At 61.9% G+C, this 109,350-nt stretch overlaps 1 protein-coding gene across 1 annotated transcript; it reads right to left on the bottom strand.

Moving 5' to 3' along the window:
• Nucleotides 1-14,265: 14,265 nt before the first annotated feature.
• On the bottom strand, nt 14,266-73,709 carry LRRFIP1 (LRR binding FLII interacting protein 1; the record flags this gene model as incomplete). The annotated part of the gene is made up of 12 exons (XM_084238468.1): nt 73,535-73,709; nt 64,862-64,948; nt 35,442-35,477; nt 34,949-35,074; nt 32,364-32,534; nt 30,343-30,435; nt 27,432-27,573; nt 18,776-18,825; nt 17,444-17,561; nt 16,862-16,941; nt 15,766-15,870; nt 14,266-14,376 (listed from the first exon to the last, which is right to left on the bottom strand). Exons 1-12 carry the CDS (start codon nt 73,598-73,600, stop codon nt 14,266-14,268), a joined length of 1,185 nt encoding a protein of 394 aa, XP_084094594.1. The 5' UTR covers nt 73,601-73,709.
• Between the last annotated feature and the right edge of the window lie 35,641 nt (nt 73,710-109,350).

Below are 109,350 nucleotides of genomic sequence, written 5' to 3'. Positions count from 1 at the left end.
TTTACAGGAAGAGATAACTATTATAATCTCCAATCTCAGTTGGCCTTTCCCTAGGCTTCCAACCTTTAATGTATGAATAGAAATGCAAACACCAATATTTGGTCCTATAAGATTGAAAAGTGATGTTATAACTTTATCTTTTATTTGACTCTCTTTAACGTCTCACAAATGCTTTATACACCAATCCCACTCTATTAATACTATCATCTCCAACCTTCAAGTTCATCTGAATCTTAACTTGGACATCCTTTTACTTTTAATCGTCCTCTTCTATTTTAAACGTGTCTCATACAGGATGGGATTTTTGTTTTAATCTGGAATGTCGCTAGTTAAAAACCACCTATGTTCACAAGCATATAAAGTTTAGTCATCTTGGTTTTTATGTTCTTGTTATTTTTATTTTCTCTTCTACTATTACCACGGAAAATGAAAATTTCAGTTGTATGTGAAGACAAAGCACCTACACCTGCCGGGGAACAGGGAGCAGCAACCTGTCTACTTCCCACTTGGCACCCTGAAGGCAAATGGGCCTCTCAGCAGTTCCTCAAAGCCCAGCTAGATGCAAACCCTGCCTTCCTGCTCACCTTCTCTCCCACTCCCTGGGCCTAGGGTGCTCACAGCCACCAAAATCCACCTGGCGAGGACGCCAAGCTAACTGGCACACGTGTCTCGGGACAGAAGGCTCACAGAGTAGCAACAATGCAGGAGGGGCTGGCTGCTCCAGTTAAATTCAGTCCTTCTCTCCGCCCAGAACAAAAACAACAGGGCTGGGCCCTCACCTTTCTGGCAGTTCCTTCCATTACTGTGGTAGCCTTTACCAGACACGGTCCCCACCACTGCAGTAGCCTGCATTGCTCAAGGATGTATATTCTAGAAGAAATAAAAATATTGAACTATTATTATACTTGGCATTATATTTAAATGCTGTTAGAAAAACGAGAATTTGACTATGTGACAGCTGTGTCAGAAATTCTAATACCACACAGCTAATAAACAGCAGAGCTTGTGGAACATTTGAATAACTTAAAAAAAAAATGAAATGACAGCTATATAAAAGACTGTATTTTAAACAAACAGACATTCTTTTAAAATTTCAAGGGAACATAGAAAAAAAATCAACGTGTTAGATCACCAAAAAGTCTTAATACAAAACAGAGACGATTAAAAGGCTATAATGTGACCCTATTTCATAATAAACCTGGATCAAAAATGTTTTCAAAACCAGTAAGTAAACTTACTAAAAAGCACTGACATGTTACAGACATAAATGGAATGTCTTTCTGCGATAAAAACGAACTACGGCTACATTGCCTCACCAAGAAGCCAGACAAAAGAAATCACATATTGAATGATTCCTTTTAAAATAAACACACAGCCGGGCGTGGTGGCGCGCGCCTGTAGTCCCAGCTACTCGGGAGGCTGAGGCAGGAGGATCGCTTGAGCCCAGGAGTTCTGGGCTGCAGTGCGCTATGCCGATCGGGTGTCCGCACTAAGTTCGGCATCAATATGGTGAACTCCCGGGAGCGGGGGACCACCAGGTTGCCTAAGGAGGGGTGAACCGGCCCAGGTCGGAAACGGAGCAGGTCAAAACTCCCGTGCTGATCAGTAGTGGGATCGCGCCTGTGAATAGCCACTGCACTCCAGCCTGGGCAACATAGCGAGACCCCGTCTCTAAAAAAAAAAAAAAAAAAAAAAAAAAAAATAAAATAAAATAAAATAAAATAAACACACAGAAAAAGCAAATGTACAGATTTGTGGCTGCCTGCTGAGGAGATGGGAAGGGGTTACTGTGAACAGGCACAGGGATCTTACTGGAGGGATTAAAATGCTCTAAAATTTGATTTACCGTGTGATGGCTGTAGCGCTAGACAGGCTTACGAAAATAATCTAAGGGTACACTTGAAAGGAGTAAAATACCTCAACAAAATTACTTTTAAAATAAAAGATATTGACATTGGTTCTTGGAGCAGCTGCCACACGAGGAAGCTGGTCCCTTGCAGGAAACCAAGGCACCCCATGGGCTCAGGGACCCCAGCCGAGAACAACGTCCAGTCAACCCACAAAATCATTTTGATCCTCTGGCTCCCGGTTACCTTCACTGTCTCTACCTTAAAAAACTGAGGTGTCTTCACCGGAACTCTGGGGCCCAGGTCGTATAAAAGTTCTTGATTAACTTGAGGAAGAGAGAAATTAATTTTGTTTTAATTCTTGAACTATTTTAATCAACGCTCTTGAACAAACCATCCACGTTTGCTCTTCCTGCTCCGCGTGAGAAGAGCGCTAGCGTCAGCAGAGCTCCCAGGCGAGGCGGCCCGACAGCCTGTCTAGCTCTGAGCTGTGATGCAGCCACTTACTAAACAGCGTGAACTTCAACAACTGAAAAACAAAATTAAAGGCGAGAAGATGAGCTTTTGAAATATACAGGACCAACCAAAAGTCACGGTTTCAGAAAAAGAATTTTTTCATTGACTTCTTTTCCTTCACAACATTGTCGTCCCCACAGATACTTCTCATTTAATAAAGCTGAAAGAGAACCAGCAAGCAGTCAACTCAAGAATCTAGGAAAGAACTAAAATCTTTAGAAAATGCTGAGGCTAGAATGTTAAGACAAAAGCAGAAACGGCCAAATTAAAAGTGACAGAAATAATAAGCCGAGAACCAGTCTTCGAAACGGTATTTACAATGAATAAATAGACACATTTCACTGAGGGAGAGAGAGATGGAAACAGAAGACAACGGGGAGAAAAGGAATATTTTAACAAGAGTAAAAAGACACTTTTAAACACTGAGCTCGCCTCACATGCCGTGAATGGATAATTTGAAAATTTAGCCAAAACAGGAAATTTTCCAGGAAAGTAATTTTTTAAAATGACAGAAACAGTTCGACAGAGAACTACCAATAAAAAAAATTGAAAAGCCCATCAAAGATCTACTCTGTTCCTATCAAGCCTTCTTGGAGCAAAGAGAAACGACAGGCTCCCTTATTCAGCTTAACACTTGCTCCCCAAATTGAACAGAACTAGAACAGCAACAGCAGCAGCAGCAGCAGCAGCAGCAGCAGCAGCAGCAGCAGCAGCAGCAGCAGCAGCAGCAGCAGCATCCTACGGTGTCATCTACTCATAAACGCTTCCTGAGCGGCGCCAGTGCCAGGCCTGGGCAGCGCAGAGGGGAGAGAAACGCTTGCCCCTGTGATGGTCACTGGCCTGCGGTGAGACCCGAGGAACAAGGGCAAGTAAGTAAATCCTGTCACACGGCAGATGCTGCCGCCATGGAGGTAAACGAAGCTCGCAAGACCCAGGAGACAGCTCTGCGGGCGTGTATTTATGTGGTGGAAAATCAAGCAGTCAAGAGGCCCTTTTCCTGTAGGATGAAACTTGGAAACGCAGCTGCAGGAGCGGGACAGGGCCCTGCGGGCGTCTAGCCAGGCACTGCCGAGACCGCCACTGTCGTCCGGGGGCAGGGCTGCTTGATTTTTAATTCTAGGGCACAGCCCTCTGGGGTGGTCAGGACACTGAAAGGGACCATTTAGTGGTCGATGGACAAGGACTCGGACTCCTGTGCCTCCTACTGGGCTGGTAAAAACACAGCGTGGCCTCTCGGTCACTTCTTCTAAATTAGCGAACATTTGCAGGGGAAGCTGTTCTGACGCTGTCCTTATTCTTGGGGTTCCCTCCCTTTCCCGAGTTGTGGTCTGGGAATTGTTCCTTATCTAGTTAGTTCTTAGGTGCTTTTAAGATTAAAATATGTTTTTCTAGATTTTAAAATTGCCTTCTATGGGCAGGAAAGTCAAACTACCTAGTCTGCCATTCTTCTTAACTTCTGAATTTTAATTTTAATTTTTTTAAAGATTTGTTTATTTTTATACAAGAGCTGGGGTACAGGCCAGAGGCGCAGGAGGGTGAGAGGATTCACCAGAGACAGAGCGGGGAGCAGAACAGGCAGACGGACCGAAGACACTGCTGAGGGGAGCAGCGGGGAGACAGGAGAGGTCTGCTGCGCCCTGTGGGAATCTCCCTGGCCAGGCGGGAATCGAACCTGTGCTGCAGAGAATGCGGACAGCTCCACAGCGCTGTGCTCAACCCGCTGCACCACCAGGTTTTACTTACAAGGGCAACGAGAAAAGGGAGGACAGGGAAAGAGAAAGACTGGTGGACACACAAGCCACCAGTAATACCATCTCCGCTGAGACACCGGTGAAGTCAAAAGCCAGAGCCATTTTTTGAAATTTAACTGCACTTCATGTGACATCGGTAAAATCTTTTGACTTATGGACAAACTTTGAAATGATCCGTTTTGTAACATTAACTTACCTGTAAGTGAGAAGCAGTTTTAGGGAAATTAAAAGGTACATCTTCCAACAATCTCACCAGCTGACAAACGTGTCAGTGTTGTGGAAGAAGAGCGGCGCTCATAAAACTCTCTCTACCGTATTTTTCAAAACTCCTTGCAATGTGACTATTTCCACGTAGAATGTTCCGAGAAGACCGCATGTGTATTGGTTTCAAGTTCAAGCATGGACTAACCTCCTGAAACACCACCCGGATCTGACCAGTCTTGAGGGCACGGCGCTGTAGGCTTCTGGAATGTTGCTTCTGCATATTTTCCCGTTCTCGGAATGCTGCCCTCTAATTCCCAACTGCCTTAGCTTTTCTGAACGCCACTCCCTGTCAACCCAGCACAATCCTCTGCTTTGCTCAAAACCCCAAGCTCCTTGCTCAGTGATCTGTCACGCGCTTCCTGGGCGGGAAGCCGAAAGCTCCTACTGGACATTCCCTTCCTTTTATAAATCACAGCCCCGCCGCACCACCCACTGTCCCATGTTTACACACAGTTGTTTCACACACAGGGCCCAGCTTTCCCGTTGTTTTATGGCAATGCATCAGGTTCAGGCTCTGTGATTCGGTCACAGCCAGACATCGCGGCATACCTGGGAGGAGTTCCGACCCCGGCACCATGAAGAGTAAGGAAGACAACGGGCGACTTCCTCAAGATCTGGATGTTAAACAACAGGTGTGTAAATAATCCACAGATCAATTTTCATTCACACAGAAATTAGAAAAAATTTACTAAATGATTACAAAAATACAACCTATCAAATCTTGCGGGGGACGGGTAAGACGGTATTCAGAGAAATGACAGCTTTAAGGGCTTCTAACAGAAAAGAAGGTTTAAAATAAATGATCTTAAAAACCAAAACAATTAGAAAAAATTAAAGGAAAAGAGTGTAAATAATAGAGGACAATGAACATAACAAAGTAATTTTAAAAAGATGAATAAGAATTTATAAACCCTTCACAAAACTTACCTAACAGAAAGAAAAAACAGAAATTATTATATCATTTTTGACACAGGGGATGTCACTACAGAACCTACAGACATTAAAAGGAAAGAGGGACTGTACTACACAACAGCTGTTGAATTCTACAACTCAGATACGCTTCCTAGAAAACAACCTTCTAAAATGAATATAAGAAGAAATTATTTGGATAATCTTATCTCCTAAGAAAATTCACCTGTAATTAAAAGCTTTCCCTCAAAGAAAACTCCAGATGCAGACGGTGTCACAGACGAATTCTACAAATCAATTAAGGTAGAAGTAAAGCCAGAATCAGTCTCCACCGAGGCGCCGTGAAGGACGCGCAACGCTCTCACAGAAAACCCGCGGCGGGAGCCGAGCCGAGCAGCGAGAGTCAGACCCCCGGGCCGAGGAAGAGGGCGAGTATCAAGCCCTTTTCTTTACAAACTGAGCCACAGATTCAACACTATTGTAATGAAAATGGTAGGATTTTTTTTCCTTCGCAGACGGTGACCAGCGTGCCGAGCGAGGCGATGAAGGAACTGGAGAAGGGAGTCCAGGGCCTCCCCGGAGGCGCGGCGGGTGCCCGCGGCCTCTGCAGCGCCGGGTTGTTCCCGGGGTCCGGCCCCCCCACCCCCAACACACAGAAAAAGAAAAAAAAAAAAAGAAGAGCGGCCGGAAGGACAGCCGGGGAAACGAGGAGGAGGAGGACGTATCCCTGTCACCGGAGGAGGCAGACGTGTCTTAAACACAAAAGGTGTTAAGGAGAAAATTAATTTGCACTTCAACAACATTCACAAACTGTTCATCAAAGGACATTACCAAGAAAATTGAAAACTCAAGTCAAAGACGGGGCAAACACGCACTCACTGTGTGCCAGGACGTGCTCACGCTATACAAAGACTCGTGGGTACAGAACTTTAAAAAAGACCATCTGACACAAAGGGACAAAAACCGCGACACCTGCTTCCCACACACAGCGCGAGGCACGCACGCCGCCCGGGAGGACACAGCCCCGGAGGACACGGCCCCCGAGGACACGGCCCCGGAGGACACGGCCCGGAGGACACGGCCCCGGAGGACACGGCCCCGGAGGACACGGCCCCGGAGGACACGGCCCCGAGGACACGACCCCGGAGGACACGGCCCCGAGGAAGGACACGGCCCCGGAGGACACGGCCCCGGAGGACACGGCCCCGAGGACACGGCCCCGGAGGACACGGCCCGGAGGACACGGCCCCGAGGACACGGCCCCGGCCCCGAGGACACGGCCCGGAGGACACGGCCCCGGAGGACACGGCCCCGAGGACACGGCCCCGGAGGACACGGCCCCGGAGGACACGGCCCGGAGGACACGGCCCCGAGGACACGGCCCCGGAGGACACGGCCCCGAGGACACGGCCCCGGAGGACACGGCCCCGGAGGACACGGCCCCGGCCCCGAGGACACGGCCCCGGCCCCGAGGACACGGCCCCGGCCCCGAGGACACGGCCCCGGCCCCGAGGACACGGCCCCGGAGGACACGGCCCCGAGGACACGGCCCCGGAGGACACGGCCCGGAGGACACGGCCCCGAGGACACGGCCCCGGAGGACACGGCCCCGAGGACACGGCCCCGGAGGACACGGCCCCGGAGGACACGGCCCCGGAGGACACGGCCCCGAGGACACGGCCCCGGAGGACACGGCCCCGAGGACACGGCCCCCGAGGACACGGCCCCCGAGGACACGGCCCCGAGGACACGGCCCCCGAGGACACGGCCCCCGAGGACACGGCCCCGAGGACACGGCCCGGAGGACACGGCCCCCGAGGACACGGCCCCGGAGGACACGGCCCCGAGGACACGGCCCCGGAGGACACGGCCCCCGAGGACACGGCCCCCGAGGACACGGCCCCGGAGGACACAGCCGGGGCGCTCCCGGCGGGCGGGGCCCTCCCCGCGCCATTGCGCTGCAGCCGAGCTCGAGCCGGCCGGGAGCCGCCCCCCACCCCGCCCCCGCGTCCCCCGCCGCGGGTGTCGGTGGATCCGCCTGCTCTGCCCCCCGCGCTGTCTCTGGGGAGTCCTCTCGCCCCCCACTCTGGCCTGCGCCCCAGCGCTTATTTGCACAATCTTAAAAAAACCAAATGAAATAAAATGAAGAGCGAAACGAAAAGGGCTGGTTCCTCACGCAGGCCACGGGACGGGAGCAAGCGTCAGGCTAAGACAACACTGCGGCCCGGGATCCCGCCAGACGAGAAAGGAAACATCAGCATCAGTCACCACAGCGGCCGGAGGCCCCGCGGGAACCGCGGGGAGGGCGGGAAGGGCCGGGCCGCGACGGGCGCCCACCGGCTTCTGGGCTCCGGGGGACCCGCCCCCCGCCCCCCGCCCCGGAGGACGAAGACCCTCCCGGCGAGGCGGAGGCCCTGCGGGACCCCCGGCGGCCAAGCCAGGACGCGAGCCCGCCGGGCCTGCAGCGGGGCCCCCCCCCCCGCCCCCCTCTGTCGGCCGCTCCCCGCCGGCCCGCTCCCCCCACGGCCGCCGCGAAGCCCCGCCCCGGCGCCGCCCCCGAAGGCCCGCCCGCCCGCCCGCCGCCTGCCCGCGCGCCTCGCAAGGGGCCGTCGTCGCCCTCGGGTGAAAGGGCATCTCGCCGGGGCTCCCCCACGCCGGGCCGGGCCCCCGAAACGCCACACACGCCCGCGGGCTCGCGGCCGCCCCCCGCTCCCCCCGCCTCGCCCGGCTCCGGCCCGCGGGGGCACCTTCGCCACCGGGTCGGCCCGCGGCCCCCGCGCCCGCCGCCCGCGGCCCCCACGACGGCGCGGCCCGCCGGGAGCGAGGCCCAGGGCACCAAGGGGGCTTCCGGGGCGTCGGTGCTCCCGCCCGGCAGCCCGACCCGCCGCCCGCCCGTCGCACCTCAGAGCCGCCGCCTCACGTGAGCCGCCCCCAGCCAGGCGTTGGGCCGGGCCGCGGAGCGCGTCGGGTAACGCCCGCCCAAGGCCCGCCCACCGGCCGGCGGGGCGCTCCCATTGGGCGGCGCGGCCCGGGCGGCGTCGTGATTGGCCAGGCGGGCGGCGCGCCGAGCCTCCGGGCGGTGGCGGAGCCGGCGCCCTCTGGGGGCGCCCCGGCCTGGCCACCCGAGGTCCGCGTCTGGGGGAGCCCCTGCTTGTGTCCCCCCCGCCCCGGTCGCGTGGCCGCCCCGGCCTGGGGCCGAGAGTGACCGTGCCTGCTGCGGTGGTTTAGGAAAAAAGAAGCAGAGGGGCCCCCTTGGTGGCGCAAGCGGTTGAGACGCGGCCTGTGGAGCATCCGCGGCCTCCGCGAGTTCGATCCCCGGCCAGGGAGCTGCCCACAGGGCGCGGCAGACTCTCCTGTGTCCCCGCTGCTCCCCCAGCAGCGTGTTTCAGTCAGTCCGCCTGTTGTGCTCCCCGCTCTGTCTCTGGGGAATCCTCTCACCCCCACACCTCTGGCCCGCACCCCAGTTCTTGTAGCATAAATCTTTTAAAAAATTACTAAAAACAGGGCCTCCCCGGTGGCGCAGCGGTTGAGCGCTGGGTTGCGACGCTGCCCGCGGCCTCTGCGGCGCAGGTTTGATCCCCGGCTGCTCCCCGGCCACCAGAGGAGGGTCCCCCATGGCGCGCAGACCTCTCCTGCCGCCCGCTGCTCCCCTCAGCAGTGTCCTTCGGTCCTTCTGCCTGCTCTGCTCCCCGCTCTGGCTCTGGTGAATTCTCTCACCCTCCCGCGCTTCTGACTGTACCCAGTGCTTGTATAAACAAAACAAACAAACAAATAAATAAAACATGCCTCTATTTAAAAAAAAATAGTTAAAAAAAAATTACTAAAAACAGGAAGCGCCCCCGAGGCTGGGCACGCCCTACCCCCAAGCTCCCCACCCCCCCCAGGACCCTAGGGTGCCCAGGTTTGCCTTCCCTGTGCTGAGCACCACGGGGCGCGCGCTGTGCCTGCACCGGCCGGGTTTGAAGATCTACGGTGAAGAAAGAACGAAATAGCTCAGTAACTGCGGAAGATTTGTGACGTGGTGAAATGATAACATTTCCAGTACACCGGGCTCAGCATAGTTATTCTAATACATTTCGCCTGCTTGGTTTTTGGAGCGTAGCTCCTAGAACTAAATTTAAATTACACACGTGGCTCATATTTCGGTTGCACGGCACTGCTCGGGGCGTCCCCATGGCCAAGACCTTTTCCTGGTTCAGTTTTGGCTTAAATGCCACTTCCTCCATGAAGCCTTCCCTGACTGCCTGGCTGACTTAAGCAGTTACCTCCCCAGGTGCTCACTCCCGATAACTTTCACACCAGTGCACCCTATCTCGTTACCTGGTTTTCCCTTGCTTTCACAGCCTCTTTCATTCCCTGAAATGTTGCTTGCCGTCCGCACACTTGTTGTCTGCATTACCGCTGGAACAGAACTGTTAGACCCCCGCACGTGAATACGTACTTGATAATGTTTAGTGAATTATGACGAACTCCAGAGAGGTCATCTCCCAGAAAATGTGCAGGCCTTTGTGATAAAATCATGGTCTCTCTCTCCCTTTCTCTCTCTCCTGCTGATCTTGTGACACCGTCTGCCGATTTCTTCTCGGTACCGTGTTGGGCTCTCCAGGGAGACCAGATGGAGGCCAGGCTACCGACTGAGGCCCAGAGGCAGGGACGCCGAGCCTAACAGAGTCACCGGCCCACACGGGGTGGGGCAGGCAGCGCCAACTGTTAGCCAGTGCAGTCGGCAGCCTGTCTCAGGTTTCCACGCTGGGGCACGGGCGCCTGCACGAGTCTGTGACAATGTTTAGTGAATTATGACAAACTCCAGAGATTCTAGTTGTTCGGAAGCTGTCCAGCAGCTCCATCTTGTCTTGCCCCAGCTCTCAGCCCTCTGAGACGAGAGGGGCGCGGCGGACCAGCTTCCCATGGTCTCTGTGTACACACTGGCCTTCGCTGCGGCGATACTAGGGCTTGCCCCTGTATTCTTCTGCGCTGCTCTCTGCTGAATCTTAACTGCTAGATCCAGGCAACTTTTTCTGGATCTGTCTTCTCCGTTACATGTCCTTTGGTGTGCAGGGACCAGCCCCCTCTTCACATTACCTCAACATTGCCCAAATGGGCCGTGGGGGTGGGGCCACCGTTGTTTTGTTCTATGACAGCCCCCGAACCCAATTAGAAATAGATTTTTTTAAGGTAGCAGAATAAAAATTTTTGATATGGGGTATCAAGCCACTTTTCTTTAAACCACATTTAGCAAATTAGGGGGTGTGAAGAGCCATCCTTCCTAGGAGCTACAGCATTCCAGCTCGTTCAGCAGGCTGAGGAAATCCATCCTGAAAGCCCAAGCCGGCCTCCAAGAGCTGGGGGGGAGGTGCTGGGAGGGAGGTGGAGTAGACAGGCGAGGAGCTTGGGAGGGGACTCAGCACCCTTAAATGGTTGGGGTTGTGTGTGGAGCCACAGAGCAGCAGGCGTGGTGCTGTTTTCTTCTGAAGGCAGAGCTTAGCCCCCCCCAATGTGGTGGTGGTGGGCCCAGTGGGCTGGTGGCAAGGGGTACATGCAAACCTTCCCCCCCACTGTCCCCGCCACCCGCATCCATACACAGGGCAGGAGCCCTTGGGACGCAGAGAGTGTTAATAAAGAACTTGAAATCTTTCCAGTTTGGGTCTCTTTCCCGCAGACCCTGGTGTTCTTGTTACTGAGTTGTCAGGGAGGCAACCCCAGCACCTGGCCCTTGGCACCAGGGAGGAGCCATTGGCAAGGACTGGGCTATTGTGACAGAGGCGAGAAAGGGGCAGGTCAAGGGTGCTGGGGCCAGCCATACACCCCACCCAGCAGGCGGCAGTGGCATCAGGGCATGCTGCAGCAAGCGTGGGCAGGGCCTGGGCACAGCTGTTAGGGCCTGAGAGGTTGGGAGCTGGCCCAGAACCTAGTTCTGCACTGAGGTCCTCAAGGCCCCCGGGGTCCTCTGTGCCTCTGAGAGGGGACCGGGTGCTCCTTACTGTGGCTGCAGTGCCAGGCAGCGCAGTAGACAGCAACTCTGGCACCCTCAGACACACCTGCAGACTCGTGCAGGTGCCTGTGCCCCAGTGTGGAAACCTGAGACAGGCTGCTGACTGCACTGGCTAACAGCTGGTGCTGCCTGCCCCACCCCGCATGGGCCAGTGGCTCTGTGTAGGCCTGGAGTCCCTGCCTCTGGGCCTCAGCCCGTAGCCTGGCCTCTGTCTGGTCTCCCCTGAGAGCCCAACACAGTATAGAGAAGAAATCCGCGGACGTTGTCACAAATCAGCAGGTGCTTGGTTCTTGGCCTGCAGGCTGGCTGTTCCAACAGGACAGGTAAACCCAGGGAAAGGTTTTACGGCAATTCCGAGCTGCGCCCCATCAGTGCTGTCCAGCTACGCCGTCCTCTGAGCAGCTGGCTCTGTGTCCTAAACGCCACTTCATCTCTAAAGAAGGAGCGATTTGCAGGAAACACAGCAGGGGTCCTGGCCCCCGGTTCCCACCACCTCTCCTCCCAGGCTCCTGATGCGGCTGGGCAGGGCCCGCTGCATCCCACTGCAGGGACCCTTAGTTTGTCCGTCACCCCTGGGGGCAGAGACCAGGGAAGCCGCTCAGTCGCCCCCGGCGCCCAGGCCAGTGTGAGGTGGTGGCTCCAGGCTGAGGGGTGTGGGAGCACGATAGGCCCTGAGCAGCCCCAGAGGAAGCTGCGAATCCCCCTCTCCTCTGGCTTAAGGGACAGGTGCACGGCATGGCCTCGCTGCTCCAGCCGGGGTGGGGGGGGGAGAGGGAACGGGGATGAGACCTCCTGAAAGCCCTGCGGCGGGGACAGCCACCTTCCCAGGGCTGCTGAGGGGTTAGACTGCTCCTTCAGGGCCCTCCGCTCTTCAGCCACTAGACTCCAGCCCACGGACCCCGGGGCCCCGGCTTCCTCATCTGTGATATGAATTTAACAACATCGACCTCACAGTGGTCGTGGAACCCGTGACCGCGGGCACAGCTGAGTGTTTGCTGTTAGCAGGACTTGAAGCTATTGGCTGTTGGGATGGTCGAATAGGTTTGCAGCCAGATGAAGGGAAGAGAGTTTAGGGACGACAGTGAAGCTGACATCTCTCCGGGCCCCGTGTGGTCAGGAGGCGGCTTCCTTCTTCCTTTTCACAGGGCATCTGTGGGTGCGGTACACGTCACCCAGTCGTGCCCACTTCCAGCAATACTGCTGGCTGGCTCTGCCCACAGTTTCCTGCCTGCTGGCGTCAGCCCCGGCCCCCCTCTAGCCCTGCAGGGGGTGGTGGCCCCAATCTCTCCAGTGAGGCCTTCATCCCACATTGTCCCTTTCCTAGGACTCTTCAGCACTAGAATGTTCTTTAGAGTTCTCTTTCATCTGCGCTAGGGAAAGCCCTAGCACAGATGAATTTTTTTTTTTTTTTAATGGTGCATTTTCTCTGTTCAAAGCCCTGCGTGGTTTCCGTTCTCAGACTGGACCCTGATCCATTTCTCGCAGTTTTGAAAGAAACTGGAACCCTCAGGGCTCATTAAGTAGATTTCAACTTTAAAAATCTTTTGAAACTAATTATCCTAAGATTTGTTCTGACAAAGAAATACAAAAGCTACATTTCTGCAACGAGTCAGTTTCTATGGGATCAACGGAGTGGGTTTCTGTGCAGAAATGCTTGTTCTGCATAGACAGCAGTCAGAGCCGCCCGTGGGCAGACATGCTGGATTGGCCACCGGTGACTCATCTGTGCAGTCCTCAAGCAAAGAGCTTAAGCGTGAGACAGCCTTGGTACAGACACACAAGCCTCTCTCACACCTAATGCAATGCACCTCGCCTGGCCTGGCTATTGGGGGATGGGCCCTCAGGCCCTCTAACACTGTTGAAGCCTCTTCTTAATTACCTACACCCAACTCATGTCCCCCAAACCAGCGCTCTCCGAGTGCCCACACCAGAGTTTGGGATGATACTGTCTTGATTTGTATTTGCTCATATCTTGAGAAGCAGTCCTGGTCAACCAACCTTATTTGAAACACAACATATACAAAGAGTAACTAAAAATCAACAACTAGCTAAACTTTCTTTACTTGGTCCTTGAAGCTCCCGTACCTAACTTCAGTTTACTTTTGATTCTAAGAGCGATAACCCTTGTAAGTGCACAGTTCTTACCCTTCATCAATATACCTCTTTTTTTTCTTTAAATAGGGAGAGCAAAATGAATTGACCTGGTGTGCTTGTGAAACAAAAAGAAGACGCAAAATATGCAGAACAGTCACTGTGAAAGTACTTAAAGATCTTTGTAGGAAAACATAAAGCACCACCATTAATGTCTCTTAACATTTCATTTTTTTTTAATTTTTCTAATAGTACATTCTTTAAAAGAAGTTAACAACTTCGATTTCAAATATAAGGATTAAATAACGCAAATGAAAAGCTGTCATCATCGGTGAAGCTATTGCCTAATTACCCTGGAAAAAAGGATTCGTATGACTGAACAGATGCAAAAATCCCTTAGAAAAGCTTCGTTTGTTGCCTGTAGAGTCTTCTTAAGGTCACTTTTGCTTGTAGACCACCCCCTGTTGCCGTAAGGAGTCCTGCTTGGAAATGGCTTGTGATTCCACAGTGTTTTGTGTGTGAAAAGCGCAGACTAAGAGACACTACCGCAGCCGCTCGAGTGGCCGATGCCGCCACTAACGGAAGTCCCGACACTGACACATTCCCCGTAACTTCAGCAAGACACGTGAAAAGAAACTCAAGTCCCCTTATCCTTAGCTTTGACCGCTCCGGCCCCCGGGCTCTGTGCTGCGGGGCCGCAGGCCCATGTGCTTATGGAAACACGGCCGTTTTGGCGTGGCGTCCGGCCCGGGTGCTGGCCTCTGGAGCGGCTGGGGCTCCGGGAGAGCCACTGGGCAGCAGGTGCGCCTGGGCGTCCCAGCGGCAGGCACCAGGCAGAGCGCAGGGGACAGCGCTGTAGGTGCCGCGCCCACCCCGTCCCGTCCCGTCCCGGGCATCACTGCTGGGACAGGAGGGCGCTCCGGTTGGCTTTCATCTTCTCCAGACGCTTCACCAAGTGGCCGTTGCTCACCTCCAGCTCTTCTGTCTTGTCCAGCGCAGAGCGGAGCTGGAACAGAGGGCAGTGCGTGAGCTGGGGGCTGGGATCCCAGATAGGGCAGCAGGGCTGAGCTTCTGACCCCACTGCAAAATACGGGGTGACTGGACCCACTGAGGCCTGACATGCACATGTGCATCTGCATGGATGTGGGCAGGCCCAGCTCGATGTCACAGCTGCGCAGGGTGCCAGGCGCCAGCCTCGCGGGGACAGGGAAAATTCCCAGGCATGGCACAGCTGTGGATCTTGATGGCCTCACAGAACACCAATGAGGCACAAACAAGCCAGTGGGAGCTGCTGGCACCTACTGGAGGGGGTGGCCGTGCCTGGACAGCAAGAGGCACGTTTCTGTGGCCAGAAGCCAAGCAGGAGGGTCTGAGGCCAAGAGGGACACACGGGGGCCAGGGCCATGAGCCCGGGAGTCAGAGGGAGCCACATGGGCTAGGGCTGGCTGGACCCAAAGGTGGGGTCATCAGAACTGTCCTCAGCGCTGCTTCCGGCCCAGAGCCCTCAAGAGGGTGGTGGGGCTCCTGGGCCAGCTTCAACCCCAGCCCTGTGCCTCACCAGCAGAGGCTGGAGCAGACGTAAAGCAGCCCCTCTTTGCAGGCAAGGCCCAAGTCAGGCCTGGGTGGGCGGGGCACGGAAATCAAACCAAACCCCAGGACCCCACAAGCCCCTGGAGGACGGGGCCTCTGAGGCAGCGGGAGCCATAAATGACAGAATTAGACTCCCAAGGTCTGGGCACGTTCCGGCTGTTGGAGGCGGAAGAGCTGTGTGTGAAGTTGTGAAAGAAGCAAGGAAGGCCACAGCTAAGAGAGGGCAGGCCCGGCCTGCCTGCGTGGGAGGGGGCTGGGCACTTGTTAAGGGAAGCAAAGGGAGGCGAACAGAAGATCCGCTGGAAACGCAGACTTCATGCGGCACACACACGCACACACCCACACACGCGCACACACGCGCATGCACAGGCGAGGAGATGGGAAATAGAAAAGTCAGCGTCAGACATGAGGGGGGTGCACCGAGGCACCCCTGATCAGAGTCCCAGCGGGGAAGCGGAAAGACAGGGGAGGAGTCGTGGAGCGCAGCTGGGATGCTCCCAACAGGGGCTTAGAGAAAGGCCTCCAGACCCCAGAAACCGCACCCCGGCAGGGGGCGCCGCGGCCGCTGCAGCACATGGCGCCAGACGCGAGGACCAGCCTCAGAGGGCCAGGCTGAGCCGCAGGCTCCCGGGGAGGCAGGGCGGCGCCTGCACGAAGGCGCCAACTGGCGATTCTCCTTTCTGAGGGGGCCGGGTCCTCCCCGGTGGTCTGGGGTGGCTGGAGGGGTGCCTGGGGGCAGACTCCCCGCAAGCCCTCCCCCCCCCCCCCGGAGCGCCCGGGGCCACTCTTTGTGGAGACAAGTCACCTCTCTTTGGAGTTTCCGTTTTTCAGCCTTGAGCTCATCCTCTATCTTCTCCGCGCTTTCAGCAGCCGATTTATACCGCGACACCTGGCTCTCTAACCTCATCACCTGGAGGGAAGGGTGAACCAGCCGCGTCAGCCCCCGGCCTGCTTTCTTTCTCCAGATGTTGGCTCTGCCCGAGGCCTGGGCAGAGAGGAGACCCCACCAGACCTGGCGCTTTGCCTGTCACAGAGCCCCGGACCAGCCAGCTGCGTCCCACTGCCCCCGCCCGAGCCCGCCAGGGACCGGCTTCCTCTCCACCCCGGCTGGGAGGCTGGCCCCAGGGGCACTACGAGGCCGCACTCCTGCTCGTGGGGCCCTTCTGTGGGGTAACGGACGGGCGGGAGCAGAATGGTGGCTTCAGGCCTCAGTGGGGTCCCTTCTCTCTGGGGGTGGTGGGACGGGGAGGTGGGGAGGGGGAAGGACAAGCGAGGGACACCAGAGAGGAGTAAGAGGTGGCAGCTTTGGGGTGACATGCCTCGGCCAGGCCTGAGCGAAGCAGGAAGGAGCAACTGAGGCCTGGCAGACCTGCGAGGGCTGAGGTTGGTGCCTGCTGCAAAGAACATGTCACTTTGGAGGTGTGCTGCTCTTGGCCTGGTTTCTGCAAATGTTCCAGAAAGTTCCAGCCATGGGAGCCAACAACCGAGGGGAAAAGGGCCTGCTTTCACGTCACCTTTAGTGAGGACAGTCTGCTGGAGGGTGGGTGCCCTGCTCCAGACACCGGGAGAGGAGGCCCGGCTGGGGAGGCTGCCGGGAAGGGAGTCAGAGGGCCCTCGGCAGGACGGGCTTCGGCTTTTAGAGAACACAGAAGCTTAAAACTCCCGAGCCACGTAGCTGCTTTCTGCGACCAGACCCCGTTCATAAAAGGTGCAGCGCCAGCCTCAGCCCCTCTGTAGACATCGGCCTCTCTTGCAGCAGGAAACCTGCGGAGACGCGCTGCCCCCCCACCTCGGACCTTCTTCGGTTCTAAACCCCCTGCTTCTTTTCGTCCTCAGCTAGTGCTGGCAGCGCGCACCCCCAGGCGCGAGGCCGGCCGCCGCGGGGCTGGGGGCGCACGTACATTTTGTTCTAATGCAGCTATCTCTTGCTCGGATTTTGCAAGTTTAAATTTGAGGTCGCTGATCTGTCTGTTGGCATCCCCTAAAGGTTGAAAGAGAAGGAAAGTTTGTTAAGCTCGTAGGCTTTTAAAGTGTTCAAGCAGCAGCTCCTGGGGGCGGGGAAGCGCTGTCTCCGGGAGGTGCTGGAGCCCTGCAGGAGGGCAGGAGCCAGGGAAGGAGCGCCAAGAGTGAAGAAGACAGAAACGGTTGGAGGGGGCTGGGAAAGGTGGGGAGAGACCGGGCATCATTTTATCTCCCTCCTGCCTCCTTCCAGCTTCCCGGCATCAGGAAACCCTCCCAGCTCTCCTGCGGGACCAGCAGTGGGAAGGCCACTGTCCAGAACTGGTGTTTCTCGTTCGCCCCCCACCCCTGCTCTGCTTCCCTGCCCGTCCTTTTCACCCCACAAAGAAACGTGCTTGTGCTTCTGTACACGGGCGTTTGGGGGAGGGACGCGGGGAACCCTGGGTGTCCCTCGCTGGGGCAGATCCCCCTGGGACCACAACGCAGTGAGGCCCGGCCCGGCCCAGCCCTGGCGGGGGATTTACTTTGCAGGTCCATGACGTGCATGTCTGTCCCGTTCTCCAGGACGGCCTCGCCCGGGAGCGCGCGGTGTGGCTGGCTGTTCTTCTGTCCCTCTTCCAGCTGCCCCTTTAGCTTCCTGACCTGGAAACAGCCACCGACAAAGCAAGCTAGTAGCTCAGCTGCAGGAGGCCGAGAAGCGGCTGAGAGTGAAGGCGCACGGGAGCCCGCGGCGTCCAGGCTCCAGCCAGAGGCGGGGGCGGCGCAGCTGACTGAGGGCCGGGCTAGAGCGGCTGCACGACGCGTGGCGGGGGGCGTGCACGATCCCCGGTGAAGACGGGGCCTCCCCTCCAACAAAGAAACCCACCCAGACAGTAAGCGGCAGCCGAGCGGCTCGCACAGCAGGTGAAGCAGGGTCGCTTCCACCACCCGGCACCAGCTGTTTGTGGCTCCGGGCAGGGGCCAGCCCAGCGGCCGCCGCTGCAGAGATTGCACGAGAAGTGTGAGCGCTCATGCGGGCGGCCGCTCACCTGGGCCTCATTCACTAGGAAGCTGGGGCGGGGCCACTGGGTGCCCCGTGGGCACCGCAGCGCTGGGAGTTGGTGCACATGTCTCCCCGCTCCAGGAGAGAGAAACACCGGGGCTGCAGCCCCAGCCGGCACGGCAGGGTTTTCCTGGGGGATCTCCTGGCCCGTCCTGTTGACCTCCAGGGCCTGGGGACTTGGTGAGTCCCAGCCAGAGCTCAGGAGGGGCAGCCCCCCACCCCCCAGCACACACAGAGGTCGGTGCCGGCCGCTTTGAGGAGGTAAGCACAGGAATCCGAGGCAAATGTGTGTTTAAAGGACCGCAAGGACTTCGAGACTCTCCCAGCACAGCGATGGGGCACGAGAGTTGTGTGCGCCTCTGGTGGACTTGAGGAAGGGGAATGCCTTAGCTTAGGCGGAGGAGGGCCTGGGGTTGAGTTCCTGCCGGAGGTGAGTACAGGCGCTTGGTCCTATCCTGTGGGCAGAGGCCGGGCAGGCCCAGCGCCTGGGGCTGGTCAGGTGGAAGAGGACAGACTATACAGGAGAGAGCGGTCAGCTTCTCACCAGAAACCCCTGCTGGGAGGGCCTGGTCTCTGAGGGGGCAGAGGCCAGAGAGACGGCATCCGGAGGGTCGCCCCCACGCACCAGGCCTGCCGCAGCTCGGCTGTCACTGCGCCCTCTCACCCCCACAGCGTGGGATGCTCTGTTTGGACAAAACGGCTAAGAACGCCGGGCGCAGAATGCGGGAGGCCCCAGAGGAAGCAAAGCGTAAGGATGGAGGGCGCCGCCTCAGGCGCCTGCTCGAAAACCCGTGAGTGATCAGTAGGTGGTTACCTGTTCCAGTAAGTGCTCCCGTTCCTCGACCAGCTTTTTCAACCTAATATCTGAAGAGAAGAGAAAGACACGGGTTAGGGGCCCATGAGCTGCTCCCACACACACGGCCAAAATGAACACGGGCACGGGGTTAGTGAACGGATGATGAGGGATTATACACGTACCACAGCGAATGAGGCCACACACGGGGCTGGGGAGGAGCTCAGCCAGGGTGGGTCAGCGCCCAGAACATGCTTGTCTCGTCCGGGCAGCTCCGACCGCATGCAAACTGGCTACGCCGCTACGTGGGGTTAGCATGCAAGGCGCTATGGCCAACCACTGCAACACAAGAGCTCACAGGCCTCACGGTTAAGGTCAGCGCAAGGTCGAGCACGCCCGGGGTGCCACAGGGCGTTCCCGACATTGCCATTAGCTCGTTTGCCCAGGCTGCACCTGGCTCGTGAGCACCGCACCGCGGGCCTGGAGTTCTGACCACCTGCTCGTGAGTCTCCAGTCAGCTGAGAGCCTGCTCGCCCGATTGTGGGGGGTGGGGGTGAGGGCGGAAACAGCTCCTGCCTGGACCCCGCCTGGGCCAGGCAGCACGGAGGTGCGACACACGCACCGGGGAGCCCGGAGGAGCTTCCTGAAGGGATGTCGTGGAACAACGGTCTTTGGTGTCCAGAGGGGGGCCGAGGCCTGGGGAGGGCACAGGGGTTGGGGCAAAATCCTACAGCAGGAACGGGATGGCGACGGGGCATGGGCGACGGTGAACTGGCCCAAGCTGCCGGGAAGCTCCGCGGGGGCTGTTGTCACATCCCTCCTCACGGAAGGCCCAGCCTCGGTGCACCCGGACCACTGCTCTCCTCACTGTCCTCCAGGTGAAAACCTGGGCCCCGGGGCAGGACCCAGACTCCTCTCTCCCGGGGGGTCCCCCACGCCTAGCTTGTGACGGGCCTGTGAGGCGGGTAATTCAGTGCACCTTTGTTTTCGTGTGGAACATCAGAGGCGTGTTTGTCTGTTTTTTTCCCGGCACCCTCAGGTGCTACTTCGACAGGCAGAACCACAAAACCACAGGACCAGGGAAGGCCAGTGTGACACGCGCTGTGGTGCCCACGCCCCGGCCGCCTCTGCAGACAGTCAAACCGCTTCTCATGGTGTATTATTTATCCCCTCCGTGCATTCACCCAACACGCACCATCTTTCTTCATGGTTATAAACCCAGCTCTCTTTTTCAATGTTGCTTTTTGTCTCACGTGCTTTCTCTCTCTCTCAGCCCCAGGGCATCGTAAGAAACGCCGACTGTGACACGGGGGCCTCGACGCCCTCCCAGCCGGCGCACAATGTCACTGGTTTCTTCTACGGACAAGAGAGTGAGCACGGAAGAGGCTCAGCTGCGACAACAGTGCCACCAACCCCCTTGGAGTTAGGGCGATCTGAACTTTCGTGTTGTGGCGAGAACTTGAAAAACAGAAGTGGAATTTCTAAGGAAGAGAAATTTTAAAGCAGAATCGGCGAAGATTAAAAGCAGTTTTAAGGAAGTAGAAAAAAGAAAGCAGCACAAACCTGTGCTATAAAGAAGGCGAGCACTGCATTGTCATAACTTTAAAAATCAACCATTTATTGAGTGAACACGGGCGCAGCATCGCAGACCCGCTGCCACACTCCGGAGTGTCCCAGCCCCATCTACTGAACAGCATGAAACACCCGAGGCGCGCGCGATCAGGGCGGTGAGCGCAGCTTTCAGAAACCAGGCATCAGAGAAGATCAAGCCACACCGTCTCGGCTCACGAGCGTTCTTGTGCACCATGAAGCTACAAGGAACTGCCTATAGTGTTAGCCATACTGTGAAGGGCTGATGTTTAAAATGAGACGATAAGGCCGCGGCCAGGCCTGAGAGACTGCCATGTCAGGACAGGCCCTGGGGCCCGGAGCGGCTCTACTGGCCGTCCAGGTCCCCTGGCCTGTCCGTGCTGCTCCTGGACTGCTCCTCGCCGCAACTCTTACAAGGCAGGTTCCTCCCTGCCTCAGATAGGCGTCGTGCCCCGGCAGGTGCTCCGGGGCAGTGTCCTCCTTCTGGGTGTCATCTTGGTCTTCTGGACCTCAGGGCCCCTGGCCCCTCTTGCCATCACAGACAATTTGCAAAGATGAGGGGGGACTGAGGTCTCAAGAAGGTCTCCCCCTACCCCACTCTGACTTAGCCTGTAGTGAAGGCAGGTCCGGGGCCTTCCTGCAGAAGACAGAGCTGGGGTGGGGGGTGGGGTTGTAAAGATGGCTCTTCCGCCTGTGTCTAGCACCCGAGTCTGTCCCCCTGGGAACTGGGTCCCTCCACCCGCCACCCCGGCTTCAGGTCAGCTGACCAGCCGGAGTCATCCACTGAGAACATGTAACGCTTTTCCCTAAGGCCGGCCTCGGGCCAGTGAAAGGATTTTTCTCCTGAAGACAGGCTTCCCACCTATGGCCACCGAGGGACACCTTCCCTCCGGGGGCCTGGATGCTGCCGTATCCCTGTCTCGCTGGCCGTGGCAGCAGGCTGTGCCACAGGCCTCTCAGGAGAGGCTCTATCAGTGGGAGATAGGAGCCCCTGGCCGAGGGAACCCCAGGAGGGGCACTCCAGGGTCTGAGGCGCTGTGGACGTCCAGGATTTCTGCTAACTAGCCACACTAAGCGTTTCAGAAAGTCATCAACGCATGCATCTTGTTCTTAAAAACTCTTTAAAAACTTCACTGCTTCCCAACTTCTGCCTTCGATAAAATACCAACCTGTCATTCAAAGTCCTCAGCTAGTGTTCCCTGTGTCCACCTGCACCCCTAATCACACTCAAAGCGTGTCCAGCGGTCATGGTCAGGTCTGAGGTCTTTGATATAAGGCCTCTGTGATCGCTGGTTTCTTTGGCCTGATCCTGATGAGGCCTCAGTGGCCCCCCTCTGCGCATGGACAGATGGCCTCTCCATGCAGCTCATCGAGAACTGTCCACACGGCCTTGTGTGTTTCCACACCCTAAACGGAACAGACCTAGGAGCAGCGTTTCCTGATAGAGAAGGGCCCCTGACCCCCGCCTCGGCCCCTGCGCTAGGCTGTGGCATCAGGCCCCGCCAGGTGCGTCCGGCGTCCCCACCACGGCCTGGCCTTCAGAGGCCTTTCTTCTTTGCTCACTTCCTGATGCCCAGCTGTCCCCTCCTCCCAGAGCTGACTGCTGCCCGCCCTCACTGGCACGGAGCCTCCATGGCCACAGTGACCGACCATGTTTATGAGCTAAGCTAATGAGTGACGAGCTGAGCTGGCGGCCGGCCGAGGGGTGGGGAGCCGTACCCCAATATCCTTACACATGCTGTTGCATAACAGCAACGCAGGCGAGAGCTGAAAAAACAGGTCGATAATCTCACCTTTTAGTGGGGTTGGCTTTTGCATCATTCCTCAGAGGCCTTTCACAATAGGAACGAGAACGATTTGCTCTTGTGCGTTCCAGCCGGAAGGCAGCTCTGCTGAAGTTAAAGACCTCAGTAGAGGCCCAGCGAGCCTGGATGTGGCTCTCCAGAAGCTTGTCCTGTCCAGGCACAAGTGGGGGGACCGCCACCCCCAGCCCTCCACCTCATTGCCCTCGGCACAAACAGGAACACTGACTTGCCATTTTCATCATCTGCCTCAGAACATTCTAGGTGTCGGCACACGTCAGCCCAGCGACAGGGCGGAGACCCTTCTTGACTATGGACCCCACTCATGGGAGATCTACCAGGGGAGAGCGTCTCGAGCCTCCCCTGCTCAGACCACCACCAGCCCCGGCCCTGACTCCAGAAGAGAGGTTCAGCTGCTGCCCACAAGGGCCGCAGGCGAGGCCTCTGGACCCCACCTGGGGCTCAGCACCCGGAGCAGGGGCCGCTGTGAAGCAGCACCGCACGCAGGACAGACGCCGTGTGCAACAGCCACGCTCAGAAGGGGAGTCACAGACGCGTGAGCTTAGGAAATGTTTATTTCAATGACATAATAACACTCGTGCCTCAGAGCCAGGCTCCGGCGCTTTTGCGCTCAACCGGATCTTGTAACAGTAACAGGACACCCCGCGGCCTCGGGAAGTGTCAACAGCACGTGTGAGGCACATTCTCTCGTGATTTTAATGTTTTATGATCTTGTATTTAACTTTACAATTATTTTTAAGTGCTTCTTTATATAGAAAAAATATATTTTCTGCTGGAAAGCTGAGACAAAACATTCCCAATACGAATATACAGACACACACAAACGGGTGACATTTACACCAAAATACCAGAGGTGGGTTGAACATTCCTGCCAGAGCTTGTTAGAGTCTAAATGGCAATTTGCACAACAACAGTTTCCTTTCGTCCTGCCCTTATGAAAAAGTGATTAGACAAACAGAGAGAAGTAATTTCAAGGCTAAAAAAATAAATTTTTAGAAACAATTCTCCTTCCAAAGTACTTCAGTAGGAAATGCAATTTCAGTGTATCTCTTCGGGGAAAAAACTTTATTAAAAAATCTTTGCATCAAATGCATTTGGTACATAATTAGCATGAAGTAAAGTTGAAATCTTCTCTATAATCATCTCTATAATAAATTCAGATATCCAAAAAGCAAGTGAGCCCTGGAGCTTGGCCATGAGCCCCAGCCCGAAACATGCTGTCCTGAGGCGCGGGCTGATCACTCAGCGGCCTAGAAGTTGCTTGGTCGTTTAGCTTTTTAAATAAAATGCCGCATGGGTTACAACACACCTCTGAAAGTCAAATATGAAAGAACATACATTTGAGGGGATGGTCTAAGAGTCCAGCTTATTCGGGGCGGGGGCGCGGGCCCCGCTTGGTCCTTCCGATCGTTTGCTCAGGGGTCTCCGCTTTCAGCCCGGCAGCCCCGGTGAGGTCACTTCGCTTTGACTGTAGGCGCAACGTGAAGTGTGCAGTGTGGTCTGACGGTACTGGAATGCTCTCGGTTGGCACTTGGACAATAAATGCGTCCCTCTAGCCTGGGTGACAAGCTTACTGATGAAACACACCTTCGAGTAACAGTCTGTGACTCAGAGCGGTAAATGACGTGGTGAGGATGGGCCTATGCAGCGAAGGATCTAGAACATCAGGGGAATCTCCTTGGTGGAGACGAGACCAGAGCCTCCTGCACGGGCCTCCTGGGCCCCGCCCCGCCTCCGCCCCGGCCTCCCTAGGACAAGGCACAGTCCTCCTTGCCTCTGCCCGTGCCGCCCCCTGCACTGGTGCCCCCTGCGCTCTCGGAATCCAAGTCCCCCAGCTCTCCGTCCAGGGTCAGCGCGTCGCTCTCCAAGCCCTTCTCGGCCCCCTGACTCGGACACCCAGGCGCCACAGGCCCCTCCGTGCTCTCTGCCGGGGTGGCCTCCGGGCGGCCCCTCACGGGCCTTCCGTGGTCCTGCTGGCCACTGCCGGCCTCTTCCCCCGCCCCTGGGGCTGCTGCACGGCTCTGGGGGCTGCCATCCTGGTCGCCGAGATCTTCCCTCACACCTCCCTGGACAGCCTCATCTGCGGCACAGGGGCCTGCCGGCGGGACCGAGCTGTCTGCAGTCGCCGAGGCGTCTCCGCCAGCCCGCGCGTCCGCGCCATCCTCCTGGCGCAGCGCCCCGGCCGGCTCAGTGGGGTTTTCTGGACAGCCAGCGTGGTGGCTGCTCCCCGTGGCGATTCCCTGTTCGGGGCTCTCGGCCGCCTCGTCCTGCGCTTCCTCTGCTGACTCGCCGCCCGTGGGCGGGGCCTGCTCCTCCTTTTCCTCACTGAAATCCGCGCTCTGCGAGGTCAGCTCCTCCTCGGCATCTTTAGGGGGCTCTAGGGGCGCCGGGGGCTTTTTCTTCTTGTTTTTCTTTTTCCTGTTCTTCGCCTTCTTTGGGGACGCCTCCAGGGCCTTCTCTTCACCCCTCCTCTCCTGCGGGTCGGGGTCGGCACCTGCTGCCTCAGGACGGCTTGCCGCGGAGGGAGAGCCCGGAGCGGCCTGGCCTTCCCCAGGGACCGGCCGCTCGGCCCTCGGCTCTCCGTCTTCATCCTCCCCTTTGCCCCCCTCCCTGCCTCCTTCTGAGCTCTGAACGGGGCCAGCCTCGGGCTCAGCTGCCTCCTGGTCAGCGCGTTCTTCAACCACGCCAAGCCCTGTACTGGGGGCCAGCTCTTCACCACAAGGCACAGGGCCAGCCCTGTCCTCCGGAGCCCCCGAGGCCTCTGCGCCCACTCGCTGGCCGAATCCAGTCCCCTGTGCCTCTGCTCGGCCCGCGCTGGGCTTCTCACATCCAGCTCCGGGCCCCTGCTGAGAAGCAGCTTCGAGGCCCGCCTGCACGCTAGCCGCCCCCCGGCTGCCATTCAAGTCTTGCTCTCCGTGGTCCTGCTCCCCTGAGGATTCATCTCTTTGGAGTTTGATGTTTGGGGCCTGGTGACTGCCCTGTGGGGTCACGGGGCCTGGGGCCTCGCTGTCTGATTCACTCAAGCCTCTGGGTCGCTGTGCGGCAGCCCCAGGGTCGGCGCCCAGTGTGCCTGTGGCCTCGCCCGACCCGGCCTGCCCCACGCACTCCGGGAGGCAAACGCTTTCTGGGACTGGCCCCCCACGCGGGGCGTCCACCGCGGCTCCAGGGGTGGGGGCGCTGTCTCCAGAGGCTCGCGGGTGCTCGGCCTGGCTCCCAGCATGCAGCCCCCGATCGAGCATGCTGGCCTGCCTTGGGTCCTCCTTGTGCTGCTCTTGCTCAGTGTTCTGCAAGATCTCGCCTTTCCCCACATTCTCCACTTCACTGGCTTTTCCTAAAAGACCATGGAGAAAATTGAAGGGACCCTATGATGCAGCAGCACTTAATATACATTACAACAGAGACACAGGGTCTCACACCCGCCCCTCCCCTCTCCTGAAGCGCCGCCAGAGTCGCAGGAAAGAGAAGCCTGGTGGCTCTGGGCACAGGAGCCGTGGCATTAGCGAGTCCCGGGCCAGCAAAGGTGGCCGCCATCACCTCCCGGGTGAGAGCGGCTGCCGGTGCCACCGCGTGACAGATGCTTTTTCTGGTGAATTCAAGCTCTGACCGACAGAGAGAGCTCTGGACCCAGCAACCAATGGCTCAAACAGGGGGTGCAAGATGGACTCAAGGCCCTTTAGTCCTGCTCTTGTTTCCAAGCGCACAGCTGGACTGCCCGCGCGCAGCAAAGGGCACTTTGGAGTAACAGGCGAAAGAAGCCGTAAGAGACTCAGCCTCAAGGAAAGGGCTTTTGGAAATAGCTCAGTCAGCGTAAGAAGAGACCCCCTCCAGCTGCCGGCCACCTCACGCTGCCTGTAGCCCCGTGGACACCTCTGCTCCCTCCCTCAGGAAGGGGCAGTAGGAGGCAGAGGTATAAGCGGGGGATGACCCCTCAGTTGAATAATAAATGACTTGTCAATCCCAGAACAAGCTGCTAAGGGAACAGAGCCCCAGCGCATCTGACACCACATGACAGCACCCAGGTCAGAGGTGACAGTGTCAGGTGTGGCGCTTGCGGGCAAGCTCCCCAGGACTGGCCAGGAGCAGGCGCCTCGTTTCAGCCCTGAGACGTTTCTATGACTGGTTGTTTCAGGCCTTGCACGTCACACTGAAGAGACAGCCCTTGCACATGGGGGCCGGGGCTACCGGGGTCCCGCCATGGCCTGCTGCTGGGCCATGGCCCAGAGTGTGTGGTACCTGCTGGCGTCCCGGCGCTGCAGGTCTGTGCACAGCAGTCATGCGAGGTGCACGCAGCGGCATGAGAGCACGTGAGCAAGTTCTGAGCTGCTCAGGCTGCAGCAGAAAGTGGAAGAGAAATCAACCCACAGGTTTCCTCAGCAGCCTTCACATGACAAAGAAAGTGGCGTTTCTTCGTGAAGATGGCGAGGTGCCGCCTGGGAAGCGCGTTCTGAGCCCCAAGCCCACCACCTGTGCATCCCCATGAATAGTCACCGGAAGCTGCTGGGGATAACTGGACTTTGGGACTAACACGTGCAGCCATCGGCATCAAGGTCACGGTGCCGACCTTGCTCCAGCCTCACTGTCCAGAGCCAGAAGGCAACTGTGGCCCGTGAGTAGGGAGCCCTTCCTGGGGGCTGCCACCCAAGCCGCGCCAGCCCCGAAAGCTTACCCCGTAGCCAGGTGCTAAGGAGACAGACACAGCCCAGACCCTGCCAGCTGCATGGCCCAGGCTACGTCCAGTGGTTGCCCGGCTGACGCGCTCCCGGAGCAAGTGCGTGATGCAGGCAGGCTCTTACGGACGAGGGCCGGCTCTCCACTCCTCCTGAGCAGCCCCTGCATCTCCCTGTCCACCAAGGGCCCTGGCCACCTCTGCCCGGGCCCAGCGTCGGGGCAGCCTGCTCCTCCAGCCCTGGAGCCGATGGCAGGCACCCTCGGGATGTGCCCCGGCTGCAGAGCGGCCCCGCCCGCCTGGCAGTAACCCCCGCCCCAGCTCTGATCCCCCTCCCCACTTCTGCGACAGGACAGGCTGGACCCCCCTGGCCCTCGTCTGAGGAAAACCTCACAGCCCTGCCAATGCCGCCCCTTAGACGCTCCTCCGCGCTTCCCAGCCTCACGCGGCACCTTGGAAAAGCAAACGAGACGTGGTCAAAGCCGTGGGGGAGCGTGGTGTGGACAGTGGCCAGACAGCGGCATGCGTGACAGTGACCTGGGGTGGACAGCTCACTCCGATAACGCGTGGGGTCGCCCTGCGGGAGGGCAGCACTCACCGAGGGCACCGGGCCCGGTCGCCGTGAGGGCGTTCAGCTCCTCCTTGGTCATCTTGGAGGGAGCTGCGAGCCCCGTGCTGTTCAGGGCGTGGGGAGTCTCCCCATTGGCAGCGACTTCTGGATTGAAGATGATTCCGTGTTTCTGGGAACAAACACAGGCTTGCTGTGACACTCAGCGACACCAGGGTCCGCTCCCTTTTGTAAATAATAATTAAAAAGGCCGTTTCCCCGCATTTGAGGGAAACACTACGGAGGCAGAGAAGCCTCCCGGGGCCTGGCACCGCACATGGCTGGGCCTTCTCCTCCGGCGCCGCCTCAGCCTCGGCCTCCTCTGGACAAAGCTGTCAGGAGCTCCCCTTTTTTGTTTTTTGTGTTTTTTAAATAGGCCAAGGGTTCTCCTCACCTAAGAACCATCTGGGGGAAACCATTAAAAAGCAGAAAAACGGGCTTGCCCCTAAAATTCTCACTCAGCGGGCGTGGGGTGTGGGCCACGAACCTCCATTTTAATAAGCACCCCGGGGTCCGGAATCAGTGATGCAGATTGAGAAGCACCTCAATGCGTCAGGAACATGTAATTGTAACAGGGAAGAGAGGAACATGCTTGGGTCCTTTTTTGGAAACAAGGGGTTCAAACCCCCTGAGGGAGGAGGCCCCCAGGGCCACAGGGCTGTGCTGGGGCCGGGAGAGCTCACCCGAGCCGCATGCCCCACGGGGCTGACGTTTGCTGGGAGCCAGCGGGTGCCCATTAACCGAAACTTGAACTTATTGACAGAACTACAGCCAGCGACACCAAATCCGGGGCCACCACTGGGCGACCTCACAGACTCACGGGCCTGTGGTGCCCCCTTCTCCTGGGCTGTCTTTAGCTTCGTACCTTCAACGCCTCTTTCAGCGTGACTACTTCTTCTCTAAGGTCATCTCGTTCACTCCTCACGGAATCAAAGAACTCTTTCTGCCTCTCTAGAGCCTGCGCGTGCGGCGGGGTGGAGAGAGAGGCCAGTGAGCAGAGCCGGGCTGCGAGAGGCGGGCACCGGGCAGAAGGTGCTGGAGGCTGCCACCGGGTGCCTCCTGGCCGTGCGGGGCCAGGGGCCGCTCCCACGGCGAGGCAGGTGGGCGGCGTCTCATCCCCAGCGTTCCCAAGCTTGGCCCTGGGCTCACGCACGGCAGGGGCCAGCGCGAGCCGCCCATTGAGCGAGGGAGAAACAGAGCGAGAGGAGGGTGACAGCGCTGAGCGAGCTAGACTGTTCCCTACGCTCATTCTTGTCTGCCGCCACAGAGCAACTTGCATGCACGTGCACCCCAAATCCTAAAGCTCAGCAAGGGGGAAACAGCAGCTCCTCCACGCTGCAGCTACAGGGGACACCCAGAGGCAGCCCTCTGCGCCGTGCACGGCGGTCACCGTCTGGACAATACGTGACGGCAGGTAGGTGACGGCAGGTGCTTCGGCTCCCTGCTCTGAGCCATCGCCCCCGCCACAAGCAGGGGCCTCTCTCGTGGACGGACAGGGGCTGAGTGGGGATGCTGCTGGGGCGGGGGGCTGTGTGGGGCTCCACACAGGGCTCCCCAGAAGTCTGCACGCCCAGCCCTGACCTGGGGGCGTCCCTCACACCACGTGCACAGCAGGGCTGTCCGGTGAGGGGCCCGGCTCAGGGCTGTCTCCACGAGGGAGCCGGCCTCGAGCTCACGGTTGACATCGACGCGGGCAGGTCAGTGTGCGCACGCGGGTTAACTTCAATTTTGCATCACAAGGTCTCGACTGTATTGTTAACGTGGGGGCCGCATGCAAGACCACACAGGGGCTTCTGCAGACTCCAGGCTGGGTGGGCACCCGCCAGGCACTGCCCGCCCGTCGCGGAGAGGCCTACCCCTATCTTTTTGTCTTTCCACTCTACTGTTTCCTGAAGATCGGAAATCTCCCTGATAAAGCTCGCCTGTTTCTGCTGTAGCTGTCGGATTTCCTGAAGGACAGGAGCAGGCGGAAAGAAAGCAGAGAGAGGGTTAGCGGGAGGAGCGCCCAGTGCTGGAACGAGGGCGCCCAAGGCTGTGCTGTGAGCTCACAGCGCAAGCCGGTGTCTGTCCTGTCCTAGCCCCGGCCCCGGCCCCCACGCCCGCCAGTGCAGGAACAAGCCCCACTTGGGGCGACGCCTCACAGGATCCGACCCAGCTGCCGCCGTGATGGAGAGCACGAGGGCTGGGCCTCAGGGGGTCTCCGCCTCGTGTTTCAGCTCCCAGCAGCGCCCACAGCCCTCGCCTCATGGCCCCGTCCTCACAGCACCCCGGCCCCTGCGTCCCCTCCCAAGGACCCAGCGGGCCCAGGGCCACCCCGGTCGACTCCCGTCACAAGACCTGAGCTCCGTCACGCCCACTATGTCCCTTTGGCCGAGAAAGGTGACCCGTTCGGGGTGGTCAAGGTGGGACACCTTCCCGGCTGCTGCTCCGTCTGCCCCAGACAGATCCCAGCCAGCACAGCGGGGGCCGGGCAGGGGCCTCAACTCCCAGTTTTCAAGGAACCTGGTTATTTTTTAATTTGTTTTTACTTTGTGAAATGGATTATTATTATGACTCGCTTGCACTGACGTAATGCTAGGACGCCCCCATCGAGGATCACCAGCAGAGTGCTCCCAGCACCACAATCAGTCCTCCACCAGTCACGGTGCTCCCTCCCCCGCGCGCCCTCCTGTGTCCCCCCCCGAGGCGTCAGGTCACGGTCAGCTTTCAAGGGTGGGCTCCTGAGCACGTCTTCCTCCGCTTCTCTGCGCTCCACAGGTAGGTGACACCCCCTGGGACGGATCTTTCTCCTCTGACTCATTTCACTTTGCATCGTCCCTTCCCGAACCGGTTCTTTTGGTAATGAGCCAAGAAACTGCTCCCAAGTCACAGAGAAAAAGGAGGACAGGACCAGGTCACGTACCTCGAGCATCTCTTCTCTCTGCCTCAGGGCCTCCTTCACCTCGGCGAACTGGAACTGCAGCACGCTGTGGGCATGCCGCTCCCTCTCGAACTCCTGGGGAGGAGGCGGGGGTCACGGCTTTCGGCCATTCCCGCTCCCGTCCCCATGACCTATGTCCATCTCGAAACAGATGACCTGTTTCTACATCGCCACCTTCAAGGCCTTTTTAGTAACACAAACCCGTTTCCCCAGACTTTCTGGAAAATGCCCCTTTGATTTGCTGCAGAATTAACCCGAGAACAAGGGTCTCCTGGCCTCGGAACAAAAGCGAGGTCCCAGGGACGGTCCCTGCAGGGGCCCTGCTGTGTCCCCAGGGCTCTGTGCTGAGGGCTGGATGAAATGATCCCTGATTCTGAAACATGACAAGACGTACTCTGGGGAAAAAGGGGACTAAACCCAGTCTACTCTGACAAGTTTATGCAACAGTAGACGGTGGGCCCCTGCTCCGGGCCCTCATCCCTGGAGTAAACAGGAGCAGGAGGGGCAGCAGAAGGACTCGCAGGCAGAGCCCCAAGCCGACCTTCTGCTGCGGGATGCCCCCAGGGCCGAGTGTGCGGCTCCTCTGGCCTCCAGCTCAGCCAGGCCAAGGGTCATGGTCTGATGATGTTTGTGCCCTGGTTAAGTGCTGAGGGCTTAGGGGGCAGCAGGGGACACCTTGCTTGGATCTGTTTGAAGGGGTCTGACCTCAGCTCTTGTTCCCCTACTCACCCCCTGGAATTCCCTGCTCATCCCCTTCCTGAAGTCTGGGGGTGACTCGTGTCCTCTCCGCTGTGACAAGGATCTGCCTTGGGCTGTGCTTGGCCCATGGCCCCCACCTTGGGACAATATTTCAGATCCCCCAACTTCTCTGCAACTAGTCTTGGGTATTCTACTTATCTCATGCCTAAACGAGAACATTCTAGAATTATTTAGAAGGCGCTACAGTGCCCTTCCACCGGGGGTGCCGGGGGAGTGCTCCCTGTGCCTGTGCTCCAACATGACACTGGGGCATCTGGGACGATCCTCCTTTTCAGATTTCAGGCTTCACAGATAAGGAGAAAAGTCTCTCGCTTCTAACTCAATCTCTGCGGGTCAAAGAAGGTGGCCTCTGAGCTGCTGATAGGACCGCGGGGTGGCCTCGTGTCACGGCATACAGCCAGCCAGGGTAAAAAGAAGATAATGACTCAAGTTAAAATTCCTGTTTGTCTCAGCAGTCCGGGCGCTGGACGGCACCCTGGGCATCTCATCGGCTCCGTAACCCGCAACGACTGGGCGTCCCTCATCATCTCTGCAGAGTCCCGAGCCCAGGGCCCGTGCCCCACTGCTCGGCCCGTCTGCAGCGTCGGTCCAGACACTGCGCTCTGCGCTGGATCACAGGCTAACCTGGATCTGGGTTCTTAACAAAGCTCAGGTCAGACCCCACCCTCCGCTGAGCTCTGCCGAGGGCGTCTGCTTCTTACACGGGCCGTGTCTTTTCCCAACCGGCAGGAAATAGGTGAACAGAATTTTCTTAAAATCTGTGATACATGGAACTGTCTCTCTCTATGCAGCCAGGAGACAACCAAATAACCACCAGGAGCTGCAGGCCAGCGGGACGACTCCGAAGCACACAGTCGCGCCGCGGGAGGGCAGGTGCGTCTGAGAGTTTCCCGCACGTGCAAGCACAGGCGTCCTCCAGGAGCATCGCGTGGGGAAGTGAGTGTGCAGTGGTTCTCACACCCTGGCAGTGAGTGTGCGCTCTCACTTGCTGCTGCAGGGCGCCCAAGGCAGGTGGAGGACACTGTCTCCTCACATGTGTGCACATCTGTGCACAGACACACGCACCCGCATACCTGCTGCACGCGCACCTACCAGTACGTGTGCACGTGTGGCAACACACACTATGTGCCTGAGTGCATGCCCCTCTGCCCCTGCACCCCTCTGCCCCTGTGCCCCTCCGCGCCTGTGCTCCTGCATCCCTGCACCCCACCGTCCCTGCGCCCCACCACCCTGCGCCCCCGCACCTTGCCCTTCTCCTCGCACTGCCGCCGGCTCTCCGCCAGCTGCTCCTCCAGCTCCAGCAGCGTGTCCTTGAGCGTGTCCACCTGGTACATGAAGAGTGTCTTCTCGTTGTCCAGCTGCGCGTTGGAGACCATGGCCTTCCTGTACTTCTCCTCGGCCTCCGCGAGCGAGTCCTGGCGTGACAGTTTTGAAGCCGCGGTGAGAACGAGAGTGGACGCGCCCAGCGCCCTCGCACGACCACACTCAGCTCCACGCATGGACTTTCTTCCCGCAGCCAGGGAGTGGCCGGAGGCGCGCGGCCGCCTCACGGGAGCCCAGACGCCCTTGCCCGCGAGGTCGGTGCGGCCCCCGGGGCCTGGGGTGGCGGTGGGGGTGGCGGCACTGGCGGTTACTGGGGCGCGGCGGGGCAGACGCATCAGGGCCGCGAGGAGGGGCGGCGCCGACAGAGGAGCGCGGCCTGTGCACCGGGCCCCTCAGGACGAGTGACCAGGGCAGGTGGCCACCCTCCCCGCCCTGGCCTGGGACGCGGGAAAGGCGAGCGAGCTGCAGCCTCCCACCTGGGGGCACGCTCTGGAAGGGGGCCCGGGGAGGGCTGGCCTCCAGGGCCCCTGCTTCAGGGCCAGCGACGGGCGAGGGGCACGTTAAGAGCAAACAGACGCCGGGACAGGCCCCGCGAGCAGACCAGCCGTGCTGAAGCAAGCGGGCATGTCTGGTCGGTGCGCCGGGGCTCCCAGGAGGCGCCCAGGAGGCCCCCAGGAGGTGGCCTTCACCCCACCCGCAGGCAGGGCGCTGTTTGGGGGGACCAAGCGTCCTGAGTTGGTTCAGAGGCTCCTTTTTCAACTCCAGAAACGAGTTCAAAGCCACCATCTTAATTCCCTCCCTTTAAAAAGAGGTGACGGTCACTGACTTGTCACTGCCTCTCGATCTGGCGTCCCTGAAGTCAGACCATTTGGGGAACCTTCTGGGGAGGTCTGTGGTCTGCGATGAGCTGCCTGGTGAGGACAGCGCCCCCAGCCCCGCCCCCTGCAGGGAGAGGGAGTCCTGCGTCCCGGGTGGAGGGTGGCCCACAGGACACGCAGAGCGTCCACACGCGAGGGGCCCAGACTCGCCCAACCAGGAACGCTCACAGGATGCAAACCATCTGCATGTTCCAAAGCACCACAACCCGGGCCCTCGCAGTGACGCCAGGCCTCGGGGAAGTGAGCCGGCGGAGCACGCGTGCGTGTCCCTGCGGTGGGGCGCCGGGGCCCAGCCCGTGTCGGGGCGGATGCTCCCTGGGAGGAGAGTCTGCTCCCAAGCCGGGGGGCGGGGCGGATGCGTGTCAGAGGTTAGTGACGGGCCCGGAGGGAGCAGGTGGGCGTCCAGCGCGGTGGGCAGGCGCAGGCCCGCGCGCCATGGCCGGGTCTGGGCACGTTTACTGCATGCAGGCCGCGTCTGCAGGGGCTGGGTTAAGCTGGTTACGGCGTGAGCCACACCCGCGTCAGCTGGTACCTTCATCTCTTTCAGGCCCTGCATGTATTTGCCTTCTACGTCCTGAATCTGGTCCTTCAGCTCAGAGAGCTCCTGGGGAGGCAGCCGCGCGAGTCGAGTCGAGGAGAAAAGGGGTGAGGCCAGAGGAAGGACGCCCCGCCCCCTCCCGCTGCTGGGAAGCGCCTCTTATTTGGGCCATTTGAGCAGCAGCTGATTTTACTTTCTTAAAGTGTTAAAGAAAATAAAATGAACTTTAATGTGACAAAAGTGAAAATTCAAGTGTCTCGAGTTTTACACATCAGGCGGAGGCCCTGGGACAAGGTGCTTTACCACAGGTGTTCACTCCTGCCTGCGTCCCTGCGCTGGGCCCCGGGTTCGGCCACGCACCCCAGCTCGCGTGCAGGCTCCAGGCCCCGCCTGCCTGTCAGGTGCGTCACCACACTTGGGGTGGGGGTGGCCCCCGAAGTCACCCTGACCTCGATGGTGTCTACTGAGCAAACGCCTCTCCCAGCCCTGAGCGCAGCAGCCTCACACATGCCGCGGCGCCTGGGACAGCGCCCCTGTTCTTAGACGGCACGGAGGTGGGGGCCCCTTCAGGGGAGCCAGGTCCCTATGGCTGCCCTGCTGAGGGTCAGACGTGCCTGCAGCCAGTTCCCGGCTACCAGCTCTCGCGCCAGAAAGCTCTTGCAGAGAGGTCAGGCCTGGCCTTGACTCTAGCTCCCAGGCCGCACTGGCCCCTGGAAACTGTGGTGCTCGCCCCACACTGGGTGTGAGGCCCTCTTCCCCCAGGGACTCAAGACCACTCGGGGCAGTGACGAGGTGCACCGCCAGCAGGACGGGGCACGCTGCGCGGAGGGCTGGGATGCGGCTGGGGACTGCAAGTGACAGGCTGCTCCACCCCTTCCCAAATTCTCGACCGTCTCTGCGAGCTGGGTGCGGGGCCGCGGGGGTGCTGGGGGCAGAGGGCACAGGCCTGCCCAGCCCCACGGAGACCTTACTTGAGCCGGGTCCGCATGTGGGGGAGGTGGGGGGGTGGCACAGGGGAGAAGTGTCGGGGCCGTCACCAGCCGCCTGGTCTAAACGAGGCTGATGTGCAGAGCGGTGGGCCGGGCCTTACCTTCATCTCTCGGAGGGACGCCTCGGTGTCCACGGAGAGGGAGGTGTCGCCGCTGCCCCTCCGGGAGGACGTGCCACCCAGTGAGGCCAGGGCGGCGGCGGACAAGCCTGGCAGGCTCCGAGGCCCCTAGAGTGGTCGCGAGGCCAAAGGTGACGTTAGACACTGAAGTCGCCCCTGGGCCCAGCACTGGGCGCCTCTACCCCGACTCCATCTCCAGCGGGGTGCTCCTCCCTGGCGGGGGGCTAGGAGGGAGCACTCTGAGGGGCCTCAGGGACGCTTTAGAGTTTGCCCGGGTCGGCTGTCAGCTCCCGGGTCAGCCCGTCTCCAGCCCCTCCCCTGGGCTGCAGGGGGGACCCCCAGGAGCCCTCTGAAGGGGCGACGCCGGCTGCAGCGCCCCCGATAAAGGCTGGGGCGTGTTTTCTCGTTAGTGCCGGCCATAGCTCCGGGACCCACTAGGCTTAGAACCGCGTTGGGCCCGACAGAGAACCCTTACCTTCTCGGTGAAATCCTTCTCCGGTCTCTCTTCCACCTGTGCAGTAAGATGGCCGAGTGTGAGACACTTAGAAACACTAAACGGGCACCTGGACACGGGGACGAGACCAACATGGACACTAGCCACGCTGGGGGCGCAGACATGTGCGTGGCCTGGCTCGGAGGTGCCCCGGGGCCGCGACATCTAGCCGAGGGGACGCGGCCCACGGCTCCCTGACCGGGCGGCCTATGCCCTGAATTCAATAGCTTATGGATCTCCAGAGCTCTGCAGGTGGGTACCCCCAAACCTGCATGGTAAGGGGGGGTCAGGCCTGGCTCGGAGTCGCGAGACGCCACCAGAGTTTTCATCTCCACGTCAGTAAACCTGGCTGCAGAGTGAGAGGAGTGGAGCCGGGGCGCCCGTCCCCACCCCGAGCGGCTGAGCCCCCATGAAATCCTGGGGCGGGTCCCAGCAGGGGCTGGTGGGGTGACGCACAGGAGACCCGGCCAAGTGACAAGTGGGACCCCAAGAATTCAGCTTTTGGATGTGCCTGTGGCCCTCGCTTCTCCCTCTCTCTCAAGGGGGCCTCCCAGGCGGGCACCGGCCTCGGCCCAGGGAGATGCCGACCGTGTTGTGGGGGCGCCGAGGGGCGGGGCCGAGGCCGGCGCTGCTCAGATTCCACGCAAGGCGGACTCGCTCTCCACGGATGGCTCCTTCCCGTGGCCCTCGGGAAGGTCACGGAGGTCAGAAAACCCTGTGCTCGGCTGTTTCCAGACCCCTGGGAAAACCCGCCGTGCGTCATGCAGTCCTCGATGAGATGCCGGGGGACCCCAGGAGGTGGGCAGGCCCAGCGCCGGTCAGCTTGGTCCAGGACGCGGGGCTGGGCCCTGGGACTCGCGGCTGGCGCCCCGCGACGAGGGAAAGCTGTCTGGCCCTGGAGCGTCCCCTCACCCGCCCTCCCGCACCCCGGCCTCCGCCCCGGAACAGCGCGTCTGCAGGACAGACACCCCGGGGCGGGCCAGAGGGCGGCTGTGGGGGAGGCGACGCCCGGACCCAGGGCCCAGCGCTGCGCTGGCCGCTCCTCGGGCAACGGCACCTCCCAGCCGGTCGCTGTCGCGTAGAGAGAGCAAGTCCAGAGACCGGGGGCGCCCCCCAGGGAGAAGCCACGTCGTTTGTCTTTTTTTTTCAAGAAAGACGAGAAAAAACACAAACGGACCAAAAAACCTGGGGCTTGGGGCTGCGCTAACACAGCTCGCTCTGCGCCGCCTCGCCTGACGCTGGAGCCGCGGGGCCTTTCAAAATGGTCATAAAAAGCACCTTTGCCCCGAAACACGCAGGGGATGGGAAGGCGAAGACTGAGGATAATTTTTAATTAAAGACCACGCCCGACGCAAGGGAAAGTCGGCTCCTGGCCAAGGCTGCAGCCAGCGAGACCCGCGCTGTCTCGGCGTGAGGGGGCGTCGGGGTAAGCGCCCCGGTTCTCTCCTCACCTCCAACAGCAAGTCCGGGGTGCAGAGGGGCCCAGGCTGCCGCAGGGCCGCGACCTCCTGCTAGAGGGCGGCGGCACCTGCTGGGGGAGCGCCCCCACCCTGCCCCAGGGGACGGCTCGCAGGCGCGCTGGGCCTCAGGGTGACGCACCACAGCTCCCGATCTCCAGAAACACAGGACGCAGCAGGGCAGGAGAAAGGGTTGTCAACTGGGGGGACGCCCGGGGGGTGAAGCCACCGTGGGGGCGGGGGATGCGGGTGGGGGGCCCAGGGTGCTTGTGCTCCGGGACTCCCCCGCTCACCACGGCACCTGGAAGCAACGCCGTGCTCCCGTCCCTCCTCCCAGGAGGGGGCAGCGCCCACGGTCTGGTTCTTCCCGCTGTCTGAGCAACACCGGACATGCTGGGGCAACAGGGAAACCTGGGGCCGGCCAGCAGGGCCCTTGACGCGCCTCCTCATCTCAGGATCACACCGAGAAAACACACAGACATCTTGACAACTTTCGAGCAACAGGCACTGCCAAAACGTCTCTGCAATTTCAGATTCTGCAAAGCTTTCTTTCAGAAACAAACGCCTACGACGACACAGCCCACTTGCTCCGAGCTCCCGGCCGTCCCGGCTCGGCCTGGCCAGGCGCCCGCGAGGCCCGCGCTGCTGCTCCGTGCCGGCAGCCGGGCGCCTCCCAGGGGCAGCGGGACCTGGGCACGCGGGGACCCCGGCCGGGGGCAGGGGCTTGTCCTCTCAGAAACAGCGGAGGGCCGCGCAGCCTGGGGGACTTTCCTTCAAACACAAACAGGGCGGAGCCGACCGTGGCAGAGACTTCGGCCTGACATGCTGGAACCTCTACAGTTTCCCGGATGACAGTCCCCGTCTTGTGTTCGTAATCCCAGACCCGCCTGGCCCGGGCCCGGCCTCCTCACACGGTGGGCATCGGGAGCGGGCGTCAGCCTGGCTCAGGCAGGCCCCGGCTCGCTCGAGCCCTCTGAACACACGGCCCCAGCCCGATGCCCTGCGGGGCTAGAGGCCAGGAGCCTCGCCGGTTCCCAGCCGGTTCCCGGCGGGATCCCGAGGCCAGGACGGTCCCGGCGGGGTGCTGCTGGGTGAACTGCCTGTCGAACACCATTCCAACCTCTCGGAGCTGCCGGGAGCCCTCGGCTGAGTTCCGGGGACACCTGCGCCCTCCCTGGGCGCCGTCTCCCGTGCCCATGCCTGTGCGGGCAGGTGCAGCACGTGGTCTGCCACTCCAGCCCGGGACGCACCCCAAACACCGCTGAACGAGGGGTGACCCTGCCTTCCCCAAGAGGACAACCCTGGACTCCTGGCAGAGAGCTGAGGGGGTAACAGTGCAGGTTCCTCGTAGATGGGGCGGGGCCCCCCGTGTTCCGATCTGCAGGCCTGGGTGAGGGTCCCGCCGTCCACGCAACAGGCTTTTGTTTCAGTCACGCTGGTCCCTTTTGCTCTGGAGCACCTCTCCTCCTCCCGCCCGGGCACTGGCCGTCCTTCCGCACCCAGGGGGGGTGTCTGCAGGGCCTGCGGGGAGCCCTAGGCCCCCGGCACTCCCGCTACCCGGCACCACATTCCCGATGATTCACCAGGACAGGTGACACCGGCTCCGGCACCCGACGGCTCCACCCGAGAGAAGCAAGCGCCGACGCCCGACTTGTTACTGGTTCTCAAGGTGGGTTAGCCCGGCTTTCCAGGTGACGCTGGAGAAGCTGATGTGACGGGTCAGGTGTCCCCAGGCAGGAAGGAGACAGTCCACTCAGGTTTCACAGCTGCCCCCTCCCACTCCTTTGCATGCTGAGAGGGGCCGGGCGGGGCAGGACTGGGCCTGGACACAGCTTCCCGCTCCAACTCTCCCCCAGGCCCTCCTGCTGGCCTACAAGGCCCCGGTGCAAACGCCCAATCCCTCCCAACGGTGGGAGTTCCCAAGACTCGGAAATCTGATGGGCAGATGCCATGGGAGGGGAGAGGACTGGAGTTTGGGGGAGCACAAAGTGGTCAGCTCAGCTCAGCCTTCAGGCTCTGTGGCCTCTGCTTGCTCAGACACTGCAGCCTGTCCCCAAGGACTCGCCCACAGGCAACGTAGACGTCCCTGCGGTTCCGGGCACCACCCACAGAGGCGCCCTCAGCTCTGAGGCCCCCCACCTGAGAGAGACACCTGGGGGGCGGAGGCCAGCAGGCCCACCCGCCTGGGATGCTGCCCTTCGCTCAGGGCGCCAACCACGTGGGGATCCACGGCCTCTGGGTGAGTGCTGACTCAGGAGAGGACGGGCCATCGCCGGGAAGTAGCCGTCCCGCTGGCCTGCCACCCTCAGAGCCGCACGCCCGGCCTGCGCAGAACTCGGCAGCGGCGCTGGCCAGCTGGGGCGGGTCTCCCGCCAGCGCCTCGGAGCAGAAGGGAGGGAGCCTCGGCCTCGGAGGGGCCCGGAGCTGCTGCCAGGGCTGTCCCCACGACGGGCTGGAGAGACAGAGTGGGGGGTGCCCAGCCTCGGGACGGGGCTTGGGCCTCAGCACAGATGCCACCAGGGCCCCAGTTACAAGGGCCCACTCTCGCCACCACGACTGGGCCCCTGGGCCCCTTTCCACCCCCTTCCCGCTCATATTATCTCCTGAGCCCCTCTGGGCGAAGGAGTCCGCGCTGGCGCGGACGAGGGTCTCTGTCCTGCACCCTGGGATGGCATCACGGTGCTTGACAACCCCCAAGGAGATGCTTAACAGCAACGAATAATCACAGGATGTAAGTCCCACGCGTCCTCGAGCCCCCGGGCCGAGCACGGGGTGCCCGGAAGTCACGCGGAGCCTCCTGTGAACTGGGGACACTTCCATCTTCCCCCCAAACCCGAGCCATAAGGAAGAACGCTCTGCCCTGCAGGGAGTGTGGAAAGTGCTGTCCCGGGTCGGCCGGGTCTCCCAGAGGCTGTGGGCAGCCAGGCGGGGGCGCACCCCGGGGGGCACGGCTGGCCCTGGGGCCCAGGGCTGATCTCAGGCAGCAGGGATTCCGACAGCACTGCCCGTCACCCCGGGCTGGCCCTGCTGGGCGGGTCGGGGTGGGGCCTCCCTCTCAGGATCCAGTGGCCCCGGCATTCCGGGTGCCCCCATTCTGCCCCTGAGCCCTTGGGGCTGGGACCCCATTCCTCTGCTGCGGGTGCGGGGGGCGGGGGCTCAAAGGGCGCTGAGGGCAGAGGCCAGTCTGCGGCTAACACAGTGGGGGGGGTCTCCATTTCCAAAGAGACAGGCTCCCCACTCTCACACTCGCTTCGGCCACTTCCTGTGGGCATCGTGAGGAACACCTCCACCGCGAGGGGAACAGCAGGACAAGTGGGGGGAGCGGGCTGGACGCGGGCTGTGCAGTCCGGGCAGCAGGTGGGGGTGGGGGGCACCCCCTCGGCTCGCGCTCAGAACCCGGGTCCCTTTGTTGGCGTCCCCAAGCCCCGCACTTGGTCTGACGCCCCAAAGCAGTAAGACAGCATCTCACGCGTAACCCGGATGGCCGGCACCGGCGTGCCTGTGAGGCGGAGGCCAGGAGCAGCGTGAAACGCCCGGCCGTGCGGGTGGCGCTAGAGGCCAGCCTCCCCCGAGGCGGCGGCGCACGTCCCTCCTCCGCTGGGGTCACCAGGAGGCGGCTGGCCCGACAGCTCAGCGTCCCTCCCGCCCCGACCATATGCCGTCCGCCCCACTCACAAATGTCCCCCAACAAACAGTCCTGAATGCGCAGGGCCCCACAGAGGCGGCGAAGCTCGGACACTCCAAGGTCCTGGGAAAATGCACAAGAGCAGGCCCCGGGCAGGCAGGAGAGCCGGGGAGCCCCTGCACGCTGAGTGACGCCCACAGCTTGGGGGACGGGCACAGGAACGGGGGGCAGAGCTGGACATGGGGCTGTGGGACGTGGCCGGGCCCCACTGCACTCACTGGCACCAGTAACACCAGACTCAGCCCCCCACTGGCTCAGGCAGCAACACACCAGGGCTGTGGCCACTCCTCCGACGTGCACATGCAAGTCCCCCCAGAACCCCAGGGCTTCCCCAGGGCCACAAGCAAAGGATCTAGGCGATTCTGAGACTCTAAAATGGGGCATTCCCCCAGTTATTTCCACTTGGGCCTGAATGAAGGGTGCCCAGGCGCTCCCCAGCTCCGGGGCTGCTGTACGGGACAGAGACAGACAAGGAAGGGCAGGAGCAGGCAGGGGAGCAGGCAGGAGGGGAGCAGGCGGGAGGGGAGCAGGCGGGAGGGGAGCTGGCGTGCAGAGAGGAAGGCACTTACCACGGGGCTGGCCCGTGCCGAGCTGGCCCTGGAGGAGGCCCGGGAGCTGGAGTTGAGGTGGCCGCCGTGCTCCGAGGGCTGTCCACACAGCCGCCGCCGGACACGCAGACAGAGAGAGAGGACAGGTCAGCAGGGTACAGCGAGGACGCGCCCAGCACGGGGTGAGCCCCAGCAGGCCCGCGGACAGAGAAGGGCCCAGCAGCCAGAGAACACAGCGTTGGTGCGGGAGGGTGGCGCGAGCCTGGTCCCGGGTGCCTGGTGCCCCGCCACGGCGCATACCCCCTCCACGTGGAGACACCCCGAGAGGGACACGGGTCTCCCGGCAGGGGCCGCGGGGTCGGGACTCTCCCCTGCGCTCTCCGAGCCAGAGGACGGAGCTGCGGGCGCTCACGCCCGTCTAGTCTGTCTGGGTGCGTCACCTGCCCTCCGCCTGGCTGCTGCCCGTGCCGGCGCGGCTGCTCTCGCCTCTCTCCCGGTAAAGAGAAGCGCCCTCAGCTGCTTCATCCGGAAGCACATCTTCCTGGTTGAGGTTAACGCTGCCATGTGCTCCAGCCCCAGATTTTTTTTAGATTTTTAAAAAAAAATTCTGACTTTCCTGCCTAGCAGGGTGGGCGGGGGCTGGGGGAGTCGCCCCTGCTCAGGACACAGCCCTCAGCACCTCCACCTGGGCTCGAGGGCCAGGAGACCCCGAGGCAGCACCCCAGGGGCCAGCCCTCGGGGGAGCTGGTCTCACCTGAGTGGCCAGCAGAGGTCATCCCCTGAGCCCCTGAGGGCGGGATCTGTAGCTACTCAGTCCCCTGCTGAGCACTCCAAGGCCTAGGGCCAGCACTGCCCACCCGCACCCTCTCCTGAGAACCTCCCCGCCCAAGCCCCTGCCGCGGGGGGTCGCTGCGGATGGCCACACTGACGTGCCTGGCCTCCAGCATGACCGTTCAGCATCGGGGCACAGAGACCCTGCAGTTGGGCCACTGACAAGCAGATAAAGGCAACTGCGTTCCATGTCACTCACAGCCTGGCAGAGGTGCGGATGGGCCCACAGCACCCCATGCCCCCGGCCCTGGCACCCGAGACGGTTGCTCCAGGGGTCCCGCCTGCCAGGTGCCCCCTGTGCCCTCAAGCCAGCGCGGCTCGGCCGGTCAGGCCTCGTCTCTCCTGGTCAGGAGCCAGGGCAGCGGTCGAGCTGTGGTTGGAGGTGAGCACGCCTCGCACAGGGCAAGTGTGTCCCCAGTTTTCTTGTCTGCCAGCATCAGCGCTTGGGTCTCTGGCCCCTCATTGATGCTCGCGGCTCACCACGGCAAGGCTGCAGGGCAGGGGAGCAACCTCGCTGCACCCTGCTTTATCGTTTGCCAGTCACAAGTTTCTGCGGTGGGGCCGGGACTGTCCCGGGCAGCTGTCCAGGGGTCAGCGTGGACCCGCAGCGCAGCACCTGGGCAGCGTCCCAGGGCGGGAGCCGGGGGCTGCCCTGTTCCGGGCCTGAGGGCAGGCTGGCACCCCGGCTCCCGCCAGCTAACCGGGGGATGGATCTGCCAGTGGCCTCATCCCTGAAGGCGAGAGTAGCCCAGCCCACGCCACGCCTGTCTCCGCGGTCACACGCGTGTTCAGAGGTTCCGCTCACCCACCAGCCCTGCCGTTGTCCGTAGCGTGGCCTTCACGGATGCTCAAGTGCTTGATTGCCAGAGCATTTGTTCTCATCCACATCTGAGCACACGCCCGTTGGTTGCACGGTGCACACCTGGCTCTAGTGGCGGCCACGGCACCCACTGGGGGGGCCTCCCACGCAGCCACTGGGGGGCTGCCCATGCAGAGCTGTACCCAGGGTCTCTCCAGGATCGTACGCCAGGTTCAATCTGTCCAAGTTAAATCACCAGCAAGCCACCCGGTGCTGGGGGCCGCGCCGCCTCTTAGGGAGCTGGCTTGCTCGCGTCCGGCCAAAGTAAATCATTCGGCTGCATCTTCACCACCACGCGCAGTCAGGGCCCCTGCGCGGCCCACGGGGGTGCGAGCAAACCGGGAAGACAGGTGGTGCCGTGGCCGCCACTAGAGCCAGGTGTGCACCGTGCAACCAACGGGCGTGTGCTCGGATGCGGATGAGAACAAACGCCCTGGCAATCAAGCACTTGAGCATCCGTGAAGCCCACGCTACGGACAACGGCAGGGCTGGCGGAAGGGCGGAACCTCTGAACACGCGTGTGACCGCGGAGACAGGCGTGGCGTGGGTTGGGCTACTCAGTGAGAGAACGGCAGCCAGCCAGCTGCGAGGGCAGCCTTAGGAAGCCATCCCAGAGCTTCTCAGTCAACGGCTGCACCTTGTGTGGGGTGGGCGCCGCGGCAGCCGGGGGCAGGGAGCGCCTCCCGCGGCCGTGAGGGGCTGACCGGTCAGCGTGCCCCTGTGCCCGGCCTGTGCCGTCTCCTGTCTACCCTGGCCGCTCATCACGCCTGGGTGCTGCACCTCCCCCTGCAGTGACCCTTAGGGCTAATGGCTTGCGCCACGGTCCCTAGGTCCGGCTGGGCAACCAGCGTGCAGGGGGAGAACAGCAAAACCCCCTGAAGATATACCTGCTGCACCTCCTCCTGCAGTGACCTCTAGGAATCCCTAGGTCCGGCTGGGCAACCAGCGCGCAGGAGGAGAACAGCAAAAACCGCCTGAAGACATAGATAAGACTGTTGAAAGATAACGACCACCAGGAGCCACTACAGGAATGCTGTCCCCACGGAAACTTATCTCACCTTCTCTAGACCCACAAACTTTATTCTAATACAACTGTCTCTCTAAAATCTTTTCTCTTTCTCTGTTTAAAAGGTCATTGGTTTGCCGATTAAAAAAGAACATACGAAATCTAATAACTAGGCTGATTCAAATGAAACGTTACTAAACTCTGTGTATTAATAGAACTGCTAGCCTAATAATTTCTCCGTTGTATACTTAGCCTAGTTTGTATTAATCTAAATGATAAAAATATTACATTGTGAAAAGTAAAATTCACCCGTGTTAATAGTAATAGTGAGTAGTTAAAACAAAAGGTAATCATATAAAACAAAAAGAAAAATTAATAGCCTAACTACTTAGGACTGCGCCTGGGTCCAGATGTAAATCACTGCCCTGTCACTGATAAGCTAAACCTATAAGCAAGCTGATTTCTTCACTGATGCTCGCCATTCCTATGCTTTTAGAAAACATATATATACTGGTCACCAACTCAAATAAAATTACACTCAGATTTTCACTCTTGAAGTGTGTCTGTGTGTCATTTCTTTCACCGAATCCCTGACCACCCTGCGCAGTCTCTCAACCCTGAGACGGCCTCATCGTTCACTGCTGTGCTGGTCCGCGGCACCTGGGCTTGCTCGTCCCACACGCGTTCACCTGCACAGGTGTCCCGTGGCGTCAGGCCTGGAGGGGACTCGTGTGTGAGGCCCAGAGGCTTCAAATTTGTTCACCCTCTCGAGTAGCCAGAGGTGCGGCTAGTGTGAGGGCTGGCACGTTCCCCTTTTCCTCCTTTGGATCCGAGGCCACGGGCCGGGAGGCCAGTGCATTGCAGGGAAAGTGCCCGGACTCTGGGCGGGTCTGAACACGCCGCCGGCGGGAACACCAGCCAACGCCCGAGGCCTCCTGGGTCCGTGTCCACGGCCCGATTCCAGGGGGAGACAGGACGCATCCATCCCAGGACTCCGGTCCCTTCTCTCTCAGGGCGGGGCTGTGCCGGGCGGACACCCTGGGGCCGTGGCCTGCGTCTCCCCCTCCCCCCGCGGGCAACCGACCTGCTCCCTGTCCCAACTGGAACACGGCGGAGTCAGCTCTGCGGGACGGCAAGCAGGCAAGACCCGGAGCGCCAGGCCGGCCGCGTTCAGGGAGCCCCTTGCGGAGAGCTGGGCCAGGTGGGGAGCCAGCGCTGCCAGCCCCGGCTGTGCGGACCCCAATCAATTCTCACGTCTATTTTCTGCGTGCATTTCCACGTGCACGCAGAGCTTTGACCCAGCCTCACAGAGAGCAGGTGCTCCGCACCCTGGTGCGGCCACGGTGCCTCCTGCCCGGTGAGGCCACGGCCAGGCCGCCGCTTTGGGAAGCGTGATCACGGTCAGGATTTAAGATTCTTCCAAACCTGCTGCCTAGGAAACAGACTGTCCGCTGACCACGGGGAGCCTGTGTGAGTGCTCACGGGGGACGGGCCACGGCGCCACGGAGGGTGCTCACCCCCAGGGCCCCGACTTCCCGTGAGCACACAGGCGCCTGCCAGCGGGTGACCTAAGCCATCGGCGTGCGAGCCGAGGGGCGTCCAGGAAGCATCTGTCAACACAGCACCACCCTCGCATCTACTTCTCGCCAGGCGCAAGTGCCTCCTGCTGAAAGCTAGACACTTCCCGAGGAATACATGGCAGCCGAGCGCTGCCCGTTCGGGTGATCAGAGCCACGGCTTATCTGCTTCCTGCCGGCAGGTAGGTGGCCTCTGCCCCGTTTCTGCCTCACAATCCCGGCAGACACATGTCCTCCCGGAGACAGCCTCAGTCCCGCAGCTGCCGGAGGGTCCAGGGGATTGACGGGGCGGCCCCTCCGTCCAGGGCCACCGCCGCGCGCACTGGGGGCAGGGCAGCCGGGGGGGGGGCGTGCCCGTGGGGCAGGGGACAGGCACCCGTGGCTCCCCACCGGCCGGCTGTCCAGACGAGGGCGGCCGGACAACGCGAGCGGCAGGTTGTTAGAGTTTGGAGAACAGCAGCGGCTAACAGTGACCAGGTGACGTCACGGCAGGGTTTGCGAGAGCCAAGCCACCACCCGCGGAGGGGGGATGCGGGCGGAGCGGGGGACGCAGGTGGACACCCCAGTGCGTGTCCAGATGCACGAGGAGGCCCAGCGCAGGAGGATCCCGGACTTTTCAAACCTCCCCAGCACCCCTGAGGCGGGACAACCTTCTAGTCATTTCTCTTCAGGGACTCCCGGGAGAAGGGCTGGGGGCGAGCAGGACGGTGGTGCGGCTGACGCAAGCCACACGCAGCCGAGCAGCAACCCAAGGCCCAGGGGAGGAGAGCAGGTGGGGGTGTCGGTGCTCGCAGAGGGGACCGCGTGGGGCGGGGGAAGAGCACGCGGGGGTGACGCGGTATCCGCCCAGAGCTCTGCGCCGCCCGCCCCCCCAGGGAGGGTGGACCGGGCTGGGAGGCCCCGCGCCGGCAGGACCCGCCTCAAGGAAACAGGAAACAGACGGAAGCCCAGCCAAAGAAACAAGCTGCCCGCCCCACTTTCCAAAGATGGGGGGTCAGGTTAGTTTTGTACAACAGCCTTCCAAATTGCTTCCTGGACACATTTGCAAGAAAAAATATTTTTAAAAAACACAAATGAAACCCCAATTGGGGAACAATTGCAGGAAGAGGAGGAGAGACCCGAGAGACCAATATTTTTGGACTTGAGCTTTGGAAAATATACATTGGGTCGCTCCCCCGCCCCAGAGTCCCTATTTCCCATATAAGGGCCTTAATTATTTTGGTACTTTCCAGAAGGCTGGGAGAAGTCTAACCGGGTGTTCAGACCAGCTGAGCCACCAACTGGGCCCCACCGCATGCTTCGTGGGGGGGGGGGTGGCGCACACAGTGGGGCAGCAGCCCAGGCGCATGCAGGCAGGAGGCTGTGGGGGCACAGACCCAGTTTCCACTCAGGGCAGACAGGGGCCTGGGAGCCAGGCTGCTTCTGGAGGCGCTGAGGTCGCAGCAGGGGAGGCCCTGGAATCAGAGAGAAGGGGGGGGGGCTCGCTGTGCTCCCTACGCCAGGGCCCAGGCACCTTGACTCACACCACGCAGAGGACGATGCTCCAGGCCGTGCAGGCATGGGTGGGGGGCGGGGGGGGCGGGGGGAGGGACAAGGAGTCAGGCAGGTAACGAGAAGGCCACACGCTGGGGCGGAACCGCGGAGAGCAGAACCAGGCGGGGAGAACAGAACAAGCCGAGAGCGGAACCAGCCGAGAGCGGAACGGGCCGAGAGCGGAATGGGCCCAGAGCAGCAGACGGCAAGGCGGGGGGCCTAGGGGGCTTTGCAGTCTGAGTTCTAATGTTTACGGTTTGGTGCAGAAAACTCGGAACCAAGGACTGGAGGAAACTCGGTGTCCTCCAGGGAGTGAAACGCTGCCCTGGCACCACTCCGGGCCTCCAGGCGAGAACCTGCCTGAGGGTTCCCAGGGCTGCGGGACTTGGTGGCGAATCCTGAGACCGTCCACACAGCACTTCTGGGGTAAACGCTTTCCCAAGGGAGGGGCTCCTGAGAAGGCGTCAGGCTCTGGGGCTGGACAGCAGGGCAGGCAGGCCTGGACACATGCCCCAGCCCACAGGCTCCCACGCTGTGCCCGTCTCTGGCCTGGGCACTGGCAGGTGGAACGCTCGGTGGATGCGGAGACGCTTCCTCGTGTCTAACCCACAGGCAGTGCCAGCCACAGCGAGGCCAGAGGGCAGAGGCCATCACTGTCCTGCATCCACAGTGCTGTCCCAGATCACCTGCTTACCCAGGTAACGTCCCACCTGAGCTCTGAGTGTTTGCTGAGTGAGAACTTGCTGGGACGCACGTGAGGGTCCTAACCGACCCAGTCTCTGCCTGTCAGGACGGGCCCGTTATCAGCAGAGGAAGGGATCTTGCTGTGTAGACATGTGAGTTTGGATTGGATTTGACTTTCAAGTCCAGTCCTTCCCCCAAGAACTGTCACAGGGTCCCTCATCAGCTATAGAGCCATTCTGTTTTCAGGAAGGAGTTTTAAGGCTTTCGGAATCCCCCTCAGCCCCATGGTTGGTCCTGGCGCCACACGGGCTGCGGACGTCGCTCCTCTGCAGGCGCCAGAACCTCACTCACACCCCTTGCGTGGACGCACGTGGATGGCGGGACAGCGGGGTGGGGTGGGGGGGGGTGTCTGAGTTAGATCAAGGCTGTAATCCATGCTCGAAAGCAGCCTCTCCCCAAAGGACGGCCGTCCAGCAGCCCCACTGCGAGCAGCTGAAGCGGCACAAAACCTGCAGCTCCCGGGGGCGCGAAGGGCCAAACGGGACCAACCCACGAGTCCTCTCCGGGCGGCACAGTGGAGAAGCTGGCGTCGCCGCCACAGCTGGAGCTCTGGACAGCAGAGGAGACAGGGTCAGCGCCGGCCTCGTGCTCACGCCCGGCACACCGCCCGTCACAGGCGGCTCGGACACAGGCCCGGGACGCGTCCCCAGGCCGGCGTGAGGGGGTCGCTCCGCTGTGCTCCCTGGCCGCGCCCTGTCACCCCGTTCTCCCCGTTCTTGGGATTTCCTCTTCTCTAGCGTTGCCCGTAATCACTACTTCATCCAAGTCGCTGGGTTCATTACTCCCAAAACGCAGCGGGCGTGAGGCTGATTCTCTCTGCTGAGTCACAGCAGGTCGTGGACGTCAATTAAAATGTGGGCGCTCGAGCCTTCAGCCCTTGGGTGCCTGGCCTCCTCGGTGCGCCCGCCCACCTCCCGCAGGCTCTCCGTGGGTGCCCCCCAGGGAGTGTCCCTCTGCCCCCTGCCCATCCCCCTCCCCCGGATGGTGGCGTCTGAGCGTCAGGCCGGTCAGCGCCTCTTGTCTCCTCTCTTCCTCCCCAGGAAAAAAACAGCCCTCAGCACAGGCTTCTTTGACATGGCAAATGAGAGGAGCGGAGAAGAGGAAAAGCAGCAAACTGAACTTTGCCGGAGAGCTGAGTATTTAACACGCACATGCACACCACGCTTGCACATGTGCACACGCGGCCATGGCATGAGACAGGCCGCCTTCCACGCCGGATCTTTTCAAACACAGATTCTTGTCAGCACTGATCCGGACACTAACACCCAAATGTTAGAGGACAAACACTCACAGGATTTGCTAGTTAGATGACATGAGCTGTCGCTGTCGTGGGCTAGAATAATAAAAAGAAACCTGGGCCTCCCTGGTGGCGTAAGGGGTTAAGTCTCAGCACGATGAGCTATCTCCAGAACCTGCAGCACGAGGACACCAGCCAGGGAGCTGCCCACGTGGCGCAGCCGACCCCTCCTGTCTCCCTGCTCTCCCCTCAGCAGTGGATTTCAGTCAGTCTGCCTGTTCTGCTCCCCACTCTCTCTGGTAAATCCTCTCACCTCCCCGCCACCCCACACCTCTGGCATGCACCCCAGCTCTTGTATGCATAAGTAAATAAAACAAATCTTCAAAAAAAAAAAAAAAAAGAAAAGAAACCCACTACAACAGGAAAGAAAGCAAAGCGGCTAGACTTAGTCTTTTTAAGGGGGGAGCCCTCGCAGCCACAGCGTCACAGTACTGACCCTGCCAGATCTCCTGCTCGGGGCCTGGAGGTCTCCGTCATAGCCATTTGTCTGTCCAGTGGAAGAAAGAAAAACTGACATCAGTGTAGAGAAGACAACGTAGACGGGACTCAGCGAGGACGGAGGGCGCTTCTTAGTGGGAGGGGCAAATGGCAGGCCCGGGGGCAGACCCTGACTTTCCCCCAAAGCCTCTCTGTGCCCCACAGCAGTCAGGCCAATGCCCAGAGCTCACGGGGTGCCCCTGTCACCCCAGGCCCCTCCTGCGAGGCACAGAGCCTGGGTGCAGCCGCCTTTCTGGGGGTTTCCTCACTTCCGTGTTTGGGGCATGGCTGCAGGAGTCCTGGCTGGGGAGCGGGGTGGGGGGTGGCGCGGCCCAGTGACTGGGTCTCGCTCTCGGCTCAGGGTGAATCCCGGCGGTCACAGGCGCGACGGGCCCGCACTGGAGACCCAGAGAGTCCTCCAGGCCCCTCGGGGAGCAGAGAGGGCCCTCTCTGTAGGCCCTTCACTCGCCAGTCTCACGCCTTCACGTTACAAAGTGGATTCTGGTACCTCCTGACCTGTCCGCTCACACACAGAGTGGCCGAGGGCTCTGCACCCTTGTCTGCGCCGGCCACGGGCTTTCGAGGTGCCCCGTCCACCTGTGGAACTTCTGCTGACTCGAGAGAAACGCTGCCTGGAACAGCGAGGGACGCTCTCCGGCAGGAGGAGGGCGAGGGCCCCACAGCGACCCAGCGTGGCAGGGACCCAGCGGGCGTGGATGAGTCCAGAGCCCAGGGAAGGGCTGCGTCACTCCAGGGCCCGGTTGTGCGGACGTGGGACACGCTCCCCGGCCCCAGGGATGAGCGTCAAGCACTGGGCCAGCCCACGCCAGGAGAGGGAGGCGCCCCTCCCGAGGAGCCAGGCGTGTGCCACCATTTAGAGGGTCTGGCGGGGGCGGCGGCCCGGCCTGGGGGCGGCCATGACATCAGTGGAGAACCAGCAAGTGACTTCCAGACAGACCATAGACCCAGATTCACGAAATGAGGATTCATGTGACTCTGAGTCACACGGTGCCTCTGCTGCCACCCCAGACACAAGGGAACAGGCCGGAGCTCCAGGAGCAGCCGGGCAGGGTTGCTACAGAGCCCCAGACAGAGAAGGCGGCTGCGGTGACACGGCCGGAGTGAGTGCGCCGCCCAGAGAAGTCGCAGGTGACCTCTGTCGGGGCAGGTTCACTGAGTCAAAGGACAGATGCCCCAAGGGCATGAGGGGCAGGACTCCTGGGAAAGGCAAAGGAAGCCCCAGCTCCACGCACGAGGCCTCGGGCAGTCTGAAGGCTGGAAGGAAACAAGCTCCAAAGCAAGCGCCTGGGGTGGCCACACCCCGTCCACTCCCCCGGCAGGGGCAGCCCTCGGCCACGCCTGACCTTGAGTTTAACACAAACAGCTGGGAAAGCGCCAGCTGCGGGGCAAATGCGTCCCCCGACAGGAGGGACCGTGGAGCAGCCAGCCTGGGGATGCCAGCTCGGAGGCTGGGCTGCTCGGACGCTCCCCGGGGGCACTTCCTGGTCCAGTGTCCAGCTGTCCACAGTGGCCACTCCTCACCAGCGACGTGTCCAGCCCTGGGCTCCGCCCTGTCCCTGCTGGTCAGGACTATGGCAGCCCGGCCAGGAGGCCCATGGCCACGTGTGGGGAGCTGGTAACTGTCATCTTAAAAGGTAAAACACATTTTAAGAAAAACCCAGAAATTTGTTGAGTAGTTCTGAGGTGCCACGGAATGAATGAAGCACAAACACTTGACCTTGAGGTCAGAAAAAGTCCTCGAAGGGGAGAACTTGTTAAAAATCAGCCAGAGTCGGGCTTCCCTGGTGGCGCAAGGGGTTAAGATGCAACATATGAAGCTCAAAGCAGTCACTGCAACACGAGTTCCATCCGCGGCTGACCAGGGAGCTACCCACAGGGCGCAGCAGACCTCTCCTGTCTCCCCGCTGCTCCCCTCAGCAGTGGATTTCAGTAGATCTGCCTGCTCTGCTCCCCTCTCTGTCTCTGGTGAATCCTCTTACCCCCCACAAATCTGGCCTGTACCCCAGTTCTTGTATGCATAAGTAAATAAATATAAAAAAAAAATCAGCCAGAGTGACTCCAGCACTGACGGCTTTAAGCTGCGAGACAAAGTGCTCGTCTTTGGTGTCGTGTGAGTGACGGTCTCTGTTCTGGGACTGGAACTGGGGTCCCTCTCAAAGAGCACTTTCTGGCCACGAGTCAGCTTGGACACTTAGAATGGACACACGTGAGAAAATAATGCATTTTTCATGAGGAAAAATGACTCTAAGTGTAACCTTTCAAAGGAAGTTCAGCAGTGCTGGGAACTGGTCCGACCGGAGGTGCTGGAGACTCGACACCCCACCTGTATGCCTGGGGCTGGGGGGGCAGGTATGGGCTGGGGCCCCGGAGCAGGGCCAGAGGTGCGGCGGCAGGGGCTGCTTCCTGGGGAGCGGGTGGGTGCCCCGCCCCACTGGTGGGTGACACGTGTGCCTTTTTTTTTTTAAGATTTATTTATTTATGCATACAAGAACTGGGGTACAGGCCAGAGAGGACTCACCAGAGACAGAGCGGGGAACAGAACAGGCAGACTAAAAAAGAAAAACACTGGATGGTCTCACTCATAGCAGGAATTTAGAAAACCTAAATAAGGGACCAGGAAAAAGACTAATTAATACAAAGTAAAAATCAAAATCAACAGGCAGCTATAAACCAGAGACACACGGGGGGGGGGGGCAGGGAGGGAAGGGGAGAGGAAGTTCTAGGGTCAAAATAAGGGGGGGGTGCAATTGTATGGGGAATATAACCAAAATGAAAATGCACACATTGTGCAAAAATGAAAATGATATAAGAATTATATAAAATAAAGTATTATTTAAAAAAAAAAAGAACAGGCAGACTGAAATGCACTGCTGAGGGGAGCAGCGGGGAGACAGGAGAGGTCTGCTGCGCCACGTGGGTAGCTCCCTGGTCAGCCGGGGATCGAACTCGTGCTGCAGAGGCTGCGGATTGCTTCACAGGTTGCGTCTTAACCGTTTGCGCCACCCGGGAGGCCCACGGGCGCCTTTCTGGATGAAGATGCTCTTGGCGTTTTGGAAAACTCCCCACAGTGGGTCCCAGGTTAGGATCTGTCACACCACAGAGGGTCCCAGGGCAAAATTTCTCCGCGATCTCACCCAGGCGGAGGCCCTGCACCCCAGTCAGGCTGGGACAGGGAAGGAGGGGCAGCGGGAGGGACAGAGGCCTAAACCGAGGAGCGAAGTGAAGCAGAACAAAACCCAAGCACTCCAGAAACCTCGGCGCTGGGCCTTGTGGGAGCCCCCAGGCACTCACGCGTGTCCCCAGGAGCCGCAGCAGAGCGGGGTGTGAGCGCTGCGCCCCCCACGGCCGCCGCCTCTCCTGCAGACGGGAGCAACGGGCAACGCACTTCTTCCTGGAAACCCATCCCGGTATTGCAGGCAAAGGTGGACACATTGGTCACTGTCCACTTCTAACAAGGAAGATGCAAAGATCACATTGTCTAAAATGAGACCCTCCAAGCCCTTCCAAACACGCTCGGAAGGCAGGGGCCGCCCCCAAGGGTCTGCGCACCACCGCCGGCTGAACGGAGGGGCCGGCGACGTGGAAAAGACATGAAAGACGGGAGCTTCTACCAGAACTGCGCAAACCACAGATTCCAGAATATTAAAGAGCGCATCTGCGGCTGGCAGAGGGTGGAGACCTGCTCAGCGGGACAGTGGGGCTGCCCTGCCCGGTGCCGCCAGGAGAGGCCAGGCTGAGGGTGGGCTTGAGGTGGAGGCAGCGCTGACCAAAACTGTGCCCCTGGCAGGCCGGGCACTCACACGATGCCCACCGGGAGGAGAATCCCCAGGATCGCGCGATCGTGGCTTCTGCAGGCAGCTCCTCCGGAGCACAGGAGAGCGGCAGGGCGGGTCGTCGGCATCCGGGGCTTCCACATCCTCCCGCCCTTCCCGCTCCTAGCATGGGCTGCTCTGTGAAAGCAGATTCCTGGAAACGGACGCTTGGCACCTTGCCGAGAGCGCGTCCCGTGGGGAAATGCAGCCATCTCCAGCTCAGCTCGTGGAGACCGGAAGGCAGGCCGGCCTGTCACCCGAAACTCACTAACACCGCCGTTCAAAGCTCTCTGGGGTCAGGACACGCTCTGAACATCTTAAGAAGGCGACAAATTCTTTCCCCAGAAAAACGCAGGCGCACAAGAGCTTGCTCGGGGTTTCGGGGTCACGGTTCAGAGGCATCCCGGGGTGAGTCGGGCGAGGTCTCTGCTGCCACGTCCTGCCGCGGCCCTCGCCATTCCAGCCCAAGGCTGTCCGTCAGGGTCGCCGCGGCCCCCGGGCTGCGAGGCCAGCGCCAGCGCCAGCCCAGGCCTGGCTCACTGGACGCCTCTCGCCCCCTGACATGGCACCAGCCTTACTTGGGCTCTGAGCCCACCCTGCTCTGGGCCAGCCCGGCAGCTGTCTGAGGCTCTGCACGCTGGGCCTGGCACTTACAGTGTTTGCTCGCACAAACCTCACTTGCTCCTCGCCCGAGTTACGCCGGGGCATCTGTGAGGAGGTCACTATGGCTGCCGACGGGGTCCTCACGGAAGGCGGCTCTTCGGCCGACTTCACCTCTGGGTGTCACTTCCTGGCAAACTCCCTCCCGTGGCTCTGCTTTTAGCGCTGCAAGTTCCACAGCGAGGTGGGGGAGGCGTCAGACCACAGGCGCCGTCTGGGGGCCTAGGGAGGCTGGGTGGAGGCGGCCCAGCCCGGCCTCGGCCACGCAGCTCCACCAGCACGCCTGTGCGTGGGTCAGCAAGATGCCCGTCTGGCTGGCACCCCAGGGTGGGCTGACCCAACACACTGAGTTTCCTGGCCCCACGCCTCATGCAGAGCGCAGTCTCTGCTTTACCTGCCACTGTGCTTTTGGGGGAACCTGAATATCTGGGGACTGTAAAGAAAAGTGCATTTGGGCTGGATGACCTCCAGCCGCCGGCTACCGGGGCTCCACCATGGAGGGAGGTGGCGGCTGGTGGGGGATGGCTATTCCCACGTCCAGCGGGCAGTGGGCGGTGGTCAAGGGAGCACACCGCTGCCCACCGGCCTCGACTATGGCTACTTTCCTGGGGCTCAGAGTAGCTGGGGAGCGGGTCTGGGCTCAGGCCTGCAGCCTGACGGGAGGCTGAGCAAGGGGTGCCGTCCGCGATGGGGGGGACGGCCGCATCCTGGCGGGTGTTCTGCACGTGGACAATGTGCGGGGCTGGGGTCCCACTCGGGAGAAGACCCCGCAAGGGCACCTCTGCCCTCTGCACCTGACTGCAGAGGCGCCCGGTGCGAGGACGGCGGGGTGGGGCGGGGCTGGGGCCGGGGCCACTGCTCACTGACCCTCCGGCTTCCGCGGCTGCCCACCGACGCACGCTCGTCTTCGTCAGACGCCTAGTGGGAGAAGAGAAGGCGGTGAGGACGCGCGAAGCTGCAGCCACGGCGGAGCAGCCGTCCTCGGGCTGTTTCTCCATCATCCAGGTCAACCTGGGCCGGGGACACGGCTCCGCGGGGAGCCCCACAGCACCCCAGCCAGTCGAGCAAGCCCCGGGGCCACCCGACAGTCACCGTGAACCGCCGCCTGGGGGCACCGGGGCGGGCGTCTGGGTGGAGGGGGCACCGGCAGGAGCCCCCTCACTCGGCTAACGCGAGAGCGAGTTTCGGCCCCGCAAACACAAACCAGGGGCCGCCCGAGGACGGAGAGGTACTGACCGAGGTGCTCCTCCGGGGCCGGCGGGAGCAGCGCTCGCTGTCCTCCTGCCAAAGCAACGCAAACAGTGTGAAAGGTCGGCGCACCCGGGACTCGGCGTTTCTGCCACGAAAGTCAGGCCGGACAAATATTTACTCTGCTGAGAGGCTTCCATTAAACCTCGGGGGAGGGTTTTCTCTGAGGGGCAGCAGACACGCGAGCACAGGAGTCCTGCTCTGGGCGGTGGGGGGAGGCTGTCTTCCCGCTCAGACCCCGTCTGGCCCTGGGCTCAGGCTACCCGCACCCCACCTGAGCCCACCCCTCCGGGAGCCAGGGCCCCACGGGGAGACCCGCTGCTCTGTGGATGGGGGGCGCTCCGGGGTGCACACCTCGGGGGGCATGTCAGCACCGCTGTGCTACCTCCTGAAGGCGCTTCGGGCACTGAATCCACCCACCTGCCCCCACCGGCGCTGTGTGAGCCTACAGCGGCGGCCGCACACAGGGAGGTTTGCAGGGGGCGTGCGCGCTGCATGTATCAGCACCCCCTCATTTACTCACACAGCCGCCCCCGGGGCCAGGGCCAAGCTTACGCTCCCTTAGGTGACTTTACGGGTAGAGGCACTGACCAGGATGTTTCAGTAGGGCTGAGGGCTGGAGGGCGCTCGGGACAGGCTGATGAGAGGAGAGAGCTGTGTCTCTGGGGTCCGGGGGGCCGGTGAGTGCTGCCCCTCCAGAGCTTCAGGGTGGGGGCCCATGTCCGCCTGAAGGACAGGAAGGCCGGGCGCCCACGGGGAGGCCAGCTCCTGACTGACGTGCGAGTTGCTCTAGGAAGCTGGCTGGGGAGGTGAAAGGGCTTTTCCACCAAAGGGCAGAGGCTCCGGGGCCAGTGGCCAGGGAGGAGGCCCACGTGGGGTGGGGAAGGTGGGAGTGAGAGAGACCAGCAGCTGACCGTGCTTGTGAGGGGGGGACGCAGCACGACCAGCCCTGGTGCACTGGGGCTTGGCCGGGTCGTGGCAGCGAGGAGGCCGTCAGCCGAGTGTGCGTCACAGAAGGCTGAGGGGACCGGGGAGGCGGGGCGGGGACCTCCAGGCTGTTACCCCAGAGACCCCGGGGGCAGTCACCCCAACACAGCCATCAGCAATGCCTGGCCAGGCCCATCTCTAACCAGGTTTCTCCCAGGATGTAAACAATCAGGCCGGAGGGAGGAAATCTCCTTATTAAATTAGGGTGCAACAGAAATCTGTCTCAATAATTAAACCACATAAAAATCACATCATAAACCATTTAAATTTCTTAAAAGCAGATGCAGGCCTACCATCCACCGCTCGATGTCACCCCATTTTGTATCCAGCCCATAATATTTCTATAGACAGAAGGGAAAGAAAATTAGGCAAGAAGTGAAGTGGTAACTCAGAAGGAGCTGTTCCAACATGCACGTCACAGCTGCTGCCAGCCACTCGGGGTGGGGGGTGGGGGGTGGGGGGTGGCATGCCAAGGCAAAGCGGCAAATCACAGGGCAGTGGGTGCAGCCTGGAGCCCGGGCAGAGCCTGCCTGCCCCCTCCCCACCTGCCAGGCAGAGACCAGGACAAAGCCCTCCCAGGAAGCGGCTAAACTCAGCCCAGCAGAGCTGCAGTCCCCTGGAAAGCTGTTGCTGCCTCCCGGCCAATCACCAAAGGAGCAGCTGAGGGCCGCTCCAGGGGTGAGAGGCCCGGGAGGCAGGCAGAGGAAGGGCGGCCTGTCCCAGCCACCTGACACGCCGGCTAGCTTCAGGCCACCATCCCCTGCGCCCTTGGCTTGTCTCGGGGCACGCACGGGTGCAGAGGCACCTGGCGGCCTGCAGTTCAGCGTCAGGTACAAGGAGCACATCCCCACCCAAGTCTGCAGGCTTTTAGCTAACCCCTCCAAGCTTTGGCTTGCTTGTCGAAACTCAGAGTTAGGGAAGTAGATTCGAAGTCGCTGCTACTGCCTCTCGGCTCTGGGATTCCACAGTGGCCACCAGGGAGAGCCTCAGGTCCCCGGTCCCAACTTTTCTTTCCTGTTCACTCTTGGAAATCTAGGCACAGCTGCCACGCCTCCCGGCCACAGGGCAGCAGGGAGGGACGTGGGGGGAAGCCCCTCTTTGCACATCACAATCTTATCCCTGGGAGGGAAAGACCGTGCTGGGAGCACAGGTGCTGTCCCCGGGGTGACACCCCCCCAAGGCGCTGCTCTGCTTGCTGGCGGGCGACCCGGGGCCTGCCTCTTCTCTTCCAGGCGGCAGTCAGCAGGACGGAGGGGAGCACGCGTGGGGAGGCAGAATTCAGCAATGCTTTAGAAGTTCAACCCACACAGCTCCCCGCTATCAGAGCTGCAGGATCGGCCTTTCTCTGCAGGTTATTTCCCTTCCACTATTTTGTCTGGAAAGCGACAAAAGTAAACGCTTCTGAAAGTCTGAGTCTATCCTCGGCTTAAGGGAAAGGCAACCGCTGAGGCTGTTCTGCGCTCAGGTCACGTCGGCCTGTCACTGTCACATTCCAGATCTCCCCCACAGCAGCGTGACGTCGTCAGCCCTCCTTTATCTCGTGGTTTAATTACAAAGATAGAAGGAAAACATGGCTTTCTTTTTTTTTCTTTAGGGAGGGGGCTCTCTATAAATTCCCAAGAGATTATTTAGATTCCGAGAGTCAGTGTTCCCAGCGTCCTATCTGCCGGCTCCCTGCCCACAGTGAAAGCCGCTGCTCTCTGGACAAAAGCAAGAATCCCTCCTTCAGCTCCACGGGGGAGAAGCCCAGACAGGGGTGCGGTCCGCGGTGTCAGCAAGCAGCATCGCGGCCAGCTCGGGGAAGCGATTCCAGATGGAAACGTCTGTGAGCAGCCGGTGAGTCATGCAGGGAAGCCGGAGGCACGGCACGCCGGTGCGGAAGGTGCTGGACTTTCAGAAGCAGCTTTGACTCGACAGAGAAGCCGAGAAGGAGACCAGCCAAGCGGACTGGGGGGCAGGTTGGCTCCTGCTCGTGTCTCAGAGCTGGTGACGGGATCGCCGCCTCCGCCGGACACGCCTCCGCAGAGCCACGCGGACGGTCCCCTCCTGGGCTCGCTCCGGCCGGGGTGTGTGTGCACACCAGCACCCTGCCAGCGTCGGATGCTGTCGCTGGCGAGATGGGAACAGAAGGTGATGGGGGTCCGGCAAGAAAAGGAGCGAGTTGGGGGGGGGTGTGGAGGGCCCTCCACACCCCGAGGCCCAGCCGGCCTCTCCCTGGCAATGGCTTGCGGGCGCCTGGACCCCCAAGCGCTGGGGTCAGCACCCACGCCCACCTGGGCCGGGGAAGCCGGCAGCGTGCAGGTGGAGCCTGGGGCTACTTCCCCGAGGCCTCGGGCCACACAGGCCAGCAGCTGCGGGGGGGGGGGGGGGGGGCGGAAAGGAAAGGACCTGGGACGGGGCTGGCAGGGGGGCCCGGAGGCGGGACCTGGGTCTCACTGACAGCTTAGGGGCTGCGTTCCAACTCCTGAAATGAAGTTATCTCGCCCACACTTTCTTAGCCGTTTTAAAAGGAACATCAAGCTGTTCTTTCTGCAGAAACCAAATAAATGTATAAAAATAAACTTTCAAAGGATTGTAAGTGACTAAATTCGCTTACGGGCAAGACCCGCGTCTACGGACCCCCAGCGCTGAGCCCGGCAGCCTCACCCCTGCCTGCGGCTTCTCGCAGGCCAGAAAAGCTGCGTCCCAACTGCCCAGGTTTCTCTCTTTCCCGCGGCCGTCCTGCTAGCGCATTTACTCTGCTCCTCGGCGGCTGGACGAGGCCCCGGGGCAGGGACAGGCACGCTGGACACTGCGCCTGAGCATCGGGGACAGAGGACGGGTTTATTTTGAGCTGTCGGGTTTTACCGGGACAGCGTCAGGCTCACGCTGCCCCCGCCGTGCCCGTCAGAACGTCCTGCGCGCGCCGCGTACGACGCTTAACCGGGAAAGTCAGAAAACTTTCCAAGGAAGCTCTATGGCAGGTTATTGTCTTCAAAATGGGATTTCAAAAGCTCTCCCAAATTCTGAGATGTGCGCTGGTTTTGTTTCAGAATTCTTTTTTTCTCAGAAATGATGAGGCAAATGGGGGAGAGACGTGAGGTGCTCTCAGCTCATAAAATGGTGTCTGACGGGCGGTCGCGCTGGGGGTGCGGCGGGGCCCTAAGCATTCGCGTCCAAACCCATTCAAAATCAAGGCAGCGGCAGCGGCAGGGAGAACTTGCCACCCTGCAGGGAAAGCGTGACTCTGAGGGGAGCGGCCGGGCAGGGACAAGCCGGTCCATGCAAAGGCGGAGGGGAGGCGCCTACCTTTTGAACCTGATAGATCTAGAGAGAAGGGAAGAGAAAGAAAAGACATGATTTAAGGTGACAGACACATCCGGAGGCTCTCAAGTACCCGGACCGGGAGTAAATGCCACGCTGGGGAACCAGCCAGCCCCGAGCATGGTGACGTGCACATGGAGAAGCTTTCGGGTCTCGGGAAGAACTGGGCTCCCCGGCTCATCTGGCGTGTTTCAGACCCGGGGCGGCGGGCCCGGCACGGGGCTCAGCCCCGCCCCGCCAACAGCCCAGGGTCAGCCTCAAGCTTCTCTTCGCAGCCGTGACGTCACCAGCGTCACCGGATCCACGCGGGCACGTGCAGACACGGTGGGGAAAGGTGGTTTCGTGCCCTCCCTCGAGCAGACGCCAGAGCTGCCAGGAGGACTCCGGTGCAGGTGCATGAGCGCGGGAGCAGGGCGGAAACGCGCGGTTCTGAGGCTTAGGATCACGCCCCGACACACTATTTTGCTTTCGAGGGGTTTCCTCACTCTCGCTAGGGGAGCCTGAGACACCCACCTCTCGCGCTCACTCAGCGATCATTCACCGAGTCAGTCTCTGTCCAAGGCAAAGCCAAAGCCGTAAGATTAGAAACTTGGGGAATACGCGTGAAAAAACTCGGTGAATACGCGTGAGCACGGGTGGATACAGGCGACATCAGGACATGTTGTATGAAACGGCCCCCAACACAACGGTGCCAAGGTCGCAGCAGTGAGAGAGACGCGCCCCTCCGCGCCCCGGTCTCCTACCAGCTCAGGTTCTCACTGGACGTGGAAAGGTCACTGCCTTCCCTGAAGAATCTCCAGATCTGTCTTTCCTCAAAAATTTCATTAAAACGTGACTCACAGCCCGTTACAACAGCCCCACAGCACAGCTAACAAGGGCTGCACTGGTTCTCAGCGTCTGCCCTTGGAGGGGGCACCACGAGGGGAGGAGAGTGGGTTGCTCAGGAGGGCGGGGCCGGCCTGGTCTGGGCGATTCCGCAGCCGGTTCCCAGCACAGTCTGCCGGGCTTGCGGCAGATCGGCCCGCACGCTCGAGCTCTGCACCCATGTCTCTGTCTTGTGCCCCGTCCATGCCCACCTTGGAGGGCCCCAGGCCCCAGTGTGGCTTCCACCACCCACCTCTAATCCCCCCAACCTCGGGGGAGCTTCCAGCTCTCCGGGCCCCCCAAGTCGGTCCACTGCTGCCCCGCAGGCACTCACGGGTTCAGCCTGCCCCGAGCTGTCCCACCTCCTTCAGGGAGCCCTCGGCTCCACTCAGAAGCACCTGCGCAGGGGTGTGCCGGCTTGCTGCCAGATGACAAGATGGAGAACATTCTTAATTTTGACATCCAAGTGTCAACCCTGCGAGCTAAACACTGATCCTCCAAAGTAAATTCATTTCTGCTTAATCAACATCTTGAAATGCCAGGGCCCTGGGCTATTAGATTGTGCGACTGAAACTGTGTTAGCTGCTTCCAAAAATAGCAAGGCCCGGAGATGTGATATGCCAAGGGAGGTTGTGGAGGCGCTGCCTAAGCACCCTCCGAAATCCTGTCCCGGACCCGTGAGTTACCTCGTCCAGGTGGGGGCGGGCTCAGGTGGGTCAAGGCGAGAAACAGCGAGGCCAACCGTGGTGCTTCCGGGTCCTCTCACTAAGAAAATTACCTATTTTGTGCTTGTTACACAGTTCTTTGAATTCAGCACTAAGGGGGGGAAAAAACCTTGCTTTGGAAGGTATGTTCCCACCTGCAGGGACGGGCTGAGGCCGCGCCTCTGCCCCTTGGCTGCGCCGCCAGCCACACACGGTCACCCCGAATTCCACAGCTGACAGACTGCCTCGGCCTTTGTTTTTGTTTGTTTTTATTGTAGCCTGTGTGCGTGGCTTTGTGGCAGGGGGTGCAGGAAGGCGGCCAGCTTCGCAGCTTTTTCAGACCTAGACTTGAGTCTTGGCCTTCTTAGTTTTGGGGAGAACTCTAGTCTCTAAGAAGGTCCAGTTTCCTCACCTGTAAATGACACATGGGCTGCAAGTGACAGTGCAGGCCCCGCACTGCCACATGCCCGGGCTCTGGGGCGTCGGCCCTCTCCCCCCGTCCAGCTCGCCTGGCCGAGTAGTCACAGGTGCACCTATTTTATCTGCCCTCTCCAGCCCCTCTGTGGAGAAGCAGACTCAGACTCCCCATAGGGGTGGTTTCGTATTTAAAGACCCTCCGTTCCCGACGGCAGGCCTGTCCCCTGTGTCAGTCAGTGCCGGGGCCGGTTGGGCGCCCTCCCCGCTCCTCCCTTGCCTGGCCCGGCTGTCCCTCCCAAGGGCAGCTTCTGCAGGCCTGCCTTTCCCGCTGCAGCTGCTTCCTGTGGCGTCTGCGCCAGCCAAGTGGGCCAGAGGTAGGGACACTGCAGCTTCCTCCCCGACAACGCCACTCCCCTGTCGCTCACAGCCTGGGGCCGGGGCTCCGGGCGTGGGACTTGCCCCAGCAGGAGTCTGCTTCAGCCCAGAAGGAAGGACTATGAAGAGGCTGACAGTCTGCCTGTCCATGGGGGATGGGGGGTGAGCACAGACAAACCACCACAGACAGGCAGCAGACGGCCACGCTCCCCGGGGGGTCACCCCCCAGCCTCCCACGTGGAGGCACCTGTTCCCAGGTCTGGAAGCCCCTCGAATGCGGGGAGGACCCCCGAGGCCACTGTCCTCGTGGGAGACCCTCCACACCCAGGCATGACGAGCAGCTGGAGCCCTGGCCACCACCTAAATGCCTCACAGACAAGTGAACGTTGGGAGGAGAAGCCCGAATCGGAACGCCGCCTTCTAGGCAAGGACACTCGTGTGCACGAGGACGGGAAACCGCCAAGTTTTTAACGGAACGGCCCAGCTTTCACCGCATTTTCTCCGCAAAGCCAGGCCGCTTGCGTGTGGGTGCAGGGGCCTAGTGCCCAGGCTCGGTCCCACCACCCAGTGGCCAGGCTGGTCACTTGGGCTCCCATGCAATTGCGTGTGGCGGGGGCTCCCCAGTGCCCAGGCTCCATGAGGGGCAGCAGGAGCTCCTGATGCTGCCTGGCGGTGGCCTCCTGGCTCGCCGGCTCCCACCCGTGTCCTTCCCGCCTTTGGATGGCCACCGCTTTCTGGGTTCACCTCTGCGTCTGAAACGGAGCACCTGATGTGAGGGCGCCGTGGCAGAGCCCCCAGGCCGCAGTGGCGCTGGGATATCACGAGCTCCTGCGGCTCCGGGAGAGCGGGCCGCCGGCAGGTGGGAGGGCGGGCAGGAGACGGCAGGGGTTGAATCCCTCTTCACGTTTACTTGCTAAATCAGGAGCTCCTGCGCGAGAGCTCTGCGGGGCACGAGCTGCCATGTCACCACACGCATGCACCCAGCGCACCTGCGCCCGGGAGGTGGAGCACGTGGACACCCGGCGGCAGGGCCGGGTCTGCTCCTGGTGAAAGTGACTTTCCTTGGATCCGAGCTACGCGACTGACCACCGACCCCACGGAGAAAGCGCTGGACCTCCCAGGCCACCCTGCTTTCCCTGAGCGTGCCGGCGACTCCAGCAAGGAGCTGAGACGCGGCACCCCCATGGATGACGGGCTGACGAGGGGTGAGGGCGCAGAGCTGAGACCAGCCAGCAGTGGCAGAACCTGCCAACCCACAAAGTCTGGGCGATTCCTTCCAGAACTCTTTTACCACCTTAACACGATAAGGGCAGGGGCTGCCGGAGACCAGGGAAGCAGAGGGAGCAGATGAAAACAGACAACCCGAGAGGCTGGGGTTCCGCCTGGCACGCCTTCTGAGAAAGGCAGCCCAGTCCCCAATCTGCGGCCCGAGGAGGGGGGACTCGCAGGGGTTGCGCAGGAAGGGCCGGAGGCCCTGGGGGTGCAGGGCAGCTAAAGGGAAATTGGTATCAGATGGTCTGAAAGAGCAATTTGTCACCTAGAATATCTATTTTTAAAGTCCAGTCCGGGCTTGAAGGTGCGCGTGGGGCCTCCAGGATCCTGTCTCCTGCCCGCGGCTGGGAAGCTGGTGGCACTGACCCAGGCGCTGCGGCCACCGGATGTGACAAAGGCCACAGAGCGACGCGATTATCCCGTCTGGCCACCTCCCAGCACCAGCCCGCTCAGGAGACTTCCCTGAAAGTGCTTCTTTGAGGGAGTTTCAGTAATGGCTGCAGGTCAGGCCCCACCCCGGGGCTTGGGGCCGGTCGCCTGACAGGCTCCGATCCCAGCTGGAGCCCCCCAGTCCCGAGGGCAACACGGGCAGGAGTGTCCACTTCCAATTTTAAAATTACACATGCATGCCCAGGGGAGGAGGGGCAGAGGACACGCTACGCCCTGGCTTCTTGGGCTAAATGGATAGGAAAAGTGTCAAAAAATGAGGTTCTAAAAGAATTCTAGAGGTAAAACAAAAACTGGGCCTTGCGCCTGCATTTGCGCCTCCACGGTGCGGGCTGTGGGGATCCACCCCCGTCCTGTAAACACAGGTGCTCCTGGAGAGCCGCCCGCCCGAGCACTCGTCCGGGGCTCCTCCCGGCCACGCTGGTTCTCAGGAATGTCCCTGCCGACCTCACCGCCTGGGGGGCGCGGGCGCCTGCCCGTGGGCACCGGCCCAGTGTGTCTCCTGACCACCCCCCTTCCCCGATTCCAGCCTGGCCCAGTCGACGAGCTCCGGGGCAGGGCCCGGCCTCCGCGGGAACGTGACCTTGGGACTTGGCAGTGCTGCTCAGAGAACCCGGAAATCCAGATTCTATCTGCAACGCCACAAGCTGCGCCACACGGGGACACTTCAGACACCAGGCGGCCTGCACCCGGGAAGCCGCGGGTGGGAACAGTCCCTGGGGGGCAGTGGGCCCCTCAACACTGTCATCCCAGACGCCCCCAGGGGGAGCCTGGAGTACCCCGGTCAGGCCCACACAGGGTGCGTCCCAGCGGGGCACTGGGAGGGCGCCACCATGCCCTGTGCCAGGCCAGCAAGGCCCAGGGCTGTGCCTGCTGGCCCCAGAGCCCTCCCTGCCCCCGCGACCCGGCTCTGCTCAGGGCCCCAGGGGCATGGCCAGGGCTGACCCGGCCACCTCGCACGGGGTTCGCCCTGCCCGGCATCACCTGCCACTCAGGCACCTCGAAACCCACCTGCAAGTGTGGAAGCCGCAGGGACGCGCATAAACGAACAGTCTGGCCGGCTTGCCCGCAAAGCCAGCAATAGCCTGCTTTTCTTTGGCATTTCAAAGGCGGTCAGGGCTCGAGCGCAACAGGACGCTCAGGTCGGGCCGGCGCCCGGCGAGTGGGGCGGGGGGCGGCGGGCACCCGAGCCACGTGCCCTGCCCGGTCCGGGCCGCGCGCCGCGGGGGCCTAGGCCGGGCGCGGGGGGCCAGGGAGGGGGCACGGGGTCCGCATTACCTCCTTTTGCTGCCGCTCCAGCTCCTTCATGCGGATCTCGCGGGCTTCGGCGCGGGCAGCGCGCTTGGCCGCCAGCCGGGCCTCCGCCTGCAACAGAGGACACGGGTTACGGGCTGCGAGCGGGCGCGGGGGGTGCGGGGGGCACGGGATTTGGCGGTGCCAGAGGCCGGGGCCACTCCGGGCCTCGCTGCGCACCGCCCTGAGACCCCCCACCCCGTGTCCCCCTGTCCAGCGCTGTGGGGGACGCTCGGTGGCCACCCGGGGGGCGCGGGAGGGAGGCCCCCGGGCACTGTGGCGCAGCCCCACCCTCCCTTCGGGGCAGGACGCCGAGGCCTGCGTGGAGGGGGCGCGGGGGAGGGCCGAGGCGCCCAGGCACCCCAGCCCCGGCACCTCCCACACGCCTGCGCCCTCGTGGGCCTCGCGCTGCGGCCAGGGCAGCGCCTTCCCCGGACAGCGGCGCCCAGAAGGGCCGTCCCAGCTCTGGGGGCCCCTGCGCGGCCCGCGTGCTCCTGGGGCACAAGCCCCGCTTTTGCTTTCCAGGCGATTCTGCCTGCCAGGGGCACAGGGCACGAGCCCCAGGATTCCGCCTCCCGTGTCAGAGGTGCCACCTCTGGCCACCTGCTCCTTTGGGGGGTTCCAGGCCGCTCTTCCCCGGCAGTTGCGCAGACACAATTCTCAAGGCCTCACTGTTCCCGAGATAATCTTTAAATGTTAAAAGTCGCCCGTGAGGCCTCTGGTGTGGAGGTGGGGGCACCGGGTGGGGGGCAGGCAGGGGCACCCCGCGCCACCTTGTGGGGACCCAGCGCCCCAGCCAGCTCGAGCTGCGCTCCGTGAAGGGCTTAACTCCTGCAGAGACTCGGGCCTGCCGGGCCAAGCAGCGCATACGGTGGGGGGCCCCGCGCCCCCCCCTTGTGGCTCCTCACACCCGAGAGTCAAGAGGTGCAATCACAGCTGCACCTGAACCGTGACACCTGCTTGCGCTTTTATTTTCTCCTCCCGTCATACGGCGTGAAGGGCCGGGCTGTGAAAGGTCCAGCAGAGGACATCCGGCCACACCGACTTCCTCCCGCGCCCTGGCACCCGAGGGTGATGTTCACCAGGGGCGCCGGCTGCCCCTAAGCGGCACAGACCAGGCTCCCGGCCTGGGGGGGGCAGAGGAGGAAGAGGGGGTAGGTGAGGGGAGCAGAGGCGCGAGGAGGAGCAGGGGGGTTGGCAGGGTCAGGGCAGAGGCAAGTGAGCCAGAGGTGGGGTAAGGGGGACGGCCTCTGAGTGGGGACAGTCCAGGGGGCCGGAGGCCAAGGGGGCACTGGGAGGCCGCAGGAAGAGCCCCACCCACGCTGTGGGGACTCTGCGTCGGGAAGTGAGGCGTCTCCAGCCTCGGGGGCCTGTGGTCTAGCCTCTCAGGGCACCTCTGGGAGAGAGACGGGGGTGAAGCTTGGGGCCAGGGTGAGCTCAAGGCCAGGGGGGTTCTCCACCCACGGGCCTGCGCTAGGGGCATCACTGCGTCCCCACAGGGCTCCGGAAGGCTCGGGCCTGCCCTGGGGCACTGACCCAGGTCCCCTCCCCACCTGCCTAGGGCTGGGGAGGTCCCTGGGCGTGGGGCTGCGTGCAGCGGAGGCAGGGCTTGGGGAGCGATGCCGGTCCACATGGGGGGGCGGGTCAGTGGGAAGGGGGTGCTGGCCCATCAGGGGCCACGGAGGTGGGTGAGGGCCGGAGTCTCCCCTGTGGGCCTGGAGAAGCTGCCAGGAGTGTGAGGGGCTGGGAGATGAATTTGGTCCACAGCAAGCGGGCCGTCCTCCCACAGCGGGGAGCCAAGTCCTGCCACACGGTGCCCCAGGAAGGCCCTCAGCTCCAGAAAGCCCCCAGCGCCCGTGACCGCACCCAGGAGGCCTGGGCGGAGGCCGCACTGGCCGGCCTGGGGCCTGACCCCAGACGCGAGGGGATGCATGTGGAGCTGCAGCTGTGAAGCATGTGGCCATTTGCTCAGGAGGGGATGACAACTAAGACAGGCGGGGAAGCCTGAGGCCAGGCCTGGTCTCACAGTGACACCCTCCAGCCCCTGCCCAGCCCGGCCTGGCTCTGTCTGGCCTGGGGCCGAGATCCTTGAGGAGACCACCCACCAAGCATACCCGCGGCCAGGCATGGGCTGCCCACCTCCCGCCTGGAGACGGAGGCTTGAGGGGCACTGCAGGCCGGACACAGGCCCCGTCTCCAGCTCCCAGGGAGGGGCCACCCCCTCCAGCTTTGGTTTCAGGGGTGGATCCCCAAGCCTCGTAAGCAGTAGGTTCTCAAGATGATTTCCATGCAAAGTAGCCAAGTGGGCGGGGGATGTGTGTCCTGCACAGGAGTGGACAGGAGGACGGGCACCGGGCAGTGGGACCCTCGCTGGCCCCTGTCCCCACCCCGAGGCCCCCCAGCTTCCATGTGTGTTTTATTGCAGTTTCACAAATGCTCAGCTTTCCGAATCCCTTGCTCGGGGCACGGTACTGGGGTCCCCCAGCGAGGGGTTCCCTTTACGGTCATGGCTGCAAATATGATGGCCACAGAGGGGCAGGCGTGGGGCTAACCACTGATACGGCAGCAGCGCTAGCCCCCACCCTGCACACAGACTGACCGCCGAGAACCTTCCCATGGGTCCCTCAGGCAGGCAGCAAACCCCCCTGTAGTGCTGAGGTCACAGACGGCATGCTCAGTGCAGTGACCAGTCCAGGAGTGCGGGGACAGAAGGAAGCTGGACTGGGCTTCGCTGCCCGTGAGTCACCATGTCGGGATGGCCACTGGCCGGGGCAGCCGGCCGTGAGGTTGTGGGTCTGAGGGCGCCGGGCCTGGTGAGCGCCGGATGCTGGAGCTCGTGCTCTGTTCCTGCACCTCGGCTTCGGTCTGCTTCAGTGCCGTGGTCAGGACGCTGTGCGTGGACAGTATTTTCTGCCGCTTACGAATTCCACTCGGTAAAGAGGATGTAAAGACCAGCAGGGCTGAGAGAGGGGCGCTGGGGGCGGCGGGCTGTGGGCCTTTCCACGCGGGCCCGCCTCGTGTCCTGCCCGTGGCTGGCCGGAACCATTGGTCACAGGGCGCGGGCACAGGTGGCGCCGGCGCTTCAGCCACAGAGTCACACCACGAGCTCTAGCGACGACGCGAGCATCTGCAGGACGGCCCGTTCAAGACCAGAGCGAGCTGCAATTTAACTCAGCTGCCACCCAGGCGGCGCCGATGGACTGCGGCGAAGGCGGCAACGCTGTCGTGGAATTTTCTTCTCCCCCGTCTCCCCCGGCCTCTGACCCTCAGAAGTCTCGTTTCTGTTGTCAGGGCCGCTAGTTTCCACGAGTCCTTCTCTTTGTCCAGCTGTCCGCCACGCAGCCGCCCAGCTGCTGTCGCCGGCCTTCCGACTGGTGCTGCTGCTCAGCAGCCCCAGCTCCCTCCACTTCCTGCATGTGGGACGCACCGCCCTTCCTGTGGCTGCACCGAGCTCCGCCATGTGGACAAACCACCTCCTATTTATGCCCTCGCCCCTCCCCATAGGTGGGCCGCAGGGGCGACCTCGAAGCTGCCGTAGGCTCCCTGCAGGGCGCACCCAGACTGCTGTCTGGGTTGGGGGAGGGGCGGCCTCACGTTCCCTGGATCAAGGCCGTGAGCGGGGTGGCTGTGCCCCTGGGTTTAGCTTTTTCAGGCGAACCCAGATGGCTTTCCAAGTGGCCGCTCCCATCCTCCCGCCAGCCGCGCCGGCCTTTCTCCCCTGCGCCCCTGCGGCAGCTGCAGTCGGGGCCTCCTAATATGTGTCACCCACCCGGGAGGGGGCACGGGGTCTCGGTGGCACCTCCCTCACGCCACTTCCCTGCTGGCCCAGACCCGCTCCTGGGGGGACTGTGCCCAGACCGGCCGTCTGCTCACAACGGGGCTGCCGCTCGCCTGCTGTCTTTCCTCGCGCGTGAGTGGCCACAGATGCTGGAAATCAGCCTCTCGTTGGGGGACGTCCGCCATTTTCTCCCACTCAGTCCTTTCTAATCTATTCTATGTTCCTTTGCCACTTAGAAACCTTTGAATTTGAGGTGACCCCAGTTGCTCATTTCTGCTCGTATTTCCCTTGCAGTCTCTACAACCACCCTGACGACCGTGGCATGAAACACAGCGCTGCCGCCTCTGCGCTGTCAGGGGCTTTATGAGAAAACAGCAGCCTCGGAAGAGCTGTCTCCTGCAGGGTTGCTGGGGGCTGGGCCCCGCGGGGCCTGGCGGACATGCCCCCGAAGCAGTGGGCACCCACTCTCTGGCTGCGGCCGCTGAGTCCTCAGCAGGGTCCGGGGTCCTGCAGACGGAGCCTGGCCGGGGGGCTCCCAAGCCTTGGCCACCACACAGGCAGCCCAAATTATCCATGGCCGTTGCTGCGGCGGGTTCCGGAGACCCCTTGCCTCTGAGGCTCTTGCGTCTCCACACCAGGGGCTGCCCACAGAGGCTGCCTGAGAGCTGGAAGTCTTCCAACTTTGCTGCGTGGAAAGATAAACTTCTCCAAATACTAAAGCAAACCCATCAGCCAGGAGCAAGAGTCTTCATGTGACCTCCAGAGTGACGACTGACATCCACCTCGCTGGACCTGGCCACTGTCCACGCTGGTGCTGACCGGTGCACATCTTCCAGGCAAGTGTCTCCTCTTGTGATCATGTTTTAATTTTTGTGTGAGGTGAGCGGATGTTCCTAGGTCCTCCAGTAGCCTCGGCGTGCTGGGAGGACAAATGGCAGCAGAGGGGACCAAAACCAGCACGCGCATGTGTGTGTGTGTGTGTGTGTGCGTGTATGTGTGTGCGTGTGTGTGGCAGGTGAGGGCAGCGGCCAGTTGGCCCCCTGCAGCCAACCTTGCCACTCCTGCCTGTGCCTGGCTGCTTGCATCTTCCCCTCCAACCCCACGCTTGGACGGTGGGTCCCCTCGGGCTGGGGACAGCTGTGCAGCCCCGCTGCCCTGCCTGGGGTGGCCAGCGCTGCCCACGCCTCTCCTGCAGGCAAGTGGTGCTGCGGGAACCAGGCAGGACAGAGCCCTAAGCCCCAGCCCTCTCAACGGGCCCCGTGGGCGGGCGCAGGGACACCGGCCAGGAAAGGGCTGTGTGGCAGCAGGTCTGGCCAGGCCGACACAGGAACGAGGAAGCCGTGGCTCCTGCGTTTCGCCTGTTCTTTCCCTTATTTAGGAAAGTAGTGAAGTGCATGGAGTGTGGCTTGTCCTGAAAACTACCAGGAACAGTGAGGAAACCCTGACGCGGTGGAGACTTGTCAAAAGCTTCCGGAGCAGGGCCTGGTCCCCGGGGCGGCCTGCAGGGTTGGCGCCGGGAAGACCGGGGCATGGCGGGGTGCTCCCTGCTGCACTGCCTCCCCTGGGGACGGATGAGAGCAGCACCGAGTTCACACCCGAGTGAGCTGTGTGGACGGGAAAGTCCCCCGGCAGGTCTGAGGCTCAGCTTCCTCTTTCTCACCCAGTGGAGATAACCAAGCTCCAGGTCCCCGCCAGGTTACATGGGGGAGGCGGCTGCTGGACCCCTGGCTCCTCCTGGCAGTGTTTTTGGGAACAGCGAGAGCTCAGCTCAGATTAAACTCATGAGCATCCCCGCCCCCGCAGAGCATCCAGAGCAAGCACCTGGGGGAATTCAGGGGAGAGTCCCAACCACACCCCGAAAGCACACGCCTTGGTTCTCCTCCGCCCGGGGAATCCAAGAGAAACGCCGCATCGCCGGGCTCCTGACAGGCACGTCAGCGAGGCACCGGTTAAGAGTCTCGCTGTTGTCAGTTAAGACAAATCACTCCTCTCCGTCCAAGCAGCGCGCGCTAGATTCAGGGTGACGGCAGCCAGGCGCTGGCGAGCTGCCAAGGCCAGACTGCGGACATGCTGCACATCTGTGTCCCCGGGCTGGCCGGCGGCTTTGGGGGGAAAGGTGTGCAACCAGACACCTAGTGGTTTTGAACAATTAAGTCTGGAATGTAGTTAAAAATCGCGTTTTGTATAAAGTAGGAGAAAGATGCTCGCTTCACCTGCGCTGGTGAAAGTTCTCGTAAACCCAGTCCACGAAAATAAGTCGTCTGATTAAAAAACAAACACTCCTAAGATTTGCGTGGCCCACAGCAAAAGCAGGAAGGTCCTGGCAGTTCCTCTCGTGCAGCCCACGTCCAGATGCACGTAGCAGGCGCCACTGTTAGTCACCCGGGCCGCTGAGGTTAATACCTTGACACATGTACAGATTTTGGAAATGCCGCTTCTGAGTAACAAGCCATAAACAATTCCAGTGCTGAGTCACGAAGCCTGATTTTCAGGGATAAGAAATTCCAGAAATTCCTCTTGAACATTGCCTTTTGAGGAGCAAACATCTCTGCCGGCAATTCTGCAGAAAGGCAGCGACGCCTGTCAGGTAACTCCCCGGGGCGCCTCCGAGCGACTGCAGAGAACGTCATTTTCTGCCCTTGGGGGGTGGCAGTTCGGATGGAATTTTTTCCTTTGCTGGAGGCTTCCCTCTGCGCTGGCCAGGCTGGCAGACTGGGCCCCCTCTGTGCCCTAGTGGCCGCTTGGCACTCGTGGGGAAAACCTAACTTGCTATTTTTATATCCTCGCTGCTCAGGGAAACAGCCATGCAAAACCGCCCGGAGACTCCAGGGCTGAGAGTGTCGAGCGCTGACCCCTCCCCCGTCTCCCTGTGGACGCGGCCTCTCAGGGCTGGGGACCTGTGCGCAGGTGTGCACCGTGGGGGGGACCTGACCCCCGCCAGCCAGCTGCTCCTTCCCCGAGGGCTTGGCGTGCCTTACTGTGTGGAAAGAGGTGGGGGGGGTACCACTATCCACTTATGGGGAAGTGACCAGACTGGAGGCCCCTGCGGTTTCCACCTTGCCCTCTATGGCCCAGGCCGGTGCCCTGCTGTGAGCTGGGGTGGGCAGGGCCAGGGGGCTGGAGTGTGCCCCAGCGCCAGCCTCCTCTAGTGATTGGGCCCCGCCTTCTCCCCAGGAGACCCTGTTCCCAGGACACACAGGCTCCCAGGGCCCACTGGAGGCCCGCTGGACATGGCCCCGCCCTCGGGCAGGGGCGACGCCCTCCTGAGCCCCCCTTATCTCTGATCGCCTAGTGCAAGTGCTCGCGGCTGTCACATTAAGCTCATGAGCAGGGCCTGCGTTTCCTGTCCGCTCCCCACCGCCCACTCTCAAAAATATCTTTGCTGCTATTTACTTAAAAAACCTAACAAGAGTCATAATTTCTTACCAGAAACCTCTGGGGCCGCATGTGCTTCAGAGCTGAACACTTGGATTTTAGGGGGGCACTAAGCCGCGCTGGGGCTCCGGCACACCCAGCGGGATGGCCCAGCTGGGCACACGCGGCCAGAGAGGCCCCGAGACCCCTCGGGGGCAGCGTGAGGCCCACAGCGGGGCCAGGCATCCTCACAGCTTAGGAAAACAAACTTCCCGTTTTCAGTTTCCTGGACCCTGGAATTGGGGGGGTGGCGCCTGTGGGCTGGGCGCCTTCTTAGTGACCCCCCAGACTCTCCTCTGCGTGCCCCGTGGCTCTGCAGCATCCACCTCAGGCCCAGGCTCCCTCCAGCGAGGGTGAGGGCGCCCCGGGGCAGTGCCGCTGCCCACTGAGCCCAGGTTGGGCCGCCTTCCTCACCTGCATTCCCAGCCTGGCGGGAATCCAGCCCAGGATTGTCCTCACCCGCTCGCTGCTGCCCAGCACTGGGAGTGGCTCCCCCCGCGCCTCCCGCCCCTGCTCCGGCGGGCCCTTCCCGGACGGTGATTCACGGGGCTCCTCCAGGGCCCCAGGCCCCTAGAAACCAGGAGGCTGAGTGGAGGGGAGCAGCCCCGAGTCTGGCGGCTGGGATTCAAGTGGGGCCAGCAACGCCGGGGTGGGCGCCAGAATGCACCGGCCAGGGCTCGCACAGCGGCCGCCTGCTCGGCACATCCGTTCTCCCTGGGCTCCCCCGGGGCAGGGCGGCCCATCCGTCCCCAGTGCCCGGCAGACACCTGCTGGTGACGGATCCCGCCTGGGGAAGCAATGACTGTTCTGGGCTCACGCCCTTGTGAGGCGCCCACAAAGGCGGATAATGCGGAAATCGGGGGCGCTCCCCTCCCTGCAGCACTCACTTCGGAAGCCACCAGCTCGCACAGTGCACCTCACCTTCCACCACGTCCCCAAGGGCGCAACTGCAGGCCTCCCCCGCCTCGCCCATGCCGCCCGCTTCCCCGCCAGAGCACCCGGGCTGCCCACGGGGCGCTGGGCTGGATAACCGAGCCCCTCGGCTGGGGCATCCCGCCCGGCCCAGAGCGCCCTCAAAGCCAAGTCAAGTCCACCGGCAACCGGGGTCTGGAGCGGCCGAGGCAAAGCTGAGACTCAGGCTCAGCGCCCCGACTCCCCGCCCCGCCCCAGCCCCTCGGGTCCAGAGCGGGAGAAGGCGCCCCCAGCTCCAAACCAGCCCGGCGGCGGGTGCTGGGGCCTCGCGGGGCCCGGCCGGCTCCAGGCGGGCGCGCGAAAGGCGCCTCCCAGGCCGCGGCTCCCTCCGGGGCGGGGACAGGCGCGCCCGGGGCGAGCAGGGCGCTCCCCGCACCCCGCGGGCCGGCGCCCCCAGGCGCGGGGGGGGAAGGGGGGGCGGCCCCTGGCCCGCCACGCCGCGCGCCGAGCTCGCGCCCCTCGGAACCGAAAGTTTCCACGAAGTTTCCTCTTACCAGCCGCTGGGCCTCGGGGCTCAGGCAGTCCAGCTCCCCGCTCCGCGCGGCCGCCGGGGCGCTCATGCTGCCGCGCCTCCCGCCGGGGCGCCGGGGCGCCGGGGCTGCGCGGGGCTGCGCGGCGCAGGGGACGGCGGCCGCCCGCGCTCTCGCCGCCCGGGCTCGGTGGGGCGCGGCGGGCAGGGCGGGGCGCAGGTGGCCGGGCCGCGCGGCCGGCAGGGAGGCGGGGCGCGGGGGGAAGGGGAGCGGCCCCCGCTCGGCCGGCCCCGCCCCCCCGCCGCCCCGCCCGCGCCCCGCCCGCGCCCCGCCCGCGCCCCGCCGCGCCGCTGCCGGTCAGTCCCCCCCACCCGCGCCCCCGCGCCCCCCGCGCCCCCGGCCGCCCGCCGGCGGGGAGGGCGGGCCTGGAGGCCGCGGGAAGAGGGGGCGCCCGGGAGCAGCGGGGGCCGCGTGGGGCCCGCGCCCGCAGGCGCTTCCGAGGAGGCCGCCCGGGGCGGGGCGCCGAGCGGGGTGTCCTGGGGAGGCGCCCGCGCGGGGCGGGGCTCTCGGGCGCTCCCCCCGCCGCGCCCCCCGAACTCGGGCCTCGCCGCGCCGCTGCCGCCGGGCGCCCGTGAGCGCCGCGCCCCGAGAAGGGGCCCCAGACTTCCGGGGCCCCGACCCGCGGGAGACCCCGCGCCCCGCGGGCCCGGGCGGGGCGGACGCGCTTCCTGCCCCGGACGCCGAGCGCAGGGCGGAGCCGCGGGCCCGCCGGAATGTCGGGGTCCCGCCCTCCGGGCCCGCCGGCCAGGGGCGCCCCGACCCTCTGGGTCCCCGACCCCGCCTCCGAGCCTCGACCGGGCGGCCCGACCTGCCGGCCAGGCCCGAGGCCGCCTCTGCTGGCCCCTCAGACAGACCCCCCTCCCGCCCGGGGCCCCCCAGAGACCCCAGGCGCGCACCTGAGTGTCCCCCCCCCCCAGGGACTCCGCCTGGCCGGGCTGGGGACGCTGGCGAGGGGGGTGCTGGCCGCCGCGCCCAGCGCTGGGGGCCAGGAAGGGAACGTTCAAGGACTCGGGGACTCGGGGCGCGTTTCCCTGCCCCACACCCCTGAATACTTGGCTGTGAGGCTCTTGGCTGACCCGTCCAAGGAGCGGGAGAAACTAACCTAAACTTCAGCGAAACCACGTGTGGGGCTCGTGGAACTTATCGTGGAAAGCGACCGTCTCGCCAGAGAGAACGGACACCAACCGATAAAATAACTTTTCTGACACTTCTGTTCGGATATTACCACTTGGACAGGAAAGTTCTAGAGCTGTTTGCCTCCCCGGCCTGTGATGCCGCCACAGCCAGGCAGCCAGGGCCAGCGCGTTTGACCAGGCTGGGGCCACACCCAGGCCCGCCCGCGGGTCTCCACGGCGCTGCTTTGTCTCCGGCTGTGGTTCGGGTCTGAGCGTGAGAGCCAGGCCAGGCCTGCCAGGCTGCTGGCACAAGGCAGGCGGGTGGGGTGAGGGGAGCAGAGGGGCCCTGGACGCCCCGCTAGTCAGATGACGCGGCGCTGTTCTAAATCACAGCCGTCTCCTCTGCTCCTCCCCAACATGAGTCACTGGCTGTGTCCACCCCGGCAGAGCACACAACGCCTCACCTCTCCCAGCAGCCGCAGTGTTGACATCGTCACTGTCTTGGAGCCTCTGCCTCACGGCTGGGACACTTCACAGGGCAGAGGTGCCTCGTGAAACGTGTCCAGGTCGCGGAGCTGAGATACCTGCTCACGAGGTACGGTGTCCACACGCGGAGGCCCACGAGGTTGCAGGGCGTGTCTGCACACCCACCTGGAGGGTGAAGCCGGGTTTTTTTCCTTCCCCGAGATAATTTTACAAGAGTTTAGGAAAACCAGGTTTTCAGCCCAGCTCCACACGAAGTCTGAGCCCTCGGTCTCCGGCTGCCTGGCACAGAGGTGCCCCCCACCCAGGCCACCTGGGGCTCCCCGTGGGAACAGACAGGCACAATGAATGTCTGGAGCTGTCCCCCCGCTCCCTGTGTTACTGGGGTCTCCAAGTAACCCCCTCTGCCGCTCCCCGGGCCCTGGCTCCCTGCCCACGTCCTGTCAGCAGCGTAGCTGGGTCCCCGGGGAAGACCAGGGCATGGGCAGAAGCAGTGAGTGAGGGAGCCAGCCCGTCCTGCCACGCGCAGAGAGCTGCGTCCCACCCAGCAGACCCGCGGGGAGCTTGGCCTGGGGCCAGGACTCTGATGGCCTCATGGACAGAAGCTGCAGGTGGAACCCAGGCCGGAAACAAGCGGGAGCTGGTCTCCGGCTGACCCAGCTCGCCTCCCGCAGGGTGGGGCCTGGGCACACAGGCACAGAGCCTTCCTGCTGCTGCCACGACGCCCTCCCCTCCCAGATGGCCCCTTCGGGAGTGGGCGTGTGGGAACGCGGCGGCCACTTCACCGGGGCTAGTGGGGGTGCTCACACACCAGGCTTGGGCGGGCCTCGGGCAGCTTGTGCTTTGGTGGCACCTGGAGTAGAAACGCTCTCTGAAGTGAACTGGGCTTGGAGACTTCGCAGCGGATAGGGAGCCTTTAACTACCTGATGCTGTGAGACAAAAAACTAACATCTGTGTGTCTTACTGATTTATGCCTTTGTAATTTCAGAACCAAAAGAAATTTTCTAGGGAAAAAAGCACTAGAAGTAACATTTTCACTAAGAATTCAAAAGCTACTTTTTGTTTTCAAATAAATAAAATGTTGCAAAAAGTAGCACCTATTTAGGAATATACATCCTGTGTGTGTATATGTGTGTACGTAAATATACCGTGTGTATGTGTGCATGTGTGTATAGTGTGTATATATATAGTGTGTGTAGCGTGTGTGTATATGTGTATATAGTGTATACATCTGTATGTATAGTGTATACAGTGTGTATGTGCACATACTGTGTGCAGCGTGCATATATTTATGTATATATAGTGTGTGTATATATCGTGTGTGTGTGGTGTGTGGATACTGTGTGTGGTGTGCATGTATATGTGCGTGTATATATAGTCTGTGTAATGTGGATATAGTGTGTGTACAGTGTGTGTGCACCGTGTGCAGCTATACGTGCGTGTACATAGTGTGTGCGTATACATAGTACACGAATACCCGGCACCCAGTGATGCAGCGAGCTTCTTTTTCATCTAATAGAATTTTTAAAAGTCCCTTTCAGTTTTCTAAGAAAGGTGACGATCCGAATTTGGAGTGGAGGGGGTGGGAGGTGTGCAGACAGCCGTGGTGGGCGTCCACAGCAATGTCAGCGTCACCAGTGTGAACTGGTTTGGGTGATGATGACGCGGTGGCGGTACGGAGAGAGCGCCCGAGGGCAGGCATGGCGGGGTCTGCGTGCAGTGATGAGGCAGTGTGCAAGAAGCAAGCTCGGGCAGGTGGGATGGTGGGGGGGGCAGGCGGGGCGGTCAGGGGCCGATGGAGCCGTGTCCCGGAGGCCGTGTGCGCCTGGGTGACGAGCACGGCAAGTGCAGTAAGCACGGTGGGGTGGAGAAAGGCTCCCCTGCGCCCGGGGCCACAGCCCCCGCAACCTGGGTCATGTTCTCTGCGTGTTTGCAACGATGGTGCAGGGACCAGAGAGGCCGGGGAGGGAGGCAGGATCAAGGGCGGCTGTGGGGGCGTGGGGGATGGGGGGGTGGGGGTTTGCTCACTGTTTGTCTGCTGTTAAGGATGGGCCCGAGAGGCCTGAGCCTGTTTGGAGGTGGGCAGGTGGGGTCCCGGGAGAGGGAGGACACTGTGTAGGCGGGGGGAGGCGGAGAGAGACGGAGATGAAAGGCGGGGGGTGTACACGCTCAGGACTCGGCTCCATGGGCTGAGGTCACAGAAGTGGCCGGGAGAGCCAGGCGCATGGGGGGAGGACAAGGGCGGGCGGGAGGACCAGCGGGGAGGAGCTGCCAGGGCAAGGTGCCCGCTCAGGGCCCGGGCGCGGGGCTCCAGAGCCCGGCGGCGCTGCGGCAGGGGAGCTCTGACCCATGTCATTTCTGATTTACTTTACTCTGCCGTTAAGTTCCTCAGCAAACGTGCCCGGGAATGAGACCTCGTGATGGGGGGGGGGGTAGTTTTTCCAGTCCGTCCTTCAGAGGCCAGATCCCTAAGCCAGACCACGGCGAGCACAGAGACGTCACCCAGGAAATGCCATAGATGCCCCAGCAGCGCTTGTCTTAGGAAAACCGGTTTTGCTTTCCATGAACAGAACCCCCTGCGATATCAACAGCTTCTTTCCTAAAACGACCGACCGAGAGCAGCAGTCACGTCCACCCACCATGCAGCCCTCAGGCAGGCAGCTGTAAACTTGACCCCCCCCAGTCAACTCTAACGCAAAGAGAAGAGGGCGCCTATAGATACCCTCTCAGTGGGCCATTCAAAATGCTTTTGTCCAGAAGAGCGACACAGAACAGTAAACCTCCTCTCAACAGCTACGGAATTAGCCGCCGGAGACCCGCGGGCGGAGACGGCGCAAGCGCGCGGTGTGTGCTCCGGGCGGACCGTGACGACGGCAGGGACGAAGGTGCCCCTCTCCTGATGCTCGCCCCCCATCTGGCGCTGGCTTCAGCAATCCTGTCTATGGGTTTAATAGTCTACAAAAGACGGAACGTGCCAATAATAAAATCCTCCCAAGCCAATCTCCCCTCTAGCTGGAAAACTCAGAAATCAATCAGGTGACGGATGTGACTGACCACCGTCCCTCACGGGAGGGACGCGGGGGACCAGACTCGGTAGCTACCCATGACCACAGCCAACGCACGCGTTACCACAGCCAGCAGGGGCATTGAAGAGCGCGCGGGGCAAATTCAAAGATTTGAAAAGCAGGCACCGCTGCTGCCGTTGGATCCCAGGACAGATAAGAGCCCCCAGAGGCCGCAGCACCCTCCCTCCTGAGACAGAGAAACTCAGAACTCGTCCCTGCAATAACCTCTCCGGGAAAAGGAATTTCCCTGAGGGAAACTCAAGACTAGAGCTCACTCCAGCGCACGATGCTCACAGACACGCCCGCACCCAGCACAGGGGGGTCCCCCTCCAGCCCCCCTCCAGCCCCCTCCAGCCTCCGAGACACAGTTTGAGGAGAGCCAGCCCCCAGGAACCCCCAGCCAGCCTCCGCCTGATGACCCACTTGCCCGAGCTGGATGTCTTCCCAGAAGACTGGAGGGAGAACATGAAAACCTCACCTTTGAAAACTGAAGATTTTTAGATGAACGTCAAGGGAAGTTTAAGGAAGAGCCAAGAACAGCAGTCGGGAGAGACATGTTTGGGGCAGAGTGGAAATTCTGGAATAACTGGAGATCAAATAGCCACTCCTGACCACGTCATCCCGCGCCCCAGCAAAGAGGTCAATTAAAGCACCTTCCACCCTGCACCTCCCTGGGCAGCTGCTGCGCCCCTGAGTGCGGCGGGCGTGGCCCTCCCCAGCATCCCCGGGCTGCTCGCGGCCCCACTCCCGTGGAGGCCACAAGAAATGTGGGATTGGACTTGGGGGGCACCGAAATGCAGAGCGGGTTCCTCAGCCTCAGCGCTGTGGACATTTAGGGTAGGGAGCCCTGGGGTGGCGCTGGCCCTCGTGTCCCAGGACCGAGAGCATCTCTGGCCGCCACCGCCGGATGCCAGCAGCACTGCCGCCCTCGCTGTGATGAGGCCAGGCGTCCCCGGGGGCGAGATGTCCCGCATGGCGTGCACCATCTAGAAGCCCCTCCGTGGCAGAGTGGCGACTTCTCAACCGTCCAGTCCTGTCACCCCACGGGGCCGGCTGAGGGCGGGGCCGGCCGAGCGCGGGCTCCCTGCTCGTGGGCACAGCTCCAAGCAGGGCCGCGTGGGCAGGAGGGCAGGGGCAGCAGTCGCGGAGCGGAGATGAGCACGGGCTGGGAAGCTTAAGTGGCAACCTGGGGGGGGGGGCTGGGGGGTGGTGGGGGGCCAGAAGCGAAAACATCTGGGCACGCCGTCCCTGGCTGAGCTTTCCTCCTGGCGCCTTGGGGAGACCCTCTGCAAAGGGTGCCGAGGAGGAAAGGTGAGTGGGAACCACAGCCTGCGGGGTCCCCACCAGCTTGGGGGGAAGTGGGGGCCGGAGCCTGGGGGCAGGGCGGCGCGGCAGGGTGTGGGTGGCCGAGGGTCTGCAGGGCACTGGGATCTGGGACACCGCGGCTCTCCCTGCCGGGCCAGGGGCGGCACGCAGGCTCCAGGGGGCCCAGGCGGTCAGAGCCTCCCCTGGGCCCCGGCTGTGGCTCACGGGCGTTTGTTGCAGGCCGGGCTCTTTTGGGCCTCGCTGCCCAGGGCCACCATACTCGCCGGGCGCTCGCAGCCAGAGACAGGAGGAGAAGAACAAACAAAGGTGCTGCCGAGGGCACCGTGGGCGTCTCATTAAAGCGTTTCAGCGCGCCCGTGGGTGCTGTCAGGCCGCCTTCCTCCCCCACAGCACTCAGCTGAGCAAGCTGACCTTTGCCCGGGAGCAGGAAGGACCCGCGGGACCCCTCTGAACCGGGAGCTGAGATTTGGCTTGCACGAGGAACTTGAAGGGCGGAGGCAGGTGGACGCGCCCCCTCGCCCTGCTCCAGCAGCCCCGGCGGCCCGTGTCCCGCCTGCTTGTGCAAGTGTAAGGCGGCTTCGGAGTTCACTTTCATCATTTTATGCCTGTAAATCACTGGGGATAAACGCGTGTCTTCTCAACATCGAGCCCTGCCCCCAGAGCCCAGCGGGCCCCTCACCTTCACGGGCGGCCGCTGTCACGCCTGTTTGCCTCCCGAGTCCGGCGCCTCCGGCCCGAGGCCCTGCCCGGCGCGGCCGCCCTCCTGCCGGCACTTAACGCGATCGCTGGGGGAGCGGGTGCTGCAGGTGTGTTTACGGGACGACAGATCGTCTCACTGAACGCTCAGTTTTCGGCTGAATTTTTGGACGAGTCACAAGCGTCTGGACGAGAGGGGCAAACCGACCTGGTCCTTTCAGCCCTGACGCCGCCGCTGACCTGTCTGAGCGCCAGCACGGCGGGGCGAGGGGTCGGCGACTCGGGAGTGCGGCCGCCGCCGGCTCGGGTTGCTCCCACACAGGAGGGACTGGAGGCTCGGTAAGAGTTAAATGGCCTTAGAGCCGCCCCGAAGTGAGCAACAGCGCCGTCCCCACGAATCACCGGCCTTGGAACGAGGCGCTCTTGCCTGGGGTGCCTCCAGTTCCACCCATAAAAGATGGGCAGGCCGGCGAGGCCCGGGCAGGGCACCGCAGCCGGTGAGAGGTAATGACCAGCTGCGCCGGACAGGAGGGTCCCCCGCAGGGAGCGGCGCGTGGAGGGAGGACCAGGCTCGGGTCCAGCCCACACGCCTGGCCGAGGCTTTCCCAGCCTAGACCGGCTGCTGCGCTCGGCTGAGCTCTGCTCTTCCCTCCTCCTCTGCGAGACGGGGTGGCTCTCGGTTCTCGGGTCTGTGGGGCCTGAGAGCTGCTCTGGGTGACGTCAGGTAAGTGGGTCAGGGCCGGCTGTACGCGCGGCGGTGCCCTGGTCTCGCCAGAGTCAAGCACCCTAGCACCTCTGACCCAGCCCGCCTCCAAGGATGTGGGGGTTCTCTTCTGCCCCAGACAGGCCGCCCCTCCCTAACCGCCTTCCTGCCCCACCCAGCCAGACGCTGCTCCCTCTCTGGGCGGCTCAGGACTCACTGCCTGCGTATGTCCCCTGCATGGGAATTCAGGGCTGGTCCAGCCCACAGAAACCCAAGGCAAACTGGACCCCCAAACGGAGGTTTGGGGGTGACCCTGAGCTTCTGCAGCCTGTCCTCTCAGGTCGCTCACCTCTGAGGCGCATCACGTGGCTGGCCCTGAACTTCCCAAGTGGGGGGGCGGGGAGGGGAAGTGTGGCTCCCAACGGCCGGCCTTGGGCAACAGCCACTCATGAGCTTCTCCTTTTGGGTGAAGAGACTCTTCTGTGGTGTGAGTTTTTGAGAAAGAGGAAATTCTCTGCCCATGGTGAGGCAGGCAAGCACGGGGCCGACAAAATGCTCAGACCTCTCAGGGCTGACGTTCTCTGACTCTTCAAGACACGGGCCCGGCCCCACATGCAGGGCAGGCGACAAGCCCCTCTGGCGCCTCTGGCTCGGGGCGCCCTATCTCGGGGAGCAGGGGTGGGAGGGACGGTGAGGAGGAAGGGGGCGGGCGTTCCAGGGCCTGAGCTGGGGCCCCAGCGGCTCACACCCGAGCGGCACGGCCCTTAGGTGCTTCCACACTGGCCACCATCCCGTGCACCCACTTTGCTCATCCAGTGGACTTTTCTAGAAATTCACAGGAACCACAAGAACCTACTTCCTCTGCTGTCAGCGGGGACGACCCAGTGTCCACTGAGACAAGCGGGTGACGGGTGAGTGTGGGTGGACTGACCGTGGCGTATCAGTGGACCTTAAAGAGGAAGGAAATTTGGACCAGGCAACCCCGTGGACGGAACCGTGAAACCACCGTGCACGGGGATGTCAGCCAGACACACAGGCCGGCGGGCGACCAGCGGGGGAGAGACGAGACTCGTCCACTGCGTCCAGACCGGGGAGAAGGGGCCTCCCGGGCTGGGTGAGGGGCAGGAGCTCGCGCTGGGTGAGCAGAGGCCAGAGGGGTTGGTTCTGGAGACTGCGGGGCGGCCGCACGGGACCTGGCGCGTGGGGCCTGGCGGGGCCTTGGCAGGGCCGCAGACGCAGTGCGGGGCATCTCACCAGGACGAGGATTCTGAAAACTCGAGGTTACTCTGACGAGGCACGTCAGCGGGGGTTTCCCCCAAGACAGAAGTCTGCGTCAGCGCCGAGGGCCGTGAGCAATCGGCCGCACACGGGGCTGGGAGACCTTGTGGCCGCAGAGAGCTTGCGGGCCTCTGGCCAGGCCGCCCGGCCGCGGGCTCGCTGGTCTGGACTCCGCCGAGAAGGGGAGAGGCAAGCCGTCGCGACCCCACATGAACGTGCAGGTGTCATCAGGAAAATGACGGCTGGGGTGCAAGCACGGCTCCGGGTAGGCAGCTGCCAACTCAGTACTTTTTAAAAGGAGGGCGGCAGGGCGGAGCCTGGAGACGCGGCCGGCGCGGGGCGGGAAGACGTGAGCTGCTTTCCCCACGGATTTTTATTGGAAAAGCAACACCTGCAGTAAAGCCTGATGCCAGCCAAGTTCAGATGGGCAGAGTGCAACGCGGGGTGGGGGTGCCTGTGGGGGGTGGGAGCTGTTGAGTGGGGAGAGGTTGGGGAGATGAGGCAGTGCTGGAGGTGGAGGGGCCCGTGGCTGCTTGACAGGTGTGTGTGTGTGTGTGTGTGTGTGTGTGTGAGATGGTGTGGGGGGAGTGGGGGGGGGGGCGCGCAGGCCAAGGCCAGGGCTGGCGGGCCAGAGCGTTCTGAAAGGAAGGCCTGTCCGAGGTGTTGTGAAGTTGATGGTGTTAGTCACGTCCAGTCTGGAAAAGGCGAACCTCACCTTGCCGGGTGAGCAAGCCCCGATGACAGGGAACCAAGGAGACCCAGGTCACACAGAGGCCCCCCAGCAGCCCCCCAGAGGGCTGGGAGCACCAAGGGCTCGGTCCCTGTACCCCAAGGGAGAGACCCAGACTCTGGGCACAGAAGCTGCGCAGCTCCACCACGGAATCACAACTGAGGGTGTGCGCCAGCTGGGGGTTGGGGGCCGGGGGGTGCTCCAGCCGGGGAGGAGGTGGGAGGCAGGCTGGGGGGAGCAGGCTTCCAGGCCACGGGCACTCGGGCTCGGACCGCAGCGCTTCTGGGTCTCTCCAGGTGTCAAGCACCATCCTTGTCTTCATCGGGCTTTAGCAAGGTCGGTGCTCGGCCCGGACCCGGATCCCCAAGTCTCCCGGGACAGATGGCAGGGGATGCCCTGTGCCAGTCTCGAGCCCTCCCCCATGGCCTGGCCAGCGCCACCGGGGAGGACGGGGCATGCGGCCAGGGGCGCCCTGGGCCAGGGTCTGCAGGCGCTTCCTGGGCACGCGTGCTCTCCGGCTCTGGGCACCCGCGACCGCGGCGGGTTGACGTCCCCGGGCGCCAGGTCTTGCCTCCCCGACGGCGGCCCGAGAGGTCCGGACAGGGCCCCGGGGTCCGCGTCCCGGCGCCCGCCCCCACCCCGAGACCCTGCGCCCGGGGTGTGTGTGTGTGTGTGTGTGTGTGTGTGTGTGTGTGTGTGTGTGTGTGAGAGACCCTCGGGGCCGCCCTGCCCCACTCACCGCTGGGTCCCGCCCCACCGTGTCTGCGCCCGATGCCCGCCCCATGCCCGCCCAGCCCTGTGCCCGCCCCATGCCCACCCGGTGCCCGCCCGCTGCTGCCTCGCCAGTCGCGCGCCTCCTACAAGGGCAACATGCACTGCAACAGCCCCACTCCATGTGGCTGTGGAGCCACTCGTCACTCAGTCCGCGGATGATATCAGGGTGCCCCGCGTCAGACACCGAGCCCCCCGCGGGCACAGCCCCGAGGGCACAGGCGCGCCTTCAGAGGAGGGAGAGGAGTTCACGCTGTGGGGTGAAAAGACGTTTCCAACTCCCACTCAGCTACGCCTCAGCCAAAGGAGCCCCGTGGAGCTGCGGGGACCAGCATGGAGGTGCGTGGACACGCTGCGATGTGTGGGGGCGCAGAAGCACACCCCACCGATCTCCCCCCAGACGGCGCTCAGGGGGCACAGCTGGGCACTATCTTCATGCGGGTTTTACTCAAATGTCAGATGTCATTGAAATGGAGGCAACTCAAACATCACGATTTGGCAGAATATTTAGCAGAAGAGGCCAGAGGGTCAGTCCCCAGACGACAGGTACAGGGGTCGTTGGCAAAAGAAAAACGCCCGTCCTCACTTGTCAGCAGGGACGTGACCGGCACCACCTCCCACCGTGGGCATGGCCAGGGCGGGGATCCAGCACCCGGGGCTGGGAGGGCTGCAGAGAAGGGGCCGCGCGCTGGGTGGAGGCAGAGAGGTGCCGCCTGCAGGTGCCTGCGCCAGGGGCCAGGCCCCGCGCTGGGTCCGGGGACGGGGGCGCTCACCACAGGCCCATGACGACAGCCAGTTTTCAGATGGGGACATCGAGGCACAGGGGGGTGAAGCGGCTGCCTCCACCGGAGCGTGGGCTCCTGGCTGCTTTGATCCCAAGACCGGGGCAGGGCGCCAAAGCGGGATGGAGATGGCCGAGGAGACACCCAGCACTTACGCCCAAACACCGGGGCTCCATCCCGCACCCCAAGCCTCAGGATCTGCCCAGAGGAGCCGGGGCCTGAGGCAGGTTCTCCTGAGAGCCGAGCCCCTGGCCTGCCCACGGCCTGACACACCACGTCCACCTGGCGGGTGGGAGACTAATGTCAGCATTTTAAATACAAGTCTGACTAGAAATAGTCTCTGAAACACGCCCTTGCTTTCTTTCTCTAGTGCCCTTGGCCGTGTCATGGCGTGAAGTGAGGCACCAGCAGAAAGGCCCAAGGTCAGTCACAGCACGGATGATAAAAAGGCATCCTGTTGCGATGCCTGGAACCTGCTCCCTGCTACATGCACGGTGGATGCCGGGACCGCCCTGCCTGGGGCCCTAGGAGTTGAGTCTCGGTGCTGTTACCGCCACGGCCTGAGTCCATCCCCCGCCAGGGAGCTAGTCACACGGCGCGGCAGACCTGTCCTGTCTCACCCGCTGCTCCCCTCAGCAGTGTCTTTGGTCCTGCCTGTTCTCTCTACTCTGTCTCTGGTGAATTCTCTCACCCTCCCGCGCCTCTGGCCTGCACCCCAGCTCTTGTATAAAAATACTTTAAAATAAATAAGCAAATAAAATGAAATGACTGCTGTGTATTTCCTTAACACTGACAGGAGGCCGTAGCCTTTTAGTCTGGTTCACTTAAAAAAGTGTAAGTACGTGATTTACTCCACAGTCAAGAGCCTTGCGTTACTCAGCAGCGCGGGGCAGCGTGCTAAGAGCTCATGAATAATGAAAACCCTGGGTGTGCTCAGATCAGCGAGGTGGGGGCCGGGTCAGCACTGTGCAAGGTGAGGAGCCCGAAGCTGCTGGCGCTGCTCTCCAGGGAGTGGGACCTCGGCTGGCCCGGGGTGCTGCGGTCCTGGGGACTCGAGGGGGGGGGGCGGCACGTAGTGAGCCCCGCGTCTCCACAGACCTGGTGCCCTCAGGCCGGGCACGGCCGAGCAGGGCTGGCCGCACGGGACACCCGCTGCAGCTCGCGAACGGCGGGACGGTGGACGGCCGCGCGGCCCCAGCAGGACAAGCGCGTTCTGAATGAATGGCTTATAGGGTGACGTTTGCTCAAAATCTAAAATTCAAAAAGAAAAGCTCAAAGAACAAAAACACGCTTTCGGAGAACTGACCCACACCCTCAAAAGGAACAGCAGTCAGATTCGGGCAGCCTTACTTTCCGCAGAGTTCCTTTGCCTGCGGAGTAGGTCCTGCTCCTTGACGTTCTCACCGTAGACAAAACGTAACGTGTCCCTTTCAAAGGTGACGTTCAAGCGCCGGACACCGTTAGCATCACTGGATGCTGTCACCTGCCGGTGGCCCTCGTCCCGCGACCCCTGCTCCTTCGGGGTCCCCTGGCAGAGGAGAGTCCCGACCGTGGCCCCGTCGGTCGGGGGCCACGCCGACAGGGACACGCTGTCCGGCCAGCCGTGACCCAGCAGGGCTTTCAGCCTGGAGGGTCGGTGCCATGGTCAGGGCCCGAGACGGAGGCTGTCTGAAGCAGCACAGGCACCCTCAGGGCTGCCAGAAGAACCAGGGCGACAGGCACTGGAAACGGGCAGCAGAAGCAAGAACCGGACAGCAGCCACATTCAAGGATAGACACAGACGGGGGCTCGGCCGGCACCCCACCCCTGCCCAGGGCGCCAGCCCGGCAGCGTCAGGCCACTGTAGCCCTCTGGCAGGGCTCCGCAGCCTCGTCCAGGGCGTCCCTTTGGGCCTGTCTGTGCGTGGGTGGCCACTCCCTCCCAGCCACCTGAGGCTCCTCTCCTGCTCCCCTTCTCCAGCCCTCAGAGGCCCCGGCGCTCTGCTCCCTGCTCTCTTCAGGAGAACTGCCCACGTGGCTTCCATCACCCCGAATGTGGACGACTCCCCTGTCTCCTACAGGCCCACACGCCTCAATGCTTGCTTGACCTTACCATGTGGGGAGCCCAGGGTGAGCTTAACGCTCCCCTCGTCCCCCCCGCCCAGCCCACGAGCCCCAGCCTCGGTGTCGGGCGCCTGGCGTCACCCCGGGCCCCCCACGAGACGCACTCGCTCCATGGAACGGCACCATCTCTATCAGTCCTTCGGGCCGGAGAATCCCAGCCGTCACTTTAGCCGGATGCGCCCAGCCGTGAACGCCAACCTAGCGGCGCATCTGAGTTCAGAGGAAATAGGTCTCGCCATAACAGGCCGATGGAGAAAGATGGAACATTCCAGTTCCGAGATGTCGCGGGCGGGCGCTGCCGCGAGCCTGCCTTCCGGGCCAGCGCGTGACCCGTTGCTCCACATCTTGAAACCCCACGGGAAAGAAGAAACAGCGCGCTCAGCTGTGGGGTCCAAAACACTGGCTTCCCCAGCTCGTCTCAGGACGCGCGGCGGACACCGCCCGGCAGCCCGAGGAAAGACCAAAACCCGCGGCTTGGGCACACCCGGCTGGTGAGCGGGGCCCCTGCGGCGGTGCCCACGCCGAGGTTTGGCCAGACTGGGTGAGGCGCCAGCCACGGCCGCTGTCTTTCCAGGAGAGGTTGAGTCGCGGAGACACAGCCACGGGCGAGGGGCCAGCGATGCGGGGCCCGGGCCTGGACACGTGGCCGCCAGCGGGACGAGGCACGCGCGGGGCGAGGGGGCAGCCTGGCAGGGCCCGGCCGGGACCCCGCCCCTGGATTCCCGCGCTGGAAGCCACAGCCCACGGTGGCAGGTGGGGGCATCACTCTCCTGCTGCTGCCCGGGAGGGCTCTGCGGGGAGGACAGAGGTGGTCCCACGGGTGAGCACGGAGACGCGACTTGCCGGGGCAGGGACGGCGCGGCCTGGGGCGGGGAGCAGGCAGTGGGGGAGACAGGCAGCCACGTCCCACATTTATTGGAGGGGGGGCAGCCCAGCCTGCTGAGGGATTCTGGGGAACACGAGCCGGGGTAACCCAAGAGCTTCATGAACAGGTCCAGGAATAGCCTGGCTACTTTGGGGACTTCTGTCCTGTACCCCCAGATAGACTTGCTTTTGATTCACAGCCCCGTTGAGGCAACTCCAGCAAGGCCACTCCCCACAGCCTGGCCCAGGGACCTGAGGGGGAATTGGGTTCTCGGGTACCGGAGCCACCTGCCCCTGGGGCTTGGCTGTCACGTCTTCTGCCCGAGACGAGTGTGGGGTGAGGACACTCCTAGTTATGACGCTGATGCAGGCCTTCCCCTCCTCGTGAGTGACGTCCACACCATTCTGCCCCCACTCCCCGAGGACACCTGCACCAACATCCCTGGGGCAGCCGTCCAGGGCCTGGTCACTGCGGGGGGCCGGGAGCACAGCTCTGCCAGGGCCAGCGCTGGGCCAGGGGTGCTTGGAGCTCCTGGACTTGTTCAGAGGCGGCGCCAGAGGACCAGGCACCAGTACGCAGCTCTGTCAGACACAGGGCACAGGCCAGCGGCAATCCCCTGGCGGGGAATGCGGAAGCAGAGCCAGACGCAAACCTGCAGTCAGTCGGTGGTTCCAAGCAGACAGCAGATTTGAAGGTCTCCTTGTGACTGTTGCTGGTGTGTGCTCACACTTGATGGGTCCTTTCACGAAACCTAGATGTCGCTGTTCTGAGGTCGCATCTGACTGGTTTGTTAGGAAACTGAGGTTTTTAAAAATGAAAATCCACCAGCACATGAAACCTGACCTGCGCTGAGGTCTGAGGTCTGGCGGCTCCTGCTGTGGTGACCGGGTTCAAGCCTGTCCAGTGTGTCTCTAAAACTCGGCTCCTACCCGGGTTATATGTTGGTGCAGCCACCCAAGTTGTGGCTCTTGCACTGGCCCAAAGTTCTAGTTTTCATGAGTTTGGCAACAATAAACTTTGTCAAATTCAGTGAGTATTTTACTTTTAACCTAAGAAAAGTGATCAGCACTCCTTGTACTGGACCCGGGATAACGGGCAGGTGTGCTGCTGCGTGCACAACAGTCCAGGCCGGAGCTGGATGCCGAAGAACAGCGAACACCACAGACCCCAGCAGCTGCCTGGCAAGATGTAACATTTCTGGACAGGGTCTGTCCAAACTAATTGGGTATAAAAAAGCGTGCCTAAGTGAAGGGAGAGTGGCTTCAGCCCTTGGACATAAAATATGCCTAACACTTCATGTCAAAGGGTGGTGGCCACATCTACTTAAAAACAATGGTTTCCGGGCCTCCCCGGTGGCGCAGCGGTTGGGCGCTGGGTTGCGAAGCTGCCCGCAGCCTCTGCGGCACCGGTTCGATCCCCGGCTGCTCCCCGGCCACCGAAGGAGGGTCCCACATGGCGCGCAGACCTCTCCTGCTGCCCGCTGCTCCCCTCAGCAGTGTTCTTCGGTCCCTCTGCCTGTTCTGCTCCCCGCTCTGGCTCTGGTGAATTCTCTCACCCTCCCGCGCTTCTGACTGTACCCAGTGCTTGTATGTATGTATCAATCAATCAATCAATCTTTACAAAAACCAAAAAAAAAAAACAAAAACCACAATGGTTTCCCCCCTTCTTCTAGTTTCCCTTCGCAACTGTAGCAGAGGGTGCTGAGCTGCCCTGCTCTTCTCTCTGAATACATATCACTGCTTTTCTTATTGAACAATCCAGCACAGGAGCCGGAGGTATTCCCTGCTGTGGCACAGGGCACCTTCTGGACCAGTTCCCCATGGCGGACAATTGGGTTTCCCCAACTCTGGCTGTTGTAAGCACTGCTGCAGGGGTGACCTGGAATGTTGCACCCACCAGAATGTTGCACCCACCATTTGTCTCGTATCTGCAAGACAAGTGCTGAGAGGTGGGAATTTTGGGCCAAAGGGAGTGTGCATCTTGGGGTGGACACACGGGCCAACTGCTGTGGACACTCACCAGCATGGAGAGCTGTCCCTGTGTCCCCCACACTGTCACCAAGTATGAGCTGCCAAGTGCCTTCCAATCTCTGCCAGTCTGCTTGCAGGGGCGGAAGGGCACCCAAGAGAGGCTTAATTAACTGTTCTTCAGTGGGACTGAAGTTCAGACTTTAAGCTTTAGAGCCACTTGGTATTTCTTTTTATAAGCGATTGCTTATTTCTTCTATCTAGTCTTCTTTTGTATCGTTGGTCTTCACAGAGTTCTTTTTGTATCGGGACGATTACCCTTAGTCACTACAAGTGGCAAGTATTTCTTTTTCTGTTGACTGACTGTCCTTTTTTTAAAATTGGGGTAACAATGGTTTGCAACATTGTATAGGATGACTATCTTCTGCCCTTCTTAGTGGTGGCTTTCACCACGGAGACTATGTTCATGTTCATGTCAGACAAATTGGAGCATCCTTTCTTTTTCGACTTATGCTTTCATAGCTTAATTTGAAAGGTTTTCCAATGTAATTTTAACCATTTTCTCACTGTCTTGCAATTTGTGGTTACCTCTTTGCATATTTAAGTCTTTGGTTTTCTTGCAATGTATTTTGATGTACGTTGGGAAGAATGCACTGAGTTTACTTGCCATCTGCCCCCCAGCCATTGTTGAATGATTTATCTTTTCCCCTTGTTTGGCAATACTCCTGCCATATATAACAGTTCATTATTTGGATCTATTTCTGCATTTTTTTTTTTTTTTTATTTTGTACCACTGACCTGCCTGTTCATGTGCTAGTACCATTTAATTATACATTTTTGGAATTTCCTAGTTATTATAGATGGATAATATTCCCATATAAATTTTAGATTCAGGTTGTCTGGTACCAAAAGAAATTCTAATGCTATTTCTATTTAGACTTGCATTACATAGATGGACGTGGGAAGGCTTGAAATCATTGTAGTACCAAGTTACCCTATCCATGAATATGGTATGCCATTTCTGCTATTGAAAGTTTTTGTTTCTGTCAGTAATGTTTTTTTTTTAATTTTTTTTTTTTTTTAAGATTTATTTATCCATTTTACAAGCACTGGGTACAGTCAGAAGCGCAGGAGGGTGAGAGAATTCACCAGAGCCAGAGCGGGGAGCAGAGCAGGCAGAAGGACCGAAGTACACTGCTGAGGGGAGCAGCGGGCAGCAGGAGAGGTCTGCCCGCCATGTGGGACCCTTGCCCGGCAGCCAGGGATCGAACCAGCGCTGCAGAGGCCACGGGCAGCTTCACAACCCAGTGCTCAACCTCTGCGCCACTGGGGAGGCCCTGTCACTAATGTTTTAAAGATTCCTTCATAACTGTGCTCATGTTAAGCCTAGTTCTACGTAATTCATTTATTTTGAAGGTATTAAAAATGCTTTTTCTTCCATGAACTCTCCTAGCTGGTTATTGACTATCTGGAGGATACTGATTTTGGAACAGTAAGTACTTTACGCCCAGCCACCTCACTGAAGTCTAGCGTTGTTTGCAACAACTTTTCATGTGATTCTCTTGGGTTATAGCACTTCTGCACTGTTTTAATCTTGGTGCTGAAGTTCAACAGGAGCAGTACACACTGCAGCACTTTTGCATAATTTTTCACTTATCTCTTGGCTGTGCTGATACTTGAACTTGGGGTTTTAAAAAATACCAATAACTCAGTGTCAGCACAAGTTTGCACATATATTACTTGGCTTACTGACCTCAGTAGGCATTTCAGTAGACGTAATAAATCACATATCTCCACTTGAAAAGGAAAATGGCATAAGTGTAATTAAGTAAAACTGAACTACTAAAGTATCTTAATACTCATGCTACATTCAGTAAAATATTACCTTTTCTTTAATTATTGTTTACTGTAACCCTTAATTGCAAAAAAAGGAAGTAAAAATTTATGGGGGCCCCTAGGAGACCCCCTCTCATAACCCCCTCACCTTCACCCATGGTCTAGCAGGCAGAGAACAAAACCAACTCCACAGACTTCAAGTCCGAACAGGCCCAACACTGTACCGTAGCCTCTGCAGGAATCTGCGACCTCCAGTGAATTTTCACACCCACTGGGGACCAAGGAGCCAGAGAAAGGAGATTTAACAGCCTGTACCCAGGTGGGCATCTCTGCAGGGCATTCCTCAGAAAGGAAGAAATTAAATCCTTTACAGCCTCCTCCAGCATCTGCCTATCTTTAGGTCAGAAAACTTAGAGCTAGAAGCCCCTCCTGTCAAGTAGCCTCACCTTCCTAGAGCCAGAGACTCGCTGCTCCTGCTATGAGCCTGCGCTCACCGTCCTGGGAGCAGCTCTCACAGGTGAGTCAGTGGGTTGCTCCCGGGCCGGCATCCTTGCTTAGGCTACCCAGTAAACTCTTTGTCGTTGAGCCTTTACTTCTGGTTAACACTCACAACCCCACACAACCAAAAGGGAATTATAGAGGTAGGGTTACTATACTTAGGCCATTTCTGTTTTTATTTATTTATTTATTTTCTAATACATAATGCAAAGTGCCCCCCATTGGCCTTACAAAAAGCTACACACATAATTCTTGGCAGACCTTCCCTCCTCCTCCCCCTCCATTCTCCCAGCCCCCCTAAAATCATAGGTCAAGGGAGTCAAGGTCAAACATGAAATGAAACAAAACAGAAGCAATTTCAACAACAAATGCAGACAGTGCTTGGCATGAAGACTCTCAGCGTGAGAAGCAGTAACTTACACCTCAGGAAGGACCACCAGGAGAGGTGGCCTGGCCTGTGGGATTCTGAGCCATTTCAACAGCGATCGGAGGAGGGGGGCAAGGTTTTATTTTACTTCACTTGCACGTTAATATCTTTGGGTATTTTTTCTTTTGATCGCATGATTGGGTTTCAACCCACCTGCCTTGTGGTTTTCAGCAGTGAACACACAGGACTGTTGGGGGCTAAGTCATATTGTGGAGTTACACACACACACACACACACCCCACCCCACACACCCCACCCCCACACCCCACACCCCACACACAACCCCCCACACCACACACACACCCCCCCCACACACTCCACACATCCCCACACACACACCACACACACACCACATACACACACACCCACACCCCACATACACCCCCCCACACACCACACACACACCCTGTACACACACCACACACACACACCACACATACACCACACACACCCCTTACACCATACACACACACCCCACACATACACACACACCCCACACACACACCCCACACACCCCACCCCACACACAACCCCCCATACCACACACACACACACCCCACACACTCCACACATCCCCACACACACACCACACACACACCACATACACACACCCCACATACACCCCCCATACCCCACATACACCCCCACACACACCCCACACACACCCTGTACACACACCACACACACACACACCCCACACACACCCCTTACACCATACACACACACCCCACACATACACACACACACCACATACATACACACACACACATCGCCAGCCATGGACGAGCGGCCTGGTCTTAGCTAGCCAGGCATTCAGCCATGGTGGCAGGCCTGCAGGCAACCTGTTCACACCGGCCCACCACTCAGTACACAGCAGGGGTAGGGAGGGACATTCCCATCACCTGTGAATATTTTGTGAATTTGGTTTCGGTCTAAACATGAAAGTGCTCTCCATTAAAAAGTGTGATGCCGACGCAGCCAGGCTGGCCTGCAGGCTCCTGTACCCTCTTGTGTGAAGTGATACTGAGAAGTCCTTATTCCGAGCGCCCCGGAAGAGCCAGGCCCGCAAAGACGCGTGCATGGGGACCCGTTTCCAGCCACTAACCACCTGCGCCCATCTGGGCTCAGCCACCCCACTGGGGCGGCTCACAGGGTGAAAGAGTGACCCGTCCCCATGCTTGTCCGTGCCAAGGGCCCCAACTGGGACCCATACGCCAAGGTGCCCTCCACGCCCACGGAGGCCAGCAGGCCCAAGCTGGCCATGTCCTCCTAGGTGACTCCGGGCTTCCCCGTGGTCCCAGCCTGGGTGGGCCGCTTTACATTGGAGCATGCCAGCCTCTCGTTGTGCACACGGCCTGGGCAGCGTCTCTGCCCTCCAGCACTCCAGGGGCGTGCACCTGATGACCCAGCCCCCACCCCAGGCCAGGGCAGAACCTCAGGCCTGTGAACCCCATTTTCCCAATAGTGGAAATGGGGCAAAGATAAAGAACCTCTGCCAGCTCTGAGCAGTGCAACTATGGTCCTGGATCAGATGCCATCCATCGAGGTGGGCAATTAACAACTGTCCCTGTTTGATCTGCATGGACGGCTGTTCCTGGTGGGAGCAGCTGTTCTCCACCCGGTGGCCCAGAGGCCAAGGGCCCACTAATAAACACCACCCACCCTGCTGCACACCCTCCACGCCCAGAGCCAAAATGGGGCGGGGTAGGGGGGGTGGATGAGGTGGTGATGGCTGCCTCCCGAACAAAAGGCCTGGCTTGGAGCTATTTACAGACAGACAGCAGCGGAAGAGCCCACGCCCAGCACTGCTGCCCGCTCTCAGCTCCAGCTGACCCTTGGGTGGAGGTGGGAGCAGTGTGTGAGTGACGGGCAGGGCCAAGCAGCCGGGCCACCCTCCATGCCTCCTCCCCTGCCCTTCCCAACATGGGTGGCAGCTGGCAGCTGCAGTGGCGCTAATGGCCCCCAACTGCGGGAGCATCTCGGGGTCCAGAGGCAGAGCCGAGACTGCCCGGGCCACTTGGGGCGCTGGCGTGGACGAGGCCACCACATCCACGTGAGCCCGCTCTCCAGGGAAGGGCCCCATGGACAGCGCAGACACCTGCAGGCACACAGTGGGGCAGCAAGCGGGGGCCGGATTCCGGGGCGGCAGGATCATTGAGGGTGTCTTAATCCGCACCCCACAAAGTCGATCTGCTTTAAGTGCACGAGGTGAGGATTTTTGGCCCATCCAAGGGCGCTGCCGCCACGCCCCTCCTGAGCCCCGCCCACTTCCCGCAGATCCCCGCCCACTGCACACAAGCCCCGCCCACTCCTGCCCTGAGCCCCGCCCACTCCTGCCCTGAGCCCCGCCCACTCCGCTCCGTGCTCCGCAACGAGCAAGGCCGCGTGGAGGGGCCGAGCCCCGAGCCTGAGCCCGAACCCGTCCAGAGTCCCGGGGTCCCCGGTCGGCGAGACCAGGACGGCCGGGACCCGCGGGCGGGGGGGACAGGCTGCGCGAGGGCCGGAGGGACCGGCTCGGGCTGGGTCTGTGGGGAGGGCACCCCAGGGGGCCGCGCACCCCAGGGGCCACCCACCCGCGCCCCGTCCTCCAGCGCGGGGCCTTTCCGGGCTGGGCTGCCGCGCGGTGACCGCAGGGTCGAGGGGCACACCGAGGTCCCCTGCCCAGACGGGGCGCCCCGACAGGGAGCCCCAAGGAGAACGTCCCACGGGCCTGCCCCGGGTGCCTCAGGCGCTGGCAGCTGCCGCCGCCCGCACTGGCCTCCGCACTGGCGCCCCCCACCCGCAGGCAGCGCCTCCAGGGTCACTCCCGGGCTCTCCGAGCGCTTTCGGGACAAAAAAGCCGGTGGAGAAACACGGGGGAGAAGAAGGTGTGAAAACGGCCGTGAAGAGGGAGCGATTTAAGAGCAAGGGGCGGGCCCAGGAGGCTTCCGCGGGCTCAGGTCCAGGTGCCCCCAAACCCCCACGGAGTGAGACTGATGGTCTTTGAAATCTCGTTCATGTGTCAAAAAAATCTGAACTTTCAAATGTTCCAGCAAAGTGGGGCTAATTCCATCCATTTACCCACCTTCCATCCTCCATCCATCCTCCATCATCCATCCATCCTCCATCCTGCATCATCCATCCTCCATCCATCATCCATCCATCCATCCTCCATCCATCATCCATCCATCCATCCTCCATCCTGCATCATCCATCCTCCATCCATCATCCATCCATCCATCATCCATCCATCCTCCATCATCCATCCATCCATCCATCCTCCATCATCCATCCTCCATCATCCATCCATCCTCCATCATCCATCCTCCATCCATCCTCCATCATCCATCCATCCTCCATCCTGCATCATCCATCCTCCATCCATCATCCATCCATCCATCCTCCATCCTGCATCATCCATCCTCCATCCATCATCCATCCATCCTCCATCATCCATCCATCCTCCATCCTGCATCATCCATCCTCCATCCATCATCCATCCATCCATCATCCATCCATCCTCCATCATCCATCCATCCATCCATCCTCCATCATCCATCCTCCATCATCCATCCATCCTCCATCATCCATCCTCCATCATCCATCCTCCATCCTCCATCATCCATCTATCATCCATTATCCATCCTCCATCATCCATCCATCCTCCATCATCCATCCTCCATCCATCCTCCATCCTTCATCCATCCATCCTCCATCATCCATCCTCCATCCATCCTCCATCCATCCTCCATCCTCCATCATCCATCTATCATCCATCATCCATCATCCATCATCCATCCATCCTCCATCTATCATCCATCATCCATCATCCATCCATCATCCATCCATCATCATCCTCCATCCATCCATCATCCTCCATCCATCCATCCACCCACCCACTCATTCCCTCACCTTTGAACCCTAGTAATGAGGTATCTGTGCCTGGAGGCCGAATCAGAACTGAGGCCAGGCTCTGATCTGGGGAGAAGGGGCAGCCCCCCAACCCCTGCCTGCCCTGAGCGAACGGGTCTCTGACCTACTCTCTCCACTTGCGAGCTTTCTGAGTGATTCAGCATGGCGGGTGTGGCAGATGGGGAGTGTGGCGGGGCATGCACACATTTGCACACGTACAGGGTATAGTCATTCACCTCTGCTCTTGGCTGACACAGACCCTGCCGCGTCAAAGAGCATCTTGGCCAGGCCCTCTCAGGGCAAGGTGCCCACTGCCAGCCTTCAGGTGCACCTGCCTTGGCAGGACGGGGTCCCTCTGGCTCTGCACCCTCTGAAGCCGGCCCCAGCTGGTCAGAGGCGGATGTTCTCCACAGCCTCCCTGGAAGGGGTGGCGGTGCTCCCCCGGCGCCGGGTGAGCTCATTTTACCTCAGACCAGGGCTTCTCGGACACGCATGCTAGTGGCACATCCCTTCTGCTCCTCGGGCCGCCCCACCTGCATCCTCCAGCCGAATTCTCAGCTGTGAGGGTCGGGCAGCGCTCACAGGATGCTCGTGAAAATGGAAACACCATGCGCAGCCCTCGGGGGGCCAGACACTGGAGCTGGCCCATGCTGGCAGCCGCTGTCCCAGCCCCTCGGCACAGCGCGCGGCCCCGTAGAGGGAGGCGCCCTGGGGACTGATGCTCAGCCTCTTGCTGGAGACAGGAAGTTGGAGACATGGAGGCTGCACCCCACTTTCCAAGCTCAGGCCAGCAGACAGCGAGGGCCATGTGTGCTGAGCGGCGCCCCCACGGTCTGGGGGCCCATCGTCAGAGTCCAGCTACGAGGGGCAAAGGCGACGCTCCTGCAGGGCAGCGGGACAACTGTAACCCCATGATCAAACACCCAGCCCCCTGCTGGGGAGTCTGGGGCATCCATGGCTGTGGGCGCCCCCACCAGAGGCTGAGATGGGGCCTCCCAGTGCGGCGTCCTGCGGCACACCCAGGGTGTCCGGGGGTGGGGAGGAGGAGAGGCAGGTGTGCTCCCGTCGCACCCAGCAGAGGCTTCCTGGCTCTTCCAGAACAGCGGGGCTCCCTGCCCGTGACCGGCGCACAAGGCCCTGCCTTCTTGGGGCTGCAAGCCAGGGAGAAGCACCCTTCCAGGCTGGGCCACTTGTGGCCGGAGGCGTCTCCCCCCTCCCCCCGCACTTATGGAAGTGCCAGCTCTGGGTTGCAGGGATGGGGGTGTAGGCAGTGTGCCCCCCTGGCCCAGGCTCTTGTAGAATGTCCCCAGTGTGAAGCCAGCAGGTGCTGGGCAGAGACTCTACTGGCTCCGAATGCCCCACGGTGGGCAGAGGCAGCTCTCAGGGCCACGGGAGGCCACCCCTGCACATGCCTGAGCCGCGGGCCTCTTCCCGGCTCAGCTCGGCGCTGACCTGGCAGCTGGATGCCCCCAGCGCCCGCTGGAGGGTGTCTCCCAGGGCAGAGGCGCCCCGGGGTCTGCGGCTGTCACGCCAAGGGCCACTCTCCCCTCACACCCTCTGCCCTGTGTCAGGCGGCAGGAAGTCGCCATCATACCTGGGATTCCAGCTGCATCCCTCCACCCCCCCATCAGCGAGGCCTGCGCACACCCCCCACCTCCAGCGCACTCCTGGGACACAAGAGTGCTGACGCAGCGGCGGCCGATGCCCGCCGGGGAGTCTACACGCTGCTCTGTTGGGGACCCTGCCCGTGCCAGCGGCTCTCCCAGCCCGCCCCTCCCGTCACCCCAGGTTTGGTGGAGACTCGAGGAGGACAGGGCTCGCCCACACAGGCCTTCGCCTCCCGGAGAACCCCCAGAGTTGCAGGCAAAGGATGCAGAGCTCAAGGGACGAGCCTGGCAGCGCGGCAGAGAGGCCGGAGGCTGTGGCCCCCCTCCCTGGGGTGCTTCCAGAGTCTGAGGCATGTGCCTCTGTTTGCCCTGCGCAGAAGCCCAGGATGCTGTAACCCCCCATGACGTGCAGGACAGCCCCCAAACAGGGCCAAGGCTGGGAAACGCTGCGTCCGAGGCACGTGACTGAGACACCGGGCAGAAGTGCGGACAGCGGCCCGGCTGCCCTCCTGGCCTGGCCCGCCGCCATCCCGCCAGAGCTGGCCCCGGCGTGGGTTAAAAATAGGCAGGTCATTAATAGCTCTGAGGGTCAGATAAGCCCGGGGCGAAGGGCAGGGCAAGGCCGAGCGAGAGGCCCATTATCTCCAGGAAGCCAGGCAGGACCGGGGCCTGGCAGGGCACGGAGCGGCTCAGGAGCCTGACCATGTCCGCAGGTGACCTGACGCTCAAGACAAACACACGCCTGAGTGCAGGGTCCGCCGCGCCGGAGACCTCATGCTCTGCCTGCGGGGCCTGCTGGGCATGGGGCGGGAGCACAGGAGACTCGGGGATCCCAGGGCAGCGGCGGGGCCCGCCCCACCTCCCCGACCCGCCGTTGCCTGCGCCCCTCTGCAGAGGAACGTCTTCCCTGAATAGCCTCCCATTTGCCCGACACGCTGTCCTGTCCCCCCCTCCTCGTGGCCCTCGTCTCTGGACGCATCCCCCAGGGGCAGGCAGTGGGCAGCGCCCCAGATCCAGGAGCTTGGGGGTGTCTGGGGGCTCGGCCAGCCACAGCTGCCACCCTGGCCGTCCACCCCCCTTTCGCCACGGGAACGTGCCAGCAGCACACACTTCGCTATGGGGCACCCGGCGCTGGCCAGTCTGGGTGGCCACGCCGCCTCCCCCGTGACACTGCCCCGGCTCCGCTCCCGCATGAGGACGGGCGTCTGCCCGGTCCCCGGAGACCGACCCACGCTCAGATGGGTGCCGCGCCCTGGCTGCAGCGCCGTGAGCCCTGGTGGCCGCGAGGGCACGGACGTGTAAACCGTGAACTCTAAAGTGCGCTCCTCGGCCACACGGTCACGCCTGGGGCCACAGCCACGGGGCAGCCTGGCCCAGCTCCAAGGGGCCATCTGCTCCCCCAGGCCGAGCAGTGGGCAGAACCCAGCGCGGGAGGCACCGCTGGGGCTCTGCATGCTGCGCCCGGCCAGGCCCACCAGGGCTGACCTCAGCTCTCCAGGTACCTGACACCCTGGCGCGGGTAGGACTCGGGCCGGGCAGGCTCTGGGCAGGCCACCCCGGCTTCTGCCTCCTGCCTCTGCTCGTCCTCATGGTGTTTGGTGCCACACTCCCACTCGGGGGGGCTCACCGAGGGTCGCCCTGCACCGCGTGAGCCCGAGGTGAAAGGCAGAGGCCAAAGCGGACAGGAGACAAAAGGAAGCAGGCCGAAAGTTCAAGAAAAGCAAAACAAAATAAATCACAAAATGAAAATCCCCAGAGTTGGCAAAGAGGCGCCGTATTCACGCTAAAAAGGGAAGGGCGCCTGGAAGAGCGAGGAGCCTCGCAGAAATGAAACGTAGGGCAGGTGACAGCGGGAAGACGGGCTGCGGACTTCCCGAGAGCGTCGCCGCAGACGCGCGGTGAGAAAAGCTAGAAAGTTTTCAACTTTTTTAAAGTTTAAAAGATAAGAAAACTAGAAAGTACGCGTGAAGAGGAGGTCTCCCCTCACAACAGACGGTCCTGTGGAAGAGAATACAGAGGGCAAAAATTCCAGAAAATTCCCCGTAATCCTAGCATACGCATTTCCAGATTGAGCACCAATGGGTGCTCAAAAAATTGAGAGAAAGTCCCAGAACACGGAGGGCCTGGCGGAGGCCGGAGAGGCCCGGCGCGGGCAGCCCTGGTCGAGAGCTGAGCACGTCGGGCCCCGGGGCTCGCGAGCCAGGGCGCGAGGGAAAATGCCTGGAAACCGGCGCTGGGAAAGAGCTTTGAATTTTCCTTTTTGGGGATTTATTAATTTATATTATTGACCAGGAAACAGCCACGTGGCTCAAATATCCAAAGAGCGAGGCTGGTCGGCTGGTTGGCTCCGCGGGCGTACCCCCCCCCCCCCCCGGCTCCTGTGGCTGCTCCCGGCGAGGGCGAGACTCAGCGCGCCCCGGGCCGCTGTGTGCAGTGGACGGGCCACGCTGGACGCCACCCCGTGGTCCTCCTGGGGAGCTCATCTGTCACCGAGAATTCTGCGCTCACCGCGGCACGACCGGGCCGGCAGCAGGCCGTCCGCAGAGGCCAACGCCCGGCGCGGGGCGAGCCCAAGGAAGGGACGGCACACAGCCCGGACACAGGAAGCCACGGCCAGCGCGGCAGGCGGAAGCCGGGGGCACATCGTGAGCGCCCCGAGCCGCGGGCAGAGCCCGGAGGTCTCCGGATGTTGGGGGGTGGGCACGGCACTGAGGGATGACCGGATCCGCTTACTCAGCAGAAAGCAGCGCTGTGGGGGTGCGCTGCCGAGTTTGTGGGGAATAAGGGAGAGGCCTCACAGACACGTGCGGCCGGTGGCCCCAGAGACGCAGAAAGTTGGGCTGGGGACGGGGCACCCCGGCTCAGCAGTTGCACCCCGACACCGTTGCCGCCCCATCGCCACCCCCGTCTTCTCGGGGGCAACTCACGGACACATCCTTCCCATGCGGGGTGTCCTCGTGACACGTTTTCCTGTTGGGGAGCCGAGGCACAGGCTCAGCGACTGCCGGGGGGCTGGTGGGGGACAGAACGGGACCCAGGAAAGCTGGCTCACCCTGTCACCCTGGCCCTCAGCCGCTGCCGGCGCCACCCGCGGCTGCCGTGAGATGCGCAGGTGCAGAGAGGACAGGAGAGCCCCACCCCGGGCGAGCACGTAACTCACCCCCAGGGGCCCCACGAGGCCCTGACCAGCCAGGCTGTCATGGAGGGACAGGAGGGGCTTTGGAGCGTTTCTTTCAGAGAAGCGACTCTCTGGGCGTGTTCACAGGATCGCCCAGGTGCTGTGAGGGGATGGCCTGTGACTCTGGGACAAAAGCAAAAACACCGATGTCTTGAGCAAATAAAAATCAATTTTTGAAAGCTACGAGAATGACAGCAGGAGCGAGCGCCACAGGGGAGGACAGCGTGGACGCGACCTGACACGGCTGCTGGCGGCTGAGGTCGGCTGGGGACAGCGGTCCCGACACCGGGCAGTTGGCTTGGCCGTAACCGCGGACACTTGGGCCTCGCAGGATCCAAGATCCGGGTGCAGGAGACGCGGGGATGACGAATCCAGTTACTAGACGACCTCGGGCAAGTCACTCTGAGATGCCTCCCCTGTGAGGGGACGTGCTGAGGTCTCTGCAGGGGTGGCCTCTCGGCTCCTGCACCCGGATGAGCTCTCCAGGATCCAGGCCCCACCTCCCTCTGCCTCTCCATGTCCCCCAGGACCCATCACCGCCCTGGCCTCGCAGCCAAGGGTGCACGGCGGACTCACCCCACAAGGGGATGGGGCGGGAGGGGGACAGCTGCCCTTGGATAGAAATAGCTGCAGGGCGGGGCCCTGTCCACAGCTGAGTCTGCAGTTCTGTGTCCCGCCAGGCCACGTCGTGGGGAATCAGGGAACAGCCCAAGGTCACGGCAGCGCGGGCCGCCCAGACGGCCGAGATGTGGTGATAACACTTGGTCGAGCACTGACCCACCATGCCTGCTGCCGGCTGTGGACGCGAGGTCCTGCCACAGGAGAGCCGTGGAGGGGGTGGGTGGGGGACTCTGGGGACTTCTGGGGGTGGGTGGGGGACTCTCAGAGGGGCCTTGTCCTGTCTGAGTGCCAGGGGCTGATGGGTGCCCTCACCCCCCTGCCCACTCCCTGGGAGGACCGGGCGTGGCGCTGACACTGGTCCAGACACAAACCCTGGCCACCGGGCAGCACCATCCAGCCACGTCCTGTTGTCTCGGCAGAGCCGACTCCAGACAACAAAGGCCTGGGGGGACCTTTCAGAGACCAGGGGAGCCCATGGCTGGACCAGAGGACATGCCCGCCCAGGGTCACGCCCCGGAGCGTGGGGGCCGGTCACAGGCTCACTGTGGACAGCACAGGCCTGGAGGCTGGAGCCCCTGGGGGTCAGAGCTGGGGAAGCTGCACCCAGAGACAGCTCTGGAGACGGGGTCCTCAGACAGGCTGACCCGCGAAGGCCGCTAGGGACAGACCAGAGTGGGGACAGCAAAATGAAAGGGGGGTTCAGGCGAGGCCCCGAGAGTTACGCCGGATGCTGCTGTTTCACGCTGGGGAACCAGAGCAGAGCCTGACACAGGGATCTGGATGCGGGCAAGCACAGCCGCAGAAGTGGGGTGAAGAGGCAGAGGGAGCCCAGAGGCCCAGAGAGGAGGAGGCCTGGGGGAGTCCGTGCTCAGTGACCCTGGGAGTAGGGGGCCTCAAGCACTCGGAGTGGGCGCCACACTGAGGGGGCTAGTCCTCATTTCTCTCGGTCTGCAGCTGCAGGCTGCCCCGGGGCATGTGGGGTGCCCTGCCCCCCTTCACAAAGGGGCTCCTCTGTGGCCATGGGCATCTCTAGTGAAGGGTGCCTAGAACCCCGAATAGCTAGCACCCTCTGGTCGAATAGTCCACCCAGCCAACAGCGGGATCTGGAGGGTGCCCCAGCTCCCCCAGTGGGGCCCATCTTGGAGAGGAAAGTTGGGGGGCCGCAGAATGCACTGAGTGAGGATGGGAGCCCCTGCCGTGGGCGACGTGGGGCCGCAGAGGGGGTGATGGCGCATGGGCACGGTGAAGGACCCCGAGCTCCCTCCTCCGCAGCTGCACACGTGGCCACCCTGGGCCAGCACAGGGCGCGCCGCCCGTGAGAGGAGAAGGCCGCCTCGGCCTGGGACCGGAGCCCGGCGCAGAAAGCCAAGCGCGCAGGAGAGACACCTCCCGCCGCTTCCAACACACACCTGCTGTCGGAGCCCCTCGGAGCGAGGCCCGGCCCCTCCTGCCCGTGTCTCCCCGGGCGCCTGCCTCGCACAGAGCGAGAAACAGGCGTGGAGCAAAGGCCGGTGTTCAGCCGCCACCACGGCCCCGGTAGAGCAGGACGCAGCACACACGTGGACACGGGTCCCGCACGCTGCTCCCCGCCCGCCCAGGGAGGCCCCCTCCGGCCCAGCTCCCCCCACCCAGGCTGCCCCACCGGGCGCCCACCACCTCCAACCTCCACCATCTCGGCTCCCCGAGGAGCGTGCTGAGAGCGCAGTCCTGGACGCCCGGCCCTCGCCGCCTGCCCGGCCGCTTTCATCCCACCCCTCATAAGCCTCCAAGTGTTTCAGGGCAGCCAACCTGCCCCCTCCAGGTCCAGGATGGGCCTGACTGGTCACAGGTGGACCCTCCCCGGCCCCAGAAGCAAGTGTGGGCCCTTCTGTCACTTGCTCTGGCCGGGGAGAAGCTTCTAGCTCAGGGGAGCCGAGCAAAGCTGGTGTGTCCACGGAGGACACCCTGGGAGGGGCAGCCAGGAGCTGGTCTGCCCAGGGACGGGGCCACCCGGAGAGCCAGCTGCGGAGGTGCGCGGGCAGAGGCCCGGGAGCTGGCGCGGCGGCCGATTTCCACTGCGGCTCGCTGGCCTGGAGCAAGGCTTCCGCCACTTTAAGGACAACCCCAAATGCCACTTCCTCCAAGAAGCTGCCCTGATTGCCATTCCTAGCCTCATGGGGAAACTGTAATTGCCTCATTTCCAAGAATTCAGGGCACGGCGTCCCCTGCCCGTTTTACGCCAGCCTCCTCTGGCTTCTCTCCCCGAACGGTCTGCAGGTCAGACCCCTTCCTCCCTCCCCGAGGGCAGAGCCTCCTCCTGTCCATCCTGATGGCCGGGGCCGACAGGGCTCGGGGAGCATGCGCATATCTGCTGAGTCAATACGAAAGCCCTGAACCGAAGACAGTTTTGTAAATTTTCATAAGAATCCTCAAAAACGGAAGGATGAACGCAGGTGCACCCACTGAACAGTGGCCCCAATTGTCACAGCGAGGGGACAGGCTCCGACTGGTAGTAAAATGTGAAATGTGGCACCTGCTGCCTCCACGCTGCAGACACGCCCGTCGGCAGCCGAACCCACCCACGCTGTTGGCACGGGCAGGTGTGGGGGTGCCGGCACCTTAGGGGGTACCCATGTACTCGCTGCACGTGGCTATTCCTCAATCCCGGCAGCCAGTGAGGATGTCTTGTTCCCCATTTTAAAGATGAAGATACGGAGGCCGAGGGGGGGTGTGACCCACTCCCCAGGATGCACAGCCAGGGGCAGCAGCCTGAGACCTCCAGGTCACCCCCTCCCCCGCCAGCTGGGTCTCCCTTTCAACTTACTTTTTTTTTTTTTTTAAGATTTTTATTTATTTATGCATACAAGAATTTGGGTACAGGCCAGAGTTTTGGGGGGTGAGAGAATTCACCAGAGACAGAGCGGGGAGCAGAACAGGCAGACTGAAGTACACTGCTGAGGGGAGCAGCGGGGAGACAGGAGGGGTCTGCTGCGCCATGTGGGTTGCCCCCTGGCCGGGGATTGAACTCGTGCTGCAGTGGCTGCGGACAGCCTCATAGGTTGCGTCTTAACCCCTTGCGCCACCAGGGAGGCCCCCCTTTCAACTTACTTTTATGAAAACCAGGGGAGCCCGTGGGCGCCGGGAAACCCTCCTCACCCCTTTGTCCGGAGTCGAGGAGGGCTGAGGACAGGCCCCGCAGCCTCAGGCACCCCTGCCGCCCAGCGAGCACGGTGGGGTGTGCGCGGGGGGCTGGGAGGGCAGGGTCAGCGCCTGCATGCAGCAAGTGTCTATATTTGGCGCCTCATGGTCCAGCCGCTGGTGGTGACTGATGCACAGACCCCAGGAGCCCCACCGTGCGCTCCACTCACGTGGCCCTCGGGGGAGCCAGTGGTGGCTGCGGCCGCCCAGGTCCTTGTCCACAGGGCTCAGGCGGGGTGGCCCCCAGCCAGGGGCAGGGCGCAGGAGCCAGGAGCTGCGTGGAGACGCAGGTGAACAGGCTTTTGCCTGCAAGGCCCTCGCGTCCTGTCCAGAGGAAACCAGAGGCGCCCAGCGAGTGTTGGGAAAAGGCCGCCGGGGAAGGCGAGACTGAGAACTCACAAGCGCACAGCCAAGAGCTGTCGCCAGGAGACCTCAGCCGCAGCTGACCCGGCAACCGGACACCGCAGCTCGGGCCTGGAAGCCCTTCCGCGTGGGGACGGTGACTGCAGAGAAGCCTCGCCCGCCGGGCGCTGGGACGCGGTGGGCTGCCTGAGGCTGCAGACGTCCTTGCAGCCCGCAGCACAGGGGCCCGCGTGCAAGGGCAGCCGGTGTCCACCAGGACCCTGTGTCCACCGGCGCCCTTCCGCGGGAGCTATGGCTCCCCAGTCCACTGCAAGCCACGGTCCCCAAACCTTGGGGGCAAGCCCCCCGCAGCGGGTGGGGGCCCCACCTCCCTGCTGTGCCTCACCCCTGAAGCTCACCGCCCCCCACCCCGCCCTCTCCGGGAACAAACTCTGCGGGAAGCTGGACACTGACCTCCAGCAGCCTCCGGCGCCACCAAACCAGCGTGAGGACCCCGGGTCCAGGCAGCCTGCGCGCCTGCGGCACCCACGACACACGGTCACCTCGAGGACCTGCTGCGCCGCGTCGCCAGGGCCCGGGGGCAGCCCCGCCGCCAGGGTCGGGCCTCCAGGGCGCCCCGAGCCGTCCAACCGGGCAGGCGCTGCCCCCCCCCACCCGCCGCGCCGGGCGCCCCTGCTCCGCGGCCGAGGAGGGCGGGGGGGGGGGCGCGGGGAGCGGCCCGCGGGGCCCGTCCGGGGCAGCACAGACCGGCCCGGCGCCCCCGCCCAGGCCCGGGACAGCCGCAGGGGCCCGCGCCCCCCGCCCCCCGCGGGCCCCCCCCCGGGCCGCCGCGCCCCCCGCCCCCCGCGGGCTCACCTCGCGCGCGATCTGGCTCAGCGCGTCGTCCTCGGCCGACAGCCGCTCCCGGTTGGGGAGCCGCTTGCGCCCCGCGCCCTGGGTGCCCATGTCCGCCGGCGGCTGCCCGCGCGCGCCCCTCCCCGCGGCGTCATGGCGTCAGCGCGCGGCGCGGGACCGGGCCGGGGGCGGGACCGGGCCGGGGGCCGGGGGCGGGGCGGCGGGACCGGACAGGGCCGGGGCCGGGGCCGGGGCCGGCGGGGCGGGGCGGGGCGGGGCGGGGCGGGGACAGGTGCCGCGGGCGGGGGCTGCGGGCCGGGGCTGGGGCTCGGGGCGGCCGAGGACCAGGCAAGGGACTTGGGGCGCGCCTGGAGGACCCCCAGAGACGCCCCTGGCGCAGGGGATTTGGGGGTGGCTGCGGGGCGGTGAGGGGCCAGGGCGGGTGGTCCTGTCAGAGGCGCCCGGCGGGCGGGCGGGCGCGGGGCCGGGCGGGCCGGGCGGGGCCGGGCGGGGTCGGGCCGGGGCGCGGGGCGGCCGCCGCCTGGCTGTGACCGTGGCCCCCGGGGAGGAGGCGCCTCTGCAGCCAGTTCAGCGCCCGGGGCCTCCCCGGCTCCGCAGCGCCCCCGCCCCGGCCCTGCCCTCCGTGTCCCCAGGCCTGCTCGGCTGCCCCGGGACAGGTGCTGGAAACCAGCGGGTTGACCTGAGCGGGTTGACCTGGGCGGGTTGACCTGGGCGGTTGACCTGGGCGGGTTGACCTGAGCGGGTTGACCTGGGCGGGTTGACCTGGGCGGTTGACCTGGGCGGGTTGACCTGGGCGGGTTGACCTGAGCGGGTTGACCTGGGCGGGTTGACCTGGGCGGTTTACCTGGGCGGTTTACCTGGGCGGGTTGACCTGAGCCTCCCTTCCGCCCTGAAGGCGGGCTGAGGGGGAGTGAGAGGGTTTGTGAAGCTCTGGCAGGGGCCTGGGGCAGGCCTGGCTGCGGCCAGGGTGAGGAGGGGCGCCTGGGCACACTGGTGTCGCTCGAGGGGGCAGCCTTACTGTGTCTGGGATGGGGCAGAGGGGGTGCTGATGTCCCCCCACCGTATTTCTAGTGAAGTGAGGTGACGAGTAGTTGGGGTTCTTAGGAGGTAACTGGGAACGGGGGTGCACTGGGGGAAGGTTTACTGCAGGGTGAGGAGCAGGGCAGGCGGGGTGTCTGCTCAGGCCACCCCAGGGGACTCAGGCGGGGAGGGGAGCCGGGGGGGCTGTGAGGCCCGGCCCCCCTTCGTTTCTGTCTTCCGGAACTTGCCTGTCCGGCTCGATTTGGCACCGAGGCAATAGCTATGGGCTGGGTCTCGGCCTCGTACCCATGCCCCTCAGGCCCTGCACCCCTCAGCGATGTGTCCCCCGGAAAGAAAGCCCTCAGTGCTTCTGCCAGGCCTCCCTGAGGGGGGACATGGCTCCCAGGCCGGTGATGGGTCTGTCTGCTCTGGCCAGTGACCGTCCCCACGGCCCCACCGGCTCTTCAGGGCTTCGAGCCCTTAAATTCTGTCTCAGCTGTTCCGCCTCCAGGTCTATCCATTTCTAGGACTGAAGCTCCTCCATGAGGCTGTTGCTGTGAGGGGGGCTGGAAAGAACCACATCTTGCTCCCCCCACCCCCCGCCAGGGTGCCTCATCAGAGCGTTGTGGCTGAACTTGGGGACTGAGTCCTACCCCCCACTGTCCCCACTGGGCATGTCATGTGCAGCCACAGGGCCCAGGACCTCAGACACCGCCCGAGGGGCTTCCGCAGGTCCCAGTCCCTGGGCAGTGAGCTGGGGTGACACCCGTCTCCCGACTCCCCCAACCCAGCCCCCATCTGGGCAGCAGCCTCCCTTTGGAGTCATCAGCGCCAGCGTGGCCGGTCCAGGGTGATTCCTGCGTCGTAACTTCCGACTTGGGGCCACGTGCCTGCCCCCCTGGCCGCGCACCCTCAGGCGGGCTGCTTCTCACTCCGCAGCCCGCTCTGTCCTGGGGGTGCTCTGGTCGCCGCCCCTCCTGCCCCCGGAGGCCTGGCCTGGGGTGTGTGTGGGAAGCTCCTGCGGGGGCCTGGAGAAGGGGGCAGGGGCACTTGGCGGCTCCCCTGCTCTTGGGGCGCCCCTGGGAGGGGACAGAAGCCTGCAGGGCCCCCTCCATCGGGCTGAGGTGCGGCTCACCGTGGGGCGTGGCGTTCTCTCCGCCCCAGACCGCTTCTCTGCCTGGCTGCTGTGACCCTGTTTCCACCTGGAGGGCTCCCCCCTGCGCTGTGCCTCCCCCGCCCCTCCCCGCGCAGCCCTGTCCCCCCAAGGGCTCATTTCAGGGCAGGAGCTGACCCACCGCAGGAACGATGTGCTCCCCCAGCCTGGCCCTGCTGCAGCGGGCAGGGGCGTGCAGTGGCCTGTGGGGGGCGAGTGTCAGGGAGCCTCCAAAGAGGAGGGGCCCTGCCTTGAGCCCCCCCCCCCCGGGCCCTTGGGAAAGGCTTCCTGTGTCCGACCTGAATGTCTGTCACGGGTGGCGTGTTGGGCCCCCGCAGGAGGGAGCGCCCGCACCTGGCCGGGGCAGCGACGGCCCCTCTTGGGGTGGACAGGACTTGGAGCTGGCACCGCTTGGTGCTGGGGTCACAGCCTGGCCCCTCGGGCCCGCTGGCCTTTGTCAGCCCCCCCTCGTGGCACCGTGTGCCCAGCATGCCCCAGCCCACGGCTTGTCCCAGCGCCTCCCCCAGGACCCTTCACTTCCTGTCATCTCTTCATGCCTTTGGTGTTAAGCTCGGAAGCCATCTTGGATTCTTCTTCCCCCCTAAAGCCATCACATGACCAAGGAGTCTTTGTTTCCCTCTGGCGTTTGACCCCCTCCCGCGGCTGCAGGCTTCGCGCAACAGGTGGGTGGGCTGGGGTGTCCAGACTGCGGTGCCCAGACAATCCATCGGGGTGCAGGTAAATTCAGAACTCCTGTGATTAGGCGTCCTAAAGGAGAATGAGATCAAATGCTGAAGCTCCTTGTATGACCTCTGCGTGCTCACATGTCGCCGCACACAGGTGACGCCAGGAGAGGCTTCTGTCTCCTTCGGTTACTCTCAGCCAACTTGGATGTCTTTGCATGAATGCGCGTGAATGGACTTCCAGACGACAGCCCGGCCTTATCTAAACGCAGAGCAGACGAATGGCTTCAAGGTTTATGGGATTATCAGAAAGGGAATCCCCCAGATGCAGACCGACAGGGAAAGGAGAAACGCGTCTCTAACCCCAGCCTCAGGATGAGGTTGCCGGCTGTCACGAGAGCAGTTAGCAAGCATCAGAAACAATTCCTGTCACCAATTGTTCTGAATTGTTGTACCTGTTGGGAGATACTAACTCCCACATTAACGGATGATAGATTGTGAACAAAATTCATACATACACATGTGACGATCTTGGGGCATTTAAAAATATTTAGTGACTGAGCCCGTGAGCAAAGCTGTCTGGGCGC

This window comes from Talpa europaea (assembly GCF_964194135.1).
Source record: "Talpa europaea genome assembly, chromosome: 1".
NCBI classification, from domain to species: Eukaryota; Metazoa; Chordata; class Mammalia; order Eulipotyphla; family Talpidae; genus Talpa; species Talpa europaea.
This window is presented reverse-complemented; position numbering and strand designations above follow the sequence as displayed.